Genomic DNA, 121896 nt, shown 5'->3' with positions numbered 1-121896 from the left:
TGTATTCAACAAACATTTATTAGGCTCCTACTGTGCGTAGCGCTGGAAAGGCAAGCAGAAGCTAGATTCCCAATCGATCCCAGGAGGCTGGACGATCCAGACACAAACACCGTTCATGCGTCTATTGGAAAAGGCCCCCTTGGAATTTTGTGCACAGCATTTCCTTGGGGTGTCGGTGGATCGAGGTTTGCAAACACTAGCACCTTTTCCGGTGGCCGCTGCCTTCTCAGACCTCAGACACCGGCGCCTCCACGTGAACTCCCGCAGGCGTCTCTAGCCCAGGGCTTGGCGGGCGCTGCCGGCTGTTCCTGGCCTAAGCCATGTTGGGCCGCCAGCCCGGGGCTACACCTTCTTCGGACCGCGGGGATTTGCGGCTCGAGTGACCGGAGGTGACCTCCCGCGGGTCTGAGAGCAGCTCCGCGGACTCTCGCTCCGCGGGGAGGAGCCTGCGTCTCCCAGAGGCGGGGCTCGAGGCGTCTAGGGGGTCGCCACTCGCTAGCCGCCCGGTGGTGTCGGCCTCTGCGCCTGCGCCTGCGCCTGCGCGCGCGGCCAGGCAGCCTCTGTGGCGCAGGCGCGCGCTCACTCTTGGGTGCTGGCCCTGCGGGGCGGGGCGGAGGAGCGGCGGGGCGGGACGCAGACGGGTGGGGCGGCCGTGCCCGCCGCGAGCACCCCCTCGGCTTTGCCAGCGTCTGTGCGGCGGAGCCGCCTCTCCTTCCGCCGGGGCCGCCTCTCCTTCCGCCGGGGCCGCAGGGCCTCATGGAAGCCCCGGAGGGCGGCGGAGGGGGGCCCGCAGCGCGGGGCCCTGAGGGGCAGCCGGCGCCCGAAGCCAGGGTGCACTTCCGAGTGGCGAGGTTCATCATGGAGGCAGGTAACCGCGGCCAGGGGCAGGCCGGGGCAGGCGGCGCCGGGACCCGCTTCGCGGAGCGGGCGCGGCTGGCCAGGCCGGGCTTCCGGAGTGCTCATCTTACAGAGGCCGGGAAGCCCGGCTCGGGGCTGAGGACCTCCGCCTTTGCGCCGCGCCCGGTGTGCTGAGCAGTGAGCCGCGATGTGTCCCCATTGCGTGAACCGGTGTGCAGGCCCTAGGAGAGGACGTGGCCGGGTCGGGCCTCCAGCGAGGCGGGGACCAGCCCGGGCACCTGCAGCTCTGCGCAGTGCGCCACGCCTTCTGCCGCACCCGCGGGCCTGCACTGGCGCTTGGTCTCGCGGAGCCTTTTGGAGAAGGCTGTCCGGGGTTTCCTGTCACTCCGAGGACGTAGGCTGCATGCAGCTCCTGTTCCGAACCCTGCCAGGATATCCACAATAGTGTTGGGCTCCGCATTTCCATCCAGCCATCAATAGTGTTTTATTTTGTTTTGTTTTGTTTTTGAGACGGAGTCTCGCTCTGTTGGCCAGGTTGGAGTGCAGTGGCGTGATCTCGGCTCACTGCAACCTCCGTCTCCTGGACTAAAGCAGTTCTCCTTCCTCAGCCTCCGAGTAGCTGGAATTACAGGTATGTGCCACCGCGCCCGGCTAATGTTTGTAGTTTTAGTAGAGATGGGGTTTCACCATGTTGGCCAGGCTGCTCTTGAACTCCTGGCCTCAGGTGATCCACCTGCCTTGGCCTCCCAAAGTGCTGGGATTACAGGCGTGAGCTACCTCGTCCGGCCCATCAACAGTGTCTTGATAGGAGATACTGTTAGTTGGTGGATAGTTATTTCCTACCTTTACTGCTTGGGGGAGAAGGGTTGGGCAGATATACTTTTACTCAAGGTGGACAGAGAGTCTGAGGAATGCTGCAGGACTGTTCATCCCAGTGATATGTAAATGTACTGTAATTTGCAAGAAGAGTTGCAATGTTATTATTAGGGAAGGATAGCAGTGACACCTCATCTGCTACCATCTGCTCGGAGGGTCCATGTAAATTGGGCTTTGCTCTGTAAAACAAGGCTTGGAAGGTCATGTCAGTAACAGAACCTTATCTGGCATCTCCTGGAATGAGGGGTCCCAGGTAGGAATTGTCTCTATATAACAAGTTTAGACCTTCTGAGGGACTTCTTTATAAAATGTATTGCATAAACCTTTGTTCTTTGTAGGAGGCTAAATATTGATTTCCCAAAGATGTCCCTGTCCTAATCCCTGGAACCTGTGAATGTCATCTTATATAGCAAAAGAGACTTTGAAGATGTGGTTAAAGACCCTAAGATGGGAGATCATCCTAGATTATTTGGATGTAACCATCCTTATAAGGGAAAGGCAGGAGGAGTTACCATCAGAGAAGGCCACATGAGGACAGAAACAGAGTTAGAGGTTTGGAAGATGGAGGAAGGGGCCAGCAACCAAGGAATGCAGCCCTCCTCTAGAAGCTAGAAAAGGCAAGGAAACAGATTTCTCCCATGGAGCCTCCAGAAGGAGCCAGCCCTGTTAAGACGTTGATCTTAGCCTTCTAGGCTTGTTTTGGACTTCTGACCTCCAGGATCAGGAGAGTATAAATGTGTGTTGTTTAAGTGACTGAATTTGTGGTGATTTGTTGCAGTAGCCCTAGGGAACTGATCTACCTTCTTAGGCAGAGGACACTAGCTGTCATTTCATGGTTGATTGTTGGTTGTTCTCCACCTTCCTGTTTTGGCCTAGTGGATGTCATTTAACCTCTTGTGAACCCTGGTTGTTGTGAATTTGTTTTGGTTCTGTGCACCAGGGCAGTGATTTTCTTAGGAGCCATTCAGGAATGGGCTGAGGATGGGCTTTAACCCCTAAGTGAATCCACTGAGTTGTGTTCTGGTGTTTTGAGTTTTGTTAACCTTAAAATTTTTTTTCTTTTCTTTTTTTTTTTTTTTGTAGAGACAGGGTCTCACTCTGTTGCCCAGGCCGATCTCAAATTCCTGGGCTCAAGCAATCCTCCTGCTTTAGCCTCCCAAAGTGCTGGGATTACAGGCGTAAATCAGCATGCCCAGCCTACTTTTCAACGTGTTGGTGTCCTTCCCCCGTGCCTGGCCGTGGCCATAAACATTGCTTTTTCTCTGTAATGCGAGTGGTTACTCTTGGCAGTCACGCTGCTTGCTTTGCTCACCTCTTCTAACCTGTGAACTATGAAACCAGTGCTCAGTATAATCTTTCACTGTGACTTCAGGACTTGTGGTACCCACGAGGCCGTTTCTCTTCTGTCGTCGTAGCTGTGGGTTGGGTGACTTCTAGCTAGCGGCTTGCTAAGGTGAACCCAGACACACAACAGCATATGGTCCTTTCCTAGGGTTTTGCAGAAGCTGCTATGCCAGTTGCTAACTGAGCAGTTCTTGGAACCCTTGTTTCCCAGAGCGTGGTCTACAGACCCCTGACATGGGCATGACCTGGGGCTTGTCACAAGTGCAGAATCTCAGAGCTGCAGACCTACAGAAGGGGAAGTTTGCATTTGAACACCGTCCCTAGGGGCTTGGGTCATCCACTGGAGTCTAAGAGCCCAGTGAGAGACCCGGCAGGAGCCACTGGCTCTGCTGGAAGCTCTTAGCCTTGTCCAAGAAGGGTTGTACCTCCTAGGGCCCATTCCAGTGGCTTCCCTCACTGGAGTAGTGAACCAGCGCTGGACTGAAGTCCTCTCTTGCCTGCTTTCTCTCTGCAGGTGTCAAGCTAGGGATGCGGTCCATTCCCATTGCCACTGCTTGCACCATTTACCATAAGTTCTTCTGTGAGACCAACCTGGATGCCTATGACCCTTACCTGATTGCCATGTCTTCCATTTACTTGGCTGGCAAAGTGGAAGAGCAGCACCTGCGGACTCGTGACATCATCAATGTGTCCAACAGGTAATGGCATTTGGATGGGCTCCTGGTGTCCACGCGGTGGGGGGGAAGGGTAGGGAAGGCTCCTACGGGGCCCTGCCCACCAGGTGCCAGCAATGGAGCTTGGAAGGAAGTACCTGGATGGCCTTGAACCAGGGCCAGAAACACTAGCAGCAAACGTGGGAAGGAGCCTGATGTCAGAGGCCAGTGGGGTCTGTGAGAGAAAAGCTGGGCCAGATTATGGGGAGCCTGGAAAGCTGGATGGAGGGTAGAGGTGGGGCTTGAGCAGGGGGAGCTTGGAGAGGCATGTCAAAGAAGATTCTGTTGAAGTCTTAGACAGGGATGGCTGCATGCAGAAGAGCTTGCCTGCATCAGGAGGGTACAGACCCAGCCAGGTGGTGGGTCCCAGTTGCTTAGGGGCCTCGCCCTGCTGTGGGTGTGGGCATGGGCATGGCACAGCCGGCCCAAGCAGGTGTGTTCCTCCTGGGGCAGGATGCAGGGTCTTCGCCAAGGCGAAGGAAAAACGGTCTGGGAAATATAAAACTGAGAAATGTTCACTTTTTGGAGTACCTCATTCCCATGAGAGGCTTAAATATCTTTCTTGGATGGCTGGACATGGTGGCTCATGCCTATAATCCCAGCACTTTGGGAGGCCGAGGCGGGTGGATCGCTTGAGTCCAGGAGTTCAAGACCAGCCTGGCCAACATGGTGAAACCTTGTCTCTACCAAAAATACAAAAATCAGCCGGGTGTGGTGGTGCATGCCTGTGGTTCCAGTTGCTCGGGTGGCTGAGGCAGGAGGATCGCTTGAACCCAGGAGGTCAAGGCTGCAGTGAGCTGTGACTACACCACTGTACTCTAGCCTGAAAGACAGAGCAAGACCTTGTCTCAAAGAATAAAAAATAAGGCCGGGCGCGGTAGCTCATGCCTGTAATCCCAGCACTTTGGGAGGCCAAGGCGGGTGGATCACGAGGTCAGGAGATCGAGACCATCCTGGCTAACACGGGGAAACCCGGTCTCTACTAAAAATGCAAAAAATTAGCTGGGCGTGGCGGCGGGTGCCTGTAGTCCCAGCTACTCAGGAGGCTGAGGCAGGAGAATGGCGTGAACTCGGGAGGCGGAGCTTGCAGTGAGCCGAGATCGCGCCACTGCACTCCAGCCTGGGCGACAGAGCGAGACTCCGTCTCAAAATAAATAAATAAATAAATAAATAAAAAATAAAAATAAGATGAAAAAATACGTTCCCTGGGCCCAGAGTGAGAGCCCTGGGCATTGCCACCTCAGGTGATGAAGATTCCCTACTGCCAGGCTGAATATAACAGGAAGCACAACCGACTTGGCATGCTCAAGCTTCCGGTTCCTCTGGAGCCATCGCCAACAGCCAGTCTTTGCACTTGACATTTTGCTGAATGATAGCAGACAGCCCATCTGGCTAAAACTAGGACCTGGCTTCTTTCCTCTGTTGGTTACTGTTTTCATTCTGTACACTAGATGTGGAGATGAAGAATTTTTGTATAAAAACACAAATAAAATGACCCTACATTAATCTGCAGATGGACAATGTAGTTTGCATCTGGACATTGTGTGACTTAAGCAATTTGAGCCATCCAATGCTCAGGGGAGACTGCACTGGCTGCTGAAGCATTGCCATTTCTCTGTGCAGGTACTTTAACCCAAGCGGTGAGCCCCTGGAATTGGACTCCCGCTTCTGGGAGCTCCGGGACAGCATTGTGCAGTGTGAGCTTCTCATGCTGAGAGTTCTGCGCTTCCAGGTCTCCTTCCAGCATCCACACAAGGTACATGCTAGGGAATTGGTGCCTGTTTGGGGAGGCTCAAGCCATGGTCTTTGTTCTTTATCCCAAAAGTGCATCCCATCTCATACTCGAGAGCGCAGCACAGAAGGAGAGCAGGGCTGCGGCTGGGAACTGGGTCTCCCCGCTCCGTGTTTGTGGCTGGGTTGGCTGCCTGGCCTCTCCTGTCCCACTCCTGTGGGTTTTCTCAGCCAAATCTCATTTCAGCTTCTGCCTTTCTGCCTGCTCACCTGTGGGCGAGGTCCATGTGGCCCGCTGAAGCTGTCGCAGCTCCTGTGGCCCATATAGATGGTATGCACGCTGGGCCTTGGGGAAGCAGGCTGGTTTCGTGACCAGCCAGAGTCCCCGTCCCCAGGAGATGCTGTGATGCCTCGGAGCATGCATCCAGCTCCGCTGTGCTTAGGAAGCCATCTAGGAACGTGTGAGTCTCAACAGAAGAACCATTTCAAACAGCAGCAAAAGGGAAAAGTGAAACGCTAAGGCGACTGGCACACGATGCTCTGGGCACCGCAGCCCCACGCACGGGCAGCTCAGAAGGCTGGCTGGAGACAGAGATGGAGGAGTTGTGGTTTGGGGCTCTGGGCTAGGAGTTTCATTCTTTTTCATCAAAACTCTTACTGAGATCATTGTAGATTCCCACACAGTTGTGACATGTACCCTTGGCCCAGTCTCCCCCAAGGGGAACACAGCCAGGATGTCAACACTGACACAGTCCACTGGCATCCTTACTTCCACTTGTATTCCTTTGTGTATTTTTTTTGTTCCATTTTATCACGTCTCCGTTCACAGACCTACCACCACAGCCAAGGTGAGAGACAGTTCCAGCTGCACAAGCCCTTCGTGTTGCCTTTATAATCTTGCCTCCAGCCTTCCACACTCCTACCTTAGTATCTGGAAAGCCCTGGTCTGGGATTTCTGCACAGTAGTGTCTTAGTGGGCAGAATGCTTGGTGAGCATCCTGGGGGAAGGTGGGAGATGCCCCGGTGGCTGCAGGGTGGAGCTGTCAAGGCGACAAGGCTTAGGAAAGAGCAGCACTCAGACCTCGGGGGGTGTGTGATCTGTGCCCAGATGGGAAACTGATAGCTTGGTGTGGTTGGGAGCCTGCCAGCCCCTTCCCCTCCTTCCAGTCAAGGCTGGGGCGGAAAGTAACCTATGTATCCCTCCTGCATGGTGTGCTGGGGTCACACACACATGTGTGTTCCAGACTGTCCAGAGAGCTTGCAGCATCTGTCTTATTGTGTGAGGTTCCGGCAAAATGTCTGTTCTGAGAGCAGGAGCTGGCAGCTGGGCTGGGAGGTCATTTGGATGTTGTGGCTGAGGACAGCATGTGCCCTTGGCAGCAGGCCAGATGCATGGGGAGCAGCACCCTCTGTTCTGCCCATGAAGAGGGTGCTTTCCGGAGCACCAGGCCCCGAGGAATTTCATGGTGGCCAGAGCGGGCCCTGTGGTTGAGAGGGACTGCGGTGGGGGTGGCCCTCATAGGTTTCCCTAGAGCTGGGTCTGGAGGATGAGAGTGGGCAGGTGCATATGGTGAGGTGGTTTCAGGCAGACAGCTCCAGGAGTGTGAAGGCCCTAGACAGGGTGCGCTGGAAGGCGGGATGGGAGGGGCAGGAGATGGGGCCAGCAGAAGGCCTTGGGGCTTCTTCCTAAGGGACATGGAAGCCGCTGGAGGGTTGGTGCAGGTGCTGATACGATTATGTCAGCATGAGGAGAGCAGCTGGTGGGATCAAAGGCTGATGCATGTGTCTTTGCAGTATCTGCTCCACTACCTGGTTTCCCTCAAGAACTGGCTGAACCGCCACAGCTGGCAGCGGACCCCTGTTGCCGTCACTGCCTGGGCCCTGCTGCGGGACAGCTACCACGGGGGGCTGTGCCTCCGCTTCCAGGCCCAGCACATCGCCGTGGCAGTGCTCTACCTGGCCCTACAGGTCTACGGAGTTGAAGTGCCCGCCGAAGTCGAGGCTGAGAAGCCATGGTGGCAGGTGAGGTGGCTGCTTGGCATACCGGACGTGCCCCCTTTCCCTCTGGAAGTCTGTATTGCAGTGCTCACCAAATTCTTTCTATTAATTATCCATGAAGAAAGATATGGGCTGCTGGGGAGCATGGAAGCTTCAGAGCGCCCTGTTGATGGCCTGGGCCAGGCTCTCCCTCAGCACAGTTGCCATTTAGGGATCCTGGATGTTGAACAAGAGTGCTAGCCTCCACCGAGATGTCGCCGGTGTCCCGGGAGGCGGGTTGCCCCAGCGGAGAACCACTTTTACTGAATTGAGTGGGAACTTGAGTGTGGTCACAGGTTACCAAACCTGGCTTCCCATCAGAAACATCTGGGGTGCTTTATGGAGAGGGCTGGGTGACTAGGTAGGTGACAGCTAGCTGGCTAGTTGACAGACACCTAGGTGGATGGGTGAGAGAGCTGATGGGCTGGGTGGCGGGTGACTGATAGGTATTAGTAGGTAGATCCTGGAGGGATGGATGGTAGAACTCTGTAGGCCTGCCCAGCGGACAGCTTTCCAGGTGGCCGCTGCTGTTCTGCATAGAGGCGCCCCTGCCTCTCTTTCCTGGCCCGTGTGCCTTGCGGATGACCACAGCACTTGCTGATTTTTGCATGTTTATTGTCTAATCTCGTATCCCCAGTCAGCTGTGAGCGCCTGAGGCCGGGCAGCTCATCTGCCCCATGCCGCCACGTCTCCCGCGCCACCCTGGCACTATAGCAGGTGCCCATGTGTCTTTGAACCCATGCACCCGTGTTCCTAGTCGCAGGCTGGAAGCACCCTGTCCCCGAGGCAGTGTGCAGGTGGTGCAGGGCCATCTGTGTGGACAGACAGTATTGCTCCATGCTCGGGCTGCCAGGGACTTTCAGATAGCATGGCTGCCTTGTGCTCAGGGTTGGACTCTGGTGAGGGCAGACACCTTCTGGGGACATCTGGTGGGTGTGGCCCTGGCCCTGGGCTGCCTGGCTATCCTGCATCTCTCTTCCTTTCTGCTCTGTCTTCTGCGCTTGCTCATAAACCTCACCTGGTGTGCTGGTACCACCTGCGTCCCATGCTTAACCCCTCCCAGAGGAGTGCGAGCCCAGGTGAGCCTGCACAGCCAGGAAGCAGCTCCGCCAGCAAGTTGTTTGCTGGCGGCCCAGCTCACCCAGTTGTTCAGGCTGCGAAGAAGTTACCCTTTGTGGGGTGGCGAGCTTATGTTCACCCAGCCCTTCTTAAAGGTTGCTAAACTTGACCTGACCTTTGCTTCCCAGCTCGGGGCTGTGCACCAGAAGCTTCCGGAATCCAGGTGCATCCTATGGGCTGGTGGGGTGCAAGGGCCTGATCCCTCATGATGAGTGGGGCCCTGGGAGGCCTCACCCACCCAGGTGCTGCGGAGCTCACAGCCTAGCTTTTGAAACCCTTTCTTCCTTGTGTGCTCTCGGCCACCACTTCTTTTTTTTTTTTTTTTTTTTTTTTTGAGACGGAGTCTCGCTCTGTCGCCCAGGCTGGAGTGCAGTGGCACAATCTTGGCTCACTGCAAGCTCCGCTCCGCCTCCCGGGTTCACGCCATTCTCCTGCCTCAGCTTCCCAAGTAGCTGGGACTATAGGCGCACACCACCACGCCCGGCTAATTTTTTTGTAATTTTAGTAGAGAGGGGGTTTCACCATGTTAGCCAGGATGGTCTCGAACTCCTGACCTCGTGATCCACCTGCCTCGGCCTCTCAAAGTGCTGGGATTACAGACGTGAGCCACCGCGCCCGGCCTCGGCCACCACTTCTTATAGCGACTCCTGTCACTTGTCTGCCATGGGCTCGGCATGGCAGCTTGATGTGCTTCCCTGGAGGAGCTTGCCTGCACTCTGACTTGCCAGATGAGCAGGGATGGTGGCGGTGTCAGAAATGATGCAGGTCGTCACACAATGCTGCTGAAACTTCCACGTCCAGAGCCACACTGAGTGCCCTCCATCCCCTTGTTCCTTAGCAGAAGGAGAACCTGCCCCTTTCCAGCCGCTGCTGCTCTTTGTCTTATAAACAGACGGGCCGCCCACAAAAAGGCAAAGTTCCCAGAGGCGGGCAGTGTCTCCTCCTAGGACTTGGGTCTGTGTCCTTTCGGCTGTCAGGTGCCCCAGGGTTGTCACCTGTTCTGGACTGTTATATTTAGTTGTGATGACATACACATCACCTAAATTGTACCATGTTCACCATTTTTAAGTGTGCGGCCCAGGGGCAGAAGCACATTCACGGTGCTGTGCAGCCATCACCACCATCCAGCCGCAGAACTTGTTCATCTTCCCAAACTGAAGCTCTGGCCCGTTCAACCCCAACTCCCCACCCCCCAGCCCCTGGCACCCACCCTTCCACTGTCCATCTACAGAGTTCATGGCTCTCCTTTGAGGCCCCTCACAGTGTGTGCCTTTCTGTGACTGGCTCCTTTCACTGAGCACAATGTTGGAGCCCCTGTCTCAGAATGTCCTTTCTTTTGATGGCTGAATCATATTTCATGGCCTGCATGGACTGTATGATATTAACATATTCATCCATGGATGGACGCAGGCTGCTTCTACGTTTTGGCCCTGCCTTTTTTTTTTTTTTTTTTTTTTTTTTAAAGTGACAGAGTCTCACTCTGTTGCCCAGGCTGGAGTGCAGTGGTGAGATCTCGGCTCACTACAGCCTCCGCCTCATTGGTTCAAGTGATTCTCCTGCCTCAGTCTCCCAAGTAACTGGGATTACAAGTGCCTGCCACCACACCCGGCTAATTTTTGTATTTTTAGTAGAGACGGGGTTCAAGGAACTCCTGACCTCCAGTGATCCACCCGCCTCGGCCTCCCAAAGTGCTGGGATTATAAGCGTGAACCACCATGCCCAGCCCCTGCATGCTTTTTAATGATTGCTTCTGAGCTTGGGGTCTCCAGGAGCACACAGGTCACGGACCCCAGCAAACAAGTGTGCATTTCTGAAGTATTTGTTTTTCACCCAGAGCCCAGGGTAAGACAGCTATGCTTCCTGAGTCAGGACTTGGAGGGTGTCCAGGTTACCATCTCCTACCTCAGGTTGTAGGCCACAGAGGAACCTATGGTTCTTTGGGAGCATTCAGCAGGGGTGGACTTAGGTCCACTTCTTGCCTTGACTTGGCCCAAGGCCTTGATCTTATTGGTGCATTGGTTCCCCAGGCAGCAAGCTTGGGGACAGGATGGCTATAGACGCAGCATCTAACCAAGGTCTTGCTGCTTTGCTTACTATTTCCGTTATCAATGGGGATCCCAAAGAGCACCCTGGGGCTCAGTGCTGTGCTGGGAGGGCTCAGAACTCAGAAAAGCCGTCACACTCTGAGTTCCGGTTTATTACAAGGAAAGGACACAGGTCACGGTGAGCGAAGGCTCAGGGTGCACAGGACAGGCTCCAGGAGAGACCAGGCGTGAGCTTCAGTGGCTCCTCGCCCAGGGCACAACAGGTATTGTGCCGACAGCACCTGTTTCTTTTAGCAACAGTGTGGGCAGCATGCGTGGAGTCATAACTAGGGAAGCTCACCCAGCCGTGGCGGCCAGGGTTTCCATGGGGGGTGGGCTGTGTAGGCGTGGAGCGCCTGCATGGCCAACCCTGGTTACTTGGGCTGCAGCCACCAGAGGTCTAGCTGGGACTCTGTGGCCCAAGGCCCTCACCGTAAATGATGTGGTTAACACAGACCGCCTGGCAGTCCAGTAAACCAAGACGCTCACACGGGGCGGGATTTTCTAGGGGCCTAGAGGTTATTCTCCAGGAGCTGGGCAGAGGCCAGACCTGCTTTTGGAAGGTACAGGGTGTAGACCCCACCCTGTGGCATGGCCCTGGGCTGCAACCCTCCTGCCACGGGCCCTGAGGATGTCCTTTGCCGTCTTGCGAGTGCTCCTGCATGTGGTGGTCCGGGCTGTGGAGTGGGTCCACATGCTCCCCAGGGGCTGGGTTACGGTGGGCATGGGGTCCGGGTACTTAGTCTGCCTGTGGCTGCACAGGGACTGCCACCCTGTCCTCTTGCCGGTGTCCCCAGAGACCCTAGACCTGAGGGAGTCCCAGGCAGGAGGCAGGAGCCTGTGCTCTGGACCCAGCTGTGTTACCAATTCCCTGCATGACCTCAGACAGGTCCCCTCCTGTCTGGGTCAGAGGATCACCAAGGCCTGTTCCATCTGGAATGTCCTCGGCTTTGTGAAGCGTTTCATTGGCCTCAACAGGCTGGAACTGAACTGGCTTTGCAGGAGAGCTACCATCTTCTTGGATAGCCAAGTCCCTGTGCCCCTCCCCTGCCCATGAAATGTGATTCTGTGCTTAGTGACAGATGCCTTATTTAACACAGAGGGAGTCTAACTGGAACCTGTTTTCCTTCTTCTTTCTAGGTGTTTAGTGACGACCTTACCAAGCCAATCATTGATAATATTGTGTCTGATCTCATTCAGATTTATACCATGGACACAGAGATCCCCTAAGGCCCTGGCCCAGGCCTGCCCAAAGAGAAGCCCAGGATGGTTGGCTGCCTGGGGACATTGCCACCACGTCGCCATGACGGCTGGTCCCCAGGGGACCGGCTGGGAGGACTGGTTTGCTGCTGGAAAAGGACTGGAGAAGGCGATGGCATGCTGCTGCTTTGACAGTCCCTAGCAGTTGCGGTCCAGACGATGATGGGAGCCGCACCTCCAGTGGGCAGGCCGGGAGTGCACTGTGTGAGCTGACCCAAGGCAGCCACATCTGCTTTTGTCCTTTGAGAGGACTCTGACTACAACAGAGGCGTGACATCAATGAAAGGAAAACCATGAAATCGATGAGACTGAATCCCTAGGGATTTTTTAAAGCCAGATTCATGGCGAGAATGAATGTGCAACATGGCTGAAATCTATTTTGTGTAATAAAAGGTGATGCAAGTCAATAGGGACCCTTGGCTTTGCTCTGCAGCGCATGCTGCACATGGGGGTGTGCGGGGCCGCCAGAGACTGCTTCCCTCGGAGTGCCCTCAGGTAGAGTGTCCCACACAGCCACCAGGCGGCAGGCCTGGGGTTAGGGAGGATCACTTGCATTCAGAAAAGTGAGACCTGATCAAAAGTAACTAAAAGTAATGCGTTTTTCAGTGACTCCCTGCTCAAAAGCCAGTGGGTAAGAAGGAGTCCAGGAGATGCTCTCTGGGTCCCCTTACAGGCTAGACCTACGTTCAGCACGTGGCATAGGGCTGGGGGACTGCTAGGTTTACACAGGAGGGTGGGCTCCGGCTCCTGCAGGTGTGGGGGCAGGGGTGATGCAGGTCAGGGCAGAGTCTTGCTTGACTTTACAGAGCGACTATGTTCAGTGTCCTCACGGTGAAGTATCTGAGCAGATGTCACAGGCCTCCCTGGTGGGCAGGCTTGCCCCGGCTGACCTGCCCTTCATTTTGTAGAACTCCCCTGTGGGTTTTGATGATTAACTTCTCCTAAATGTGGGCTCCTGCTTTACCTGGTGTAAGCTTTTTAAGACTACTCAGTCAAAGAACCACATTTGTTAAGCAGCTACTGTGTGCCCAGTCCTTGCCTACGCTCTGGCAACCTGGTGAAACTCCTTGCTTATGTGGAGGGAGAGATGGGAAACAGAATGAGAATGTGTAGCATGGTAGTGAAAAGTGCTCAGGGGAAGAGAAGGTGGCCAGGGCTCAGAAGAATTATGGTAAAAATGACCCTGATGCCTGGGTGTGGTGGCTCATGCCTGCAATCCCAGCCTTTTGGGAGGCCGAGGTGGGTGATCACCTGAGGTCGGGAGGTCGTAGACCAGCCTGGCCAACATGGCAGAACCCCGTCTTTACTAAAAATACAAAAATTAGCCAGACGTGGTGGTGGATGCCTGTAATCTCAGCTACTTGGGAAACTGAGGCAGGAGAATTGCTTGAAGTTGGGAGGTGGAGGTTGCAGTGAGCCGAGATCACGCCGCTGCACTCCAGCCTGGGCGACAGAGGGAGACTGTATCTTTTTTTTTTTTAAAAAAAGGGAGAAAATATTCACAAACTCTCCGTCTGACAAGGGGTTAATAACCAGAATATATAAGGAATTTAGACAACAGAATAACAACCCAATTTAAAAATGGGCAATAGACCCAAATAGACATTTCTCCAAAGAAGACATATAAATGCCCAACAGGTATATGAAGAAATTGCTCAACGTCAGTAATCAGGGAAATGCAAATCAAAACCATATTGAGGATATCACCTTACTCCAATTAGAATGGCTACTATCAAACTAAAGAAAACAAGCTTTGGTGAGGATGTGGAGAAAAAGGAACATTCACACACTGCTGGGGGGATATAGTATAGCCACTGTGGAAAACGGTATGGAGATTCCTCAAACATTTTAAAAATAGGCAGGGGATGGTGGCTCAGGCCTGTCATCCCAGCACTTCGGGAAGTGGAAGTGGGAGGATCATTTGAACCCAGGAGTTCAAGACCAGCTTGGGCAACATATGAAGACCTCGTCTATTAAAAAAAAAAAAAAAAATTACGCTAGGCACAATGGCTCATGCCTGTATTCCCAGCACTTTGGGAGGCTGAGGCAGGAGGATGGCTTGAGCCCAGCAGTTCGAGACCGGAAAAGAAAAGGAAAAACATTTTAGCATTCAGTATATTTTTAACATTCCAACAAACAAAAGAGTGGGTTCTGGAGTTAGACCGCTTGGCTGTGAAGGCTGGTTCCGTCACCCGTGTATCTTGGGCTAATTGATCCACCTCTCTTTTCTTTTTTCTTTTCTTTTCTTTTCCTTTCTTTTTTCTTTTTTCTCTTCTTTTTTCTTTTCTCCTTCCTTCCTTCCCTCCCTCCCTCCCTTTCTTCCTTTCTCCTTCTCTCCCTCCACTCTTCTTTCTTTTCTTTTCTTTTGCAATCATGACTCACTACAGCCTTGACCTCCTGGGCTCATTCGATCCTCCCACCTCAGCCTCCTGAGTAGCTGGGACTATAGGTGTGCACCACCATGCCTGGCTATTTTTTAAATTTTATTTTTACTTTTGGTAGAGATGAGGCCTTGCTATGTTGCCCAGGCTGGTCTCAAACTCCTGGACTCTAGTGATCCTCTAACCTTGGCCTCCTAAAGTGCTGGGATTACAGGTGTGAGCCACCATGCCTGGCCTGGTATGTTAAAATGTAAAACCAATAAAGAACATAGTAGTTGCTTGAAATAACAGGCAGTCATTGTGTTGGGGAAAGTTAGTGTCCACCAATTCTAGATAGGATCATGTGCTTCATGTTCATCTCTGGAAGTCCAGGGGACTGTATAGGTGTCACTGTAAGCACTTAAGGGCAAAGGTGTAAACACCATCTATTTTCTTATCTGAACTTCCAGAAAGAAAGGACTTGGAGGTGACAGAATTGCAAGCCGGAAACAGCCTCCGTGCCTATATTTCTTCTGGAGCCTAACACAGCCTCCCACATGCATTGAACTGTGCTGTGGGTGAGAAAAAAAAGCCATAAGAAAAAAGGAGGAGAGACAGACACGGGAGAAAAGCCACACTACAACAGAGGCAGAGGTTGGAGTGAAGCATCTACAAGCCAAGGAATTCCGAGGACGGCTGGCAATGCCCAAAGCTAAGAGGAGGTCCTGGAACAGATGCTGCCCTGGAGCCTTCAGAGGGAGCATGGCCTGCCCATGCCTTGATTTTGGACTTTTGGCCTTCAGAACTGTGAGAGAAGTTTCTGTTGTTGTGAGCAGCCACGGGCCACTCACACACGGGCCTCCCCGAAACCCCTGCACAAGCCTTTACTCCCAGGACCCAGCTGTTTCACTGAGTACCAATTTTCCCCCGTGGCACCTGTGTCATATCTGAAGCAGAAGCTTGTGGACAGGGGATTCACAGACACAAATTTGTGATTCTTTTAGGGTAGCATGATATCTCTTCATGAAGGGCCAGCTGTCTTGGTGTGGACTTTGGCTCAATCTGGACTTACTCATCCTTATGGTTCAGGATGCACTTGGACACCAATGCAGCAAGGGCATGGTGCGATTCTTCTGCCTGCTGTTTTCAATTTGTCTTCTTTTCTTTTCTTTTTTCTTTTCTTCTTTCTTTCTTTCTTTTTTTTTTGAGACAGAATCTCACTCTGTCACTCAGGCTGGAGTGCAGTGGCATGATCTCAGCTCACTGCAACCTCCACCTCTTGGGTTCAAGCGATTCTTCTGCCTCAGCCTCCCAAGTAGCTGGGATTACAGGCGTGCACCACCATGCCAGGCTAATTTTTGTATTTTTAGTAGAGAGAGGGTTTCATCATTTTGGCCAGGCTGGTCTCGAGCTCCTGACCTCAAGTGATCCCCCGCCTTGGCCTCTCAAAATGCTAGGATTACAGGCGTGAGCCACTGCGCCTGGCCCTATTGGTCTTTTCGCTGGTTTTAGAAGCATGGACTCTGACGCTTTGAATGACTTTGAAGCCATTTTTCTCCTCTCTTGGCAGCCTTCCTGGAAAATGCGTCTTCGCCAAGTCGAAAAGAGAAAGAGAAATCCAATGAAGTGAGGGGAGTGTGGTCTTAGCGCCATCGCCAGGGTGGTCACTGGCAAGTCCTGGCTCTTCCGGGCTCCAGCAGGAGTGGGACCATGGAGCATGGGCGTGCACAGGCACAGGTGTTTAGGGATGCAGCATGTGGATTAAGAGAATGAGTGAAATGGCGGGCTTTCTTCCTGTGGCTTTGGATTAGCAAAGGCGTCTGTGATTGGAACCCTGCTGCACTGCTGATGAGAATGGAAAATGGCGGTTTCTCAAAAGGTTCAACCTACAGTCCCGATAGGATCCAGTAATTCCACTGCTGGGTATAGGCCCAAAGGAATGGAAGGCAGGGTCTGGAAGGGCAGTTTGCATGCCCATGTTCACTGCAGCATGATCCACAGGAGCTGAAATGTGGAAGCAACCTAAATGTCCATGGATGGCTGATGGCATAAACAAAATGCAGCATATCCAGACAATGGAGTATGATTCCCCTTAAAAAGGAAATTCTGACACATGCTTCAACATGGGTGACCCTTGAGGACATCATGCTAGTCACAGAAGGGCAAATACTGTAGGATTCCACTTCTATGAGGGTATGAGGGGCCTAGAGTGGTCAAATCCATAGAGACAGAAAGTAGAAGGGTGGGTGCCAGGGGCTGGGGGGTGGGGAGTTGGGGTTGAACGGGGCCAGAGCTTCAGTTTGGGGAGATGAACAAGTTCCGCGGCTGGATGGTGGTGATGGCTGCACAGCACCGTGAATGTGCTTGTGATCTGTGTTTTACCACAATAAAAGAAGTGAGGAGTGTGCATGTGTGTCAGGGAGCCTCAAATTCCTGGGCCCAAGGGATCCTCCTGCCTCGGCTTCCCAAAGCGCTGGGATTACAGGCCTGAGCCACTGGGCCATGTACTACAGGCCCTTTCAAGTCAAGGCAGCCATGGCTCCTGCAGCAGCTGGAGCCCCTCCCCACGGGGCCTGACATCCCAGCATTAGTTCCTCTTCTGCATACACATCCGGTCAGGCTGCTGCACACCCAGGGGAAACCCCCTCCTGCCCGTGGCTTCTCCAGCTCTGTTAAAGCGGCATGAAGGCACCTTTGTTTTGTTCCGCACGTTAATTCGCCAAATAATAAATCACACACATTATCCAGACCAGGATGTAAGGAGCCTTTCATTTTTTTTATACACAGAAATTTTGGTCTATTCTTTAAGTTAGGAAATTCAACTACAGACTTTAAATTATTATGCATCTGTGATCTTTCTCATTAAGTTTTTTTTGTTCATCTTTGTAACAGGCAGATAAAAATGTAAAACATATTTATGAACTGAACACAGTTGACCAAGCCATTCCAGGTAATATAATGCTTTATAAAGAGGGGCTTCCCAGTGAGACAGGGCCCCCCGCCTGAAGACTGCAAAAATAAGAGCAAAACATTCCAGGTCACGGTGCCCCGTTTCTGAACTGCACACCACAGCACAAAGGTGACCTAGGGACTAAACGATCGACATTTACATGAGGCAACTTTATACAGCAGCAGTGAGGGTTTGCTTTTAATATCTATTGGCCATTGGTCCTATCGGTGTGTCTACGACAGAGTGAGAAGAAGCCGGTGATTGCAGCAGCACGCAGCTCATCTTCCGCAATGTCAATGTCTCAAATTTGATTTCTCGTTGAAGAACACAAAGACCCTCAACAAATGGAGTTGCCCTTTTTCTTATTATCGTCTAAACAAGGACATCAGGGAACAGTTTACAAATGGGTAACATTCTCAATGTGCCCTTTAGAAAAAAGGGATGGCTTTGAGTTATCTGCAGCTGGCATTTTAAAGTGGGATTTTCTTTTCTAGCCAAAATTCTTTTGCCCGAGATTTGACTACTCCTGCTGAGGGGTGACATGGCATTAATGGTAATAGTGGGGATGGTGCCTGCTCCTGTTTGGTTTGTGTGGATGCCAGTGGAGGTGTGACAAGCCTCCCGAGGGGGCCAGTCCACATTGGTGGCTTCCATTCCGATCCTCTGTCCCTCAGGTCCCAACTGTCTCCCAGCGGCTGAGCCCCAGGCCCAACCACCTCCCTGCAAAACGTGACACCTGCAAGTGCAGAAGGCAAGGGTCCCCCATGGCATCACTGTGTGGACCTAGGGGCTTCCTCAGGAGGGTGGCAAAAGTCAGGCCCCTCTTTATCCCCTCTGCTCATTTGGAGGAAACTGAGGCTTGGCCACCAGGCGCCCACACTGCCAGGACAGGCTCCCCTCAGTACCTGGTGCTCAGCCACAAATCCATGCCTTCATGGCTTAAGCTTGGCCTCTGGACACAAAGACTAGGGTGGGAAGAGTGCTTTGGTGATGGCATCTCTGGTGTCACAGCAGACATTGAGGTGGTCTACTGAGGACTCCTCGGCATTTGCCAAAGCAAACAGTGGGAGTCCATCCAGGTGCTGAGGGGACAGGGTCTGAACTGTGGCTGCCTCCCTGCCATCATTCTCCCACCGCCAGCTCCTCCGGGCTTCTGATGCTCCCTCTCCCTCCATTGGCTTCTTTAGAACTCTTGGCCCTGCCCCTGCCCCCTCGGACCTGTCCTCAGCTGGGGCTGCTCCCTGGACTCTGGGCAGGACCCACAACTCCAAGAGTGCTTCATGCTCTTGAAGTTGGGGGCGTGGCCAGGATGAAGGATGTGGAATTGCAGCAGAAACCAAAGAAAGCTGAAAACGAAACTCCCGTTTCACTAACTGGAGGACTCCTTCTCATCAATATTTTGTTTTTTTCCTTTTAGATTAAAATTTCAATTGAAAGGGTTTTCTCCTCTCTGGCAGGGGTCTCAGTACAAATGCTCCAATTATACCTGCTCCAGACCTGGAGCGTCCCCTCTCCGCCTTCTTGGGAATCTCAATAGGACCAGGCAGAGGGCAGGAACGAAGGGTGGGGGCAGGGAGATGAGGGACAAAAATGGATTGACCAGAAAGCTATTCTTGCAGTCTAGTTCCCCGAAAACAAAACAAAACAAAATAAAACAAAACAAAAAACAACAACAGCAAAAAAAAAAACCTTGCTACATTCAATAATGAAATTTCCAAATGAAAATGCCTGAAAAGAGGAATGCAAATATCATGCCAGTAGATAGTTCCTTATTGAAATATGCTTCTGGCCATATATATGTGCATGTGTACAGATCCACAAACATATATGTGCACACATGCACACACATGCACACTGCAGATGTGCCTAGTTTTTGCTGGGGGCGGATTGCTTTGTGGCTGCAGGGCTGCTTGCAGGCGGCTCCCTCAGGTGGCACCCTTCACAGCCCTGCAGAGCACTCAACTTTTTTTTTTTTTTTTTTGCATGAATATGCTGACCTGATTGCTCCTTCATGGGTGCAACAAAAGCTCCCAATAAACCCAAAGCAGCCCCCTGCCCACTGCACAGCCCAAAAGCAAACACGCGGTGAAACTGTAGTTCGTTAAAAAAGAAGCATCAATAGAAAAAAAGGTGGGGAACTCAGCTCTTCACACTTTCTACTTCTTCTCCTTCCTCCTTTGGACGAAGAACCTTCTCCTCCCCCTTTTTGTCCTCCTCTTCCTCCTTTTCCTCCTCCCCGTCCTCGTCTTCCTCAGTCCGGATGAGGAGCCTGTGGCAGGCTGCACCCTTGTTGAATGGATTTGGCTTCTTGCAAATGCCCTGCCAGAAAGGTCTTCAGCCACCTTAGTTGTTCTCCCGTTTTGCAGGTGTGCAGGTCCCTATATGTGTGTGTGCGTGCATGTGTGCATGTGACTTCGTGTGAGTCCGAGTGTGCGTGTGCGCATGTGCTGAGACAAGTTCTTGTTAGAGGGATGTCTCCACACTGTGGAGCGGGCTCCCGGGACTGGAGGAAAACACTGAAGAGGTAGCTGACTTGGTGACATGCGTGGTCAGGTAGATGCCGCTGTCTATGGCGTTGTTGTTCTGGTTGGGGGATGGGGGCTGGGGGGCCCGGAGGCGCTCCTCGTTCTCGTCCACGTCCGTGTCGTCGATGAGCGGGATGTTGTGGGTGTAGTCATTGATCAGAAACTCGGGCGTGGCCATGAAGTTGTGAATGGAGGTCTTGGATTCTGGTTTCTCCAGGCCTTCATAGAGTGAGCTACGGAACGCTTTCACCACCCGGATCTGGAGTGGGAGATGGAGGGACAGGGCCCGACGTGGGAGCAGGGAGGGAGAAAAGGAAGGGAAAGGAAAGGAAAGGTGGAAGGAAGGTAGGAAAGAAGGAAGGAGACAGTCAGTGGCCAGCTGGTGCTGGTAAGTTCCACCCACATCAATGGCTGGGGGTCATGGCATGAGAAATGTCCACCCATTTGTTGGAGGGCTGCTACGGAATGGGGTGGCTCTGCCTGCCTTTGGAAAGGGTTTTCAGGTGTGGGCCTTGGTCTCGTCAACCGATCTGCATGCAGGAAAAGATGGCAGTGTCTTTCTCTAGGCTGAGCTGGGCAGGTATTCTGGAACTCGAGAGTGCTGCACTAGGCTCGTGGCTGCGACCTCCCAATTCCCTGTCCCGGGGGGACGACTGGCTTCGGTGACCTCCGGGGTCTCTGCCCAATCTGAATTCCAATTTGGTAGAAAAGAAAGACGATTTGAAAAGGAGAGAATGCTGGTGAGTGGGCTCTCTCCTCTATCTTACCAGAAAGTCGGAAGTACCTGCTGGTATAAGCAAGTTCCCAGCCTATGGGCACTGCCGGTCTTTCTCGCATGGGTCTCCCCCCATCCCCCAGCTCCCATGGCTGGAGCCGGGACCTGCCATGCCCAGAGTCCCCCTGCAGCTAACTGCGCTGTCCACTTCTGCATCTTCGTCTTACTTGATCCTTCAGGGCACCCAACACAGATGATCATCCCTCTTTCTGGAAACTTCTCATGGCTTCCTGACATTGCCCCTGCCTGGCCCTCTTCCACCTCACCAGCTGCTCTGGCCCTGTCTCCTCCACTGCCCTCTCTTCTGTCCCTGCGTGCCCCAGAGCTCTGGCTTGGCTCTGTCCCTCCTCCTCTCTGTCCATATCTCTCCACCCTGGCCACCGTGCTGGGGCCCATCTGGCTATAACCAGGAACTGTGGCCCAGGCCTGTACTCAGAGCTCCAGGCCAGAGAGCCCAGCAGTCCCCAGCTGGAGGTATTTGAGACGAAAATGGCCACACTCTTGATTTGCACCCACTAAAGCCTGTCTCTGCTCAGATGCCCCTGTGGCCTCCTCATAGCCCCCGAGTCCGACTGGGTCTGGTTCAATCTGGTGCCCCTGCTCCTCTGGCCTCACTCCCCTGTCCTCTCTCCCGTCTCCTCCTCCATCTTCCAGTCAGACATTCCGAAACTTGCGTCTCCACCGCCCCCCCAGGCTTCGCTCTGTGTTGTTCCCTGGCGGTCCCTCCCCACAGGAGTTAGCAGACCTCAGATCAGCAGAACTCCCTGCAGGAAAGAGCTCCCGCTGTGCCCCAGACTCCCCCAGCACAGTGGCCCTCTGCCCCCAACTGAGCTCATGGCACCTCTGAAGCCCCCTGACCCTCCAGCAGGGCACTGCTCCAAGAATGAGCTCTTCCCTCCTCTGGCTTCTCCACCTTGCCTCACGCACTCAAGTCCTTGCTGCCTCTCTTTGCTCCCTGGCCCCTCAGCCTGGGCTCCTTCCTGCTTCTAGAAGCCAGGAGTTGATGGGGAGACTTCTGCCTGGCCTCGCACAAGCCAGCGTCAGCACAGCCGCCAGTGGTAGCTGGCCCACCTTGTACTGCCGTCCCTATAGGGGGCAGCAGACAGAGCGCTGAGCTTCCAGGCAGACCCTGGGGTTCATCCAACACCTGTCCACCCCTCCCTATGTGAGCAGGTGGACACATTAGGAGTTCTGAAGCATTTCCGGGGCCAAGGTTCTATTTAGGATTTGGTTTTCTGGATTTAGACAAGGTGTCAGGGCTTACTCAAGGGCTAACCCCAGCTCTCTGCTAGTTTTGGTTAATAAAGTTTTACTGGTTTAAGGGCACAGTTGTGTCACGGCAGCAGGGACCAGGCCTGGAAAGCTAAAAATATTTCCTCTCTGGCTCTGTATAGGAAAAGTTAGCCGCCCCCTAGTTTAGACAATGAATCACCTTTTTTCAGTGACTTTCTTTCAGCCCTGCAGGGGCTCAGCTAGGCAAAGCACAGTGCTCCTGAACAGTTGAAATGATGCCAACCTCATCACCTCTCCAGTGCAAAAAGTGAGCCAGGGCCAGGTTTGGTGGTCCACGGCTGTAATTCCAGCACTTTGGGAGGCTGAGGTGGGCTGATCGCTTGAGACCAGGTGTTCGAGACCAACCTGGGGAACAGAGTGATACTCCCTGTTCCTATTTAAAATAATAATAATAATAAAAGTGAGCCAAAAAGCTCCACATTGGAATTTTCTAGCACCCTATCTGAAATCTGGTTAGGATTTTCTCTGGATTCGGGAAAGTCACATCTGCCAGACGGCAGATGGTCAGCTATTCTCACTCAGGCCTTTATCTCCAGACTGGTTTCTGAATTAGGGGTAACACAGAAATTGAGAATAATTTGACATTTTTAATGAAAAGAAACAGAATTCACCTTTTGTAGCCAATGCAGATGTTGCCTCATTATTTAGGCCTTTTCTGGTACAGGATTGTGGTATGGAAGCTGCCTGGGACATCGCCTACTCCAGCTGTTGCCCATGCCCGTCAAGTCACAAAAAGGACACAATGCTGCAGGCCTTGACCCCAGGGCTGTGTGGGGTGAGATGGCTGGCAGTACACCAGGTGACCTTGGCCACACCCTTCTCCTCACTGAGCTGGTGGCCTCATTCAGACCTGGGGTGTGTGATCAGGCCAGGCCCCTGCTCAAACCTATGCACAGGTCTCACAGCACCTGGCTCAACTCCAAAGACCTCCACAAAGGGCAGCCAGGCCATGGAACCAGTCCTTCCTTCCAGGCTGGGCTTCTGCTGCTACTGCTACTCCAGTCCCACCAGCTGCTCCAGCGTGCCCCTCCCGGATGGCATCTGCCTTGTCTGTGGCTTAACACCAGAGCCTGGCCCAGAGCAGCTGCTCAGCAGACACTTGGGGAATGCACAAGTGACTGAGTGAACCACTGCAGGATGGAAGGGCTGCCCCTCAACATTCTGCTGTTCGGGGGTGCTAAGCTTGGCTGGAGTCCTGGTGAGTCTGTTACAGCTGACAGTGAGTCAGCTTTCTCCAGGCTCTATTTTCCCTGCATTCTAATCCTGGGCCATTAAACAATGTTTTGGTGTTGGTCTTAGGGTAGGGTGTTTTCAGCCCACCCAACACTGAAGGATGCAGTCAATTCCCGGGAGATTGATTCAATGGAAAGCAGCAAACATTTCTAAGAGAGGCCCATCCCAGAGGGCTGCACTCCTACCTGGGTGCTCGAGGATGCCCTCCTTCCACCAGCCTGGGTTCACTCTGTCCTCATTTCAGGCTCCTGCACCACTTCCTGCTCTACTCCCAACCCAGGACGTGCCCCCCTCTACTACTCCCAAAGGAATCTCATGGCCCCCAAGGCTGTCAATGCTGTTTATAGACCATCAGGTCACTGTAAATACTGCAGATACCAGCTGCACCACGTCCACCTTTTCCTGGACTGCCAGACTTCTGCCCTGGCTGCCTCCCAGGTGTCCCCCCTTCGACGCCTAAGGGACCTCTCAAATTGCAGGAGGCCCAGGGAGGACTCTTATCAGCGCTCCAGCTGAACTCTGCCCACCAGCAGCCTTCCCAGTGCAGGGCTCTGGCCAAACCTCAGAGGCGCTTTGACGCCCTGACCCTATGCACCAGACATCCGCATGTCCTGTGGGCCCTACCCTAACTCAAAAGCATCTTCCACATCTGAGCCTCTCCCCACCTCCATTGCTGCTGCTATGTCCTGCCTGGGGTCCTGGGGTCCCCTTGGGACCGCAACCCCCACCAGCAAAGCCCTCTGTCCTTCCTTTCCCTTCTCCAGGTGGAGTTTCCGAGCTCTCTCTGGCTGCCGAGTCACACTCTTGGTCCCCCATCTGGCTCCAAACCTTCCAGTAGGCAATGGAACTGGCCCGCGTCCTGACTGTGTGGAAATTCATTGAACTGTACCCCAAAAAGCCCGTTTCACTGTAGGACAATTTAAAAAGAAAGGAAAAGAAAGCATTCTTCAGGGAGAGATGCCCCTAGGAGGGTCAGGTTGGGCTGGGGGTTCCCCATCTCATCCGGGGGAAGCGAGGTGGCTCCCCACTATGTGTGCCCACCTCCTTGTGTCCTCCTGCTGTCTCCCTCTGCCACACTTCTCTGTTCCCCATCGTGGCTGATGACCCTGAGAGGCCACAGTCCTTTACTCCTCATAGTCCCCCAGCGCTGTCCGACACTGCTCCAGCCCCTCCTCCTCTTCCATCCCTGACACCCGAGGGCCTTTCCTCTGGGTCTAGGTACTCTCTTCTGGTCCTCGGCCTTCCATTCCATCTGCCGGCTAACAGCCTCTCGGCTCCGGCTCCGGCTCCAGACTTAAGCGTCTAAGCTGGGTCTCAAACTTAGCAGGCCCAACCCCCTGGCCCCAGCCCTGTGGCTCCCTTCAAACGCCATCCAGAACCTGCCCTTCGTCCCCACCCCTCCATGCCCTTAGCATGGCAGCCCAAAAACCAGAGCGTGTCTTGGTCTCCCCGGCTACAAGCCCTCCACTGGCTGTGGCCCTCAGAGCCTGCCCCGGTCTCTCTCACTCTGCCCTCTTTTACCCCTCAGCCTCCAGCACATCCCACCTGGGGGCCTTTGCTCCGGCCACACCCCACACCGGGAAGGCTCCCCTCACTCTTGTCTCCCCCAGCAGCACGGTGCCCACTTCTGCTCCTTCCTTCAAGTGCCCCCTCCATCCGCCTTTCACTGGAAGGTATCTCCCTGGGGCAGGGGTCTGTCTGTCTGGCTCACTGCACCCAGCAGGGGCTCAGTGGACGAGGCTGAATGTCTGGGGCCCACACGGCCTGGCATCAGTCTCCTGTGCTGGCTTCGGCCATCACCATGGCTCTTTGCCCACTTTGCGATGCCCAGCTGGCTGGAGCTGTTTCTGAACGCCCCACGCAGGGGCTCCCCGGAGCCATGACCCCTGCCCTTTCTGCTGCCTGGCTGGCCTTTCTCTTTCCTCTGAACTTAGCTCAAGTACGCATCCTTAGAGAGGCTGTCCCTGGCAGTTTGTTACCAGCTGCCCAGAGGAGACACGCTGGGTGCTGTGGGCTTGGCCTGGGCTCCTGACCTGCGTGGATGAGCAGTTCTGAGCCTTACACAGGGCCGGTGACTCTGCAGACTGACAAGGCCCATCCCTGGCCACACTGAGCCAAAGCAGAAGGGGTGCAGGTATGGAGTGCCATTTGCGATGCCACTGCCAGCCAGCTGGAGTGGAGGTGCCCGCCATGTGTATGGGGGCATGGGGAGACATGCCCCTGCTTAGCCTTCAAGTGCTGGAGTTTGCAGTGCAGGGCTGGGGAGGAGGATGAGGGTGGAGAAGGGCCGCAGAAGCAGGGAGACAAGCGAAGGACCAAGAAGAGTAGAAAAAGGAAAGGAAAAGAGAACAATCAAAGCAAAGGCTCCTGACCCGCAGTGACAACGGAAATGACAGAAGCTGTGCCTGATACCTTCTCACTCTTCCTTCTAATTCCTCAAGCAGAAACAAGCCCTATCCTGCTGCCTCTGTGCTGGGCATCAGCTGGCCCGGGGGGCTCCGTGCTCTCTGCTCAGTCTCAGTCACTACGGTTCACAGAGCTCCGATGCTTCTGGTCGATTTCCTCCCTGCCTATCCACTGCTCAGCACCAACCACCGGTCCAGAACCTTCCACTGGAGGCAGGAACCTGTCAGCTCCCCAGGCATCTGAGCTTTGAATTTAGAGCAGATTCTGAACACAGCAGCCAGGGAGACCCATGGGGAACTTCTCGCCAAGAACTTTAGGGTTTCCAGGCCCCAAACAACCCTGCTTTCAAAGCGACAAAGGTGTCCTCAAGAGCCTGTGGCAATATGAACCATCAGTCAACTCAGGCAATGAGAAGCCAAGCTCAGATAGCCTGAACACTGAGGAGAAGATGACTTCGGTCTCACTTCCCTGTGTGGGGGAAGGGCAAGGGGAAGGCCCCTTTCTCCCCCATGGGGATGTGACATGCTTGAATTAGGAAAAATGAAAATGCAAACTCCACAGCTGGCTCTTTCCCCAAGGAATCGAACCAAAGAACGGAAATGACAGACATGGTTCTGTGTGTGTTGGCAAGCCAGAACTGCTTTCAGCTGGCAAGTTTCATGAAAATTGCCTCCCACCTTGTGTACACACTCATGCCCAGGACCGTGTGAGCCGAGGCCTGTGCTCCTGACATCAGCACTGAGCTGCTCAACTGACCTGGGCGCGGCGAGTCCCAGGCCTGTTGGGTGCTCAGACTAAAGAGGACCCAGGAGGAGGGCCCAGCTGAGCCCTTGCCTCTGTACTGGCTGAATCCAGGTGCGGGACCTCCAATTAGACTTGGGAGGTCTCTGGCCCTGGCTCCCAGCTTAGGAGTCCACACTCGGAGTGCCTGATGGGGAGGGCCTTGGACCAGGGGTTCTGGGCTGCCCTAGGCTGCGTTCTGGTGTCTACTTTAGGAATTGCCTGCAAGGGCATTCCCCTGTGGTAGGGCCCAGGGTTCCAGGAAAGCCTAGGGCAGGGCAGGGCTCTTGGGGGAGGGCTGCTACTGCTTCCAGCATGGAGGCAGGGTGCAGACTGTCAAAGATCTGAGAAAAAAATGCCAATACGCCGTTCCCAGAAACCAGGTAGGGAGGCTTGGCTCAAAGCACATGACCTTTCTGAAAATGCAAACTCCGGAAAACAAGACTCCTTCCACCATGGGGCTGTGAGTGTGGTGAGCATGTCGCCCTGGGCCCTGGAAAGGAGCGTCCAGGGAAAGCCTGGGACTCACGTGGCCCGGTTCGGCCCCTTTGGCCAAACGGTTTTCATGTTGCCAAAGCCAATAAAACCAAGCAACTGCTGTGATCTGTTTCCAGCTAATGATTAACCAGAACTAAATGGCCCTGAGGGACCCCCGGTGGCCACAGGGGACCAGACTCATGGCCTGCTGCCCAACCCCTGCCCTTTGTTGGGCCAGGTCAGGTGGCATCTCAGGAACGACTCCAATAGTAAACATCTCACACAGGCCTGGTGTTGGCGCTGCCGGAAGGATAGACTTTGGATGCGTGGCTGGGGTGTGTCTGTGTGTCCCAGTGGAAAACAGACATAAAAGTCCTCTCGAGTGGCTTCGGGGGGACTTTCCAAATGATCGTGCAGCCTCCTGTCCCTCCTAGGGGCAGACACGTAGCCCCCTGGGCCTGCTACCCTTGGTAGACCTGAGTAACTGAACCAGCTATCCCTGGCCAGCTCTCCAGAATATGGATACCCAATAGAGATAGTGATACTGTGGCCTCGGTGTGTGGGTGTGTAGTTGAGGCATGGTGTGGGGTAGTCACCAGACTGGGCAGGGGAGGGGCAGTGGAGGCTGCCTGGAGCTGGGGATCAGAAGTTGTGGCTGGTACAGTCTGACAATGCATGCAGAGGAGGGACGGGGCCTGTGTTGGGACTCCTGAGTCCAGAAGCAGCAAAGGCATGGGAGGTTAGACAGGGTGGGGAGGGCTCAAGTGTGTGAGCACTGAGCCCCAGCGATCCCGAATCTCTAGACCCCTCCTAGTCACCCCCTTGCTACTTCCTGCATTGGCCCCAGGGGCACAGGGTGAGGGGATGTCATGGTACCAACCCCTGGCCCTTCTCCCTGGAGGGCCTGAGGTCCTCATTGGTAAAGGCTTGGGACGAAGGCAGCTCCAGTGCCCAGAAAAGCCCCAGACTCCTGGTGGGCTGAAAGGCAGCCTGGCTTGGAGCAGGCAAAGAGGATGGGAAACTGTGGGTTTGCCTTAGGAAACCATGTGACTTGACGCCCCTGCAGGCCTAGTTGGGGCAGCCCTCTTGTCTAGGGGAGCTCCGTCGCAGCTTTCGGAGCATCTCTCATCCACCAGAAAGTTCCAAGTAGAGGGTGGGCACTGGTGCTAGTCCCCGCTCTGCCAGGCCTGGCTGCTTATGGGACCCAGGGCAGGTCCTGGCCCTTGGGGACAACCTCCTTGCCCTGATCTCTAGGATGAGGGTGCTGGGCTTGGTGATTGCTTGGGGTCCTTGAAGCGTGGAGTGGGGGTTGGGTTCTGAGTTCTAAACCAATCTGCTGCACTGTGATGATGGCAGGAGGTGGTTCTGGCGGGTGGCTTCCAGAAGTGGGCACGTCCTTGGTGTTGCCAGGTCCCCAGCCAGCATCTTCCTCCACGGCAGAGTCCTTTCTGGGATGCTGATGTTCAGCTGGGATGGGCCTCTTCAGAGGGCCCTGCCACCCACCTTCTGCTGGAGCACATAGTGTGCAAGGGACAGCTGCTCTCCTTCTGGCTATCCGCCACTTAGGGCCCCCATGGAATAGCTCGTGAACAGCAGGAGGGGTGGCGTCTCTCCCACTCTACTTACCCGGCACTGCCAGGCTCCGGAGGTGGGGAGGAGGGGGACAGATGGCCACGGAATGAAGGCAGGAAAGAAGTGCTAGGAGCCAAGGAAGAGAGGAGCAAGAGGCCGCCCCAGGGAGGAAGTAGGAGGAATCCAGAGGGAGAAGAGACAGCAGGCCCCACTGAGGCTGGGCTGGACCTGGAGAGGGACAAGGAGCTGGTCCTGGGGTGGGATGAGGCCAGAGCTGTGGAGAAGGCTTGAGGAACGCATGGAGCGGGGCCGTGGTGGCTGCCTTCCCCTTAACTCAACAAATGGGCAGATGGACAGACAGACAGGAAGCACAGAGAGAGATGGCAAAGAGACATACGGAGGAAGTCAAGGGGGAGGGAGGCTGAGGCACAGCCATGCCCCTTGTTGCCCCTCAGCTCCCAGGAAGGAAGGTGCTGGGAGGCCACGAACCATTTTTGGCCTTAACTGACTTGGCAGAGCCTCCTGTCGGCCTCTCTGGGTGGAGTGACGGCGAGGCCCCTCTGGGCCCACGTCTAGGGCACTGGAGGCACCGGCTGCTTTTCAGCCCAACCGCCACAGTGTTGGCCAATATTTGTGACCAGGGTAGGTGGCACCATGATGAGTGTGGAGCAAGCTGGAGGTGTGCGTGGCCTGTGGTTTGGAGAAGAAGTGTGTGAGAGTGTGTGTGTGTGTGTGTGTGTGCACGCGCACGCGTGTGTGTGTGAGCACACGTGCTCTGTTCCCAACGGGGACAGGATGGCCCTCCTCCCTTCCTTAAAGGACAGAGTGGCCCAAAACGACAGCTTATTCAAGAGGAGGGGTGACCCCCACCAGGGACCTCTCACCAGTTCCTAAAAAAAAAAAAAAGACAGGAAAAGAAAAGAAATCAAGCTGGAAGAGTCTGTGATGGAAAAAGGCATGGTTAAGGACTCCCATCTGCAGGGGAGTGGCGTGTTCATGTTGGCAGAGGGGAGCGCTTCGGGGGCTTGCTAGAAGGAAAGGAAAGAGGTAGCACAGAACCATCCTGACAAGGGCTCTGGGCCCACGCGTGAAGGTTTACTATTTGGTGTATAAACTCTCTTGAGTTTGTTGGAGAAAGCAGGCTGCCTGGCTGGAGCCACTGGGTTCCCTGCATTCTCTCCCATCGGGGTGGTGGGGTCAGCAATAGAGTGGCTTTCCCTTTGTCTTTGTAAAAAGATGTGAGCAATTATGGAAGTTTCTACCTCCTTAGGATAGCCCCTGAGTTCTCTTTAAACTGTGACCAACATGGTAGGAACTTTTTGTGGCAACATCTTGAAGAAAAGTGGTTTCTCTCAGCTTCTCAGAGGAAGGAGGGGAGAGAGTGTGGGTTAAGGATCAGGTTAAGGCCTGATCCTGAGGCTCGTTTGGAAAGAGTGAAGGCGCTTCAGGAACACCTGGCCACATACCCGGCCTCTGAGCGCCAGTTCTGGGGACACCTCTAACACCCAGTGGCTTGGGGCAAGGCCTACAGGGCAGGCGCCACCTGTGCAGTAGTGACTGGCCAGCACTGAGCCCACCTGGGGACAGGCGACAGCAGCATCCTTAGGAAACCACTTTAAGGAGGATGCTGGAAGCGCCGCTCCAGTTCCTGGGTACGCTGGCTGGATTCTTCTGCGGCAAACAGTGTGGGAAAGGCACCCACCACCCCTCCAGCCCCGGAAAGGCGGCCCTGAGCCCGCGCGCTGCCCTGACGTTGCACCACTAAACACTGAGCAAGGCCCCAGCCTGACACCAGACACCCCCAGAAGTGGCCCAAGTTCATGAAGAACCATCGGCAAAGGCAGACAAGTTCAAGAAAAGAGAACCAATGGCACAAGGAGCACTAAACATAAACCCAAAAACCAAACAAAGCAAAGAACGGGAGGTCCGGAAGTGCCATGGGTTGAATACGTTTCATAAAAGAATATGGCTTTCGAGAGACACCGTCTGGGCGGGAAGGACTGGACAGGGCAGTAAAGAACAGAAAAGCCACGGTGAGCGGAATGCAAGACTGGAAAAGAGAGAAGGCCGAGCTGGGGAGGCTTATTCTTCCCCAGAGATGCCATTTATGAGAGAAAAGGGAAGTCAAGACTCACTCCCAGCAGCACTGGTGGGATTGGCAGCAGAGAGAATTGCGTGAGTAGGGGTAGAAAGATTGGTTACGTCATGAAGCTGGCTGAGGACCGAAGACCGCCGGCGCACAGCACCCTGAACTGAACCGCTTCTCTTGAAGGTACTCACTACCTCCATCTGTGGGAGAGAAAATGAGATAAAGTTTGGCTTGCACTGTTGTCCAGGCTATCGCGGAGGGGAGGGCTGGGCAAGGATAGGGGCCACCACTGGGCACATAGGGTGACAGCAAAGCCTCACCAGGTCACCCTGCTCACTGGGAGCTGGCAATGTTTGGACAGGGCCCTGACTGATGCCAGCCTCTGTGCCACCCACCAAGAGAGGGTTTGCTGAGCAGATGGTTAGTGGTCATGAGATTGGGAAGGGAAGGGGGTCACAAGTCAGGGCACACTGCAAACATGTCAGAAATGCCCCTTGCAAGCCACTTGTCAGGAAGTACTTCATAGTTCTCAACCTTTTTTTTCCCTCCCCAACACACCTGAGGGACATGACAGGCTCCTATTAGAATCCGCCCTGCTTCCTCTAAACCCGGAGGACTTGTGCCCCATGCTGTGTCTGCCTGCCCATCTCCGCCAGCTTCTGTGGCTCATCCGAGTGACTGGGCGGGGAGCGCCCCCTCGAAACCTCAGCAGAATTACAGACCTAGCGGAGGAGGGGATTCTCCCACCGACTGGCAGCCATGGATGGCTTCGCTTTGTCCCCACTCTTACAGCTTCCTACAAGTTGAAGGGGAAGCGAGGCTGGGGAAACTGAGGCCTGCAGGAGGGCCTTGACCCAGTGTCTTTGGATTTCCTGACCTGCCGTTGGCTGGCATGGGGACTCATGTCCATCTTGCTGGAGATGATGTGAAGAGCAAAGCCAGTGTGCGTATCTGGAGCCCAAAGCTACCTGCTCCAGCCCGAGCCCTGCAGTGCTATGTGGTGGCCACCAGGTTCACCTGGGTGTCTTGACACGGGCCAGGGCTTCATGGAAGAAGGCAGCTTGAGTGTTCAGACTCCCCCTGCACCAGCCAAAATGAGGATGTACGCCAGTTCAACCCTTGACACGCTGTGGAAAGGACTCCTCCTTCTCAGCCTGCCTAGTCCCCTTCTGCCCAGCACATCCCACTCACTCGCTTGTCACAAGGGGTACCTCGTGGCACTGGCTGCGACCGTGAGGAACGCATATTGAGTATATCAGCGCACGGAAGGAGGATGGTTGATGTGATGGCGTCGTGGTGGCTTGCAGGGGGATCTCCTGTCTAGATTCAGGAGAGGACTCTTGCTGCGGCAAAAGTGATGAGGGGTAGGAAAGATGCCTTTCCTGCCTCGGATTTGCATTGGTCTGGCCTGGCTACAGACGGTGTCCCAGTGGGAGAGCCCCATCAGTGACAATACCACAGTCGCCACCACCCCATACCTGGAAGCCCAAGAGCTGAGCCAGGAGCAAGGCCCAGTCGCTAATGAAGCTTCTTTTTGGGTTATTATGGGATGCAAAAAAGACAGACCGAGTCATGAGCGCTTCAAAAAGCTACATGCTCTGGGTTTGAAGGACTCTTTTATTCTGGAATGACACCCTGTCCATCCGGTGCGTTGATATGTTAGTATGGAACCATGGTGCGAGCAGGTTACAAAATCCCTTCACTTAGCAACAGAAAAGCATGTGCCGGCCTCCAAAATCTGGGGAGCGATTTTTGTGGTTCCCAAAACACAGAAACCTGGGGCCAGCTGCCTAGGAAATGTTTTTCTTGGCTTGGGGCATACGCACAACCTGACGGGCTTCTCCCAAGCTTTACCTCCATTTTTCAAGCAGGTATTTCGAATCAAAGAGAGCAGATGCTCTTACATAGCTGGCTAAAAGAACCGACTGGTTCAGCATTCCTGAGAAACATGGTGAGTTGGATGTGACAAAGTCAAAGCGAAAAACCATGGGGGTCAGGAACCCATGAAAGAGTCAGACCGGCTGTGCCGAGGGGAAGGAGTGCACCCTGTTTCCTCATAGGTAAAGCAGGGGGCTCACCAGCCCGTGTCTCTGTGAGCACTGACAATTGAAACAGCCTGGAACTCTAAGACTCTAACCGATGGGACCCGCTTCTACTAGCCAGGCTGCAGTGGCCCCCACATACAGAGGACGGGAGACACACAGGTGGTCAGTGTACCACTGACACCACTGATGCTTCAGGTCAGGGCAGGGCTGTTGTCTCAGCTGCTCGAAAAGCTAACGTTGCCTTTGGCTGCAGCGGCAGGAGTGAAGTGGGCCGCCGAAGGGCAAGGTCCTGCTGTCCTCACCCCCAAACCCAGGCTTGGGCAGCTCTGGGCTCTGGGCTCTGTAGCACAACAGCCCATCTGGGGGCAGCTGGGGGGCTCATAGGCATGGTCTCGTAGAAGGCACAGTTGGGCCTCTAGCAGGGCACTGGGGCAGATGTGAGTGCTGCTTCTAACATTTGATGTGTTTAAGATTTAGCACAGAAATATATTGCAGGGATTGAGAAGAGACTATCTGTGCTGCACCCCTGGCCTGTCCAGGCATTGTGCTTGAGGCATTAGCCCCTGCACACGGGAGGGGAGACACAGGCCATCTGGCGACAAAGCCTGCTCCCCTTCCTCACTGGGGCTCTCTGTGTTCTGACCAGGCCAGGCCATAGGTAACAGTGTTCGGAGTCCAGACCTAAGACACCCTTCCCAGGCTACGCTGTGTTGGGTGCCTAGGATGCCAGCCTCATCTCCCAGTTCTCAGTTGGAGAGGCCCCTTGGACTCCTTGGGGGCTCTTTAAATGTGGAGTTCTTTGGTGCCCCTTGACCTAACCTTGCATGATCGTGGTCTCTGGGGACTCTGTAGCTCTGGAAAGTTTTGCAAGGAGCCCGTGTGAGTGAGAGGAGTCGGAGAGGGCTTCGTAAGCATGAGGGCCTCAGGGGATGCAGCGGGAGTTGGGGAGGTGCAGTGGCACAGGCGGGCAGAGGGCATGATTGGAAAGGCAGCCGGGGGTGCAAGGGTGCAGGAAGGTTGGGGTGACACCAAGAGGCAGAGGCTTGAAGGTCATGGTCAGGAGCGTGGACTTCATCCTTAGGACAATGGAGAGAGGCTCCACCAGTCCCACTGCAGAGGGCGGCGTTGGAGGGGCTGAACTGAGCCAAGGCAAGCAAAGGAGGCTGAGGCCCGGGGAGTGGGGCTGCCCTGAGGCTGGGTCCCTTGAGACTAGGCCCTTGAGATCACTGGGAGGGAATACAGGACCCAGGGCACCGAGAACAGCTTTGTGCAAATTGCATGGATGATTCCTTGGGACAAGCCCTTGGTGATGTGTGACAGACCCTGGGAAGGGGTGTGGCCTCAGTCCCCGCCTATTTCAGCTTGAGCTGGGGCTGGTGGCTTAGGCGGGCCCTGGCTCCGCAGCCAAGTGTGCAGTGGTGTCCTTACTCTGGCAGGACCTCAGGGAGGAGAATCAGTCGCTCCATGTCAGGGGCATTGCAACTGGGGATCCTGGACAGGGCCTGGAGGGGCAGGGAGTGATGGCTGTGACCTGAGAGACGGTGGCCCAGGCCTTGCAGAAGGAGGTGGAGTGTGAAGCATGCTGGGTGGCCCTCTGGAGGCTGCTGGGGGAGGGGCAGGCCATGAAGGAGAGGCTGCAGGGGCTGCAGTGGGAGAGGGGCCAGGAAGCAGGTGGGGTCCCCATGGGCTCTTTCTTCCTCCCGGGCCAGGATTTTCAGCACTCAAGGGCCACAGCAGGGTGGGGCGAGGGCTGAGCAGGAGGTGGGGGTGCCAGGCGGGTGAGGACAGCAAGTCTCCAGGCAGTGCCCACAGCAGGCAGGAACGATGCAGGGATAGCCCGACCCCAGGAGCCGGAAGGGAGCCTTGTAGACCTAGGCGAGCGCCGTTTCTGGGGAGTGGTGGGCAGAGGCCAGGCTGTAGTGGGATCACAAGAGAGTTCCAGGGAGGGGTGTGGAGACACAGCGAGTCTGGAGCATTCTGGCAAAAATGTTGGCCGGGAGGAGATGGGAACAAGGGAGCAGGGTAGCTCTGGCAAGCGCCGGATACTGGTGGCAGTGGTGGCTATCTGACTTCAGAGAGGAACACAGCTGACGCCCTTGGTCTTGGCCAGCCCTAACCCTTGGTGATTTGGATGAGCAGAAAGGACCAACTCGGTGGCCAGAGTCCACTTCCCAAATGAAGTCTCCCCATCGCATTTACAGTGTCATCCAGTGAACCTTGAGCTCACTGGTGGCTGTTTGAAATGGGCCTGTCTTCCCGAGAATGTCACTTGCCTACGACCTGGGGCCGTTCCCGCCAAGTAAAGGGAGCCCCAGCAGTGATGAAGACAGTGCTGGCCTGTGCCTCTGAGAGAGCCATTAGTCACCCACACACACCTTTAGCTATGGGGGATGCCTGGGCTCTGAAGGAGGTGTCAGGGAGAGGCAACCTCAGTGCCACAGCCATCAGTGGACACACCCCGGAATGGCAAAGGGGACACTGGCAGCTATTTTTGTGACCTTGGCAGCAAGACCAGAGGGTTTCCCTGTGGGTGTTGGGTGCAGACGGCCAGCTCTCGGCTGCTGATGGCCAGCTTGCCTCTACCCTCTTGGGGTGGAAGTGCCAGGGCGACAGCGAGGCGGGGCTTACCTGCGTCTGAATCCGGTTCAGGCCCCGGAACCAGAGGATCTGGCCCCTGCGGAGCTCCCGCTCGGCGTGGTCGATCTCTTCCTCGCCTTCGGCCAGCTCCTCGTCGGTCATCTCGTCCTTCCCGGGCCCATGCCCAGCTTCCTTCAGGCACTTGAGCTGACTGGTGGGGATGGTGGCAATGACCTGGGAGAGCCACACGGAAGTGGCCGTGAGAGCCGGGCTGAGCAACATCTGCCTGGCATAAAGTCCCCCTCCAGAGGGAGACGCCGGCCTCCTTCCTCCAAAGGATGTCATTTTTTTGTGTGTGTGACTAAGCAAAGGGAGTAAAGCTAGAGCAGCCCCCCGGGAACTGGCAGCCCCTGGAGAACCGGTGGAGTGTTCCCTCGGGGGGCTGAGATGCATTATCAGGAGTATGTGGAGCTCTGGGCCTTCCCCTCCTCCATGGAGTTCCATATAGCCAAAGGGCCCGGGGAGTGGCCCGAGTGGAGCACTGTGCAGCAAGGGCTCCTAGGAGGGATCGCTAAGCCCCTGGAACATCCTGCCTGACAGCAGCATGGCTCACCGGGGCTGGGGGCTCGGGACCGTGCCCCATAGTCTACACTAACAGCTGGACCTCCAGAGGGCTGGAGACGGAGGTCAGCCATGTGACCACGGCATGGCTCTGCGAACCACCCCAAGAAAAGCTCTGGACACTGGGGCCCGGGTGAGCTGCCCTGGTTGACAATACTCCCTGCATGTCGCTCCACACCGTTGCTGGGAGACACAGGTGCTGTTTGCGCAGCTCCCCTGGGAGAGGACAGCTGGAGCTCTGGCCTAGTCTCTCCTGGAGAGGGCATCTCCTGGGGGAAGACCAGCCTAGAGAAGACCTGTGCATTGGGGGCTAGGGAGGGTGGGACGTGACAAGGAGGGTGACAGCTGGAAAGGGTGACCGGATAAGGAGCCTGGCAGGAGTGAAGAGAGGGCATGGCTTTGCGTATTGCAGGCCACTGGGAAGTTGGGGGAACAGTATAGAAGGACGCAGGGGAAGCCACAGAAAGGGATGATGGGCATCTGGAGTTCTAGAACAAGATGTCTCGTCTGTCTTGTGTGTCTATGCCAGTGTCTTTGTCGAATGTGGCCAGGAGGGGACTTGAGGACTGGTTCACAGAGATTCCCTTCTATTCGTTTTTCACTTGAACATGTTTTATCTTTGTAACTGAACAAGGTTAAAAATGAAAAGGACAGCCCAGTAGCCCTGAGAGGCCAAGCTACAGGCTGGCACCACGTTCCTGGCGGGGGGACCAGAAGACCAGTGGCCTGGGAGCTTGAAGAGCAAGAAGAGGGCCTGGCACCCCTCTGGGCTGTGGTTAGAGTCCAGGTTTTGGGAAGTGAAGGGACTCCATGGAGCAACCAGGTTCAAGCGTGATTGGGAGGTGAGGTGCAGTAGCAGAGGGAAAGGAGAATTCTGAGAATTCTGAACATGAAACAGAGGAACTGGGTGGGCTGTCCCCGAGGACACTAATGCTGGGGCAGATCACTTGAGGTCAGGAGTTCAAGACCAGCCTGGCCAACATGGCAAAACACATCTTTACAAAAAATACAAAAATTAACCTGGTGTGGTGACATGTGCCTGTGGTCCCAGCTGCTTGGGAGGCTGAGGTAGGAGGATCACTTGAGCCTGGGAGTTCAAAGCTACAGTGCGCTGTGATCATACCACTGCACTCCACCCTGGGCAACAGAACAAGACCCTATCTCAAAAAAAAAAAAAAAAAAAAGAAACAAAGCCAGAATGCTATGGACTGAACTATGCTCTCCAGTTCATGTGTTGAAGTCCTAGTGCCCAGCGTGGCTGGATTTGGAGTAAGGAAGTGATCAAGGTTAAATGAGGTCACCAAGGTGGGGCCCTGATCCTACTGGATTAATGCTCCTAGGAGAGGAGACACTAGAGACCTTGCTCCCTCTGTCTACCATGTGAGCACAGAGTGGGGAGGCGGCTGTCTGCAAGCCAGGAAGGAGCCCTCACCAAGGAACTGGCCCCGCTGGCTCCTTGGCCTCGGATGTCCAGCCTCCGGGACTTTGAGAAAGTAAGTGTCTGTTGTCTAAGCCTCCCAGTCTATGATATTTTGCTATGGCAGTCGGAGCGGATGAAGACAGAGATAAGCGGATCCTGAATACCCAGGCTGTTTCTTCCTGATCTAATTGTGGGGTCCTAGACACTTCCCGGTGTGCAGCTTCAGCTGCAGCCCACAGAACTCGATGTGGGGCTCTCTGTCCTTTCCATCAGGTCAAAATATTTCCTAATTTCTCTGGAGACTTTCCTTTCACCCCATGGATTATTGATCAGGGTGCCGTTTGATTGATTTAAAATATGTGGGGATTTCCCAAACTACCTACCCATTTTGAAGGGGCAATTTTTGGCTCTTATCATAGAAAGGGGAGCTGTGGGCAGTTTTCCTGGGCCCTGTCATATCCCAGCCATGTTCCTTTGCATTATTTTGCTGACATCTTCCCTTGTGGCCTGTCCCTGGGTCCTGATGTGTCACAGGCCTGAGCCCGCAGTGTGCTTCCTGGGGTGTGGACCCCAAGACTCTGAAGCAGGGTTAGGGCAAGTGGGCCCATCACAGAAGCTGTCTGCAGGGCAGTCTGGAATGAGGGGCAGGGCTGTCACTCACCTGTCCCCAGACCAGCTCCCCAACACCAACAAACAGGCACCAGAGCCACTGTTCCGTGGATAGTGGGGAGCAGCTGAAGGGCTTCCCGCCGAACTGGACAATGACAATCTGTAAAGGGCAAGTGGGAGAGAGGCAGGTCCAGCTGCGGCTCCTGAGCCACCCTTGTTCTCCAGCCCCTTGAAGGCCCAGCCACCCTGGTCGGTTCGCCCAGGTGCATAGGCTGCTCCCTGCGAGAGAACCACAAGGCCGGGGGTGCCATGACAGAGCAGCACATGGCCTCCACCGCCCCTGGGTGCCAGGCACCTACTGACTCCAGCCTCGGAATCGGGCCCAGCTCCACTGACCATGCTCCTATTTTCAGCAAGACAGGCTGTGACACCCACACTGTGGGCACACTGGATACGCCTCATTCTGGAGGACCCTAGAACCTGCTGGGGTCACCTTGCCTTGGCCTCCTGCCTCCTCAGGAGGCATTCAATTCCCAGAGGCGAGCTTTCCAAATGTAAACTGACCCTGTCCTCTGTTGGACTGTCACAGTCCCGGCCACTATCCCCTTGTGCTCATTACCCAAGACCAGGTACCAGACAGCCAGGGAGCACCCCTATGCCCTAGAACTGCTTCAATGATGCAACCTAGCCAGTCCTGAGCCTACCAGCCCTGCCTCACCCGCTCCTCCCCGAGGGAACCACAGCAAAGGCTCTTGTCCCCAGCTCTCACACCCTGCCTCCTGCTTGGTACTCTCCCATGTGGGCTCCTATGGTGTGGCATGTGCTCTCCTCTTGGGATCTGTGAGTCATAAAGTGTCTTTCAATAGCAACTGTCTCCTGACCTGTTGGACTTACTATAGCTCATTTTTTCTACAAATACACTATATTTTAGGACACTTAGCCCCTCCTCGACAGTGGGGCTGACCAGCCTGTCCACAGCACTGTGTTAAGCAGAGGTTAGTGTGTCAACACTGGGCACAGAGGGCATCTCCAAAAGAAACTTCTGGAGCTATGGCAGCCTCATGCCAAGGAATTAAGTGCTAGAAATGGGAACGGCAGACCTAGAGGGAGCCAGGGAGGACTCCTTTCAGCATCTGTGAGAAAACTTAGTTCTGATGAAGGCTCACGAAACCCTTCTGGAAGCCAGCGCGCTAACCCAGGGCAAGGCCAGCAATGTTTGGAAGATGAAGGCCCACTCCGACATGCAGAGAGGACAGGGGGCTACAAGAAAGCCAGGTGGGGTGGGGCTCCTTCTGGGAGTGGAGGTGGGGAGGCCAGTACTAGGGGTGGACATGAGGCCTTGAAGCCCACCACCTCCACCTTTTGCAAGTGGCAGATGCCAAGAGTAGAGCCGCCCCTCCTACCTGAATCCCGAAAGTGCCCAAAACGATGGTGCAGAAGATGGGGTTGCTGAAGATGCCGTCGAACACGTTCCTCTCGCCATGGATCTTGCGGGCATTGATCTCGTTGAAGAGCTGCATCATGACGAAGGTGTTGAAGATGATGGTGTAGTGCTCTGAGGGTGGCGAGTGCAAGGGCGCGTTCCTCCCGCTGTCGATGTCAAAGAAGAGCTCCCCTGGAAAGCAACATTCCCCACTCAGGCAGTCACCTCAGTGCATGACTCAGGATCGAGACTGCCATGTGTAGCTCCCGAGATGGGTCCCTTGTCTCAGGGGACGGCCACTTCCAGCTCACAGCCAAGGCCCAAGGCAGCCACACCTACCCCAGGCTCAACCAACCAGAGTCCTGAGACCCCACTGGGCCAGGGGCCAGACCCTGAGCCTGAGGGCAGGAAGGAAGAGGTTAAGAAGGGATGTTCTTAATGCTGGCTATCCTCAGATGCCCTCCTTCTCTTCCTCTCGCTTGCAAGCCCCCCTCCCTCACAGCTTCCAGCGCGACACCCCAGTCACTCCGCAGGAGCAATCTTCACAGGGTAAATGTGGGCTGTTCTGTTCCTAGGGTTACCGTGGCCACTCTGAGGCTGGGTAGAGGCTGCCTACTCTACACAGCCGTCGGCAGGATGTTAAGACATGAACTCTTTCTCAGCTGCTCAGGGGCCTGGGAGGAGAGGCTGAGAAAGAGCTATAGGCTACCAGCAGGCCTGGCTGCAGGGTTGCTAGCCTGGCCCATCTGCTCCTTCCCCTGTGTGCCTTCCAGTCAAGAACTGCAGCGTCTCACCCCGTACTGGGCCCGGAGACACAAGTGGAGACACACCAGACAGAATCTGAGCCCGAGGTGGTGGCGACAGTGTCCCGAAGGCCTCCCGTGTGCCCCTGGCCAGCCTACCGACAAACAGTAGGGTGAAGATGATGGCGAGCTGGTACACGGCATGGCCCAGAATGTTCTTCATCATGGTGCGGGAGATGAGGGGCTTGTCACGGCCGTACGGCTTCCGCAGCAGCAGCGACTCCGTGGGTGGCTCCGTCGCCAGGGCCAGAGAGGCAAACGTGTCCATGATCAAGTTCACCCATAACATCTGCACGGCTTTGAGAGGAGAGTCCTACGGAGAGGAGGCAGTCACCTTTCCATGGGCCGCCTGCCCGGGAAGGTTGGGGGTGGAAACGCAGTAGCTCCTGGGGGCTCCTCATGGGGTCCACATCACCAGGATTTCATGCCCATGAAAACAGACATCTCCATCCCTACATTGCCTTTACGCTAGCAGGGCGTTTTCTTTGGGCTGTCATGTGCCCGCCTCCCTTCTCTCACCTGGCAGCAGGTGTGCTCCAAATCCCTCGCAGGAGGTGAAAAACCCCAGACCACAAAACAGCCCGACGATGGGGTCTGCCACTGGGGGCAACAGAGTGAGGGCTGCTCTCCTTGTCTCCTGCACCTCAGGGGCAGGAGGAGGCAGAAACTCTGAACTGGACCTTCCTTCTCAGCTCCTCTGAGTTGTTGGTTAAAAATCAGCCTCACAGAAGCCAGACACACAAGGCCACGTACTGTCTGATTCCATTCATAGGAAACTTCCAGAACTGACAAATCCATAGAGAGAGAAAGCAGATGAGTGGGTGCCAGGGGCTGGGGTTCAGGGAGTAGAGAGTGACTGCTCACGGGGTTTGGGTGTCCTTTTGGGGTGGTGATGAGAGTGTTCTGGGAATAGACAGTGGCAATGGTTGCTCGACATTATGGAGGAATATAAACCTCTGAGTTAGGTACTTTCATAAGGTTCAAATGGTTCTGGTGAAGTTTGTTAGGTGATTTTTATCTCAATTAAAAAAATTTTTTTGAAAAGACCAAGTTGATCAGCAGGCAATTTAAATCCCTGTCAGCAACAAATAGGTATTTATTTGCCCCCCTCTTTCTAAGGGGGGGGGCGAAGAAAATCTGGACACTCACCAATGGGGAAAATGGGACTATTGAGAAATGGTTCCCATGGGATGCACAGCCCATGCAGAAACTCATACACAGATGCTCCTGGCAGCACCATTCACAGGAGCCAAAAACTGGGAACAAGCCATGTGTCCATCAGGACAGACGTACATAATGTGGCAATCTGTGCCATGGAGTGTTATGAAGCCATGAAAAGGCAGAAGGTCCTGCCCTCTGTGTGTGTGAGCCTGAAAACGCGGTGCTAAGCGAGATGCCAGACACAAGAGGCCACATATGATTTGATCCCACAGGAATTAAACGTTCGGAACAGGCAAATCCATAGACCCAGGAAGCCCATGAGTGGTTGCTGGGGGCTGGGATGTTTGGGGGAGAAATGGGGAGATGACTGCTCAAGAGCACAGGGTTTCTTTTTAAGATGATGACAGTCTTCTGGAACTAGATAGAGCCGATGGTTGCACAACATGGTGAATGTTCTCAAAATTTGAGTGCTGAATTGTATACTTGAAAATGGTGAATTTTTGCCATGTGAATTTGATGTCAACTAAAATAATCTGCAGCAAAGAAAACAAAACCCTCACTCTCACAATCTGGCCCTCAGGCCTGAGCCCAGGTGTCCTACAGCGGGGGCGTGGCAGCCCCCAGTACCCACCTGAGTAATGCAGGCGCCTGTGAAGGCCACGATCACGGCCACCACATTGACCGTCAGTTGAAACTGCAGGAACTTGGAGATGCTGTCATAGACGTTACGGCCCCACATGACGGCCTTGACGATGCTGGTGAAGTTGTCATCGGTCAGGATGATGTCGGAGGCCTCCTTGGCCACGTCGGTCCCTGCGATGCCCTGCAGGGTGACACACACTCACACACACAGAGTGTTTGTGGGGGCCCCTTCCCCAGACCCCCCGATCACCTGGCCTACCTGGGCTGACTCCCTGCCCTCCCCTTCTGAATAACATCCCACCCCGCCCCCCAAAGCCAAGAACAGCATTGTTTTTGTTGTTGTTGTTGTTTTTATGCAACACATTCTAGTACTATGAACAGTAAGTTGTCACATGTCACAGTGAGGGGGGCTTTGCTCATAAACACATAAAGCCCAGCTGCCACCACGTGGCCACCAAGCAGTGTGGTCTGTTCTTAGCACTCCAGAGACGCTTGCTGGCTAAGGAGCCGTGGGAAGTCCTACATGAGGACACCCTGGGCGGGTGGGTCTTTGCCCATGCAGGCGCAGCTGCAGCTGTGCCAAGCTGCTCAGCCCTCTCCTCTGCCCCAAGCCTGGCCCTGTGACAGCTGCCACCTCTTGAAGCTTGGGCTGGAGCTCCCTTCTGGGCTACAGGCGCTGGGAAGGACTGGGCTGGGTTCCCCGGGCGGCGCTCCTTTTCGGTAGGGCAGGGAGAGGCGCTCGCCAGGTTGCTGCGTTCAGCGGCTGTTTTCAGTGGCTGTGGGGCTGCAACCTGCCATGCGGGTGGTGTCTGCAGGGCCGCCCTACTCAGTGGGTGAGCAACAGGAAGGAAGTGCAGAGGAAGAGCACATCTGGGGACTCTGCTTACCTCATCTGGGGATGACAGTCCATTTAGAGAGGACTGGGGGTGGGCAATGCCATCAGTGATGAGCCCCTGCCCCCCATTCCCCTTCTTCTCCACAGTATGTCTGGGGCCCACTGTCACCTTGGGCATCACAGCAGATGCCTTTAACCACATGTCCCCTGACTGGCCAAGCCCACGCCGGCCCAAGTGGCCAGGATGTGAGAGAAAGAACCTTCAGGCACTCTGTAACCTGCCCCAACACTGGCTCCCACTTCCTGGTACAAAGCTAATGTCCATGGGACAGACGCTGGCCCCATCTGCCATGGTGAGTTGGGCTGGCACCAGGTGGCTTACCATGGCGAAGCCTACGTCCGCCTTCTTGAGGGCCGGCCCATCGTTGGTGCCATCCCCTGTCACAGCCACCACCTGCCGCTGCTCGCCAGTGGTGCTGTCGATAATCCCTGCAAGACAAATCAGGGCAGGGCAGGGCTGGGGCCATCTGTCACCACAACCCTCTGTAGCCCAGGGAGCTATGGGGGTAGGTTGGCTGTGAAAACCCTTCAGGATTGCCCCGTCCTGACTGTCCCAGTCATCTGTGCTCCCTGTCACCTGGATCATCTCCTACCCCCAAATAAGTAAGCAAGTCTCACTGAGTGACAGGGTGGGAGGGTAGGGATCTGCTTAGGGCCTGGGGACACGACCCTGGGTCCCTGGCTCTAGACCCACTGCTTCTAGAGACTCCCTGTGTGACCTGGAGTGAGTCACTGGCCCTCCCCGAACCCCAGTTCCCTCATGGGCCCCTGCCCTGCTGCTCTGGGCTAATGGGACAAATGGACCCAGCTTCCTAGGCAGGCCCTGGGGACCTGTTTGGGAACCTGGCTTTTGGTGTCAGGAAGCAGACAACCTCAGGTTGGCCACCCCAGGAAAGGGGTGTGGGACCTCGGCTACCTTTGACCAGCGTGTGCTTGTCGGTGGGAGACGACCGGGCCAGCACCCTCAGCTTGGGCCACACCTTGTCCAGCCGCTCCTGTTCTATCTGGGGAGGGGAAGCACAAGGACGCTGCAGAGCTAGGGCGGGCACACAGGGGGCTGGGGGGAGGAGAGGAGGGTCTGGGGTGGCAGACAGCTGGGTGCTACCTCGCCTTTCTCGTTGCGGATCCGTCGGTTGAACTCCTTCCCTTCCAGGCACAGGAAGTCCTCCCCGGGCTGGATGATGCCACATTTGGCTGCGATGGCCCGGGCCGTGTTGATGTTGTCTCCAGTCACCATGCGGACTGTGATGCCAGCACGCTGGCATTTTCGGATAGCTTCAGGGACCTAGAAGAGATAAGAGAGGTGGGTGGGGTCATCGAGGCAAGACGTATTTTGGGTTGAAGCAGTACCCCTTCCTCCATCAGATCTGCGGCCAGCCCAAAGTCCAGCAGAGATGACAGTAAAGCCAAACCATGGGTCCCCATGCAGGGCCCCTGTGGAGGCATGGGCCCAGAGGAGGCCCAGAGGGTGGCAGGGCTGTCCCGCCCCAGCCAAGCCGCAATGAGCAGGCGCTTGCCTCCTTCACTGTGTCAGGCCCTGGGAGTGCCAGGCCCTGGGGACCAGTGACGACACAGATCCAGGCCCTGATGGCAGAAGCATGGCAGGGAAAAGTCACTGGAAGCTTTACGCTGTTCAGGGGCACCATCAGACTCACGTCTGGAAAGGTCACCTGGGTGACCATAGAAATCACCCAGCTCTGTCAACCTCATTTTCCAGCTGGAAAACAGACACGGGGCTGCTGAGCCAGGGTCAGCCTGGGTTACAGACAGGCTGGCAGGGGACATAGCTCTAAAGAAGAAGGAGGAGGGGGCCTCGCACCCTCAGCCACCTTGAGGGCTCCCAGGTAGCCAGAGGGTCCACCACGGCTAGGGTGGGCACCTGGACTCCTCTCTCACTTGCCTCTGTAGCTTATTATGATATTTTAAAACAATATAAAACCTAAGACATTTTTCTCAGGAGTTAATCTTTTTCCTAGTGTAGTTTTGCAGGACAACATATCTCTCTCCTCTCCAGGGGAAGCAGAACATAGCTTTGGTTGTGTAGTGCACATTTCCTTTTTCAAACACAGATGCTCCTCAATTTACAATGGGGTTAGGTCCCGATAAACCCATGATAAGTTGAAAATACCATAAGTCAGAGATGGCTTAGCTCAGCTCACCTTACACGTGCTCAGAACACTTACATTAGCCTACAGTTGGGCAAAAGCATTGAACACAAAGCCTACTGTGGAATACAGTGCTGATTATCTCATGTAACTCACTGAACATTGCACTGAAAGGGAAAAACAGAATGGTTGTATGGGACTCGAAGTAAAGTTTCTGCTGAATGCGCATCGCCTTTGCACCAAGTTAAAAATTTGTTAAAAGTTGGGGGCTACCTGCATCATATTAGATTCTGGAGAAAGAGAAAGAGGTTCCCCAGTGCTGAGTGGAAAGCACTGCACAGGGTTGAGAGCGGGAAGCCAGGAGACCGGCCGGGAGGTGGTGGCATTGTCCCAGTGGTGGGGGGACAGGGAGTTGCTCTTCAGGCTCAGAGACAGAGAGACAGGGTCAGGCAGCTGATGCCACTGAGGTGGAGGGGCAAGGGGAGAGGAGAAGAGGAGCCAGGTTCAGAGTTTGGGAACCTGAATGAGGAGGTCAAGCCTAGGCAGTGGGGCTTGTGAGCACTGTCGGGTGAGTGCAGAAGCCTAGGGAGCCTGGGGTGGGTGGAGTAGACACGCAAGAGCAGGAGCCAGGGGCGGGGCAGCCGGGAGAGGCCAGGGGAGGACATTGACCTGGGAGTCCCTGCATGCTGGCAGCCCCTGAGGCCATGGGCAGGGGGGCTGTGACCTTTGCCAGGGAGACAGCTGGGGCCCCGCTTCAGGCTGTGGCAGAGTGATCCAATGGTCCCTGCAGCGAATACCACCAAGTGGCCTCGCTGTCAGCCTCGGGGACACTTTCTACTCTCTGAGGATCTTGGGGTGCTGGATAACAAGATCATGAGCCACAGAAAGACAATTCTCCTCTGAGCCAGTGAATGCCTGGCCCTGAAACGTCTGGAAGCCACCCTCTGCTGCCACCAAGTGGCCGTGACGCGCCTGAAAACCAGCAGTTGCGAACCCAGGCCTCCTGCCTCCTCAGGCCCAGTGTGTGTAGCCCGGTTTCTTCCCCAAAGGAAGAAACCCCCAAAGGGCCCCAAAGGGCCAGGCCAGGCTGTCCTTCCTCGCCTGCTCAGCCCTGCTCCCTGCCTTCTCCCCAAGGCCCCACAGCGCAGCAGCCAGCCAGGTGTCTGGAGAAGTTGCCAGTGCCCCCTGCTGGCCCAGCTCCAGCATCAATACCACCCCTGCCACAGGCTTCCTGTGGCCCCCCAGGGCCCAGCCCCGCGGGCCCTCCTCTGGCTGCAGCCGTGCCACATCTCCTAGCACCCTGGCAGGTTTCAGTGAGGCCCTTGTGCCTACTGCCTGTTGTTGGCAACCAGGGCTTCACTGGGCCCTCTGTGTGTCCTCAGCCACCACCAGGCTGGCCAGTCTTTGTGGGGGTCTGCCCAGCCTCCACAGCCTGGCCCTGTTACTGTGGTCTACCACTTGGACTCTCTCTCAGCCACTCGAAAGCTGAGAAGGAGCTGGCCCTCTTCCCCAGGACCCTCTGGCAAGATTCCTTCCTCCGCTCCGTGCTTCAGTTGCTCCCTGGTCCAACAGAGGGACTCGATGGCTCCTGAAGGGAAAGGCCTCTAAGCCTGTCCCCAAGTGTGGCCTTGCTTCACCTCACCAGCACCCTCTCCTTCTGCTCTCCCAGGCTCAGCGGGGTCCAGGACTCACGCCACTGCCCACCATGGTGGGGCCCATTGCCCTCGCTGGACTTCTCTCCCCTGTCCTCCGCTACCACCCATTTTCTCCCAGGGCAGGTTTGAGGTGCTCCCTCTCCAGGCGTAGTGACCATGTTCTCCTCGGGGCGCAGGGCTGCTCTGTTGACATGACCCCATGGCTGGTGTTTAGATGCACTGTCTTTGAATCAAGTGTCTTTGCTACGTGATCCAATACATGCATACCTGTCTCCCAAAGGAGAGCCCAGAAGCTTCTCCTCCCGGGTTACACCTGCACCCCCAGGGTGGCTCCTACAAATACAAGTTCTCAGGGTGATAGGCAGGATCAAAGTGGCCCTGCTTCTGACAGAGGTGGGTGCCATGCAGAGGCCCTGGGGAGACAGAGGGGTACCCCACACCTTACACTCTCCCTCCGGGGCTGGCCATCCTCCAGGCCTGGATCCCTCCAGGCTCTGGGATCTTTCAACAACAAAGTGACTTCCCAGCGTCAAGGCTGTGCCATCTGCCACACAGACCTCAAGGTCTCCCTCGTCTGGACTCCCCTGGTGGCATCGTCCATATGGAGATATGCTTCTGGGCTCCCTCTCCCACCAGGACCTTTGCTATGAGCTCCCCACGGGATGTCCTGACTGTTGAGTAGCCCCAGCCAAACTCTCAAGCAATAAACGCCCACCCTGTCCCCCAAACCTGTGTCCCCTCAGGCTTCAGCACCACCTCCAGTCCATCAGTCCTGGGCAGATCAGATCCCAAATGTCGACAGTCTCTCTGCCACTGCCACCTTCTCACCTGGTAGAAGGTGGAGCCTGAGCTGGGCCCATAGGCCAAGCAGGAGAGGCCTTCCAGCAGGCAAGACAGAGCCTTTGTGCGGGTGCCAGGGCGAGAGCACCCGGGACAGGGCTCAAGTGTACTACGGAGGGACCGCAGCAACTATGTGTGAAGGAAGGCCACCCCTACCAGTCTGGACAAGCTCGGGCAGAGGGCACAGTTACCAGGGCAGCTCACAGAGAAGGCAGGGACTACCTCGGGCCGCACGGGGTCCTCAATGCCCACGACAGCTATGCAGGTGAGGTCACCCACGACCTCGTTCTCGTTGTCCCAGTCGGGCTCCTGGCCTGCAGAGAAGTCCCGGTAGGCGATGCAGATGGTGCGGAGGCCATCGCAAGCCATCGGCTCAATGATCTTCCTCACCATGTCGTCCCGGTCCCGAGGCCGAAAGCCTCGGAGTTCGCCATTGCTGTTTAAGATGTTGGTGCACCTAGGCAGGGGGTGGGCAGAGATGAGGTGGAGGTGGGGAGAGAACGACAGGAAACAGCTCTGGTAACACTGGATTGGGGGCTTAGCCAAGGACTGGGGTCCTGATCAGAGAGGAGAGCCCCGTGTGAGAACACAGACACACAGGGAGAACGCTGTGTGACAACAGGCAGAGATTAGAGAGGGGCAGCTGCAAGCCGAGGAACACAAGGACTGGCGGCCACCACCAGAAGCTGGAGGAGGCAGGATGTGTCCTGCCTGAGATGTTTTGGAGGGGCTTCAGCCCTGCCCAGGCCCTGATTTGGACTTCTGGCCTCCAGAACTGGGGGAGAATCCATTTCTGTTGCTTGAAGGCACCAGGACACTCATGCACTGCTGCAAGCTGAGAGACCAGGAGAGAGGGAGGCAGGAGTATGCGGCTCATGGCAGCTCCACCAGAGACTTCATGGGACAAGGGGGTGGAACATGGGCAAAAACTGAAGTCTGTGGACAATCGCTATAACCACATTCAGGCAGCCACAGCCTCAGTAGAGCACTCATGACTCCAGGAGTTTCTCAAAAGGGACAGGACTAGGAGGATTCAGGTGGGGAGAGGAGGGAGCAAAGGAGCTGAGGGCCACAGAGGTGGGCGTGGTGGAAGAAGCCAGTGGGGCTGTGAGTGCCAGGTGCTGCCACTCAACAGGAGGCTGGTGATGAAGGAAATTATCATAACAGAAGCTGTGCAGACGGAGGGCCTCCTACGGATGTGGAATCACCCACAGAGTCCTCACACCCCTCCCCAGAGATAAGTATTCTGTGATCTCCATGCTGCCGGGGAAGCTGAGGCATGGGAGTAGGGGGAGTAACTTGCTCATGTATGCACAGCCAGCAGAGTGAAGCTGGGCTGGGCCTTTTATCCTCAGTGCCTCAGTGTCCCCCAGTGCCCACCAAAAAAGCAGCACAGAAAGAGGGCTGAGGCCCCCACACCAGCAGGGATGGCTCCAGGGAGGAGGTGGTCCTGGCCCTGGCGGTGAACGCTGCGCCTGGCAGAGTTCTCGGGAGAGCGCTGTGGGTGGGGAGGTCAGGCAGGGTGCACTTGGTGGTCCAGTCCACTGAATGCAGGAAGGAGGGCTGGGCCTGGGCCTTTGGGGAGCCCTGGGCGTTCTGCAGAGGACCCTGCCCTGAGGGCCCTGGGATGGCAGTCATGAGGAGCCAGGTGGGTGGGGGACAGAGACGCCAAGACCAAGGGTGTGGAGTGCGGGAAGGCTGAGTGGGAGTGGGGAAGCCAGAGCACTTGGAGGTGACGCTGTGCGCTCTCCCTCACTTTGTTCTAATAGCTTTATTGGGATATAATTCACGCACCACACAGTCCACCCATTTAAAGTAGATAATTCAATGGTTTTTAGTATAGTCACAGAGTTGCACAACCATCACCAGTCTCCAATTCCAGAAAATTTGCATCATCTCTAAGAAAATTTTCATCATCTCTAAGCAACAACAAGAAAATAGATCAACTGGACGTCATCACAATTTAAAACATTTGTGCATCTAAGGACACTATCAAGAGAGTGAAGACAGGCCACAGAATGGGACAGAATGTGTAGAAATCGCATAGCTGATAAGGATCTAGGATCTGGAATACATAAAGAACATTATAGCCCACCAATAAAAGGACGAACAACCCAACTCAGCACCAAGCCAAGGGCTGGGACAGACATTTTCCCAAGGAAGACAGGCAAATGGCCACTCAGCACATCAAAAGAGATCAAAACCACCAGGAGATATTGCCTCATACCCACAAGGATGGCCCCCCCCATCAGCACTGACACACCAGAAAATAAGTGCTGTTGAAGATGGGGAGAAGGTGGAACCCTCCTATGTCACTGGTGGGAATGTGAAATGCTGCTGCCCCTGTGGAAAACAGTTTGGTGGACACCACGAGCCAGTCATTTCTCTCCTAGATGTCCACGCAAAAGAATTGAAAACATGGGTTCAAACAAAAACTTGTACATGAATGTTCACAGCAGCGTGACTTGCGACAGCCAAAAGGTGGAAACGACTCACATACTGGTACACAGATGAATGAATGAATGGACCAACAAAATGTGCTTTACCATACAATGGGATATTACTCAGCCTTAGAAAGAATGGAAGTTTGGGCTGGGCGCAGTGGCTCATTCCTGTAATCCTAGCACTTAGGGAGGACGGGATGGGTGGATCGCTTGAGCCCAAGACTTCAAGACCACCCTGGGCAACATGATGAGACCCCAGCTCTACAAACAATTTAAAAATTAGCTGGGCGTGGTGGCATGCACATGTAATCTCAGCTACTCGGAACACTGAGGTAAGAGGATGGCTTGAGCAACAAAACAAAACAAAACAAAACAAAACAAAACAAAACAAAACAAAACAAAAAAGGAAGGTCTAATACCTGGGTGAAACTGAAAAACTTTACACTAAGGAAAGAAACCAGACACAAAAGGCCACACACTGTATGAGTCCCTTGATAGGAAATGTCCAGACAGGGAAACCCATCCAGACGGGAAGCACATGAGTGGGTGCCAGGTCTGGGGAGGGGAGTGGGGAGGGCTGCTCATGGGTCTGGGGTTTCTTTCCAGGGTGATGGAGGTGTTTTGGAACTGGTTAGTGGTGACGGTTGCATGATATTGTGAATGTGCTTAATGCCATTCAACTGGACACTGTAAGGTGGTTGAAATGGTGAATTTTATGTTTGGCCTCTTTTACCACAACAATAGCATCAGAAACTCTGCACATACCCTGGCACCTCCCTGCTGCTCACTCACTTTTTCAGCAGGATCTCTGAGGCCCCCTTGCTGAAGAGGCGGAAGCCACCGTCGGGCATGCGGATGACTGTGCTCATGGACTTGCGGACCGAGTTGAAGGTGTATACTTTGTAAAGCTTGTCTTCCGGGATCTGCTCGCGCACGGGCTGGAAGTCTCGCTTCAGGTCCAAGACGAAGCCCAGCAGGGCGCACTCCGTCTTATTGCCCACCTGGCGTGGGAGGGCGCCTTCCTTCTCAGGAGGCTGCAAGATGAGGAGGGCTAGCATGGCACTGGGGGCCTGTGACCACCCTCCATGCTGCCCCTGGAGCCCCAGCTCTGTCCCCTTGTGGTCACCATATTGTTAGGGTGTGGGAGGCGGGGAGCAGAGGAAGGTCTGCCTTAGCTACAGGCAGTTTCCCAGCCAGAGCCACCTGTGAGGCCAGGGATGGGCAGGAGGGTAAGCAGCACCCCAGAGACCACTGTGGCTCTGGGCCAAAGTTCTCAAGGGGGGGCCTAATGAGCACCTTGCAACAGCTCACCTGGCACCCTGGCCAGGTCCCTCCGCTGCTCCCACCCCCAGCCCTGCCCGCCCGCTTCTGCCCCAGCTCACTAGTATTTTGGTGGTATAGGCACTGTTGATGGAGATGGCATGGACCAGGAGGTCGAGGATCTTAGGGGTCAGGGCGCTGGGGGCCGGAATCTCTTTGTAGTGGGTGTCCCCTAGGTAGGACTGGACCACGGTCATACGGTTGGTGGTAAGTGTGCCCGTCTTGTCAGAGCAGATGGCTGTGGCATTGCCCATGGTCTCGCAGGCATCCAGGTGGCGCACCAGGTTGTTGTCTTTCATCATTTTCTGCAAAGGGCAAGGGTATGGGCATTTGGCCCAGGTGCTTGTTGGGGTGGGGGAGTGAGAGATGTCAACACAAACACCGCACGACTCTGTTCTGCTCAGTTAGCTCCACGTGTGGCACTAAGAACACTGGGGACCTCGGTCAGCCCTGAGCCAATAGCAAGGCTATAAGGCATCAGAAACCTCATGCAACGGTGGGGGTGGGATGAGCACCTGGGACCTTCCCTGCCCGAGCCCCCTCTCAGTTACCCACCCACCAGACCTGCAGCTCTCCCACCCCACCACCCCACTCCTGGCTCCCTCCACTCCTCCCACTGCCTCCCAGTGTCCCAGGCCCTCTGCTGATTCCCTGCCTCCCCACTGCCTCCCGGCCCCTCCGTCCTACTGCCCACATTGTGCAGATGCTGACCCCTGGGTATTCCACTGCCTGCCTGCTTTCTGGCGCATCTCATGCCCAGGGACTTGAGCTGACAGATCAGCAAAGCTGCCCCCTGGGTCCCTGCTCGGCACCTCCTCTCCTCCCTTGAGCCATCCTAAATGTCCTCCAGTTTATACTGCTGCCAAGGCGCCCAATGACTTCTTACCCCAGTTTCCTAGTCTGTAAACAGTATCAACTGTAAGTTTTATGATTACCTTGACAGAGTAAGCTAAGGAGATGGTGACTGCAAGTGGCAGGCCCTCTGGGACAGCCACGACCAGCACAGTGACACCAATGATGAAGAACTTCACGAAGTATTGCACATAGACCGGTGTGCACTCTGCCAGCCATGTCCGGCCTTCCAAAACAAACGTCTCGATCACAAAGTAGAGGACCAGGATGATGACGGTGATGGCGGACATCACCAGCCCTGCCACAGAGGAGGGAGGAGAGGAAAGGGGTTGCCACGGGTGAGGGAAGGAGGGGGACAGGAAGAGAGAAGAAGAGGTATGGGCATGGTCTTGGAGGCATTTGTGAAGGCCTTGTAGATTTGCATTGCGTTTCAGGATAAACAGCGCGGGCTTGGCTCAGCAGGTGAGCTGGTGCCTGTTTGCAAGGGGGTTCTGCGTGGCCTCTTCTGGAGTCCTGCTGGGGTTGGGGAGTGGACTTTGTGGCCTGATGGCACGAGAGGCACCGCTGGGGAGGGCTAGCAAGAGTCTATCCTGCACTGCCCCCGAGAAGTTGGGGTACCAGCCCTGCATGCCCCCAGCTGCTTTATGAGCCTTGAGTAGGGGCACCTCATGGGCAGTGGCTCAGTGTGTGACCTGGGGTGTTCGTTGAGGGTTTGGGATTTATGCTCGCTAGGGAAGGGCTGCACCAGACCCCGATGGCCACTGCCGGCCCTGGCCTGTGCCCCTGGCTGCCTGGCCCACACTTCACCTGCCACATTCCTTCCCACTTGCTCTGCACAGCCTGGGCTCATCTCCAGGAGCCCAGTGTCCTCCACGCCCAGTCGATGGCCTGGGCCCGCCACCTCCTGCTGTCCCTACCTGCTTTCCCGATCTGCACCGCTAGCTTTGTGAGCTTTCCCTGAAGGACAGACTTCTCCTTCTTGGGTGCGTTGGCTTTCTTCTTCTCCCGCTCCTCCATCTCCCCACCCTCCGCGCTCTTCAGGGGCTGCATCTCCATGGCCACTGCGCCATCCTGCTTCTTAGCTGCACACAGAGGAACCCCATGGCCAAGGTCAGTGCCTGGCTGGGGAGAAGGGGTTACAAGGGGCTTTTGTGGGGTAAGACATGCCACACCATAGAGAGGAGATGGGATTCAGTGGAGCTCTCCTATTTCAAGTCTATCAACTTCCCATCTCTCGCCTCCTAAGCTCAAGCCCTCTTGGGGTGGGTGGGGTGGCTCCAGCACTGTTCTAGGTGGGACAGAGATGGTTCTCTCGGGAGAAGGGAGGACAGACACAGCACAAGGAATTTGGGCACACAGACAGGATGACCAGTCCTGGAATGCCCCAAATAATACCTGAGAGCAGAGGCCTGTGGCCCAAGGAATGTTCCAGAACCCTGAGTTGACTCATCTGCCTACTGCTGTCCGAGCCCCCTCCTACCTCCCTTAGGGAGGCCCAGGAGCCCCATGCACTCTCCTCCCACCAGCCAGCCCTGCGTCTGTTCAGGCTCCATCTGTCCCTCCAGCACCCTCCCCGTCTCTCCCCTGGAGCAGACGGCTCCTCTCCCTTCTTCTCTGGTGGGCCCTGTGCTCCTCATCCTTGCTGCCCTCGACATGGTGGGGGTGTGCCCCCCACTCTGGCTCCCTCCTCTACCCACTCCTCTGCTTCTGTGACTTCCTCATCTCCCTCCCTGCCAAGCTCTGGTCGCACCCACTCCACAGCCCAGAGTAATCCTGGCCACCCCACCTCCCTCTTGTGCCCAGGGACTGACGCAGCGACCTGGGGAGAGCAGACTCGTCTTTCTCCCTCACTACTCTGGTCCCCGATCCACTGGGGCTCTTGGCACTACCGCCATCACCTCTGCCTCCTCCTGCTCCTCCTCACCTGCCAGCCCGAGGCCATTTGCCATGGCTCCTCTTCCGAGTAGCGTCAGGACACAATTGCCCCACGCAGCTGGTCCCCTCTAGCTTTGTGCCCCACCTGCTGCCACCTCCTCAACCCAGGGCTCCAGCCATTGGGCAGTCCCCCAGTGCCCTCCCAAACCCAGCTCCATACTGGGCGTTGCCTGGGTCATCTCTGCCCGTGACCTTCCTGAGGGTCAGGACCTGCCTTGTCCCCCATGGCCTCCCAGCACCTAGAGCTGGCTGCTGCATTGGCCCATATCTCCTCTCCTCCATGGGCCACGGCCAGCCTCCTCCCCCCTCCCCCCACCCTGTCTCTTGCTTCCTGCGTCTCACAGCCAGGCACACGCTGGCCCTAGGGTGTCGGCACCTGCCAGGCGTCTGGGGCTGAGAGGAGAGCCGGGCCTCTGGCCCTCAGAGGACCACTCTGTCTCCCAGGTCCACAGGCTTGGCTGAAAGGAAGCTGGCCTGGGAAACACTGACTGGGACCCAGAACTTCAGGCGAGTCAGCCCTTCTGGGCCTCAGTTTTCTCATCTGGCCAGAGTGGACTCGGGGCGCCCACTCATGCTGGGCTAAGGTCTCCTCTAGGTGGCTGGGCTGAGCTCCCAGCAGTGTCTGTGGCCAGGATGCCCTGTGCAGCCCCAGGGGTGTGCTCTCTCCTCCCTCTGCACTGGGACGGGACTGTGCAGCCCACTCACCTGGTCTCCAAGTGCTGCTCTTGCCATTGAGGCAGGTGACCCTCCCCCCACACTGTGCCCTCCACCAGCCCCACCCCCAGGGCTCCAAGCTAGTGGTACCCAAGCAGCGGCGCCCGTTACCTTTGGTCTGGCTACTCTCCATGGCCCCATCCTGCTGCTTGCCTACAATGGAAGAGGGATGACAGACACGAAGGCTTGAGGACACCGTGTGGCACATACATGCACATGCACAGCACAGCCTGGGGGCCGCGTGGCAGAGGGGGTGGGGAGGAGGGGCCTGATTGCTGGTGACCCTAAGCACTGCCCACCGCAGCACTTTCTTCATGCCCCGTCCTCTCCAGGCTCACCCCGTCACCACTTCCCAGCACACGGTCACCATGAACACTGGCATTCCTGAGCCAGACCTCTGCCCAGGGCTCCCCCTTGGGCTTTAAGCTCAGCCCTACAGTGAACCCCTAAAGCCAGCCTTGGAAAGGCCCTGGGTCACACATAGCTGGCAGTGGGAGGTTCCTGGAAGCTGGAACCTCCCCAGGTCAGGATGTCTGCTCCTTGCAAACCAGCTCAAGGGGTTCACTTAGATGGCCCCTAACCCCTGGAAGCCAGGCAGACAGCACCCAGCTCCCCTTGCCTAGGGATCGGTTTTCCCTGCAGTCACGTCTAGCAGTTAGCTCAGTGTGTGTGTGTGTGTGTGTGTGTGTGTGTGTGTGTGAGCACTGCAACCTCCACCTCCCAGGTTTAAGTGATCCTCCTGCCTCAGCCTCCCAAGTAGCTGGGACTACAAGCACACACCACCACGTCCAGCTAATTTTTGTATTTTTAATAGAGATGGGGTTTCGCCATGTTGGCCAGGCTGGTCTCGAACTCCTGACCTCAAGTGATTCACCCGCCTTGACCTCTCAAAGTGTTGGGATTATAGGCATGAGCCACTGCACCTGGCCCCAGTGTGTGTTTTAAAGGGACAAAGGAATGAGACTCTAGGACTCTGCCGGGTGCTTTTAGGTCATTCATTGGTCAACCCAGGGCTACTGCACAGGAGTGCCAGCCTGAGCACTAGCACCCAGCAGCCCTGGAAGGCCAGGCTGGCCCCAAGTGGCCCTATCCAGGGGCTCAGGTGGTGGCACAGCCACCCCTTCTGAGAGCTGCAGTTAGAGGAACTTCCTGGGGGGCCCCATCTGCACCAGCCCTAGCTCTGGAATCCAACCAACTAGGGCAGGAGGGGCTTGTGGCCAGTCACCCATCCAAAGGCTCATGTCACTGGACATCCAGGGACACAGATGGTGCCAGGTGGCTCCCAGGCAGTTGGGGTTGGGATCTGGGGTCCCCAGGCAGCAGGGAGAGCACCGCTTCTCCCTCAGCCAGGGGTGGGGCATTGATCAGGCCTTCTTTGCCCAGGGTTCCTGTGGGCATAGAGGGCCTTCTTGCAGGGAGGGGAGACCCCCCTGGACACAAGATGGCAGTGTGATGACCGCACAGCACAGCAGGGGAGACAGCAGAGCCTTGGGGCCGTGGCGGCCTGAAGGAAGCATGGACTCCAGACCCAGCCTGCACACAAGCCCTGGGAGGCCTCTGGAGGAGGGAGGCAGGGGGAGGCTTGGGATGAGTATTGCTGAAAGAGGAGGGCTGGGCCCTGCCAGAAGAGGCAGGAGTGGGGGGAAGGCGAGGAGGGGAAGCACACTTGGAGAAAGGTGCTTAGGAGTCAAGGTCAAGAGACAAGAAATAGGGGGTTGGGTGCAGGTAGAAGGCAAGTATCCTAGGCATGTACTGGGCAGGCTGCACCAAACAATGGGGATGGGGCGGGAGAGACGGGGAGGGTGAGCAGGGAGCCCCCTGGTCTTGCTGCTACCCTTTCCCCAACTGGTCAGCTGCTGCTCTCCCTCCAGGGACCCCTCAGGTTTCCCTTCCTCCAGGAAGCCCTCTAGCTCTGACTCCTAAGTAACACAGCCTGAGGGTGCTGGAGAGGAGGGGCAGGTGGGGCCTGGGAGGGGCTAAGTAGTCTTGTCAATTTCAAAAAAAAAAAGGAGAGGCCTGGAACAGTTAGGGAGGACACTCTCATTTAAGGTACAGAGAAGGTGAGCAGCCTGGGAAGGGTGGCTGGAGACTCCAGAGGAGCGTGGGTTCCTGTGGACGATGGGAGAGGGCAATGTGTGCAAGGCATGAGGAGGCAGCCCAGGCAGGGGCAGCTGGGCTTCCCAGGACAGAGGCCTAGGGACTCCAGCCCAGCCCAGATGAGGCTCAGGGCCGCCCATTTGCCTGTGCACCCCCAGGGCACTCACTGGGGTGACACTGCACTGAGCCCTACAGGACTTGGTGCCACAAAGAAGAGCCGGTACAGGGAGACACAGGCCCAGGCTGCCAGAAGGCAGGGCTCGTGGAAGCTTCCAGGCCACAGCAGGTCATCCAGGTACTCCCTTGCTGCCTCCTGGGGTCAGGGCTGACTTTTCCCCCGGGCCCTGACTGCCTGCCCCACGTCCCCACGCCCCGCGCACTGGCCCCAGGGCCCTGGCTGGAGGTCCCTGGCAGGAAACAGAGCTTTCCCATGTGGGTGCAGCTCCCTACTGTGGTTTCGCTGCAGGAGTGGCCAGAAGGCAAGCCCAGGCCAGACCAAGGCCGCCCAGTCAGAAGGAGCTGTGACAGCAATTTGATCTTGTCCATCAGGGCCTCTCTGAATAGTCCTCAGGTTAGAGGGTCTGAGGACTCTACCCACTGCAGGGCCTGATGGTGACAGCTCCAGCTACACGGCAAGGAATGGGCCCTCCTGGCTCAGGCTTGCCTAGCTTTGTAAGCTCCAGGGCAGGGCCACCACCCACAGGTGGGCTGCCCTGCCCTCACCTGTCCCAGCCTCCTCTGACCTCTGACCCCCACTTCCCTGGCTGCCTCGTGGCCCCTGTCCCTCTGACCCCATTCCTGCCTAGGTAAGTATGGGATCCCGAAGCCTTTGGGGATGGTGGTCTCAGGGAAGCTCCCTGTCCACAGCCCTGGAGGGGCTCTTGGCCTGCCGGCCCTTAGGGGGAAAATCCTCAGAAGAGAAGTCTCCAAGGAGAATCAAAAGAGAGGGCCCGGCCTCCCACCCACTTGGGCTGGCTCTCCCTGAGCCCCCAGTGGCACCAGCCCGCAAAGAGAGAATGGGCTGCATGGAAGGAGCTCCCACCAGCGCCAGGGACTGGCGGCACTGCTGCGCTACCTTTCTTATCTTTCTTCTCTTCCTCCTCTCCACCAGCTCCAAGCAGCGTGAAGATGATGCCTGTCTGTGAGTTCACACCAACGGCGGTCACCACCATTCTTCCAGAACCTTCCATGACATGAGTGCCTGGAACAGCAACACAGAGACTGAGACAGGAATTTGCACCACCCAGTGGGAGACATAGTCAGTGCCCACAACTTGTCTCCCGGGGTCTCCCAGAAGCAGGGACGCGGCGTCCAGGCCGCTAGAGGCTGTGTCCACCTTAAAACTAGGCTGAAGCCTCCTCCCTGGCTTGGAGGGGACCCCGAGGCCCACAGGGCCCACTTAGGGCCTCCAGCCTTCCTGTCCCGTTTCACACTACGTTTCCAACTGGGATAAACACTGGGCTACGTTGAAACCTTCCAGAAAGGGAACACTAGCCCCACTGGATATTGTCGAGGGGCTGGATTTGGGAGAAGCACAGTGCTGTGCTGACCCCCGGAAGCCTCTCTGCTTGGGGCTTCCCATTCAGGACACAAAGCACTCTCCTGGGCCTGGAGGGCCAACTGCCTCGCCCTGTGGCTGGAGCTGCCACGATCAGGCCTCATGGTGGACGGAGTCCTCAGAGTCCCAACCTGATGGTTATGCTGGAAGGCCCTGGTGGACATTATCCTGTCCAGGCTGCCTGCTGGGCTACATGGCTGCTGACGCCCCTTGGTGCCAGGCTGGCCAGGAGGGTGGCCCTCACCTGAGAGCAGCATGGGATCTTTGTCAGCTGACTTGCGCACATGGTCAGACTCGCCCGTCAGGGAGCTCTCGTCGATCTTGAGGTCATTGGCCTGGATGAGCACGCCGTCGGCTGGCAGCAAGTCGCCTAGAACACCGGGAAGCAGAGGCCTTTCTCCCCACCACCTCCTCCCAGCTGCCCCAGGGGAGGTCCCGTCAGGTGCCGTGGGCCGCCTGGGAAAGGGACTTGGGAGCCCTCCTCCTTCTGGGGAACGAGGACATTTGCATCCTTTGTAGGGGGGAAGCCCTCCACAGAGGCTGTGGGGACAGCTGATTCCTGGGGGGCCTGCTGTGTCTGAAACTCTCCCACTCTGCCCTGCCCGGTGCTCCCCCCACCTCCCCCACCTCCGGCCTCCTGCAGGTGACGGCACCCATGCCGCCGGGGAGAACCTGTGCTGGGGGTCTCCTCTGGCCCACCCTCCCCAGAAGCAGGAGCCGAGCTTCCTTGACAGGGTAGGTGAAGACCAGGGCACTCACCGTACTTGACCTGGGCAATGTCCCCCACCACCAGCGCAGCCACGGGGACCTGGAGGAGCTGCCCGTTCCGGATGACCGTGAACTTCTGCTCCTGCTCAATTCGGCTCTGCAGGCCTCGAAACTGCTTCTCCTTGCTCCAGTCATTGAAGGCTGTGACCAGCACCACACAGATGACAGACAGCAGGATGGCAGCCCCCTCTATCCAGCCAGCCTCGGCCTCACCCTCATCTTCTGTGCCTCCTGACACATTCCCGCAGGCTGTGCCAAGGACAAAAGGGAAGCAGTGGAGGAGACATCACCATCCTGTGACCCTCTCTCATCTCAAGCCCCATTCCTCCCCCTCCTTCCAGCCCAGGCCCCCGGGCTTTACCTTCACTCTCCTCTCCCGGCGGCGCATAGAACGAGAGGCCCAGAGAGACGATGGCAGCCACCTCCAGGATGATGAGGGTCACGTCCTGCAGGGCCTCCCACACCAGCTGCAGGAAGGTCTTGGGTTGTTTGGGGGGGATGAAGTTCTGCCCGTAGATCTGCCTGCGCTTCTCCAGGTCATTGGTGTTGTCCGCCAGGCCTGCGTGGTGCCCGGGAAGCACAGAAGGAGAGGATGGGATGGGACGGGCTGGCCTTGTGTGTCCCAGGCCTCCTACGTGGCCCTGCTTGACTGCTCCTTGGGTGGCAGCAGCCCTCTGGGGCCGTCTGGCCAGCGCCTGGCTCTCCCTCTAGACAGGAGCCTTTCTGCAGACCGCTGGGGGTGTGCACGTGGGAGTGAGCACGCGGCCCTCTGGCTGCTGTCACGGGGAGTCCCTAGCCATCCTCCTCCTGACACACAGATGGCAAAACAGGCCAGGAGGCTCCCGGACTCCAGCAGGTCCCAGGTCCCTGTGCTATCCTGGCCACCTCCATTACTACCGCTGAGGGGGCACGGAAGGCAGGGGACAGGACCCAACAAGGGGGCACAGAGGGGACCCAGTAGGGTATTGCCAGGTACAGCCAAGGGTTGCTAGGAGACAGGACAGAAGAGAACAGCCAACCGTCCCCTGGGGAGGAGAGCAAGTGTCCAGGGCACTTTAGTGGAGACATGGGGAGGGCCACCAATCAGGGGAGGCAGGGATGGCACCAGATGCCAAAGACTAGGCCAAGGCTCTGTGCCTGTCAGGAAACACCTCTCTTGCTCCTAGCCTATGAATTCCCTGAGCAGGCTTGTCACCAACACCCCGCTCCCCAGCTCTGTAAGATAGGGCCAGCCGGTCCCAAAGACTGGCAGTGTCACACACCCCAACATGTGAGGATAGGAACAGCCTGCAAAGAGGGTGGGCAGGGCCCGAGGGACTGGGGCATGAGCATGGCCAGTGACAAGGGATCGGGAGTCTCCAGGGTGCCTGCGACTGCTGGCGACAGGGAATGGAGGCCTACTTTCCAGAAGTTTCTCAGGGAAGAAGCAGTGGGGAGGGAGCATGAGAGTTAGTGGGAGATGCAAGTTCTTGGGTCCAGAGACCCAAAGAGGAAGAATGGTGTCGCGTGAGGAAAGAGAGGCATGGGAGTGGGTTCCCGGTGGGGAACAGGCAGGGAGAAGCCAAACCGGAGTCACGGTGCTGAGGGAGGAGACTGGGAAGTCTTCAAGCCTTTTCTGGGCTGCATGGCCTCGCAGGGGTCAGGGAGACACTGTCCACCCTGGGCTGCTCATCAGCTGCTCTCTGCAGGGCGCAGACAAGGCGACTGAGGCTGGAGGTGGAGAGGGCCCTGTAACCATGAGTCAGAGCTCTGGCCTGTGGCCCAGGTCAGGACAGAACCTACGCTGCCCGACAGGACCCGGCGAGCACAGGGCCCTCGGGACCCAGCCACCTTGGTTCTAATGTAGCTCCAGCGCCAACTTTGAGCCCTCAGCCAGGGCTCACAGCTCGTCTACATGGCGACTTGAATGACACCCAGAGCCACTCAGAAGCCCCAAATGGACTTTGCCTTCACAATCAGAGCCACTTGTCCCTATCCAATTCTGTCACTTGTCATCCTTGAGGATGCTCACTTCTCAGTCTTCCTTGGCCTGAAGGTACTGGAAACTTACATGTGTGACTGGCATCCAGGCCTGGACACCCACTCAACCACTTTCTACCAGGGTAGGCATGTGGCATGACACCATCCTCTGGCCTCACCCTTGGCCCCAGGATTCTCAGCCCCCGCTGATGCGGAGGAGCCCTCCCGGGGGCTCACCCGGCGCCCAGTGCTGTGGCGGCCATGACCAGACCCACACTGACACCTAGTGGACAGAAAGCAGCTTGCAGCTCCCAGCCCTGGGCAGCTGGGCTTACGCCTGCCATCTGCTGCAGGGACCGGATGACCAGAGAGCCCAGCCCCAGCCCATGGGGCACTCACAGTGGGTCTGGGAAGGCACACAAGACTCCCCAGACGACTGGAGAACAGGCACATGCTAACCTTGGGGCTTCTGAGGAGGGATAGGGGTAGGGGTAGCCCTGGCCGCAGTGGAACAGAAGCTGTCGCCTGCAAAGCCACAGCTCATTCGCCCCAGCTGGGTGATGGCCACATGGCATCCTCCCCACCCAGAAGAGCCGCAGCTGTCCCTGCCTCTCTCCCCGTGGATCAGGTTTCTTCAGGAGCCAAAGGCCTCTTGCTGAGGCCTGAGCCTGCCCCAATCGGGAGCCTGGGGGTAACTCACGACCTCATTTCCTGGGTGGTGGGGAGGGGGCTGGGGACCAGGGACCCAACTGAGGGGTGTGCATCTCGCTCCGGACTGGGACTATCTCCTGGAATTACAGGAGCTAAGCCAGGTGGAGACAGTACTAGGGAGTACAAGACCCCCCAAGTGACTTGAGAGCAAGCACATACTAATCGCGGGGCTTCTGGGGTGGGAGAGGGACGGAGGAGGCTCCCCAAACACCTGGGGTCTCCACTGCCCTTAGCCTGGAGCCTCCATGCAAGTCTACCTCCTGCCTGCCTCACCTCACATGCCCAATTTGTCCCTGAGAGCAGACGGGACCCCTGGCCCATTCCCCAGGAACTCCCTCACCCTAATCAGCCTCTCCCTTGGCCTTGATCTGCCCTTGCAGCTGCAGCCTTGCTCGTTTCTCCTTGGCCTACACAGGCAGCTGCCCTTGGCCTGGCCCTGTGGCCTTAGCCTTCCTGTGGGCTCCGGGTCCTGATGGCTGCCCCACCACAGCACCCATTGACAGGGAAGAGGAACACATGCTTCCCCAGCAGGCCCGAGGGCAGTCCAGGTCCAGGGCATGGGGGCAGGGCTGGCCAGTTGGCATGGACACAGATGGGCTGCCTGACTGGAGCAGAGGCCAGATGCCATCGGAATTGGATTAGGAGCATATCGTGTCGGCTCCCGGCTAATCCGCCCCTCCTTTCCAGTACTGCCTGTGGAGCCCAGAGGGGGACCGGGTGGGGCCAGGTTCCCGGGTGAACCCAACTCTGAGTTCAGCCTGAGACCCAGGTTTCCTGACAACAGCAGCGCGGTTTCCAGGATGGGTTCTGGAATCCTCTTGGAGTGCTCCCAAGGCAGGGAGGGCAGTGGATTGATGAGTGTGCCACCAGAAGATAAAATTCCCTTCCCGTAAGGCACCATGCGCCATAAAACACCTGCCCCACGGGGGAGTGCCTGCCTCCTGGGCAGCCCCAAGTCTGCCCACCTTGTCAGGGGATTGGCATGGGGCTTGGGGCACAATGAAGCCAGCTGCCCCCGTGGCTCAGGCCCTTGTGTCTGAGGAGGACTGAGGGGCGGGCGGGTCTGAGCACCAGGTCTGGGTGCACGGCTGGGCTAGGGGATGCGGGGAGAGAGTCACCCGCTCCTGGCACTGACAGCTCAAGCCCGAGGACCTTGAGGGTTGAAGAGGGGAGGGGCGGGTCCTCTGCTGCTCGTTCTGTGGGCAGCAGATCCAGGCCTGGCCGGCTCCCTGCACTGTGGCCTTGGGGACCCAGGTGCTTGGAAGCCCGTCAGAGGCCAAGCCACCCACCTGTGTGCCTGCCCTTCTCCGTGCCCTGCCTCCACAGGCACGCAAGAACTCCTGAGCTCCATGGCAGAATCGGGCAGGTTCCCAGGAGCCTTGACATTTTAAATATTTAACAAGGCCTGGCAGACAGGGGGAAGAGCAGACAGCTGAGGCCCATCTGCTTCCTTTGATCTGGGAGAGGCCAGAGCCCTTGTGGATAAATGGCCCTCCACCCAGCCTCCTCGGGGGCTGGGCAAGGAGGAGGGAAGGCAAGAGATGCTCGGGAGTGGAGCCAAAGACATCGGCCCCAGCAGCAGCTGCACTGCGAGGGTGTGTGCGGCGGCGAGGCAGGATGTCATAGGCGCATCAGCTCCAGGGAACAAAGCTAGGGAGACCCAGGTAGACCCCAGAGTTCCTGACCTGGCCCGCAGCCCCCGTCCTCCATCTCCACTCCTCCCTGCAGCCTGAGTGCCACCTGCAGACAGATGGGGCCGAGGCCGGAGCCATAGGAGAACAGTCTCTGGGTTGAGGGTGAGGGCAGAGTGGGAGGCTGGAGGTGCCAAGGAGCCTCGCGGCTGGGAGCAGAGGAGATGGTTGGGCCCAGGCGTTGCCCAGACGGGTGGCAGATCAAATCAGCCCGCACTGGCTGGGGCACAGGCCTGGCACTAGGCTGGGATAGCCCCAGCAGCCCTGCCAGGCATGCAGGGCCAGAGAACGCTGTGGCTCCTAGAATCTGGGGCTGGGCCTGGCTCCTGGGGGTCCCCGCTTCATGGCAGACCCCAGCAACCAGGGCTGGGCAGGCCTCACGAGGCCGGGTGGAGCATTGCCTCCCACGGGGACAGTCAGGCCTCCACCCCAGATCTTTCTAGACAGTGCTCACCGGGCTTTCTAGAGCCTCCCTCAGCAGTGAGACCGACACTGCCCTGGGCTGGTGCCTCTTTGGGACAGCCTGTGGCCAGTCAGTGCCACCTCTGATCAGCACTCTGGGCCTCCCGTGCCCCAGCTTCAGCCACCCCTTCCCGCCAGAGCCAAATGGCTCTGTGCCATCCCCAGGCCATCCTCTCTCTTCCCAGGAGTGGCCCTGATCACCCGCAACTCCGAAGGCTTGCACCCTGCACCCCTTCCTTCTGTTATGATCTCCCTTAACTGAACACAGGGTTGAGCACACCGGAAATCTCCAAATATAGAGATGGGGCTGTCTTCCTCCTCCCCACCCTGCCCTGTTCCTTGGAAGGATTTCTGTTTGGGGCCCATTCCGCCTGTGTGTGCATCCCATGAGGTACCCATCTCCTCCTCCCCAACCTCACTCTATAGAGCAGAGAACTCCTGATTATGGAGGTGCGGGGACGAGGGGGTCAGGTCACACCCCCTTGAGGACCCAGGTTACCCAGGGCATCTCCTCCTCAAGGGAAATGGCTGAGAGGAGGGGCACAGGTGGCCCTTGACCCTGGCCAGCCCTGGGGGTAATGACACCTTCAGGATGCTCCTCTGAAGGCTGGGAGCAGGGCTGGGTGGCGCGCAGCCTGAGAGGGACTTACCCTCTGTGGGTGAGGTCCTCAGCCTCCGGCAGAGCCCGCTGACATCCCCGTAGGCCTCCTCGATCTTCTGCAGTGCCTCGGCCCCTCGCAGCTCCATGAGGGCACGCAGCTCTGCCAGCGTGCACCCAAAGCCTCCAGCGTGGGGGGCATCCCGCTGCTGCTGGGGCTTGGGGTGGAACTCGATGGAACTATTGGCCATGTCGCCCATGCTGCCTGTCAGGCCTTCTCACAAGTGCAATCTTGGCTCAGCCACAGCTGGGGACAGGCGGCCACCTACGGTCCCAGTGCCCAGGCAAGGTTTGGCAGTGGTGAGAAAGCTGCTAAGCGTGGACACCTGGGGAGACAGAGGCGAGAAGAAGCCAGGGGAGTGGTTGAGACACAACTGAGATCCCATCTTCCAGAATATTCTCTGCAAATCTTCACTCAGTCTGTGCCATGACCCTCGAAGTGCAAAAATCACCTCCCAGGCTGGGCCAGTGGCCCTCATGCTCCGCCAGGCCCCACAAGCCAGATCACTCCGGGGTCTTGCCCACCACGGGTATCCAGAAACTGGAGGGCTTGCCCAGGTGGGGAAGGGGAAGTGTCGATGCCTCCTGCCGGGGCCCTGCAGTGGCTAACACTAGCTATAGCTGGAGGCAGAGGCTCTCACTGCCCCCCAAATTCATTTGGGAACCCACGCTGAAGTGACGGCAGTGTGCTGGGACTGATCAGTGGCTGGTCTTGCCCGTGCCCCACCACCAGTCCTGGGCTTGTCCACTCCGGTTCGCTCCCTGCTCTTGCCTAGTTAAGATGCGCCCTGTGCAGCGGGCATGCTGTGAGTCCCTGGTGGTCTTCTGGTGTGGCCTTAGTGGCTCATGGTTTCTGTGGCCCTGAGATTACCTGGGGGGCCAGGGGTGAGAAAAGGAAGAGGGCTGGAGGAAGGGTGGGAGACAGGGGAGGGGAGAGAGGGACAAGAGGGAAGGGCAAAGAGAGGGGGGGAAAGGGGGATGGAGGGAGGGAGAAGAGGGAGGGGATAAAGGGAGTGGCTGAGGAGGAGAGGAGGAGCGGGCACACCGGAGAAAGCCAAAGCAGCCACAGGTCGCTGGCGAGTCTGCCAATGTCCCGGCCCACAGCATGGTGCCACCCACTCCCCTCCACGTCATTCTTCCCTCCAGGTGACAAAGTAAGGGGCTAAGTTCTCCCCACACTGAAAGCATCAAGGCCACGGCCCTGGCCACACTGCCTTCCCCCTCTGCCAAGCATTGCAAAGTTGTCATCCCTCTCCTTGGCCCCGGGGCAAGGATCCAAGGATCCGCTGGTGCCCAGGCTGCCCCTCCTGCAGCCATTACAGTGTTTGGCGGGGCCCACTGCAGCTCCTCTCTCTCTGCTTCTTCCCAGCCCGAGCTAAGCCTGCCACATCCTCATGGAACTGAAATGGCCTCAGTGTACATGGCCTGGCCTTGACTTCAGCCAAGAGCCCTCCTGGCGGCTCAGCAGGGCCCTGACCCCTCGTCTCTGGGGAAGCTCCTGGCTCAGAAGCATCTGTTGGAAACTAGTGGCCCAGAGCCCTGAAGAAAGGGGAGAAAGCCCTCAGGCAGCCAAAGCAGACATGGCCAAGTCCATGGCCTTATTTTCAGGAGAGGCCCTGGTGGATACTTCATGAAACGTCCATCCACAGTGACCCACGTTTAAAAAGCATGCACACCTGCGTGTTTACTCTCACGACACTTTGCACATGAAGCAGCCTTCACTTCTGGAGATGTGGGGACAAAATGATGGCCATGTGCCTGTGCCATCCTCTCTCCCCACCTCTCCCTGCCCTGTCTTGCAGTTGGTCACCTGACACATATTTACCGAGCAGCTACTGCATGCCTGGCAATGGCTTGATGTGCTGGGACAGGTGCTCAACAAGTCTCAACTAACCCCGTCCCTCTCTAGCTGGGACAGAGAAAACGGCAGGCCCAAGGGCCAAGAGCTGCAGAGTTGCAGCTGGGGCAAAGGTGAGGCAAGGCGCCTGGGGACAGGCCTGGGGGAAAAAGACTGGAAGGAGTGAGAGCCGAGGAGAGGGGCCAGGACAGCAAGCGAAGCTGTCCCAGGTGGGGCGGGCTCCTTCTGGAGGTGCCGTGTGGATGAATTGCCCTTGCTTTTGTGACGTGGGAAACTGAGGCTGGCTTGGGGAAGTGGCAGAGCCAGAGGACAGCTGGGTGTCCCGCTTCTGACCCCTCAAGGCAGCAATGGCAGCTTTCGGCTGTCACCTGGACTCCTCATCTTCTCGAGACAGCCTCCCCTCCCCACCCCAGGACCTTTGCTTGGGACGATGCACCTGCCAGGGCGCCTTCTCCCTGACTCCCTGAGCTCCAGTCACCTCGTGCCTTAACAATCCCACCATGTAGCAACTTGGTGCCACTGTCAGGTTCAGGCTCTGCGCCCCCAGCGGGTGACAGAGTGAATGGCTTGTGTGGTAGGCTCTTGGGTGGCACACAGCCATGACAGAAATGCTTGTTCCTTAGAGCAGGGGTTCCCCGTGGCACGGTCACTGAGGACTGGTGGCCCTCCCCTGGCACGTGCTCATCCTTCCTCCTCTGACCAGGGCATACCCAGGGCCAGCTCTGTCTTCCCCAACCCGGTCCCTGCCCCTGATGCCACAGCAGTGGCCCAGACAGAACCATAGCAGGTCCTACAGCTGCTCCTGACTGGTGCAGCCATGGCTGTGTCTGAGGGGACCCGCAGTGACTCATGGGGAGGGCAGTGGGCAAGGAGGCAGTCCTCCCCTCTGCCATGGTCCTGGGGCCAAGTTCCTTCTCCTCGGCTGGCCCTGCTGGCCCTCCCCACTGCAGGATCCCCATCCCTCAACAAGCAAGCTCCATGTCCTGTGGACCACCTCCTAGGTCTCCCTCCAGTCCAGCAACTCGTGACGACCCTGCTGTGAGTCACCCCTTTTCCTGGTTCAGGCACCATCGCTCCAGTGGGCCCCTGTTTCAGTCTCCCATCCTCATCAAGCAAAAGGCCAGATTCCTTCTGAGCACCTCCCAGCCCCACTCCCGCCCCAGCCGCACAGCCCTGCCAGCTCTGAGCCCTGACCGCACGCCCTCTGTTCCCGCTCCACCTGCTGACCTCCGATGAATCCTCTTAGTCACAATTCAAGTGGAACATTCTCCAGGAGTCTCTGCCAGTTCCCCAGCCAAAACTGATTGCGCCTGAGTCTATAATCCCACGACCCGTTCCTATTTCACTCTGCTTGGCATTGCAATGATCTGTGAGCATGTCTCCCACGAGCTAGGTCCTAAGCTCTTTGAGACACGTGGTATGGAGTCGGCAGGAAGTCTACCACGTGGTCAGTCCCGCATGTGGCCGGGGGCCTGGAGGAATGAGTGAATGGGGGCCTGGCCCACAGAGGAGGAGCTTGGAGTCCTGGGAGGCGGAGTCTCCATCCTGGAGGACAGGGTGGGGTCAGGGTGCTCTGCTAACCCTCATCGTCTTCATGAATGCAATAGGCTATAGGGCAGACAGGATCCATCAGTTAAAGTAAGTCCCGTTTAGAGTGACTGTTGGCTGCTGTAGAGACCAAATGGCATATACTCTGCTTTCCTGGGTTCTATATAAGCCTGGGTGATGGCCTCCCTGAGTCCCAATAAAGACAGCAGTCATCGCCGAAATGGCCAAGAACTGAAGTGACTAGGCCTATCAGTTCTGCAGGCCTGACAGAGTTTCCTGCCTGGGCTGGCTGCCGAGAACGGTCTGTAGGCACCAAAAGGGCAGGGAACATACCATTTCTGTGCTCTTTCATCTTTCTGACCTTAACTGGCTTAATTGAAATGAGAACCTCCACAGAGGGGGCCTCGCACCTTCTGGCATTTGCACCATCCCCGCACAGACTGGCTGGCCTCGTGGTGGGAGACAGCCAGGGGGGTCCCTGGCTGCTTCCTCCAGGGGCTGCTGGAGGGGATGGCCCAAGTCCAGGCCCATTATTCAGCCACCTTCTGGACTCTTCCCTCCAGCAGGGCCCAGACACCCTTGCCTCCCCACTAGGCTCAAACAGAGTGCCTGTTCCCCACCCAGTGACTCAAACCCACCCAACCAGAGACCCAGGGGTCCTCTTTCCCCTGTGTTGTCCCTCCCTGGCTTTGGGGGCTCTCCCAGCACCTCCAGCTTAATCCCCCATGGACTTCCTCCAGACCCCGGACAGCCCAGCATCCTCCAGAAGGCTCGGCACTGTCTAAGTAGGGGGCACCCCCGCTCCCATGGGGCCCCTCTCAGAACCCCATGGCATACACTGAGTTTTGAGCCCACATTTGCATGCCAGCTCTTGACAGACATGTTTCTTTCATTGCACCCTTGGAAACACCCTACAAAGACCAGGAGAACTCTCCCCGCCTTACAGAGGGGGAAACTGAGGCTCAGGAAGGCTCCTGCTCTTGCCCTGGTCTGCCTTCCATGTGACTTGAGGTGGGTCACGGCCGCCCTTGCTGGGGCACTCTGATGGCATCTCTCAAAGCCTCCCCAGCAGGCCCAGGCTGCACTCCACTTGGCCACCTGCTCCGCCTTTATGGAGGAGAGGACAGATGGAGGGCGAGATCCCACCACCGTCCTCCAGATCTCAGGTGATGCACACATTGGGATTCACCCTGTTCTCTTTCCTGAAAACAGCCCCACTGCACCCCAGCCGAGCACCCCTTCAGTTTCTGGGGTCTGTGTGGACATATATCCCCACAGCGATGGTGGGGCATGTACTGCTAGGAAGTCCCAGCTCCCGAGTCACTCCGTAGTCACCGGACCCTCAGTGATGAGAACATGTGGCCCCTGGGGGTTCAGACCATCTGGATGCCAGAGCCAGGCCCAGGATGCTGTGGCCCCGAAGCAAGAAGGAAGCAGAACTCAGGGGCAAAGGGCAGGAGATGGAGGCCTGGGGGCCTACCTGGGCACATGGCCTCCACTGTGGGCCCTCCTGGAGGCAGACTAACTATCACCTGCACCCTCCAGCACAGACCCAGCAAGCAAGGGCCTGCCTTTCAGAAGGGCCCATCACTCAGCGTCATGACTCACTACGGGGATTCCTTAAAACAATAGTCCCCCATCTCTCTCCACCTCTAGGCTCCTAGAACACAGGCCAGGCCCAGCAGAACCCAGGGAGGAAGAGCAAGCCAAGGCAACAGCGAGAGGCGCGGCCCAGGCCTCACTGATCGGGCCCAGGGTGGGCTCCTGGACCAGCTGGGGAGCAGGTGGGGAGAGGGCACGGAAGGAGGGCGTCCAGTCTGGCAGCCACCCTGCCCTCTCCTGGGCCTGGCATGATCCTAGGCAGGTCGAGATGCTGGTGGCCGGTGTGCACCTGGGAGGCCCTTTTATCCCTGATTCCTCACATCTTCCTGCCCTTGCTCCAGGCCCTCTCCTTCCTGCATGCCCCTGCCCCTCCCCTCTGCTTGACGCACCTTGGCGACCACCTGGGAGGGGAAACGAGGGTTCCAAGGACGAGACCTGCATGCAGCCAGGGAGGGGGGAGGAAAGGAGCTGAGGCAGGGAACAGCCTCATTAATATTTCAGAGGCACCTTCGCTGCAGCTCCTGGGCCCTCACGGTTCCACTTGTGCTGGTGGAGGGAGGAGGATGGGAAAAGAGAAGGAAATAAAACCCGAGAAAACAGATTTAAAGGGACAGGCTCCCCCCCACCCCCTACTGGCCCCCAGTGCTCCGTTCCCTCCTCCCCCCGTTCCTGGTACAATCTGTGCACATGCCAAGTGGTTCTCATGCCTGGAACAGCTTTGCGCAAAAACAATAACTGTCACCATGGTGCCCCCTCCCCACTCCTGCATGCACCCACCTGCCTGAAGCTCTGCCCTGCAGGGCAGCCCTGGAGGGGCCACCTTGGGGAACCACTGGCAGTTGTGTGCAAAGCCAAAGCAACCGCCTGTCCGGCGCTGGGTGCCACAGAAAGACACAGGCATTGGAAGTCCTTGTTAACAAGGGCCCAGCCAAGGAGGATTCTGGAACCCAGAGAAACACCCTGGAGGTGGCAGGAGCCCAGGAGGTGGCCCGATTCAGCCTGCGCCTTTGGGTGGATGCACTTCTGCAGCACTCTTGGCCCCTAGGTGGCCCAACGCTCTAGTCTAATCTACAGCAGCCCATGCCAGACCTGGGTGGGCACCGCTCACCACTCAGGGAACTTCACAAATACAGAGTCTTGGGTCCAGAGCTTCCCATTCAGAAGTGGGAGGACCAGAACGATATAAAGCACCCCAACCCCTGGGGGATCTGGGTGTCTAGCCAAACTTGAGACCACACATTTGCCTGCCTTCAGAGGCTCCAGGGCTGGCCCAGAATTCTCTCATTCAAACAAGTACCACCAGAGAATGGAAGATTTGGTGCAGCCACTGTGGAAAGCAGTAGAATTCCCATAGGGCCCACCCACCCCACTGCTGGGGTGGGCCCCAAAGAATTGAAAGCAGGGACACAAACATATTTGTCCACTCAAGTTCATAGCAACATTACTCACAATAGCCAAAAGGTGGATGCAACGCAATGTCCGTGGACAGGCAGCTGGATAAACACAATGTGGCCATCCAGGTTGTAGAATAGGACTCAGCCTTAAAAAGTAAGGCCATTCTGAGACGGGCTTCAAAATGGCTGACCCTTGAGGACGTTGGACTCAGTAGAAGGAGCCAGTCACAGAGAGGCCAACACTATACGATTCCACTCCTGTGGGCGCCTCATAGGAGAGCTGTGAAATCCAAGGGGATGGACAGTGGAAGGGTGGGTGCCAGGGGCTGGGGGGTGGGGAGTTGGGGTTGAACGGGGCCAGAGCTTCAGTTTAGGAAGATGAACAAGTTCCACGGCTGGATGGTGGTGATGGCTGCACAGCACCGTGAATGTGCTTCTGCCCCTGGGCCGCACACTTAAAAATGGTGAACGTGGTACATTTTATGTGATGTCTATATCACCACAATAGAACACGCAAGCAGCCCCCACCAGCCACTTCGCCCTGTGTCCAGGGTGGTGGACACTGGGCCTGAATGGTCTCCCGTGCTGCCCAAGCCACACACTGTGATTGCAGGAGTTTCACTGCCTTGACCAGCCCAATCAGCCAGCAGTTCGCTTGTATGGATTTTAACTTCCAGGAAACCCCCCTACTGGATATGGAAACCCAAGCAGACCCTTCCCCACACATCCTACCCCACCCTACAGCCTCTGTGACTTCTAACACCACCCATGTCCTGCCCAGCCAGGTGGGTGCCCTATTTGGTGGCACAGGACCAGATCAGTGGAGAGAGGCCATTGCCACTGCTCCTGCCCTCTTGCTCACAAATGGTCTCCTCTTTTTGCTACAATTCTTCAGAGGTACATGCCCAGAAGGGCTGGTCAGGGGAAAGGTCAGCCTGGGGAAAGCCTGGCCTCAAGATGGGTACCTTCCATTTCTCAAATGTGTCTTGAGGAGGTGTTAATTAATCTCCAGAGGTGTGTGGCAGAAACTTGCTAGCTACTCTCCCCCTTCCTGGGTCATGTTTTAATTTTCAGCTAAGTGTCTCGTCATTCAGCTAATGATTACATTCCCCCAACTCCCTTGCAGCTAACCATGACCATCTGACTGTGTCCCGGCCAATTGGGTATGAGCAAAAGTGACAGGGATGACTTCAAGGGCCATGTCCTTAAAGAGAAGGAACGTGCTCTCCTCTGTCCTTCCCCTCCTTCCTGCCGGCTGGAATGCTGGTACTGCCGCAGCTATCTATCTGTTGCCATCTTGCACATGGAATCCATGTATGACACAATCAAAGGAGCTCAGATTCCTGAGGGCTAAGTAGGTGTCACGCTGAAGCCACTGTTAGGCTGGGTCTCTGTTACATAGGCCAAGCCCATAGCCTGAGTAAATCTTCACTCCTAACCCAAATCCAGCCTGGTTCTGGGAGAGCCAGGAGGCCTCCCTGAGGTCTCCAAGACCTACCAAATCCCCACTTTCCCCTGAACTCGCTGGGGGGTGATATTGTCCTAAAAGTTCTAGCTAAGGCAGAAGGGAGAGGATAGAGCCACGGACGAGAGGCAGAATGACTATCACTCTGCCAGAAGCCTCTATAGCATGGGGTGGCCATCCCCACCAAAAGGCATATGCGGCTCAGGCACAGAGTGGTTAGAGAGCTTACTCAAGGTCACACGGCAAGCCAGGAGCAGAGGCCAACATGACCTCAAGTGGTCTAGCTCCAGAGGATTCTACATTGCTCCTCTGCCAAGTTACTGCCCTGAAAACCCAAGAAAAGCAACGAGCAAGTGATTAGAACCAATTAAAAGAGTTCAACAAAGTGACTGGGCAGGAAATCTGTCCCCGTAAACCTCAGGGTTCCAGACTGCAGGTGCTGGCTTTGGTCACTCAAGCTCTCTGGGCCTTCACTTTTTAATCTGCGAAATGGTCCTCGTTCCTTTTCGCTGGGTTGGTGAGAAGGCAGGGCTCCACCTACCCACACACCCTAAGGCTGGTTTCCAGTGTACTGGGCCCATTTTCCCCGGAGGTTCCTTCAAGCCCATGAGGTCACCAGGAAGCCCAGCAGGGCAATGCTCTTTGCTGAGTCAGCCCCTCCCGCCACACGTGCCCCTCCCAAGGCTTGTCCTGAAGTCCTCAGCTGGACTCCAGCTGGACCCCACAGTTCACAGGTCAGGACCAAGCTCGACCGGTGAAGCCAGAACATTCCGTTCGGCCGGGGGCTGAACCCATGTGCCTCTCTGGATGCTTCCCCAAGCTTGCCTGGACTCCCGCAGTGCTCCTGTCTCCCACACAGGCAGCCCTCACAATGCTGGGTGTCCCTGGATCCCGCAGGGAGGTTGGAAACCCCTTTGTGATTGAGGCCAGAAGTCTACACTGAGGGTTGGGGGACAGTCATTTGTTTCCTGCCAGAGAAGGCAAGAGCTGCAGAAGGAGAGAGTGAGGGAGCAGGAAGCATAATGACACTAATTATCCAATTACAGCGGGTGTGCGAGCTGCATTGCAGCGTGAGCCTGGCCGGCCACTACCCTGCCCCCACGCGCTCCCCACGCCCCTTCTGCCAACCCGGGCCTGCCCAGCAGCCCCGAAGGCACAGACGGCATGGGCACCTAGAAATGCTGTGGCTGTGGCCAGTGTGGAAGACTCTAGCCTGCAAAGGGACGGAGACCTCGTGTTTGGGGTTCAGTAGGAAGCTGGGACCCTGTCCTCCCAGCCCTTCATAGCCAGAGAACATGTGGATGGGAGGGGAGGTGCCCCAAGTCGCCCTAGCTCTGCTGTGGTACCTCGGTGCCCGTCCCATCCGGCTTCCAATCTCGGAGCCAGCTCTGAGGACCGGAAGCCATCAAGGCCTAAATAGGTAATTAAGGAAATTACAGGCAGCTGGAGGCCATGGGGCTGTGGGCCCTGGGCTAAGTCCTTCCAGCTCGGACAGGCAGTGACTAAATAAGGAGCTACCAGGACACATACACGTGTCCTCCCAGGGAACGAGTCCCATGGGGCCCCATTAGGAATTCTGGCAGGGGCAGTAGAGGGGGCGCCCTGGTTTCTGGAAGCAGGCCAAAGTCCTTGGGAGGACAGGCTGGGGGATGCATTGGTGTCAAGGTCAGAGGCCAATAAAAGGATCTGGAAGGCAGACTTCCAAACGGGGGCTCCAACTGAAGATGGGAGTCAAGCCTGCCCTTCTGTGACACAAACCCAAGGAACAAGCACACCAAAGTATCCGTGCCACTCTCCCCGGCTGAGGGCTCAGGATGCTGCTGCCAAATGTGGTGATGGAGGAAGAGCCAGTGGCGAGGGTGCCCAGAGAGAGGGTACCTCAGAAGCTGCAGCCAAGGCTGTGACAGCAGGACCTGAAGGTCATCAAGGGCTTGGCTGCTGTCTGAATCGCATGAACTGAGCATTGCTGGTTCATTTTTGAATTGCCTAAGACACTATTTCTGACCGAGGAACTCGGCAAATGAGCCCAAAGCTTTTCCAACAAAGCCCAGAGGAAGCACCACAAAGCTCCTGCAGCGCTCCAGGAGCGCCTGAAGGGAGTGCAGAGGCAGAGGGCCCCTCTCAGGCCAGGACCCAACACCAATGCAGGGCTCCGAGTCTCTCTCAGCGCGCCTCACAGCCCATCAGGTCCCCCCACTCTCCTACCACCAGCTGCTCCTCCAGTTCCTGGCCCTCTTATCGTCATCTGTCATCAGCACCATTCCTCCCGCCCCCTCTGTGCTCATGGACAGATGCCTGCTCTCCCCACTGGGAAGGCACCGGGAGAGCACAGCTGGGCTGGGGATAGGACCTGGAGGGGTGGATTTCTGCTCTGCGTGCTCACCCCCTCCCCTCCTCCCTAGGTTGGGAGACCCCAACCCTGCCCATCTCCATCTCAGGCCCCCCCCCCCACAATTGTGCTATAGCCCAGCTTCCTCCTTTGGGGAAGGGTGGATGGGGCGCAGAGGGCCAGGCAGTGGGCTGGGAGCCCTGACCCACCCCATCCCACCTACAGACACAGCCACGAATGCCTCCCTAAGGGCTACCAGGGCAGGGGTCTGGAGCAGTGGCCCCCAGGCCACCCCTTTCTTACCCTCTGGCCCCATGGATGGGTCACAAGGGGGAACTCTTGCTCCACTCCCCAGGACAGAGATTTCCAAGCCTAGCTGCTGGTCACAGTGTTGCGGGCCAGATGAACCACAGACCAGAAGGGAGAGACGAGACTTAGGTGGGAGACATGCCCTGCCTGTCCACAGCCCTCCCTCTTCTCCTGCACCAGGCATGGGATCATTAGCTGGCAGCCGCCCTCTGACTACAGGAGAGCACCCGGAGACCCCAGGAGCCAGAGGAGCCAGGACCAGCTACTCCTGAGCCCATCTCTCCTGGGCCTGTGGCTCCAAGCCAAGATGTGGCAGTGTCTGGTCCTGGATGCTTCCAGGAGAAATGGAGCTGAGGAACATGGAGGGGGGTGGAATGAACCCTTGTGCCTGCTGAGCCATTGCTCTGCCCGGGAATTGGGGCTGGACACACTCTTCTGCCCCTGCTGCTCTCTGAGGGAGCCAAGCAGTTAGCACAGGGCTGGTCCAATCTAGAGAAAGGGCCCCTCCCAACTTGGTCATGCCCTGTGCCACCATCACACCCCTGGCCCACAATCTGTGGGAATGTAGGTTCAGTTTCGAACCGGCCACTCCATGTGCCTTAACTCAGTTCAGGGTTTGATTTGAAATGCCGGAGTGCAGGAAATTCTGAGTGTAAGGACAGTGATTTCCAAAAGATCAGCAGAAAGGCCAAAGTCCTGTCATCTGAGGTCATCTTCTGCCAGCCCACAGTGGCTTCCCAATCTCCCGCGCTCTCTTGTGCTGCCAGCTTTCTTTTCGTGTTTCTCAGTCAGGAGGCTCTGGCATTCCCAGGGCCGTCTGGCTGTCCTCAGCTGGGGGCCTCCACTCAGGATGGCGCTCTCCTGCCCACACCCGCCTGCTGTCTGCAGAGAGTCAAACCCGCAGCATCTGCACAGAGCTAGCCGCCACCTACCCCATGGGGACCGGACTCATCTGCGGCTTCAGAACTCTGAGGATGTCCAGAGAATGTATCATCCAGTGCTTTATCTTGGCGGGGAGGGAGGAAGGGGGACTTGACAAAGTGGTTCTAAAGTCCACCGGACGGAGAAGCAAGCTTTAGGATTGCTGAGGAGGGGCTGGCAGGGCAGGTATTAAACAATACCAGGCACAAGAGGCAAAAGCACATCACCGGCACAGCAGTACACAGATGGGCTAATGGGTCAGGACAGGCAGCCAGCACCAGGTCCGACTGCAGACCAGTGTCAGTGCATCCAAATGAGCCAGGGAACAACCGATTTGCTACCAGAGGTGGGGACAACTGGTTAGCAATCTGCAAAGGATGCACCTTAGAACCTCACCTCAAACTATTACCTAAGACACATCTCCTTTGGATTCAACAGGTTTGGCAAATTACAGCTTAAGTGCCAAATCTGGCAGCCCAGTGTTCTTGTGAATAAAGTTTTATTGGGACACAGCCTCGCCCACTCATTTTGCATGGTCTGTGGCTACTTGCAGGCTACCATGCAGAGTTGAGTAGTCGGGACAGAGACTATGTGGCCTGCAAACTGGAAACCTATTTACCATCTGGCCTTTTGCAGAAAAAGCTTTGCCAATCCCTCAATTAAAGAGCTAAATATCTTAAAAATGCAGCTACACCACCCCAATACACATACACACACACACACACACACACACGAAGACACATGGAAAACTCAGAAATGAACAGCTCTCAAATTTCCTAAAAGGATTTTCTAAGCCTAGAAGCAATGGAAAAAATCACAAATAATTGTGAGCAGCAAAATGTTTACCTTTTGCATGAAAAAAAAAGGCAAAGAACAAAGGTGTTAAAAAGTATTGGCAACAAATCTGTTAAATTGTCACTGTTTTTTCATGCATACAGTTTATTCAAGCCCACAGAAGAAACACTAAGACTTCAATAAGAGCCTTTCATTCCAGCACTTTGGGAGGCCGAGGTTGGCGGATCACCTGAGGTGAGGAGTTTGAGACCAGCTTGGCCAACATGATAAAACCCTGTGTCTATTAAAAATACAAAAATTAGCCAGGTGTGGTGGTGGGCACCTGTAATCCCAGCTACTCAGGAGGCTGAGACAGGAGAATGACTCGAACTCTGCAGGTGGAGGTTGCAGTGAGCCGAGATCACCCCACTGCGCTCCAGCCTGGGTAACAGAGTGAGACTGTCTCAGGAAAAAAAAAAAAAAAAAAAAAAAAAAAAAAAAAAAAAATGAAGGGAGGAACAGATAATTCACAAGGAAAAGACAACTTATAAATATGAGGAAAAATGTTCCCCCTCACCAGCAATTCAAGACATATAAACTAAAGTACATATTTTTGACCTAGATACTTATGACAACTCGTTTGATTAAAATATCTAATGCTGGCAAGGTTGCAGTGAGCGAGACCATCCAGTGCTATGAAAAAGCCCTTTTGGAGAACAATTTGGCAGAAGATACCTCTGTCTGGGTCCTCTCCTCAGGACAGAGACTCCTCAGCAGAGCTCACGTATAAGAGCAAAATAAATCTGACTGCCTGGGTTTCCAAAAATAGCCAAATAATTAAGCGAATTACAATCTCTTGGGAGAATATTATTCAGCCATTAAAAATTGTAATTACTGAAGGCCGCCTGATACATCCTGGGTGCTTGGTAAATAACTGTTGAATGATCAAATTTCTTCTTTGCACAGTTCAAGATCATTCTTTATTTTTGCAATAAGCATTTACTGCTTTTATAATCTTTAAAAAATTAAACTATAACCATTCTGAAAAAACCATTCATTTAGGAAGGGATTATATTAATAAAGAAAATGCTTATGTGAAGTAAAAAACAGATTACACAATTGAGCCCATGGTATAATGACAGCAATGTGAAATGAATCAAATGGAGAAGTTGGATTTGCATTTGCGTGATACGATGGCTTTACTACATCTTTGACTTCTCTATGTTTTATACGCTTCCTATAGAGAGCATGTTACGAGTATTGTTTTTAAATAGGAAGAAATCAATTTAAATAAAAACAAGCCACGACTCCTCCCTGCTGTTTCCTGAACACATGCGGCACGCTGGGCATATGGCGGGGCCCAATAAGGACCAGGTGGTGGCCGGATCTGGTTTCTGCCCCATGCTGGGTGTGCTAGGGCCACTGGAGTCAGCATGAGGCGAGGTCTGGGCATCCCCCATGGCACGGTGAGCTGCTGGGACTGAGGCCTTTCCCCTCCTCCCTGGTCTGCGTTTGTCCAGGTATCTGTGCAGCCCCTGGAGAGTACATGCTTGGCCACTCCCTTCCAAGGAGCTATGGGGCAGTGGGCTTGGCTGGGGGTGTCTAGGTCTGTGTGAGGACTTGGGTCTCTATTTGCTCTAAAGCAGCTCTGTGTGACAGAACCTCCCAGAGTCTCTGCACTGGCCCATATGGTAGCCACCAGCCACGTGTGGCTGTTGAGGAGGCGGAGTCAGGGCAGGATGGGCAGGGACTCAGGTTGTAGACCCCAGCCCTAGGAGATACTGGCTGGCCTCGTGGCCTCAGTCCATTCTCCTGGTCCCAGCCATGTTTGCACTTACTTTGGTGAACACATAGCAAAGCGCAAAGGCTCCAGGAGGGCAGGAAGGGCATTGCGTTTGCTTTTTGCTTTCTGTCGTCACCCCTGAAGCAAACACAGAGCCTGGCACACAATGAACCAGGGCAGTGTCCCTCATGCCCATCACATCAATAAGATGTGGCCCTTGGCATAGCTGACGCCATTCTGACAATGGTATGCACTCATCCATTCTGAGGAACGACCTGCTCAGGCCCAGCCTGGCACTTTCTGTCCCTACCTGTCAAGCTCTCAGACTGGAACCTGGCCCATCACAGAACACCTCTCCAAATATCTGTGAGCAGTCAGTCCTCTCTGGGGCTTCTCTTCAGGATGGTTCTCTGGGGGAGCGAAGCTGCTGCATTAGTGGCCTTGTGCCACCAGGGAGTGGGTGTGAGAGGTGGCTTCAGGGTCCGTGTGAGGACTCCGGTTTCCACTTCCTGTAAAGCAACTCTGTGTGACAGAACATTCGGGGGTGATGGAACTGTTCTCTCTCTGCACTGTCTGTGACAGTAGCCACCAGCCTTAGGTGGCTCCTGAGCCCTTGAAGTGTGGCTGGTGCACCTGAGGAAGTGCATTCTAATAAAATTGCTGCTTGAACAGTGCAGCTGGAGAAAGTGCTAGAGCCTGTGGCCTCAGGGCAGAACTTCTCATTGGAATAAAATGGTTGCTTACTTACTGAGAGACCCACCTACAGAACATGAGAGGGTGGCTCAGGACCCCTTTAAATAAGGTGTTCTCCAAGGACATGAACATACCCGCTTTGCACAACTGTGATTTGGAACTAAGACTCCGAAAACCTCCTTGTGCGCTAAAAGACTCCTGCCAGTTCCAAGATTCCCCAACCATTGGCATTTCCACCCTTGCCCTGTTGCTCTGATTCAAGTTCTGCCACCTACTCAGCTATGTGACCTTGGACTTGTCCTCTTCCCAACCTTGGGCAGTCCAGGATGCCCGAATTCCCCTGCATTTGAGAGCCTGCTTCCCTCTGCCCCGGTGATGCGTGGCTCGGATCCTTCTCCACAGGCTTCCAGGCCCACTGCCAGCACCACCCACCCAACAGAAGGAGCCCAGGCAGGGGAGGGCTTTCCAGCTACGCGCTGCTTGGCCTGGCTTCTGCCAGCTTAGCCAGGGCGGGGAAGGGAGGAGCCCTGTGCATGCTCCAGGTCTCTGCCTGGCATACCCAGCCCGGGGCGTTGCTGGGGAGCTTGCTGCAAAGTCACAGCGAGAGCCCAGTGCCTCGGCCTATCTCAGAGATGGCACTGGTGAGGCTCGCACTTGCTTAGATGGAAGCGTTTGCCTTCAGTGCCATGGCACAGGTCCCCATCTATCAGCTGCCATTTATGTGCACTACCAGTGCTTCGGGGTGCCCTGAAGGGGCCATGAATGCAAAGCACACGGGTCTCTGAGTTGCTGGAGATTGATATAAATCCACCTGCTGTTCATTTCTCTCAGTGGGTACATGGGGCAGAGGTGCAGGTGGCTCGGCTTCTGAGCTGCAAGGTCTTCCCAAGAATCCTTGACTTCAGCCCACAGGGCTGGGAGTACCCGAGACAGTGAGTTCACACAAACCACACTCTATTCTGCTGACTTCTGCACACACTTCTGGAGATATAGGAACTAATGACTGCAAGCACAGACCAGACTCCGGAGCCTGATGGACTGCATTTGAGCCCTGGATTTGCTACCTACCGGCTGTGTGACCTTGGGCAAGTTACCTAGCCTCTCTGGGTCTCAGCTTCAATGCAAAATGGGGATAACAGCACTTGCAATAATTTGTTGTTTCAATTAAGTGGGCAAGGAAATGTCTGTACAGCACTCAGTGTCTGACATAAAGTGACTGCCATTATAACTATTATCATTGTTGACATTACTTGATGTGCTACTGACCACTGATGGAGACAGTGGCCATTGGTGAAATACACAAGCCATCAATTTAAAATCAGAAGGGAGTTCATATGTGCTGATGACTTGCTCTGTGAGGTGGGGGAGGAGGTGCAAAGGCCAGAGGAAGCTCTGCCTGGCTTTGCTGGCTGCAAGAGGCCCAGAGGGTACTCAGCTCTCAGAAGCCCCTGGGGCTCTGGGGCACCCTTGTCCTGTCTACTGGGCAGGCAAGGCGCCCCTTTCCACAAGACATTCTCAGAGGGTCCTCCACAGCTGACCCCGGCACTCCATGGCTGCATCCCTGGGCTGGGAGCAGACGTTCTGGGATGGAGAGCACTCACTGACTCACAGGCTTGGCTTCTCCCGCTAGTGAATGATTCAACCTCTGAAGCTCCAGCTCGCCCAGGCCCACCCCCACCCTCCCTGGATCTGGAATGGAGAAGGGACTTGGCCAAGGTCACAAAGACCATCAGGTATGGGGCTGCTGTCGCTGAAGCCCTAGGCGCCCACATGAGCCTCCTCTGGCCCCTTCCTTGCCCCTCGGGGGCCGATTGGGGCATCTCCATCACCTGGCATTGTGGCTGTCCCCTGGCATGCTCTTAGCCTTAGGGGCTTCCTTCCTCAAGGGACTGGCTCTCCTTCTGGCTCTGTGCAAGCCCCCTCCCACGCCCGCCCCACATCCATCTGTCTGTTGCCCCCTGCTGTGTGAGAGCCTGCCCCTGCACTCAAACCACCTGGCCGTGCTGGGCATGGCCCAGGTGGAGCTGATGGAGACTGGCTGTGTCCTTGGCGCCCCCCCCCCCGCCTTGGGGCCTGCAGCAGAGACAATCAATGGCCCGGGACCACAAGTTCCCAGCCCCTTCCAATGGCGCAGACTTGAGGGCTGACCTCACCCTGGGACCCTCTGCTGGGTCTCAGCTGTGTCCCATAGGGGCCCAGGCATCCCCAGCCCTCTCCTCGGAATCCCAGCTCCCCTTTCATGAGCCACATGGCTTTGGTTTCTTCATCTGTGAAAAGAGGCGGCGGGGGGTGGGGGTTGGGGATGAAAACAGCCATTCACTCGTGTGGTTGATGTGAGACTCAGATGGAGCTCAGGAAGTGGGGCTGGCCTTTGATTATTATGATAACCTCTCCCTGCCTCCCTGCTCCACCAGGTCCATAGGAATGTCCCCAGCCATCTGCTCATGAAGGAGGTGGCCTCAATTCAGGGCTGAGTCCCTTCTCTTGGGGGCCTCAATGATCCCATCTGAAAAATGGGGACAAAAGTCCAGGCCTTTCCTCTCCTGTTCAGTGAGTTTGCAGATTCAGTGAGGTCAAGGTCATGAATATGCCATGCAAAAACCAGGTGCCCACTCTGTGCCAGGCCTGTGCAAATGAAGAGCCAGTCCCTGCCTTAAGATGGTCACTGACTGGTAAGGGGTGATGGCAGGGGCGAGGGCACAGAGCCTAGTGGGCAAAGGAGGGGAGGAAGTGCAGGGGGTGCCTGCCAGACTGGCGCCCAAGTCAGCCAGGGGAAGTCGCTGACTTTTAGGGTGCCAGCGGAATTCACGATGGGGGCCAGCTGGGGACAGGCTGGACTTGATCCTTTAGCAGGTAGGGACTCCCTTGGGGTCGGAAGCCTCGGGGCTTCATCTTTGAAAGTTATATGGCCTCGCCAGAAAATGGCAAGCATCTAGTTGAAGAATTCTGGTCCCTTCCCTGCCCCTTGAGTGAGCCAAGGAGCATTTCCACAGTTTCTCCTAAACCCTCATGGAGCCGTCACCCCGGGGGCTCTCCAAGACTCCCTCCAGCTCTGACCTGCCCGTGCGCCATGCCCCTGCCCTGCCTCCCACCTCTCCTCAGCCGGCTGGCTGAGCCACCAACCCCCAGAAGGGCCAGCAGAAAGAAGGACACCAGGTCATAGAGAGAGAAGCCCATCGTCTCAGGCTCTGAGAGATGCGGCACCTGCTATTCCAAATTCCAGAATCTTAAAGCCAGAGCTTTCACCCGTGAGAAAACGGAGGCGGCCACAGGAAAAGCTGGCCAAGGTCACAGAGGCGAGGAGGGGGAGACAGCCGTTCCTGGAGGGATGGAGAAGTTACCTAAGTGCGGCCCCGGGGGCGGCTCCTCATGGGCACTGCCCATGACCATGGTGGGGTCTGCTGGGCAGCCGCGTGGGCGTGCGGGGAACGGTGTGGGAACGCGAGAGGGGAAGGATGATACAGTGTGAGGGCGCGGGGGGGAGGGGGTGCCCGAGGCTCTGGGAAGGTGCGTGCGCACCGGCGGGCTCCCGGCCCAGATCCCGTGCCCCCGGCTGTGCCCACCCTGAGCCCCGGCCCGCAGCCCCCAAAGGCCTTGTTCCTCAGACACGGATGCGCGTGCGCGCGCGACGCGGGGCGCAGGGTGCAGGGTGCGGGGCGCTGCCCGCCGGCCTGGGGCCCCGGGGTGACGCGCGGCCGCGGTGCCGCAAGGACACGCAGGCCCGGCGAGGGGCTCAGGTGCCTCGGGCGGGGACCCGGGTCCCTCTACCTGCCGCCGCACCACCTGCCGGGTCATCCTCCCATCCCCGCCCGCGTCTGTGCCCGCGCCGCGCCCGCGCCCACCCCGGCGGCGCCCGCGCGCCCCGAGCACCACTTACCCGGGCATGGGCACGGCCGCCGCCGCGGCCTCGGCTCCGGCGGGCGCTGTCACTGCAGGCGGGCGCCAGGCGGGCAACGATCTGCTCCAAGGACGGAAAGGCCCGGGCACGGGGCGGCCTGGCCAGAGGCGCGGGACGCGACCCTCCGCGGCTGGCGAGGGCTGCGGCCGGCCGAGTGCTCCCCACGCTCTGCACCGGCGGCGGGCGACGCGGCGCGCTCGGCTCCAACCGCAGCTCTGAGCGCGGAGGGAGGGAGGGGGGAGGGGGAGGGAGCTTGGTGAGGAGAAGGGAGGGAGGAGGGAGCGGGCGCGGGGGGCGGTGCGCGGCGCAGGGGCCTCGGGGCTCTGGTGCTACGCACCCGGTGCGTGCCCTTCTGTTCCCAGAACGCGCGGGGGTGCCCGCCCTTCCAGGCCTGGCATTGCCCCCAAAGGGCACTGGCCGAGTGGGGGTGGGTGGGGATGGAAACTGGGGGACCATGGCACCTGTGAGTGCAGAGAGAGCACCCTGAGCTTGCGGCTGGGGCGCCAGGCTGCCACTACCTCTCCAGACCCCTGCCCTCTAGGTGTTTCTCCCCAACAGTAAAATGGGGCACAGAGCCAGGTGGCTGATGTGTAGCGTGGGGTCCTTGGGTCTTGCCTCGGTGGGTTCCAAGGCATTGGTGATCTCCTGCAAACTCACACTACCTGTTGAGAGTACAGATGTCCAAATGCGTCTACCCAGAAGAAGCCGCGCTTACCAGAGATACTCACCGTTGCTTATCACGGGAACACGGTTAGGCAGAACACAGAGACTGCACACAGGTGGGCACCAGAGACAGACACGCAGGGGTACATACGTCCCCGGTGTGAGTGGAGACAGACTCACAGACAAACCCCAGTGCAGACACCTGTCCAAGCCCACAAGCATGCGTTCCCACCTACCCGGACAGAGACCCCCATGCCTGCCGGTGGACCCCCAGGCTTCCCAGCTCCAAGGGCAGTGGAGGCCTCTGACCCCAGGGCCGGCCTTTGCCAGCATTCTGAGCAGCGAGCAGAGAATGCTCGCTGGGGCACAGGTAGAGGCTCTGGGCGGGAGCCTGGGGCAGGTGCAAGAGGCCTGGATGCAGCCTTGAATTCTTTCTTGCCTTGGACAAAGAGGGCCCTGGACATGCTGTGTGCCAGACCAGAGCTGAACACCGGGGACACAGCAGGGACCACAAAGCAGGGAGTGGCCGGCAGATGGCAAATGTGCTCATGCCGCTGAGGTCAGGGTTATGGAACCCCATTGATGGGGAGCCATGAAAGAGGCTGCTGGCGGCTCAGGGAAGGCCTCTTTGAGGAGGCACCACTGTGCTAGGGACCAAAAGGACAGGAAGGTTCTGCTGCCCCTGCCACCAGGGAACTGTCACAAACCCCACAGACTGCTCCTCCCTTCCACAGGAAGCAGCTGGTTCTGTGGAAAGCCAGCGAGATTTGGCATCCCAGAGCCAGGGCCAAGCCCCTGGCACCTCTCAGTGTGGGCTGAGGTTCGCACACACACACACTCAGACACCTGCTCACATGTGCGCTCACACATGCTTACTCACACCCACTCACATGCATGCACACATACTCACACCTGCTCATATGCACGAACTCATGCTCGCTCACCTACCTACACAAACACACACACACTCATGCACACACAATCTCACGCACACACATCCTCACAGTCATATGTGCTCACTCACACACCCTCACCCACACCAGCTCAGTGGCCCACACAGTTACACAATGATTCATGCATAGTTACATGCTCTCACACCTACACAACCCACACACTCATCCAGTGAGCACACGGGCACATACATGCACACACACACAGTTACTCACAGTCACACTCACACACACACTCCCCACTCGGTTTGCACCCACACTCACACTCTCACACATATTCATTTCCACACTCATGCAGTCCCCTTCCACGCCAACTCTGAGGCAGCTTTTCCTGAGCCTGGGGCATGTGCTCCTCAGGGCCTAGAGCTGCCATGGGGACATCCCCCCGTCACACACACAGTCTGTGACTTCCCATTGCCCCAAATGGGAAAAATCAAGACTAAAGCAAACCCCAATCATGCTGGAAATTTATCGTGAGCTAAGTTCTGGCCATTTCTCGAGAGCCCTGCCATCTTGGAGTCGCTCCTCTTACTACCCCACATTCCAGATGGGGAAGTGGAGGCCCAGAGGACACTGGATCCCACCCCGAGCAGGTTGTAAACTGGATTTTGGCCCCCGGCCGGGAGGCCAGCTGCCCCCCATGCCCCCAGGCACCACAGGAGGGCAGAGGAGCTGTGGGCACAGGAGTGCCTCCTGAGGGCCCGTGGCCTCCCTTCTCCAGCACATTCAGGCCGTGTTCCTTCTTGGCCTCCCACACTGTGGCGGGCTCCCTGGGGTCATGTCCTTCCATCCCAGGCCCCAGGGCCCTGCTCTGGAGTGAGCAAAGGCAGAGGCAGTCTGCTGAGCCGGCCTCCTTTGGTGGCCCCCAGCAGGAGCATCCCTTGGGCAAGGAGTGGGTCCTGGCTGAAGACAAACACCTCTTAGCAGACATGTGTGGGCAGGGGAAGAAGCAAGTCTGGGGGAGAAAATCTGAGGCAGGGGTTACCTGCCCCACCACTTTGCCTCTGTCCCTGGGCCCCCAGGGCACTGCTCATGGCTAATCCAGTCAAGAGTTGGCCATGGTGCATACCTTTGTGATGAGCCCACTGGGGCCAAGGTCAGATGGCCAAGGAACAAAGTTTCATGGAAGTCCCCAGTCCTCAGCAAACTGTGGCCCCTAAACAGCTAATGGCCAGGTAAGGTGATGGTCCTTTCTCTGTGGTTTGTGTCTGTTGGTTCCCAGCCCAGAGCCCTGAGGGCCCAGGCCTGGGAATGAGGACACCTGAGTGCCAGGCAAATGCTGCCAGTGTCACTGGTGATCCTTGCTCACTGGCCAGCCCCTCTTGCGTCCTCCATCAGTAAAGAGGTGGGAGCTTTACTAGAAAGTTCTCCCACACAGCAAGTCCTGTCCTCTGCACTGGGAGTACTTAGGGAGCCAAACCCAGGGAGGCCCAGACCACTCTGCTTTCCAGCTCCCTCCCAGGTCCCAAACCAGCCTGCCCCACCATGCCCTGGACCTGCCTCCTGAGGGTGCACCAGGCCTCTGTCCCCACCACACTCTTCCACATTGCTGATGATTGCCTGGGAAACAAAAGCCACAGAGAACACCCTGCTCTCAGCCCCTCCTGGCTGCCTCACCCCCACCCTCACCCCTCCCTCTCTCCATCTGCCTCCATCCCCTTCAGTCCCCGCTCCCCTCCCACAACTGCTTTCTCTCTTGGCTCCTTGGCCTGGTCACCAGGCCCCTTCTCTCCCGGGCCTCTAGGCCATGCCGCCTCCTTGAGCAGGTCCCTCCTGCCACTGTTGGGACAGCAACGCCTTGGCCAGCTCTGAAGTGAGGGCCCCTTTGGCTGGGCCCGGGCCCCCCATCCCGTCTTCTCATGCCCACTGTCTCCCTGGCTGAGGTCCCAGCGCCTTCCCCAAGTCCTCAGGGACCAAGCCCACATCCACTTGCAGCCCAGGGGCAGGCTAAAAATGCCCCCACGGAGGTGTCCTTGTCCCAACCCCTGGAACTGGAATGCAACCTTATTCACAAATAGGGTCTTTGCTGATGTGATCAAGTGAAGAATCTTGAGATGTGGGGTTATCCTGGGTTATCCAGGCAAGCCCTGCATGCAGTGACAAGTGTCCTTATAAGGGGGAGATTACACACACACACTCTCATACACGCACACACATGCTCCCACCCACACCCATGCACAGAGACACACATACACAAACAGAAACACACACATACACACACATGCACACATATGCACCCACACCCCCCCAAAAATACACATACACACACAGTCACACACAGACACACACATATGCACACACTCATACACATGCATACACAAGACACACATACAGACACAGAAACACATACACACACATTGCACACATAAACACACATGCAGACACCCCACACATACAGTCACACACACAAACATACACACAAACATGCTCACACGCACGCACACACATATGCACACACATATGCACACACACTCACAGCCACCCCACCACAAGAAGCCATGTGATTGCAGTGGCAAAGTGGAGTGAGGTGGCCACAAGCCCAGGACACTTGGAGCCTTCCGGAGCTGGGAGAGGCAGGAAGAAGCCTTCCCTAGAGCTTCTCGGGGGAGTGTGGCCCTGAGACACCTGGATTTCGGACTTCTGGCCTCCAGGACTGGGAGAGGGTCTATGTCCTCTGTGGTGAGCCACCCGGTTTGTGGTTATTCATGACAGTGGCCTCGGGCCACTCATCCAAGTCCCAGCTGGGCCACCGAGGAGCTCCAGCTTGGCAGAGCCCTGCCCACAGCACAACACAGGCTTCTTGGGCTGCTTGGCTTGAGTACATCCACGCCTGGTGGTTCTGGAAAGCTCTGACTGGCAATGCAGAGTGTGTGTGTGTGTGTGTGTTAGTGTGTGTGAGAGTGTGAGAGTGTGAGAGTGTGAGTGTGTGTGACTGTGTGTGTGCAAGTGTGTGTGAGTGTGAGTTTGTGAGTGTGTGATTGACAGTGTGTGAGAGTGTGTGTGGGTGTGAGTGCGTGAGTGTGTGTGTGAGTTTGTGAGTGTGTGTCAGTGTGATTGTGTGAGAGTGTGTGAGTGTGTGTGAGTGTGTGTGTGGGTCTGTGAGTGTGAGTTTGTGTGTGTCCCTTGTGTGTGTGAGTGTGACCGTGTGAGTGTGTCAGTGTGTGTGTAAGAGAGACAGATGGTTCTTTGGGCATGACTCCTGCCAGTGCAGCTCCAGCATAGTCCCCTGGGACCTCTTGCCTGGGCCCTGGCTGCCCCTGTGCAGCAGGCATCAGGGCCTTTCAGCACCCAGGCTGCCCAGGGTTCTCCAGGGCACCAAAGAGGCTGTGCCCTCCCAGAAGCTGAGGGAGACAAGGTCTCTCTGCTGGCGATGTTGCCCTGCCCTGGCTGTCCAGAGTGGCAGGCAGGGGCTTGGCCTCTTCCTGTGGTCCCTGCCTCCTGAGACTAGAGCTGGAGTCTGTGGGAGCAGAGCCTGGAGACCAGGCCACTGCCAGCTCCTCAGGGCAGCCCCTCTGACTTGGCTCCCAGGCCTGCCACCTGCCCCTGCAGCCCTCCAAGGAGGGGTCGTGTCCCTCAGGGGTCCTGCCTGCATTGTGGGCCCAGCCTGCCAAGGTCTGGCTCGCCGTCCCTTTGGCAAGCCCAGACTCGTCTAAACCCTAGCAGTGGATTCGGCTTAGGCTCCCGCTGGGCCCTGCTGTGCCCAGAAGGCACCTGACCTGCAGCAAATGCTGGGAAACGGCCCCAAGGAAGCGGCTTTGTGACCTTCATGGCTGTGCGTGTTTGTATGCACATGTGTTTGTGTGGCATGTTTGTGTTTCTGTGTGCTTGTGTTTGTGTGTTCAAGTGTGCATGTGTGCGTGCGTGTTTGTGTATGCATTTGTGTGCGTGTGCACGTGTGTTTGTGCGTGTGCGTGCATACGTGTGTAAGCCCACGCCTGCTGCCTTCCAACAGCTCCGGGATGCTTCTGGCCCTCAGTCGGGGGTCCTCAGGGCCCTCTTCCCCTCTCCAGGCCAGGGAGCATCACAACCAACCCCGTTCTCACATTACACCCAATCTGTCCCTAAGTTCAGGGGATCTTACTCAAGCAAAGATGGGCTGGAACCTGCAGCCCACCTGTTGTCCACCCTGGGCCTTCCTGTGCCACAGCTGGGGCCCTGAGCATAGTCCTACTTTCCAAGCTACTTGCAAATAAATGTAGGGGATTGGCAGCTTGCAGGGAGAACCTTCCCAGCACAAGTGATCCTCCCACCTCAGTCCCCTGAGTAGCTGGGATCACCGGCGTGTGCCCCAATGCCTAGCTAATTTTTTAGTTTTTTGTTTCTTAGAGACGGAGTCTCACTATGTTGCCCAGGCTGATCTTGGACTCCTGGCCTCAAGCAGTCTTCCTACCTTGGCCTCCCAAAGTGCTGAGATGACAGCCGTGAGCCACCACGCCCAGCCATTTTCTTTTTAAGCCCAATTCAGTCTCACCTTGGCTAGTATTATTTAACAGTTTTTACCACACTTGGCGGTGGAGTGAGGCTACGCGATTCATCTTCACACTGCGGTCAGGACCAACTGCTTTGAGGATGAAGCTCACCTTCCACCATGGCCCAGAAGCCCTTGCAGGCTGTGACCCTGTCCAGCTCTGGGCTCCTGCCTGGGGGACTTGGCACCCCGTCCGGGCAGAGTGTGTGCTGCCTGCAGGGCACCCCCTGCTGTGTGGACTAAGCACGCAGCCCGCAGGATGCCTTCCTCTGCACTGACCACCTATATCACACTCGTCCTGCTAGCTTGTCCTCCACCCACACTGCATCCCCGAGCTGGGACATGCAGAGGACGGGTGTGATAAAGATGTATGAAATGAGAGGGAGACAGAGAGGAAAGGAGGCACAGGAGGGATGGGAGGGAGGCAGGAAGAGTGGACAGAGATTCACGGGGGCTGTGTTGGACCCACTGAACACGGAGCCAGTGCCCCAAGACTCACTCACAGATGAATGGGCGGAAGCCCCATCTTTCCATCTGTGCCAGGCCGCGGCGCTGGCTGCCCCTCCTCCCAGCCAGTGAGGGGACTTGCCCGAAGCCTTGACTCCTGGCCTCTGGCCAGTTCCCTTGCACCACGCCTGCCCAACTCAGCAGACATTGCCAGGCCGTGGAGCACATGGCCCAGAATAGTGCTATGATGCTGATGGTGACATTCTATCACTGGGCCACCACACTGCGTGGCACCTCCTATCCCAGGAAGGAGAAACCTGGGAACGCCAGTGCCCCAGTGCCAGTCCAGGCTTAAAGACACAGTTATGTGCGAGAAGCCAACACACAGTGCCAGGCTGTGACTCACGCGGGCCCTGCCCACTCTATTGCTGTTGGGAGCCTGGAGCTGCCCAGGGAAGCCCCAGGTTCCGCCACCTGCTCTGAGGCTCTTCGTGCAGGGCTGAAGGAAGGTCACAGGTGGTAGTGTTGCTCTGGAGACTGTCCCCCTCCAAGCTATCCTTTCCGGGACGACCTGTGTCCCCAGCATGCAGCTGACCTGGATCCTCTCTGGAGCCGGTGCCAATGCCTTGCAGCCCGAGCTCGGCTCTCCTGGCACACAGTGTGACTTGCTAGGGGGCTGGCTGGGGAGCCAAGGCCAGGCCAATGCAAGTGGGTGCACACAGCACCCTGCCCTGGCTCCATGGGGCCCCGTCCCTCCTGTGTCCCCTTGGGTGTTGGTGGTGCCTCGTTGTGAACCCTAGACTCCATGGAGCTGGGCAGGCCGGGTCCCGCTTAGATTTCCAGGCTCTAGCCCGGTGCCTGCAGTCGGTGTGCTCTTGGCAAACGCTCCACGCTGAGAGGGCAGGTGCCATTCAGGCCTGTTTGGATTCTGGAGCCCGGTCTCAGGACAGCTGGGACCATGAGTGTCTAGGAGGGAGGGGAAAGGGGCTAGCCCAGATCTGAGGATGACGGGGCCCCTCTTCTGAGGGCGAGGAGCCCAAGGGCCGGGAGGGGCATGGAGAGGCCAGGCCGCCACAGGAGCAGTGCATGGAGCTGTGTTGCACAGTGTTTCTTTAATGGAAAGACAGCCACCGACCTCAGAAGCAGCCCCTCCTTGCGCTGAACCAGAAGGAAAGGGGAGACCTAGCCGCCAGTGGCGGTGAGGGGGTTCCATGAAAAACGGTGTCTGGGACTCTGGCGGAATGTGGGGCCTCTCCTCTCTTTGGGGCAGAAGGGCCAGGGCCTGACAGGCCTAAGGCTTCCCTCCTTGATGGTGTCATCTGGGCAGGATGCTGGGCCTCCAACTTCCAGCCTCCTCTGGGACTGTACAGGTTTGGGGGCAAGGCCTGAGCAGGGCAGGCTGAGGAGGCCGCTGTCCCTGGGGTTTCGTGGGCAGGGGCTGGGTGCAGGCCAGACAGACAGAAAGCAGACCCAGCTCAAGGCAGAAGGCCAGAGGGTGTGGAGAGAAAGGGACAGGCAAAGCCAGGTTTGGAGAGATGGAGGGGACAGGCCACTAAGCTCAGAAGTGAGAAAGGTCTGAGGAAGCACAAGACACACACACACACACACACACACACACACACACACACACAGAGAGAGAGAGAGAGAGAGAGAGAGAGGAGAAGGAAGGGGAAAGAACAGAAGGGAGGACTGGTCGAAGGGCCAGTGGAGCAAGGGGGCTGGGAAGGACAGGCCATGAACTTGCAAGGGGGCTGAGGGAAGCTGCGGCAGTGGGGAGAGTTGAAAGGTTGGAAATGCATGAGGAGGAGGAACAGAACATGTGTGTCTGGACAGGTGCAGCAGCCCTGGCAGAGTTCACTGTCCCCATTCTTATGGAGCACCTCCTGGCTGCTGACCCAGGAACTATTCTCCTAGGACTGGAGCCTTGGACACTTGAGTTTGGGAGTGAATGAGAAAAAAGCTTCATGGGGTGCCTCTGGGTGGCTATGGTGGGAGAGCAGGGGCAGCTCTGAGGCGGAGGGAGCATGTGATAGGGGCCAGACCTTGCGCCCACCTGCACCCTTGGGAGCCAGGGAGAGGCTGTGATGGGGCGGCGAGCTGGGGTCGGGGACCTGAGGTGGGGGGCTGGGTTGGACGCAGCTGGGTCCTGGCTTAGCTTCCTGGCTCTGCCTCCCCATCAGGATGGCTGGCTGTGTTCCCCAGAGACCCCCACCGAGGCCCCGTGGTGGCTGCAGCTGCCTCTACTTTTTGTAGTTGCCAAACTGGATGGCCAGGCGGTCAGTGACGCAGCGGAAAGTGGCCGGCTGCACCTCCCAGTAGGGCACAGGGTTGTTGAAGAGGCTGATGCCGTTGTAGTAGGCCCGCTTCACCCCGAAGCCCACGGGACAGAAGTCGTTGACACCCACTTTGGTGATGTTGTTGGAGTGCAGATAGACCACCTGAAGGTAGACGGGCTGCGTCACTGCAGGCCTCCCTCCCTCCATGCCAAGCCCACTGCCCCCAGGAAGCATTTTGCTGTTACCTCTGCACCCTACTTCAAGGGCCACACCAGAGGCTCCCTGTTGTTGGGAGGAGCAAACCAAGGCATGGGCGTGTTCTTTGTGTGGGTGTCAGCCAGGATTAAGGCACTGGATGTGACCAGGGACCAGGATGAGGGTCTCAGGTGGGGCAGGTTGAGGACATGTGGGGGTGGGGCTGGGGTAGAGGTGTGTTTGGTGGTGTGAGGTGAAGGAAGGGCGGCCTGACCCTCGGGGGAGCACCCTCACACTCCATGGGGCATGAGAGGAGAAAGAGCCCTTGGGGTGCCCCCCTCTTTCTTCCAGTCATCAGAGGAGCTCGCCCTCTAGCAGCCCCTCCAACTCTCTGGAGCCACTGTCTTGCTGTCTTGGAGAGGAGCAGAGGAGGGCAGGCAAGGCGCCTGCTGGGTTGGGCTGGGAGCCCAGTGCTAGTGAACATGACAATGGCCACTAGAGGGCGCTCTCAGCCCATCATGGGCATGGCCTGCGTGGTGCTGGCTCACAGCTGGTGCGGATGGGGGTGCTCCAAACACTTGTGGATGGAGCAGGGCTGGGCAAGACCAAGATCACCACCCATTTGGTTGGGGGCCAGGCCAGTGATGGAAGCTCCCGACAGAATCCCAGGCAAGACTGTGCTCCCCCTCTTCAGCCTACTTCCTGTCCTGGGCTGTCGCTGTCTTGGCACGGATCAGTACACCCCCACACCCACAGTTTCTTGACTCCCTGGACTCTGCCACATCTTTCTGGTGTCCGACCCACCTGGAGACCCTCAGGTCCAAGATCTACCGGGCTGCCTTGCTCTGTATCTACCATGGAGCCCCTGCTCCCTGCCTCCTCAGCACCAGCTGGGAGCATCAAGACCGCTCCCTTGCAGATGCCCAGAGTTGGCCGGGAAGGAAGGCCAAGGGGCTGAGGGACTGCTTGGGGACATGCACGCTTCCCCCAGCCCAGCCTTAGGGAACCTGGCTATGCACGCCCAGCTCTCACCTGGAGGAGCTTGAGGTCTGGGAGCCCCGAGGGCACCCTGGCCAGCTTGTTGTTGTCCAAGTGGAGCTCCCGGAGGGTTGGCAGGAAGCTCAGGCTCCCGTTCTCGATCATCCGGATCTGGTTGTGGCCCAGGCCCAGCCTGTGAGTGGGAGAATGACAGGGACTCAAAGGCTGGAGAGAAGGATGGTGGGCTGGGCGCGAGGGGCCACACAGCACTGAGGGACTCTGGCATCACCCTCGGGCAGTGCCGGGCTGGCCTCACCTGTACAGCTTGGAGTAGCGGAGCAGGTCCTCCAGTTCGATAGCCTGGATTTTGTTGTGGTCCAAGTGGAGTTCATTCAGGGTCTCAGGGAGGTCTGCCAGGAGAAGAGGGCACAGGGGAGAATGCAGGTGCTGAGGGCAGGGGCCCTAGCTCTGCCCCAGGTGGCGGGAGGGGACTGTTGAGCCTTTCCCTGAGTCGACCGGGCCTATCCAGAGCCCCCACCCTGGCCATCTGTGCCGTTGGGGGTGAGGTAGGCAGGCGCGCAGGAAGAGTGGGTTTCCTACCTTTGGGGATGCCAGTCAACTTGGCCTCTGAGATGCGCAGGTAGTTGAGCTTCAGGCCATCGAAGGCTCCAGGTTCAAAGCCACTGTTCTCCAGTGGGTTCCCGCCCATCTCTAGGTGAGAGACCTCATTAGCCTGGGAGCCTGGTGGTCCCTGCACAGCCCTGGGTCCTGTCATTTCCGGGCTAGTGTGGCGAGCCCTGCTAACTGCCGGCTGCTCCCATCTCCTGAAAGCAGTTCTGCTAATTTACCGGGCTAATTGTAAACTCCTAGCTGTTCAGGACTGCTAGTCCCAGGACTGCTAGCTCCCCAGGGGCAGCAAGACGAAAGGGAGGAGTGCCAGAGATGCAGACAGGGCTCCCAGAAGCCACCCGGCCCCTGTGGCCCAGTCTTCTCTTTAGCCATGGTGATCGCCTGCATAGAGGATTTGCCAAGAAATTCATGGATTATCTTTTGACTGTTCTCACCATACTGTTTCTTGAACCGAGCCTCTAAAGGTGTCCCTTGGTCTCCCTTCCCCATGCCCCGAGACAAGGCTCTGGAATGTTCTGGGAGGCTTTCAGCTCACCGATGCAGTTCATGTTCCGGAGCCCACTGAACACTCCCTTGGGCACCTTGCGGATGCGGTTGTCGTGGATGCGGAGCTCCACCAGGGAGCTGGGCAGGTTGGGCGGGATCTCCACCAGGTGGTTCTTGGAGATGTAGAGCTTCTGCAGCTTCCGTAGGGGGCTGAAGGCCTTCTCGTGGATCTTGGAGATCTTGTTGTTCACCAGGACGAGGGCCTGAAGCAGGGCGGAAGGAGGAGCTGAAGGCTCGGACTCCCTGCCCCACCCGCCCCTCCCTCCTGCCTTCCTGTGCCTCCCCAGTCCACTGGGCCTCGAGGAGGTCAGTCCGTGCTTGTGAGCAGAGTGCGGGGCAGGAGGCAGCACCCAGGCCCAGCCCTGAGCCTCAGCAGTGCCACCACTGCCTTGCCGCTCCAAGCCTCAGTTTCCTCACGCACACACTGGCTACAATGAAATCCGTTCTCCTCTGTTGCTGGGAGGAATGGATGTGATGAAACGTTTTCAGTCACGAAGGGAGCCGAGCTGAGTGATCCAGTCCTGCAGCTGCGGTTGCTCAAACCCACATGGGTGAGCTGCAAGCCCGGGAGCTCCCATCACGGCTGGCTCCAGGCTTCACCCTGAAGCCCACGGGTCCCCGAGCTCCTCTCATACCCACATGTCCATGCACATGCACCCACCCGGACCCCTGCCCCCTGCTGTAGGCCTGCTGGTTCCTCCCAGCTCCTTACATAGAGGTGTTGGAGACCCTTGAAATCATCCTTGCGGAGCTCAGAGATGTCGTTGTTCTGCAGGTCCAGCAGTGTGGTATCAGGCGAGATCTCTTTGGGCACAGACTTCAGACCTAGGGGCCCCACGACCACCAGCAACATGAACTTGGAGCCATCCAGCCGACTAGCCCCACCGCAGGGAGGCCCAGGGACACACGCACGCGACACCGACGGGCACACGGGGATGCCACCACAAGTGGGTGCAAACTGCACAGCTCACAGCCAGATGGCTGGACCCCTCCTACACTCACATCATGCTCGCCACCAGCCCACAGGACCGGCATGTGCCTCCCTCAGAAGGGGCTCTCAAGCTGCACCTGTGCCTCCTTGCATGCCCCACTCCCCATCACTCAAGGACAAACCCAGATCGGAGCACTGAACCACCCGCAGGTGGCAGTGGCAGCCAAAAGGACACATGGCGCTGTAGGTGGGTGTGACAGAGTCCGGGTCCAGGACGCCCGAGGTGTCGGCGCCCGAAGCTTCCTCATCATTCATCATGAACGGCCCATCGTCCAGGGTGAAGTCCCAGAAGCCCCTCTGCTCAAAGGGCAGGGCCTGGCTCAGGGCCAGCAGAGACGCGAGGAGCCACAGGGGCCACATGGCGGATGGGCCTGGGGGAAGAGGCAGGGGGATCCTCAGCACCAGTACCCGCCCATCTTCCCCATGCCAGGGGCTAGTGTTCCGTGAGTGCAGTGGCACTGCGTTCCCATCCCTCACCAGGGACGGCCAGACCCTGGGGCGGGAGGCGGAGAGGGCGGAGTGTGGGCAGAGGGCTCCAGGCAGGAAGGGAGTGGATGCTGCTGGCAAGGAGGGAGCCCCTTCCACTCCACTCCCCTCACCCCTTCCACTACCCCCCTCCCCATCCCGGACAGGACTTGGCTTAATCAGGCGATGAAATGTCTCCTCATTAGCAAGTCTGCAGGCCCCCACGCCTCTGAGTCTGCCAGAAGCCTGCTTTAGGGCAGGGGCATCCGTGAGGCTGCGTGGAGGAGGTGGAGGAAGAATCTTAACCATTGGCCCTCAAGGGCTTTGAAGAATTCACTTTTTGGGACGCCACTATGGCCTCCTACCCGGGCCAATCCTTCCTTTGAGTTCTGGGCTCAGGGCAGCGTGGATGAAGTTAGTTGAGTTTGGCAACTCTGAGTTGCTTCCTACCTCCTGAGCCCCCCTTCCACCCTGCCCACGTTTCTCAGAGACCCTCTAAGGCCAAGGCAGGGAGGCAGGGTGGAGAAAGAGGGGGTGTCCTTTGAGGCCATGAGCAAGGTTGGCTGAGGCAGCACTGAGTGGAGACCCCAGAGGTGGAGGCCATGACACCCCCAACACTGCCCCTGGGCCTTGGCTTCCTCCTCTGGACCACTCGCCCCAGCCCCCCTGCCCCACACACACACTGCCTTGGCTCAAACAGCCCTGGAGCTCCTAGATGTGCTCCTACCCTTCCTCCCTGCCCACAGCCTCGGCAGCTCAGAGAGGCCCCCCAGGGGAGCAGGCTGCCGCCAGGGTGGCAGGGCAGGGTCAGGCTTGCCTGAGGCCCCCCAAGCCGAGGCGGCGGGTGGGAGTGGAGGGGAAGCAGCCCTGCCTGAGCCTGCCACCAGCACCCACCTCTGCTTGCCTCCTTCCTCCTCATCAGACACGGTCTCCCGTCCAGAGGCAGCTGGGAATGTGCCCTACAAGAAGAGGCTGGAGCCCTGCCTCTCCTACCACTCCATCCACCCTGACTGCCTGGCAAAGGTCCAGGTCTCACCCCAGCCTCACCTTCCCCATCTGTTAAGTGGGAATAAACATGCCTGCCCTGCTCGCCACCCAGCCTGGGGTGGCCCTCGGTGCATCTGGAGACGGGGAGCCCAGCTGGGCAGCAAGGGCCTCTGGTAGACCTGAAGCAGTCGCACGCCCAGGAGACCCTCACTTAGGGCCAGTACTAGCTGGGGAGGGGCAGTCTGGGGCTCCAACAGGGCCAGGTGAGCCCCCTAAGCCCAGCTGCTGGTTGCAGGGGTCTAAGGAGGCCGTGGGGAGGTGGGGGCTCTGCCCCCTAGGCCAGCACTCTCTGAGCAGCCCCGCCCTGCCCGATGCTTCCCCAGTTGACCTGGGGGCTGGGTTGGCTGCTGGGGGCTGCTGCTTTGGGGTCCTTGCTGCCAGCGGACCGGGGGCCTGAGGCCACTTCGGGGCCAGGTTGGGTCTGAGCACAAGCACTGTGCCTCCAGTTCCATCAGTCCCAGGAGAGGGTTGGGATGGAGGCCTGTCCTGTCGTCCCCTTGCAGCTCCTCGGGCGCTCCAGGGAGCATCTGCTGGCATGCGTCCCCTCTGCACTGGCATCCCCTCTAGAAGCCGCCCATGCCCCCTCCCACACCCGTGGACAGAGGGGCCTGTGGTGAGGCTGTGGCTATAGCAGCTGCCAGGCCAGTGGTGTGGCCTTTCTGCAACTGGCCCCAGAGCCCTCTTGAGCCCATAGGCCCCGGGCCGTACTGCAAAGTAGGAGTCAGAGCCCAAGGCTTAGCTCAGCTTCCCCCTCATGTGGAGCTGGACTTTATGCTGACCCCTGGAGTCACCAGGAGGCCCCTGCTGGGGCAGCACCCAGTCTCCCTCATTCTTTTGAGCCTTGAGACCCCACAATTGCAACCCAGGGCCTGCCAGCCCCAGGCCGGCCTGGCAGGACCTAGGGGAACCCCCCGGAGGGTCTTGGCCCCCAAGTAGGGAGAAGGCTCAACACTCACCTACCTGGATGGCGTTTCCCTTCCTCCGGGACAGGGCAGGGCAGGGCCTCTGATGCCTGCTGCCACTGCGGGACCCTCTCCCAGTGCCACTGGACACCCGAGGGCAGGAGGAGGAGGAGGAGGAGGAGCAGCAGCAGCAGCAGCAGTGGGAGAGAACAGGAAGGGCAGGATGGAAGCAGGAGAGCAAGATGGAGTGGGGGAGGGAGGAGACTGCCCTGCCCCTCCCTACCGATGCCCCTGCCAAAGCCGCTACCTCCCAGGGAGAGTGAGTCAGGGCTGGAACGCCCCACCAGAGCCCTGGAAAGCTCCAGGGTGGGCAGTCCACCTGGACAGGTGGGGTTGGGGTGGTCTGGCTGGGCCTAGGGGAGGCTGTGGGGAGGGGCTGGGGAAGGCTGAGGGGACAGAGGACCATCTGACCATGGCCAGCTTGGAGCCCCCAGGACCCACTCATTGGCCTGGAGGAGGACTCTACAGGGACTCCTGCCCCGGGGCCAGGGGTCTCCCCAGCAGCTGGGACTTCCCTGCAGGCACTCCTGTTAGGTAATCGGGCCCTCCACCAAGGGAGGGGGCACAGGCGCAGGGCAGTCAGTCACGGCAAGACTGGTCATCGGGGTCTCAGGTGGGTTCCCGGGACCAGCTGTGGGGCAACAAGGACTCTGAAGGCAGGCTGCCTGACATAGTAGGATGTCTGGGGGGTCTCCAAGAGACTGAAAAAGGGGCAAGGGAAAGAGGTTCCCTCGGAGCGGGGAGGGAGGTTGAGTGCTGGGAGGCCCATACACTCGGGCCCCGTGACAGAGGCAGAAGGACAAGGTTTGGCTGGTTTTCTATGGCTCATGGCTGTGACCAAGCAGTGGGCAGGCTGGAGGAGTGGGGGCCGGGCAGGCTTCCCGGCACATCCCTCATTTCCCCTCAAAGAACTGGCACAAAACTGAGACCTCTCCCAAGGAAGGGACAGGCTCTGTGTCTGAGCCCACAGGAGGCAGCAAGGGGCCCATAAAGCCAGAGGGAGCCAGGGGAGCCTGGGGGGAAGGATCCCCTGGAGCTGGCACGATGAATATTCCCATTTTATGGACACAAAAGCTAAGGCTGAGAGAGAGGCTCTCACTTCCCCCAAATCACTCAGCCTGACTTGGAACTCAGCTTTGGCGCTTCTAGGCCCTGAGCTCTCAGCTGTGCTCCTCAGCCACAGGGGCTCCAGCCATGTCTCTGGGCCTGTGAGAGCCTGAATGCCTGAGACTGGGGGTGGCAGTTTGGAGGTTCTGGAGATGGATGGGCTCAGCTGTTCTCCCAAAGCCTGGCCCCTGCCTTCTCCCCACCACCTCACACCGAGCCCCTCCCTCCTGCCAGAATATGCACACACACGTACACACATACACACACATACACACAGATGCACACATACACATACACACTCGTATACACACACACATGTGCACACACACATGCACACACCTACACAAAACACACATGTACACACATCCACACACATCCACATACAGGCACACATCCACACACATACATGCACAGACACATGCACACTCCTATACACACATGTACACACACATATACATGCACAAACCTAGACACACACATGCATACCCATGTATACACATTCACATACACATACGTATACACATATAAACACACATACACAGATGCACACATACACATACACTCATGCACACACCTATACACATACATGCACATGTACACACACATGCACACATACACATATGCACACATACACACTTATACACACGTACACACATGCATACATGCACACATACACACATGCACACATACACCCATATACACATACACATATGTAAACACATACATGCACACATCTATACACACATGCATACACATTCACATATACATATGTATGCATACATACATACATACATACACGTATATCCACACAGAGGTAAGGCAGGTGACGCCCCCAGCCCAGGAAGCAGGAATACCCCATAGTCAGATCCTGAGAGACCCACAGCAAGTCCCTCCAGTACTCAACTCTCCACCACCACAACTGAGGCCTCTGGGCCTCAGTTTCCCTTCATTGGCCTCCCTGGATGTGTCCTCAGGGACTTCAGGGAGGGTTTCAAGCCCCATCAAAGTGTGCCCTGAGCTCCCTGGATGCCACCTCTTTAGAGCAAAGGACGGGAGCGGCAATGGCATGAGCCCCAGGTTGGGCGACCGCAGGTGTGAGTGAGGGAGGAGGCTGGGCTTCCTGGAGCCTCCGCCACCACCCCAATAGGGCCCTCCTTGTCTGCCCCTCTGAAAGCCAGCGCAGTCCTCTGCACTGGATTGCTCGAGGTCACAGCCAAACAAGATGCGTTGGCAGCCTCTGAGAGCATGGAGGGTCCGTGCCAGGCATTCAGGCCAGGCCAAGGGCGGCGGGAGCAGGACTTGAGGTCTGGCGGGCCCTGGGAGCTCGCCTGCAGACGGTGTGGCTCACAGCTGCCAAGTGGCAGACGCCGGACGCTGTCTCCGCAGCCTCAGCTCTGGGCGTCTGCCCCCCTGAGCAACCCGACCTGAACTCTGACACACGTGCCATCTTGCACGCAGCCCTGCAGGGTCCCCGGGACTGTGCCCTTCCTCCCTCCCCTCTGGCCGCCAAAGCCTTTTGGGCCCAGTTTCAATCAGCAGCCAGTTGCTTGTGCCCCGACTGACACCTGGCCTGCCCCCACCACTCTCCCAGGCCCCAGTCCACCAGTCCCTCCCCACTGATGGCTCCAGCCTGCACTTGGGCATCAACCAGAGAGGGGATGTGTAACCTCCATGGCCTTGCCAAAGCCTGCTGTGTGCGTTCATCTGTGGGAATGGCTGCCTGAGGGGCTGGGGGCTGGAGTGGGGAGGGGTGGACCTTGTGCACCCCAGCCACATTCCAAGCCCCTGCCATTGCCCCAGCATGCCCTTCAGGCAGCCACGCTTGGGTGTCTGCTCGCCTCGCAGCCACGTGTGGAGGGGCTGGGAAACCCCGGCTCATCTGCTGCTCAAATCCTTTCCAGAGGTTTTCTGGCAGGGTGGGGACAAGGGTGGAGTTCTCCCTTGATGTGCCCAGCCACTTCCCACATCTCTGTGCCAGCCCTTTGCAACCTGTGGTGCCCATGTCGAGGTCCAGCCTGTCCCCACAGTCGGCGGAGTGCAGGACTCAGCCCTTCCTGTTGTGTGCTCCTGGTCCTCTGCATGCGGACTACTGCGGCCCGCCCCCTCCCCCCACTCCCTGAAGAGATTCTGGGCCTCCTGCTAGAGTCTCCAAGGGAAAGGGAGGATGCTGTCATCTCTCAGAGGCAGAGCAGGGGACTCATGTGATTTCTTTACTTAGCCCCCTGCCGTCCCCCGTTGACTATAAGAAGGAAGCGATACTCTTAAGACTTGATGAAGGGGTAAACTGAGGCTCAGGGAGTTGGCCCCAAACTCTTGCCCAAGGCCACACAGTGAGGAAACAGCAGAGCTGGTACTGCACACACTGTCTGTCTGTCCATCTGTGTCCTTGCCCACTGCAGACAATGCCACAGGCCCCAAAGCTGGCAGGCCTCACACTTTCGGGGCTGTGCAGGGAGCTCCCCTGGAAGCATGGCCCTTCTCTCTGGATGCCACCGTCAGTAGCTCCCCAAGGCCCACAGATCCAGAAGGCCCTCCTCAGCCCCAACACAGCCAGCAGGGCAGCCCCTACCCAGCCTCTCACCTCTGCCTCTGTCTGCAGGGGCGTCTCCTGGAAAAGCCATCTTCTCCCCAGGCGAGCACTTCAGGGCCCCAGGGAAGATGCTCCCGGCCTGCTCCCCAGACCCTGGGGCCCTGCCTCCCTCCCTCCCTGGTACAGGCCCACCAAGGCCAGGAGGGGAGAGGAGGGTTTCCTGCAGCCCCTCCCTGCCGCAACCCGCTTTCTGCCAGGGGCTCAGGTTGGGCTGGGATTAGCCTCCTTCAGCCAGCCAGTGTGGCCCACAGGCTGCTTAGCCTCAGGCTCCTAGGGCTGCTGGGCTCCCATGGGTGTGTGTATCCTTGCATGAGGGCAGCCTCCAAGACCCATGGGATGGCAGTCAAGACCAAGCAGGGACTCAGACTTCCAGAGGATAAAAGTCACACTGGCTTCCCAGACTTCCCCTGTCTCCATGGACAGGGCTGCCTTCTAATCTTGTGGCCACCCACGTCTGCCCACTATGCTCCCCTTGGCCCATTTGAACACCTCAGGGACCAAACAGGACTGGGATGCCCAGCAGAGGCAAGTTCAAGAGGCCCACGGAGTCTGTTGGGTCCCTGGTCTTCCAGCTCATCTCAGGCCAGTGTTTAAGTGGAGCTCAGGCTTAAGATGCAGTGGACCGGGAGAGTTCCATGCGAGAAGGCTGGCTAGAGCCCCAGGCCCCTAAGCCTCAGAAGTGAGCCCCATGGGAATGGGCAGCAGCTTCACCAGGCCTGCCAGGGAGCCGGGACCTGCCTCGGGCTGGCTGGGATCGGAGCTGCGCAGGTGGGAAGCTGGGAGGGGGAGGGTTCTGCAGTCCTTGGAAGAGCCAAGGCTGGCGGCCCCTCCATAGCCACCCCAGAGCCCCAGAGGCTGTTCTGACCCAGAGCCATGATGGGGCGGGAGAAGAAGGCAAATGGCAGAGGAGGCAGCTGGGGTGGTTTCCAGGAGTCTAGAGTCCCAGAAGGGACTTCTGGCTGTGGGCTCCAGGTCGGGGAGGGGACCTTCCGGCCTGGAAGGGGACCTGGGGAAGGAGGAATGAAGCACAGCTCCCACCCCTCCAGAAGAGGTGGCCCCAGGCCTTCCCCAGGGAACCCTGGGAAGCTGGTTCTTTCTGGAAGGCCATGGGTCCTGGAGGCCACTTAGGCCAGGCTGGCCTCAGGCCAGGAGGACCGAGCCACGCGCCCTCCCCACAGCGCAGTCCCTCTGCACGCCCCCCTGAACTGGTCCCTCTAAGACTTGCAGAAAGGGCTCTGAGTGGCCGAGCTGTGGCCCCTGCTCTCCCAGCCCAGCATCTGAGCAGAAGAGGATAGGTGCTGGGGCACCGACCGCCCCAGGCCCCGGCCGGCAGGATCCCAGGTTGGGCTGCCTTCTGAGGGAGCCGGTGCCCACCCAGCGGCCTGCAGCCCAAGGCAGGGTGCCCTGGGAAAGCCACCATCACCCCCAGCCCCTCGGTGTGAGCAAGACCCCCTGCTGGTGTGTCCCCACCCACCAGTGCGGTTCCCATGCCTGTCGGGGGCTTGGTGGTGGGCCTGGACGCTAGGGGAGCAACGTGGGGCAGGGACCAAGCTCTCCCACCCACAGATGAGTGGGAGGAGGTCGTGGTGGGCATGGGAAGACCTTTCCAACAATCAGGGGTGTTGGGGGGTGAGCAAGGCAGGGGAGGGGCCCTGGCAGGTGGGGCGCCAGGGACCCCAGGGCTGGGGCTAGGCCTGTGGGTGGGGCGTGTGCTGGGGATTCTGTGGGCCGAAGATGGTTGGGGTGGGCCCGGGAAGCACGGGAGACGACAGAGCGGGAGGTCCCCATCCCACCTCTACACAGGGTGGCAAGGACTCAGAAGCCCTTGCTGAAGGCTCTGAGTGCTAACTGTCAAGTGTGAACTCATTACAAACCCCTCCTCTGGGGACTTGGCGCTGTCAGTGGAAGGGACACGCTATAGCTTTGTTTGAGTGACTCTGGAATGTTGCTAAAGACAGGAAACTCATTCTTGCCTTGGAAACACTCCCCTTCCTTTCCCAGACTCCCCATCTATGCGGTGGTAGGGTTAATGCCCACTGCCACCTGGGTCCTTGGGGCTTGAAGGTGGGCCAGGGAGGCCAGGGCTGCCACCCACAGCTGGCCAGCTTGCCATGGGAGCCCTCTGCGCTCCCTGGCTCACAACCTGCTCCCACCACCCAGCCCTGGTGGCTTGGAGGCTGCCCCGCATATTCCTTTCAATACACCCACATGGGCTTGCCCTCAAAGGCTCACTATGCTGGCCCACAGTGGCCATACATGGACATGTTCCGCACCAAGACACCCCTGCTCATATACCAGCTCTCCTGGGGTGCGGCTGGCACAGGCAGCTGGGTGTCACCAGGAGGTGCTCACCTGCACCCCTGGGCGCTGGTCCCCGGGAGCCTTTCTGGCACGGGGGTGGGGGTGCTGAGCATCTCCAGCTTGTCTCAGTTCCAATTAGTTGCTATAGGGCAGAGAGCTGGCAGGACAGGGAGGGGCAAGAGCACAGAAACAGGAGCCCCTGAGGATGGGACCTGAGCAGTCTGGCGGCCAGGACAGCAGAAGAGAGACCTGCCTACCAAGACAGACCACTGGAGACTGATGTGTCCTGTGCCCTGCAGGTCCCTCGGTCCCCTGCTCTGCTCAGCAGGCGCTCAGGCACCCGGCCCCGCCCATGGGGCAGTGAGGGGGCGCTCCCCTCCCTGGACCTTCCAGAGCACTCTCTCTCCTGGGTCCCTTGGCAGGCCCCTCTGGGACCCCAAGCCAGGTCCGCCCTGGGGAATATGGCACAGTTGCCTGATTTTCTCTCCTTCCCTTCCCCATCCATTCTGAGTCCCAGTCCAAGGGGGTCCTGGAAAACAGACAGGGCTGAGCCACCCAGGCAGCCCCAGTCAGGGCCCTTGCAGCCAGGGCTCCCAGGACCCATACTTCTCACAGAGGAAGTACAGGCAGGGCATTAACCTGGGGGTGAGTAAGGAATATCTGGGCAGGGTGCCTGGGGCAGGCCTGGGAAACCAAGTCTCTCAGCCCATGCTAAGGACTGGCCTCAGGCAGTGCAGCGGAGGACTGCTCCTGGGTGCTGAGCTCAGTGGGTGCTGGGCAGTCCTCCCTGACCCGACCCAACCCGGGCCAGGTGCCAAGCCCTGGAGCAAGGAGGCGCCTGGGCAGAGCAAGGCTGAGGGAGTGGAGCATGCGCCTGGGACTTGCAATGATGAAACATGGCCGTTGGCAAAGCTGGGGTGCCAGTCACCCAGCCACGCTCTAGGGTGGCAGCCAAGAAGACGGACCCCAAGTGGGAGGCAGAGAGACAAGAGCTGGATGAAGCAGAGCAAGGTCAGAAGGGAGAGGGAGAGGAAGGGGTGAGGGAAAGGTGCCTGGAAGGTGGTGAGACGAGGCAGAAGCCTGACAGGGACCAAGGGGACCGCAGGGTGGCGATGAAGGGGCATGGATCAGCAGCCTACAGAGAGCACTGGGGAAATCTGTGGACACCCTCGGGGCACTGGGGACAGCAGGACCAGGGCTTGGGATAGCGGAGGCAGCAGAGCCAGAGGCATCTCTGGGTTGCTGAGGGGGCAGCTTGAGGCCAGCAAGGGGACAGTGCGGACAGCGCAGGGCAGGAGTGGGCCTGGCTCAGGAGCCCTACCTGGAGAGGGGAGGCACCAGGCTCAGGCTGGCTAGTTGGCGGGCTGGGGTGGTGGGCCGTCCGCACGTCTGTCTGTCCGGTCTGTCCGGTGGACCGAAAGCAGCTACTCACTCCTGGGCAGTTTGTGGAGAGAGGGAGACAGAGGCGGCGGGAGGGAGGCTAAAGGCTGGGCAGGCGGGCCGACGGGGAGGGGACAGCGGGGAGAGGGCGGGGAGGGAGGAAAAAAGGGAGGGGGCTGGTGGGGCGGAGAGGGCGGGCGGGCAGGAGGGGGCAGGCTTCCCGGCCCCCCTGGCAGCTTCAAAGGGAGCAATTTTCTTGTAGACGGCTGGACTAGCTGAGCCCCCGCCCCCTCGCCCCCTCGCCCCCACCACCTCCCCATCCTCCTTCCCCCGCCTGGGGCAGACAGCAAAGGAACGGACACACTCACACTCACTCAAACAAGGACCCAGAGAGTCAAACTTTCCACTGCCCAGATGGGGACACTGAGGTGCTGGCTGGCATCTCGCCAGGTAGAGGAAAGCGAGATGGAAGAAAGACGAGGGGGAGGCGGCCTTGGGCTGCTAGGCCCGTGAGTGGCCCCTGGAATTTGGTCCTGAGCCTGCTGGGAACCTGCTTGGGCCTAAGCAAGGAGGTGGTTTCTCCAGGATCAGAGAGGTAGCTGTTGTGGATTTCTGGAATGACTTCATGTAGGCTCCTGGCCCCTGTACCCTCCCTTCCACCCCAGGCTTTCTTCCCTTAAAAACAGGGCCCAATCCGTCTGGTGGTGGCAGGATGGGGCAAGGGGCTCCCTAGCTTGCCTGCCGTGAGCTGATTCAGAGACGAAGGATCCAGCGAGTCAGTCTTCTTGCTTAATCTCTGCAGGTCCCCACAGAGAACCACTCTGTGGGTGGCCACTTCCTCTGGGCTCAACCCTGTGCCGGTCACTTATGGGGGTAACCAGGTTACCCCACCAAGTCTCAGCCACTTCCTGAGGGCCCAAATGAGTCCAGCTCCTCCAGTGTCTAGAGCCCAGGTCCTTAGTACGACACTGCTCCCTTGTCCCATAGTGTCCCCTTCTTCCCTCAGCAAGAGCAGCTCCTGAGACCGAAGGGTAAGGGTTTAGATGGAGCGAGAAACTAAGATCTCCAATAGAACTAGGGGCCAGGAGTGCAGAAGACCCAAAGAGAAAATTGCATATTGAGAGAAAAAGCTCGAAGGGGTCGAGAGGGAGAGAGGGGTGGCTAGAGAGAGGCGGCATCCAATGAAAAGAGGACAATGTCGAGGGCTGAGGGTCTTCACCCCCCTGGCAGTGCCATTACTCAGCTGGGGGTTGGGGTCTGGGAGGTCCCAAGCCAGGGAGGATGCTCCCAGGAGAGCTCTACCTGGGGGCATGGCAGGGCCCAGAACCTCTTCCTGTTCACCAGCGGCAGCTCAGGGCCTGGCCAGGACCTGGGACACATGGCACCTTGACCAAACTGTGGTACCTGCCTGCAAGAAGCTTCTAGGCGGGGCCAGGGAGAAGAGAGACGTGGAAAACCAGGGGCCAGGCTGGTAACCCTGGTTGCCTCTTGATTTCGTGGTTGGAATGAGGAGATTGGAGACAACGTACGCCCTTTCCAGACAAAGGGGCTGGCTTGGTTTCCGGCAGGTTTGTGTGTTTTACCTTTTGCCCAGCCTCAGCGTCCAACTCACTCACAGCGGCCTGGTCTCATCTTTGTCCCGCCCTCTTTCCCTCCCCCACTGCCAACTCATTCATGGAGAAATATGTCGGTAGAAAGCGGGACAGGCAGCGAAGCCTGACTAGCAGTCTGGGTGGAGAGAGAAGCATTTGGAAACATTCCGCTCAGTGACAGCAGCCAGTCGCAAAAGGCCGCAGAACCTTTGGTTCCATTCATTTGAAATGTCCACAAAAGGCTCATCTGTGGGGACAAAAAGCGGATTTGTGGGCAGTGGGTGCTAGGGGATGATAGCTAAAGGTATGGGTTTTCTTTTTTGAGATAATGAAAATGTTCTACAATCCACTGAGTGATGGTTGCACAGTTCTGTGAACAGACCAAATAAAAACCCTTGCCTTGTACATGCTTAATGAGCAAATCGTGTGGTAAGCACAGTCACTCTCAGTCAATCCGTTTCAGAACAATGGAGAAATCCACTCAAGGCATGCCTGCTGCCCAAGGTGCTGGTACCCAGTCCCTTCCTGCACTGCTTGAGGACTGAGAACCCAGGAGCTGTCACTCAGGGCCTCAGCCTCTAGGAGACCCATTGGGGGTGAAACAGCTCTGAATACCTTGGGGGCGTAGGGCCATGCACAGTGCCAGAGGCTCAGGAGGGCTACCTGGAGGAGGTGACCTGCAGCAGACCAGTAGGGAAGAGGGATGTTGCCGGTGGAAGGAAGAGCACACGTGCGGGGGGTGTGGGGAGACACAGCCCTGCACCAACCTCACCCTCAGGTTTCAGCCAGGCATATTCCTGGAGGGGGCTTGGAAGTGGCGATGAGGCGACACCCTGCTTGGGGGAGACACATAATGCATGCATCTTGCAGCTCTTACCTGAAGTTGGGGGCTGCTTCTGGGGGCAATACTCATATAAATACGGTCCTTGTGCCTGGAAGGTTTTGTGTCTGTGGTTTGCAGTCTGCAATAAGCCATAACTGCATGCCCGGCCCAGGGCCCACTGAGTCACTCGGCCTGGGCCTCTAATTTGGGGGCCACTCCCAGACCAGCCAGGCAGTATCTTAGTCTTAGGGCCTCCCCCTTCTGTTCCCCCTCCCACTCCCCCCTCCTCAGGCCTGGGCTCTCTCTGCAGCGCAGAAGCAACTTTGATCCCAGCTGAAGTGCTCTAGGAACAGCGCTTCCTTGCTGGCGAGCAGAGTGGGCAGTCGGGCAGCCTTCTGCCCTTCTGGCCTCTCAGGGCTGGGAGGAGGCAGGGGGAGGCAGGGGGAAGCAGGGGGAGGGCAGGCACCGGGGGCACAAGGCAGGAAGGAAGAGCAGGCATTTCCTGAGGCCCCCAGGGCACCTGGGGAGGAGGCAGACACACAGCTGTCTTAGCTCCCCAGGAACCAGCGGCAGACAGGGCACAGGAGGTGGGGGAAGTAGAACCTGGCCCCTTCCAGCATGGCCTGTATGTGACCCTGGGATGCCACTGCACAGGCCCCCCAGGCCCTAGCTGGGATGCTTCCCCCAAAAGGCTGTAGAGGGCCGGAAGGTCCTGCTGGCACCAGTTTTGCCTTGCATCTCAGCCCGGGAGACCCCTTCTCCTGCTGGATGGAGCTGAGAGCTCAGTTCTCTCCACCTGACAAGGAGCCCGCCCCCCTCAGCTGCGTGGGGAGGGCAGCCCTGGGCAACCTGCTCAGGCTTCCAGGGAAAGCTGTCTTGCTCTGGCAGTTGCCCCTGCAAGGGGCCCCAGGCCATACTGTGGTCTCCCTGCTCTGAGCCTAACTCTCGTCTAGCCCTCATCAGGCAGCTGCCACCCCAGCCTGCCCAGGGCAGAGCCCAGGACAGGTGCTGGAAGGTAGCAGGTGGGGCGGCAGCTACGGGATGGAAGGATGGGACAAGGGCATGTCTGAGGGAGGGAGAGGGCCATGGAGGAAGGGGGCTGGGAGGAGGGGAGGCAGGGCGCAGGGATCTGAGCCAACTGCCATCTCCTTGGCCAGTGTGGGAAGAGGACCTGCAGTCAGCTGCAGCCTGTCCCCCACAGCTGGCTCGCAGCTGTTTGTGTCCTGTCTTCAAAGCTACAGCAGGGAGGCCCAGGAGAGAAGCGGGGTGGGGGTGCCCAGAGGGCAGGCTGTGAGCCCTCTGGTCCCATTTGGGCATGAAATGCTGGCGGATGGTGTGAGTCCTAGAGGGCAGAGCCTAGGAACCTGGGAGGCGGTCTCTTATGCAGGGCCCCCTACAGAGGTGGGCTGCTTGTTTCGTGATTCTCCAGGGTCTGCCCTGCTCCCCAAGTGTGTCCAGCGGGCCCTCTTCTCTGTGGGTGGCTGCTTCTCGAATCCTTCTGCCTGGACATGAACTCCCCCGCCCTTCCAACCTGATGGTGTGAACAGAAGGGCCCATGCCTGTCTTGGGAATGGGACAGAGAGACAGAGGGAGAGCCGAGAGAGCTGGGATAGAGAGCTGCAGTGGGCGAGGCAGACGGGCAGCATTCCCATCCCCTGGACCATTAGCAAGACCCTCAAGAAGCAAGGAGGTGAGGAGGTGACAAGTGCTATGCACCCATACAAGACTGGGGGGCAGAGAGAGCTTCTAGAGGAGGAGACAGTGCCCTGAGGCCGCCTCTCAGTCACTGGGGAGTAGCTCTTGCAGAGCCTCAGCCTCCAGGACAAATTCCCATCCAGAGACCTGTCACTCACACATCGAGGTTACCTCTTGAGCAAGTGACCCTGCCCAGAGCGGCCCCAAGTTTATGGCCTTGAGTGGGCCTCACTCCCAGCCTGCGGGCTTCGTCCATTCCCAGTGTTGGCACCCTCGGGGGCAGACACCAGTGGGCAGCCCCACCACCACTCAAGGGTCTCTGGATGACCTGCAGCCTCGAAGTGACATGAAGCGGACGCTCAGCGGGGCCCTCTGGGTTCAGAGGGTGGGGCAGTCATGGAGGAGGCTTGTGTCAACTTGCCCTGGATCAGCCGAGCTGGTGCTGAGTGAGCGGAGCCTCCACTATATGGAAGCTTCCCAGTGCTGGATGGCGGAGGTGTGGCTGGTGAAAGCTGGCACTCTCCATGCCAGGAGCTTTTTTTGACCTTCCCCTGAGGACATAATCACACAGCATCTCTCCCCTCTGGGCCACCAGGGCTGTAATTTCAGGGCCTGAATGGGGGCTCCAGGGAGGCCCAGCCTGGGTCTAGCTATCTTTAGAGAGGCATAGTCTGGGGCGTGGCCAGAGGATGGAAGATGGGTTGCCTTGGAAGCCGAAGCCTGGGAGCCAGAGGCCAGGGGCACTCTAGGACCCCTGTGGTCTTCCCTCAGGGAGGCCAAAGCCCAGGAGCAGCACCGGGAGGCTCTGGCGGGAGTGGGGAGGGGCTGGGCCGGGTCCTGAACCCTGACTTCAGCTTGGAGCAATCTTTGGCCCAGATGCTCAGAAGATGGGGTGGGATAGCACTTGGCCTGAGGGCCAGACAGCTTAGCATCTCCCCGTGTGGCCATGGTGGCAGCTATTATGGGGGTAGGGGGTGGACGGTGGCACAGTAGGTGAGATGCTTGTGTTAGACCGGAGGGAAGGCTCAGAACAGAATGTGGAGAAGGCGAGATGCGGGTCCGTGGGGGGCCAGTGAGGGGCAGTTGGAGAAGAATTTGGAGGCTGATGGGCAGTTTTCTGGGACTGCAGCTGGCAGAGGCGGTGCAGAGGTGCAAGGTCCCACCCAGGTCTCAGGCCGGAGACACAGGCCCAGCCCCAGGCAGGGCATGGCTCCCCGCCCCCATTCTCCACCCCTCTGAATTGTGAGCTGTCCCCACTGTCCTTACCCTCAGTCCCACCCCATCACCTCAGCATCCCCATCACCATCTGAGGACTGATGAGCGCCTCCCTTCTGACCCCAGTCACACCTACCCTGTTGCCATCACTGCTGCAGTTGTCACTGCAATGTCCCCTCAGATGCCCAGCACTTTGGGGTCACCGATTGGGCTGCGCCCACTGCTGTACCCTCAGATGGAGCCAGCAGCTACCCCGAAGAGGAGCACAGTAACCACAGCGAAGGTGGGAGTGAGTGGTTGTTGGAGGGTGGCCCGTGCTGAAGGAGGGGCAGGTGTAGGGCCACGGCTGGGCTGCCCTTGCTCTTGGGTTGGGGCTCTGTCTAGAAATTCCCTTCCGGTGGCAACTAGATTCTGACCAGCCTTCCCACAGCCCCAGGGAGTGAAGCCCCCAGCCCTGAGCTCCTGGCCCTCTGGGGGATCCCCTGGGCTGAAAACAGCACCCTTGTCCCAGTCATGAGGGGGAAATAAAGGCCCAGTCCCTTTGCCCCATCTCGGAGTGCAGGTTGGCTGAGGCCTGGCTGGGCCTGTAGGGTCGGCTGCAGCCCAGCTTCTCCCTTGGCCAGGTGATGACCCCAAGAGCCTGCAGGTACATTTCCCGAATGCGAGTCCCCTGCCTCACCAGTCGGGAAGGTCATAGGAGGATTAGCTCCCACCCAGGCTCTGAGAAGTGGAATTAACCACCTGTCGGTGGCCCGTCCGGCCCCTGCCTTCTTGCAGCTGAGGGGCCCCTCCCCTTCTCCTCCCCACTTGCCTCATCTGTTGGGCAGTAGTGGGAAGCGGGCAGGAGATGTTGGGGGGCTCACCCAGCCTGCACTTCCTGTGCCTCTCAGGCCTGACCTCCGGGACTGTGAGAAGGTGGGGGCTGCAGGATGACCTGAGCAAGAGGCGCAGGGACTGGGGTGGCCAGGCGGGGAGGAAGGGTCATGAGAGCTGGGAGAGTGGGGCCAGCGCCTCGAGGTCTGCTGACCTCTGACCCAGCCCAAACAGGAAGTGCCATATCTGCGGGGCCAGCTGGAGGAGAAAGAATGCCGGGATGAGTCCAAAGCAAACAGCCCGCAGCTTCCCAGGCCTCTCCCGCCCCCGCCACAGTCTGGCGCTTTCTCCACTGAGAACTCAGGGGTGGGGGCAGGGGTAGGGGGAATCAGCCACGGAATGGGAGCAAGGCGAGAGTCAGTTCCCAGGCCCTGGTCCTAGGCAGATCTGATGGCGGGGCAAGGTCCTTGCAGCGGACACCCTGTGCCCTTCCTCCTCTGCTCCACCCACATCCAGCAGCCCGGAGGCAGAGGAGAAGGAGAGGGGCGGCCCCGCCAGGGTGGAGGAAGGCCGGGGAATAGGAAGGTCATGCCCAGATCGAGATGGGGGTGCTGAGGTGCTGGGGTGGGATAGCGAGGGCCGGAGAGGCATGCCGGAGGCTCACAAGTTAGAGGGACAGAGGACAGGGACACAGCCATGCGCTCCTTGCAGCTGGGCTATGTCTCTGCTGGGCCCTCTCCTGCAGCATCCTCCATGCCTGTCGCCTGGCTGTCTCTGTGAGCCCCACCTCAGGGCAGTGGCTGTCGTGCTCCCTGCTGGTTGTGACCCCTTGTCCCTATCCCTTCCTGACACAGGGCTTGGTGGCCTAGATAGCTGTGGAGGCTGCCCCAGGAACCCCATCCGGTTCCCAGGGACCCCCTCACTCAGGCAGGCCAATGGGGCAATGGCCTCAGTGGCCTTCGAGGGCTCCACAGACCCAGTGTCTCCACTGGCATATCTGGCCAGTCTGTCTTCAGGGCTCGGCAGGGCTGTTGTCACTTCCCAGGGACTCCTGGCACATGGGGAGGTCAGCATGGAGGGCTGGCCTTGCTCAGGCAGACAGTCGGAAACTGGCCAGGGGTGGTCCCTGCCCAGTGCTCAGGGCGGGGCTTGGCTTTGCACAGACCACGTGTTCACTCCCCACCCTTCCCTGGCACCAAGTCAGATGGGGCACAGCCTGGTCTCACAGCGAGCCAGACATACATCCCTGGGCAAGTTACTCATCTGTGAGCTGGGGGTGGGTCCCTGGGGACCTATCTTGCAGGTGGGTGTGCATGTTGGGGGCAGGGATGAGGGTTCTGGGACCAGGAATGGGGGGGAGGTGTCAAGGGAGAGGCAAAGCGGCTTCCCGAGAGGTGCCACTGTGCAGGGCTCACCAGCCCCTGCCTCAGGCCTCAGTGCAGGTGTGGGTGGCTCTAGGACCAATAGCAGGTGCCCTGAACCTCCACACCCTCCTGCTCTGCCAGTCAAGCCCACCTCTTTGGGTCTAGGCCCAGGACAGGGATACTTCTTGGATGAGAGGGATCGGGGGCAGATGCTGCCCCAAGCAAGGTGGGGAGACTGGCTCCTTGATGGCCTGAGGCCAAGCAAGGACTTCAGGACCCTGGTGAGGCAGGGTGGGGGTGGGGAGGCTCCCAGAGAAGCCATGGGACCCAAGCCCTCTGAATCCCTTTGCTGACAGTCTTAGGTGCGGTCCAGGAACTGCATGGACATGGGAGAGCCAGGATATGCAGTGTAGCTCCTGGAGGGAGGGAGGCTGGCTGGTGAGCCTGCCCAAGCTGCATTTATTATGTTCAAGTACAAACCAGTGCCACCTTTTGCCCCTGGGCCACTTGCTAAGTGAAGGGGCCTCACCAGTCAATGTGGAGTGGGTGCACTGGAAGCAGTTGGGTCTTCTAGACCTTTCTCTCAGGGGTGCAATGGCTAAGCACGGCTCGGCCTGCCCCTCCACCCCCTCGAGAATCAGAGTGTGTGCTGGAGGAAGGCAGCAGGCAGGACTAGGAGCCCTCCTCCTCCCCCCGCTGGGGCTGGAGGACCACGCTGTGATAGGCTCGGATGCAGGAGAAGGCAGTGGGTGGGATGCGGCGCTGGTCAGTGAGGTTGTTCTCCAGGTGTATGGAGATGAGGTTGGAGTCCTGGGCCATGTGCATGTCACAGATGGAATTCAAGGGCACTTGTCTGCAAGGGAGGGGTAGGGCACAGCAGGGGAGAGAAGACCCCGGAAAGAAGGGGTAGGCATCATTCAAGAAAAGACAGAGACCCCTGCTCTAAGAGAAGCAGTAAGACCAAACCACAGAATCAGAACTGTGGAGGAGTGATGGCGGGCTTCAGAGACCACTGTGGCCTCCTGGCCCCCTCCCAACTCGAGGCTCAGTGCCAGGTCCCCAGCCCCAGCCCTTGTCACTCCGGGCTGGAGCCCTGCCAGCATCTGGCTGCCAGCTGCCCTTGGCTTTCCAGGCCTGCCAGCCACTGGGCACAGCCTCCATCATGGCAACCAAGACGGGTGGATGGCTGGATTGGGGGAGGGTGGATGAGCCCCGACTCCTGCCTTTGGCCTCTACAGCCTGCGGGTAAGGAGCCCAAAGGCCAGCCTGTCCTAGCCCAGCCGGAAGGCAGGGCCTCCTGGCCTCAGGGTACCTCTTCCTCTGTGTGCTGGCAGGAGTGCGGGGGTGGGGACGGCTGCAGGTGTGGGGACGGGGAGGGGGGCCCTACCTGATCCTGTTGTGACTCAGGCCCAGCACCTGCAGTCCCTTGAGGCCCAGGAGGCCGTGTGGGATGGTCTGCAGCTGGTTATGATCCAGGAGCAGCTCTGCCAGTGAGGCGTGCAGGCCCAGGAAGGACACACTGGATACCGTCAGCCTGCAGCCTATTGTGGGGCAGGTGCAGGAACTCTAGGCCTGGCTTCATGTGCGCGAACACTTAGCCAGGGATGCGCTCGATGTGGTTGTGATGCAGCATCAGGCGCCTCAGGCCCCGTGGCAGGAAGGAGGGCATGTGCACCAGACGGTTGTAGGACAGGTCTCCAGCTTCCTGTGGGGCGGGGCACACAGGGGCAGAGGGAGCTGACAGCTGGCAACTCCCAGAGGGGAGCTCCAGGGGCTGCAGCCCCAAACTCCCAAGACAAGCGTGGGATTACTCTGAGATGGCAGCCGCAACCTGAACTCTCAACAGCTGGGACTCTCGCAACTCCTGTGTGAGTCAGGCCAGGCCCTGTGTGGGTTTATGTCCTCCTCTGTCCCCCAAGACCTAGGGATTAGAGGATCTGGGTGGGGGCCTTCCTTGCTCCCTGCAGGGCTAGCGATGCCTGCCGTCATTGTGGAAACCGAGGGACCGTCCTCCCCCTCACTTCCTTCCCTTCAGGTGTTATCTCAGGGTCTCCTGTCTCCTAATCCTGACACCTGACAGAGCTCAGAGGGTGACGCCTAAAATCTAGGGGAAAAATGGGGCGGGGGAACTCTCTGCCCCTGCCGGTTCTCAGCCTTGAAGCCCTCTCCTCTGTCCCTCCCACTCTCTTGCCCTCATCCTGCCTCTCCCAGTCTTATCCTCAGATGTGTAGAAGCTAGATGAGTAGGGAGAAAAAAATCAGGCTCCACAAGGGTTAGGGCTGGGGGACCCTGGGAGGTCACACAGTCCTCGCTGTCCTATAGTGGAGTTCAGGTTGCCACCTTCAGCTGGGAGCCCCCGGTCGTTCCATGGTGGACACCTGACTCCTTGAGGCCCTGACCCCATCAGCAGGAAGCCCTGGTCCCTGTGGCCATGCAGGTGTGCAAGGGCAGAGGGTGGTGAGGCTTCTGGAATGGGTAAGAATATGGAGAGAGGGAACAGGGAAGGCTTCTCTTGGCAACACCCTCAGCCCCTGTGGCTGGGGTCAGCCTTTTGGGCTGCTCCTGTGCCTCTCAGTTCCCTCCCTTTCCACCAGCCAGAGAAGAGACGGGCGGCTCCACAGTCCAGGAGAGGCCGGGGCTGAGGCAGCTGGGGCTTGACTGGCCGCCAGCCCCCTGCCCAGGCCCCGCGGAGGGAGTGGAATAGTGGCCGGGCAGCCCCTCCCAGGCTGCTGTCTGCTTTCCTTTGCCCCCTTGGCAAGCGGGGGAGAGGAAAAAGGAATAATTAAACCCAAACGTCCTGGTAACTTTTTCCTGGAACGCGAGGATGCAGGGCGGGAGGCTCTGGTCCCTGGAATGGCGGGTCAGACTGTCTGTCGACCCCCGCCTCCCTCCCCACTGCGGCCCCACCCTGCTTTGGGGGTCATCCGGCCCTCCTGAGCCTCTCGCCTGTCACCCGGTCTCCCCCAGCCCACCCCGCTGTTCCCAGGACTGTGTCCTGACTCCCTAGCCTGACTTCCACAGCCTTGCAACATCTGGTCGCCGTGAGTGGCCTGTGTGCCAGCATCCCCACCTAGCTGTCCCAACCAGATCCAGGGAATTGCCCTTGACTTTTCTTGGAATGAGGTGAAGAGTGGCCCCCAGAACCTATGTCCACCAGAATTTGTGAATGTGGCCTTATCTTCAGATGTAAGGATTGCAGGGGAGGATGTCGAGTTGAGCTCATCTGGGTTCCCTGGGTGGGCCCCGCTCCCATGACAGGTGTGCTTTTGAGAGACAGAGGAGAGAAGACGAGACAAAGGGAGACACGCAGGGGAGATGGCCACGTCCAGCCACAAGCCCAGGAACACCTGGAGCCCTCTGAAGCTGGGAGAGGCAGGAAGGATCCCATCCTAGGCCTCCGGAGGGAGCATGGTCCCTTAACATCTAAATTGCAGACTTCTGGCCTCCGCAACTGACAGAGTTTATTTCTGTTGTTTGAAGTCATGCAGTTTGTGGCGCTCAGTGATGGCAGCCCCAGGACATGTACGCACTTCTCTTCCCCACATTCCTGTGCCCCCAGCCCTTCCGTGCTGCTTCCTGCCCCTGTCGCCTCCTAACTGCACCCATTGTCGGGCCAGCTCTCCCCACCACTGCTGCCCTCCATCCAGGCCCGTGGCACCTCTCAGGTGAGCTTCCTGGGGGCCAGCAGGGCAGGCCTAGGCACGGGAGGGCAAGGGGGATTCTGCTGGGTGGGAGGGACAGAAGGAAGGCCTTGCAAGCTTGCAAGCAACATCTTGGAAGAGTCTGTGGTGACTGAGGGCCCAGGCTAACCTAAGCAGGGAGGGAGGTGACCCCAGTGACTCACCGAAGACCAGGCCCAAGGAACAAGTCCTCCCCTGGAGCCCCTGCCTCCTGGCCCTCTCTGGAGCTCCGCGTCTCAGCATTGCCCCCTCTGCCTTCCCCACCTGCTTCTCGGGGCTGCTCTGGGCCATCCTTGCTCTCGGCCTCTAAATGCCCATTGGGGCGAAGCTCTGGGGCTGCCACTCACGGGAGATGGATCCAGGCTCGGGGCGCGAGCTGGTGCTCCTGAAGCCAGTTGTGGCTAAGCACTAGCACGCTGAGGCTGTGGATGTGGCTCAGTGCGCCCTCTGTCACCTCCTGGATAAGGTTTGTGCTCAGGTGTAGCTCCTAGGGTCAGGGGTCAGGAGTCGGGGTGAGGGGCCCATCTGCCAGTTGTTGGCCACCTGGTCAGGCTCCAACTCTGGCTGTCCCCATTCTCTGCCAGCAATGCCCCCTTCCACCCAGCCATGTCCATGCAACTCAGGTGCCAGTCTCTGCCACTCTTAGGCCCATGGCAGGGGGTGGATTTTCAGGGGACTGTATGGTCCAGAAAGAGGGTATGGGCCTTACTCAGAGACCCCAGAGGATGCAGAGTCATCCAGGAGGTCTCACTGTGGACTTCTGGAAGGTTAGGTCAAGTTGAGGAGAGGCCTGAAGCCTCGTGACTTTTAGCGCACAGATGCCCCATTGGCTGCTCCAAGCCCCCTCAGCAGAAGCCGAGGCAGGGTTGTTTGACTGTTAACAATGTTGCCTCCCCATCCTGGGAGCTCCAGCTCACCTGCAGGGAGGCCAGCAGGCCGCGTGGGATGGTCCGCAGCCGGTTCCAGTCCAGTCTCAGATAGAGCAGGCTGCAGAGGGGCTGGAAGGCCAGGGGGGAGATGTCCCTGTCACGCAGCTGGTTCCCTTCCACCTCCAGTGTCAGCAGCTGGCTGAGCCCTGCAGGTGGGCAGAAGGGTGCGGTGAGCCATCGCAGAGCTCCTCCCGGTAGCTCCAGAACCCCTGCCTGCCCCTAGAGGCCAGGGCCCCTTACCCAGGCTGGCAGTCTCCTCTGTGTTCCAGCCAGGCTGCCCTGGGCACTCTCCCGAGTGTACCTCCCAGAGGGCAGAGCCACCCCTTGCCAGCCCCTGTCCTGGGGGGCGGGTACCTGCCCAGGCCTGGCTCCCTGGGTCCCTGCCCCTGGAACTTGCCCGCACCACGGAAGCTGCTGCATTGCAGGCCCTGCAGGAGGTTGTTGTTGTTTGAGCTCCTGCAGGGAGGCAGGTAGGGCCGGGACTGTGGTCAGCGAGTTCCCATCCAGGTTCAGCCGCTTCAGCCGCATCAGATTTTGGGGGGGCCATGGGGAACAGGTGGGCTGGGGTTGGGGGCCTGCTGGTCGGGGTACAGGCCTTCCTGGGCATGGCTTTGGGCCCATCCTGACCAAGGGCACTCTGTTGGTGGCATCATGGCTTCCTAGTTCCCACTGAATCCAGGCCTGTCTGGGAGGGTTTCTGTTTGCTCCTATACAGGGCCTGCGGGCCTGTGCTGCTCCCCCTACTCCCAGCGATGGAACATGTCACACCAAATTGCGGAAGCCCACCATGCTGGGTGCTCTCTGCCATGCCTCCTCCAGGCCTTACCCCCAAGCAGCTCCACCCTGCAGGGAATGGATGCCGTGGGTCGTCTGGGACCTGCCAGCCCCAACCCCAGCCCAGGCCCCCCAGGAGCAGGTGAATGGGCCGCAACATAGCTTGAAGGCATGGGGGTGCAGGCCTCGGGGGTCCAGCTTGTTCTTGCTGAGATCCAGCCACTCCAGGTTGGGCAGCCCGAGGAACGTGTGGGCTGGGATCTTGGCAATTTCATTCTCTGTGCGCACATGGGGCAGCCATATTCTCTGCCCCCTGCCCGCTGCCACTCTGTACCTCCCCCACCAGACGGGGCTGCTCGGGAGAGCCAGGGTGGGAGCCCAGGTGTCGGCCTTCTTACCCCTGCCATAGGGGTGGGTGCGGGGGGAGGAGGCCACCCACCTGCCAGGTAGAGTGTGGTCAGACCAGGGTCGGTCAGGGCAGGGACATGCTTCATCTTGACGTTGCCACAGGCGATGACTGCCTGGGCCAGGAGGCACGAGGCCGGCAGAGAGGGCATGGCCTGCTGGGTGGTGCCCAGGTTCGCGCGCCTGTGCCTGTGCCCGTGTGTGCTTCCTGGTCTTTTCCACCCACGGCCCAGGGTCTTGGAGGTGCTGCCGCTGCCATCCCAGCCTCAGCTGTGGTCCTTCTGTGGGCGCCGGATCCTTGGCCCAGGTTGATGGGAGGTCCCTGGAGGAAGAGAGACAGCTCCTGTTGGGTCACAAGCAACAGGGGCCTACTGAGGAACAGGGGTTTGCCCAGGGCTCCCAGGGCCTGCCAGTTACTCAGCCAGCCTGGGCTGGAGCGACAGGCTGCTGGGACCCCTCCCCTCAGCACCAAGGGCAAAGGCCCAAATGGGGCTCTGAGCCTGGGGAGGGGACGTGACTTTGGAGGGCTTCCCTCCCACCCCGCACTCGAGGGCACTTGGCTTGGAAACACTGGGAATGGGGCAGTGTCTGGGTGGCCAAACTCATGCGTGGTCTTGTCAGTCCCAGCAGGCCCCAGGCACCACCTGAGGGCCCCTTGTCCTTGCCAGTTCTCACCTTTGGGGGGCCTCCTGGGTTTCAAGCCCCTTCCCTTGTCTTCCCGGCCTCCTGCCTTCTGGCCTAGGTCCTCCTCGGTGACCACTGCTCCCTCTTGAGCTTGAGGGTCCCTGCCGGCCTGCCAGGGCCTGAGCTTCAAGGACCCGGGCTTCCCTGCCCCAGCCCTCCCGGCAGCTGTGGCCTGGGGTGAGCCCACTCAGTGACCAGGCCCTTGTTCTGACCCTGCTCCTGCTCCGAGGTCACTGGGGGTGACTCCTTCCTCAGGGCCAGCCCTGGCCTGGGGGGTGCTTTCCAGCAAGTGGAGGGAGACTTGGTGGGGGTTCCTTGAGCTCCCTGCTTCGGGGTGGGCTGAGACCGCGGCTGGTCCAGCTGCCCAGCCTCAGGCTTGTCTGGGCGGCCAATGCCAGGGATGGGCTGCAGCTGACCTGCGGAAGGAGCCATTGTGGGCTGGGGGCCTTGTCTTCTTTCCCCAAGGGGCTGTCAGCTGCTAGCCAGCCCATCGCCCTTCCTCTTTAATCAGGCCTCACCCCGCCTTTCCCTTCCCTCCTGAGGAGCACTGGTGAGAGAACAGGGTGTCCCCACCATCAGCAGCAGGCCAGGAGACTTTGGGGCCAGTCACCCAGACTGCCTCTCAGAACTTATACAGCTTCTCACTGCGGGGGCGCTAGAGGCCCATTAGGGCTAGGGGGTTGGGCCTATAGGTTGGGCCCAGGGGTTGGACTGGTGGTTGGGCGCAGAGGAGCTTCAGCAGCCCTGAGTAGAAAGCCTTGGGCTGCTCAAGGGACCTTGGGTCCCACCTCCCCTCACTTCCCCAGTGTGTCCCAAGAATGGGGGGGGGGTAGGGCATTGCCCCAGCATCCCCTTTGCCCCATACCCGTTGGTGAGCAGGGACCTCACATGTGCTTCCCGGGGACAGTTTCTGGGGAGATGAAGGGGTTCCTGTTACCTGGCACAGTTTGCTTTTAGAGGTGAAAGCCCCAGTGTCTGCTACAGGGGCTTTGTTGGGGATTAGGCAAGCCCAGGGGCCACCTGGCCCGTTTAGAGGAGCCACTTTAGAGAAGTGGTGATAACCCCAATGCCTTCCCTCCTCTACGGAGCAGCTCCTCCTCAACCAGGGCCGACCATGGGGGGCACTGCTCTGTCTGCAGAGGTGCGGGCCAGACCCACCCACCTGGCCCCTCCTGCCCTACCCTCAAGCCTGGGGTAGGGCCACCAAGTGTGGCTACAACCACTGGCCTATAAGACAAAGGCCACACTCATAGCCCATGTCCTTGGACCCCTCGAGCCCCTCTCTGCCAGTGACCCCACTTCACCCCCAAGCCCTATACTTCCAGCCTCCCGAGATTCTTCCTGTCTCAGGAGGCATTGGGGTAGCCAGAGCAACTGCTCCCGAGCACACCCCGACCCGCTTTCGGCCTCACTGTAGCGCCTGCTCCCAGGGAGGCCTCTTCCCTCCCTCACCCCTAGAGTCTGCACGCACCCCTCGCCCTCCAGGGGGGGCTCTCTCAGGGCCATGGGGCCCTGGGCCCTTTGCAGCCCCGCCTGAGTACCCAAAGTGGGCCTGAGGTGGGCAGCCTGCAGCAGTCTTCTTCCTGCTGGTGCCAGCGACTCACCGTTGGGGGCCCCTGGTGGGCTGAGCAGCAGCTGCAGGGTGGCCAAGCCCATGGGGGTTGGTGGGGTCCCTCCTGAGAAGCACCCCACTCACAGTGCCAGGATGGGGAGCAGCACACTCCTCTTGGCCGCCATGGAGGGAAGGAGAGCTGGGAGAGGCACGGTGGCGGCCACGGTAGGACGATGGCGGACAGCATAAGTTGGTCTTTCTCCCTGAGCTCCTGGCCCTGGCTGCAGCACTTGGAGCCTTCCCTACCCACCTCATCCCTTCCCTGGGAAGGCCCCCCTTCTGTCGAACAAACACCTCCCCAGACCTTGCCCCCAACTCCCTACAACGTGCACTGCTCCCACCTGAAGAGAAAGACAGATCGCCCTTTCCTCAGACCGGGCGGTCCTGCCCTTTTGCTGTGAGGCCTGCATTGATTCTCCGCTGGCTCTGGCCCAGTGGCCTCCATGAATGGGGCTTCTGTCTCACACGTGGCAGGCCTGAGAGGCCCGCCACAGAGCCGGCCGGCCACCGCAGGCTGCTGGGCCCTGTATCCATGGCTGCCAAAGGAGAGGGGGTGGGTGCCAAGGCCATGGGCTTCTGCCGTGGGCAGCAGTGTGGAGGCCTCTGGGTTCCAGAGGAAATGGAATTTTCGGGCACAGCACAGGCGGCGAGGGTACACCTCCCGCGCCCGAGACCCCAGCGCTGCTTGGGCATGGGTGTGCCTCGGGCTGGGCTGGCTCCTGGTTCCTCTGCTTGCCCTCCACGTCTCTACTTTCTCCTCTGTAAAATGGGGTAGGGGGCAGACCGGATGTTCTGTGGCTGTCCTGACCCCATACATAGGAGCATGGGTGTTCTAGGCACTGCCTGGGTGAAGCCATGTCACAGGTCCCCCCTAGACTTCTTGGCCAACGGTCTGGGGTCTCTGATGTGCCTAAGCTGCACGCGTTCTCTTGGTCGGAGGGGCACCTGGGGGTCAGGATAGCATGAGGTGGAAAATGGGCTGGGCTCGATGAGGGGACTGCTGGGTGGGGCCAAAGGGGCGTGTGGTGGAGTAAGGGGCAAATAAGTGGATGTCTAGCCCCAGTTCCCAGAGCCCACCACCCTCAGAGGGCTGCCAGAAGTCCCTGCTCCAACCGGGGTGTCCCTGCAGCCGCATCCCCGGGTTCTGCTGTGGGAGCCAGGGTTGGGGGGAGCAGGCAGGCGGGGGCTGGCAAAAAGGACTGATCTCACCGCCGGCTCAGCTCTTCAGGGCCAGGGTTGAGGAAGCTTTTCCTACAGCCCTGTCCAGAGTTGACTTAGGTTTGGAAGCGATCT

At 57.9% G+C, this 121896-nt stretch overlaps 4 protein-coding genes across 45 annotated transcripts; 1 reads left to right on the top strand and 3 right to left on the bottom strand.

Annotated features, from left to right (window-relative positions):
- Positions 1–663: 663 nt before the first annotated feature.
- Positions 664–16789, top strand: CCNQ (cyclin Q). Of its 8 annotated transcripts, none has more exons than XR_013412534.1 (6): positions 664–864; positions 3593–3776; positions 5415–5547; positions 7317–7544; positions 11903–12415; positions 14853–16789. XR_013412534.1 is itself a non-coding variant. In XM_077987519.1 (6 exons), exons 3-6 carry the CDS (start codon positions 3607–3609, stop codon positions 11990–11992), a joined length of 621 nt encoding a protein of 206 aa, XP_077843645.1. In that variant the 5' UTR covers positions 664–868; positions 1467–1489; positions 3593–3606; the 3' UTR covers positions 11993–12429. The 8 variants fall into 8 exon arrangements, 4 of the variants coding, with proteins under 4 accessions (XP_077843645.1, XP_014983957.1, XP_014983955.1 ...); XR_013412532.1 differs by having other exon boundaries at positions 664–868; positions 11963–12415; XR_013412531.1 differs by having other exon boundaries at positions 664–868; positions 14857–16789.
- Positions 16790–17125: 336 nt separating this feature from the next.
- On the bottom strand, positions 17126–83238 carry ATP2B3 (ATPase plasma membrane Ca2+ transporting 3). Of its 33 annotated transcripts, XM_077988829.1 has the most exons (23): positions 83001–83238; positions 82328–82443; positions 64440–64773; positions 59328–59525; positions 58958–59215; positions 58443–58568; positions 57716–57841; positions 54655–54696; positions 52812–52976; positions 51978–52192; positions 51105–51347; positions 50515–50756; positions 47501–47735; positions 43784–43963; positions 43595–43682; positions 43001–43107; positions 41773–41964; positions 40080–40293; positions 39158–39369; positions 37807–37914; positions 35156–35338; positions 30529–30682; positions 17126–20116 (listed from the first exon to the last, which is right to left on the bottom strand). In XM_077988829.1, exons 3-23 carry the CDS (start codon positions 64645–64647, stop codon positions 20091–20093), a joined length of 3522 nt encoding a protein of 1173 aa, XP_077844955.1. In that variant the 5' UTR covers positions 64648–64773; positions 82328–82443; positions 83001–83238; the 3' UTR covers positions 17126–20090. The 33 variants fall into 33 exon arrangements, 31 of the variants coding, with proteins under 31 accessions (XP_077844955.1, XP_077844947.1, XP_077844964.1 ...); XR_013412866.1 differs by lacking the exon at positions 82328–82443 and having other exon boundaries at positions 35156–35375; positions 37770–37914; XM_077988821.1 differs by lacking the exon at positions 30529–30682.
- Positions 83239–90642: 7404 nt separating this feature from the next.
- On the bottom strand, positions 90643–105092 carry BGN (biglycan). Of its 3 annotated transcripts, none has more exons than XM_077988806.1 (8): positions 104959–105092; positions 95243–95536; positions 94887–95049; positions 94164–94377; positions 93599–93709; positions 93315–93408; positions 93053–93191; positions 90643–91987 (listed from the first exon to the last, which is right to left on the bottom strand). In XM_077988806.1, exons 3-8 carry the CDS (start codon positions 95025–95027, stop codon positions 91790–91792), a joined length of 897 nt encoding a protein of 298 aa, XP_077844932.1. In that variant the 5' UTR covers positions 95028–95049; positions 95243–95536; positions 104959–105092; the 3' UTR covers positions 90643–91789. The 3 variants fall into 3 exon arrangements, with proteins under 3 accessions (XP_077844932.1, XP_077844931.1, XP_014983991.1); XM_077988805.1 differs by having other exon boundaries at positions 95266–95536; XM_015128505.3 differs by having other exon boundaries at positions 94887–94999; positions 95288–95536.
- Positions 105093–115960: 10868 nt separating this feature from the next.
- Positions 115961–119339, bottom strand: LOC144338619 (extracellular matrix protein 2-like). The gene is made up of 4 exons (XM_077988804.1): positions 118983–119339; positions 118342–118629; positions 117117–117274; positions 115961–116686 (listed from the first exon to the last, which is right to left on the bottom strand). Exons 2-4 carry the CDS (start codon positions 118457–118459, stop codon positions 116543–116545), a joined length of 420 nt encoding a protein of 139 aa, XP_077844930.1. The 5' UTR covers positions 118460–118629; positions 118983–119339; the 3' UTR covers positions 115961–116542.
- Between the last annotated feature and the right edge of the window lie 2557 nt (positions 119340–121896).

The sequence above is a fragment of the Macaca mulatta genome, chromosome X (assembly GCF_049350105.2).
Source record: "Macaca mulatta isolate MMU2019108-1 chromosome X, T2T-MMU8v2.0, whole genome shotgun sequence".
Classification (NCBI taxonomy): Eukaryota; Metazoa; Chordata; class Mammalia; order Primates; family Cercopithecidae; genus Macaca; species Macaca mulatta.
Note: the sequence above shows the minus strand (reverse complement) of the source record. Positions and strands in the feature narration are given on the sequence as shown.

Bases quoted from the DNA above. Each gene is read 5' to 3' on its own strand.
- CCNQ (NM_001261208.1), top strand. From the start codon at position 757: ATGGAAGCCCCGGAGGGCGGCGGAGGGGGGCCCGCAGCGCGGGGCCCT. The intron at 5,548-7,316 runs GTACATGCTAGG...GTGTCTTTGCAG, and splicing joins CCTTCCAGCATCCACACAAG to TATCTGCTCCACTACCTGGT. The intron at 7,545-11,902 runs GTGAGGTGGCTG...TCTTCTTTCTAG, and splicing joins CTGAGAAGCCATGGTGGCAG to GTGTTTAGTGACGACCTTAC.
- ATP2B3 (XM_077988812.1), bottom strand. From the start codon at position 64,647: ATGGGCGACATGGCCAATAGTTCCATCGAGTTCCACCCCAAGCCCCAG. The intron at 57,842-58,442 runs GTGAGGGCCACC...TTGCTGTTCCAG, and splicing joins AGATCCCATGCTGCTCTCAG to GCACTCATGTCATGGAAGGT. The intron at 51,348-51,977 runs GTAATCATAAAA...TGCCCTTTGCAG, and splicing joins CCTTAGCTTACTCTGTCAAG to AAAATGATGAAAGACAACAA.
- BGN (XM_077988805.1), bottom strand. From the start codon at position 95,525: ATGTGGCCCCTGTGGCTCCTCGCGTCTCTGCTGGCCCTGAGCCAGGCC. The intron at 93,409-93,598 runs GTAGGAAACCCA...TTCTCCTGGCAG, and splicing joins GTTGACTGGCATCCCCAAAG to ACCTCCCTGAGACCCTGAAT. The intron at 93,192-93,314 runs GTGAGGCCAGCC...TCCCACTCACAG, and splicing joins CGCTACTCCAAGCTGTACAG to GCTGGGCCTGGGCCACAACC.
- LOC144338619 (XM_077988804.1), bottom strand. From the start codon at position 118,459: ATGCCCTCTCTGCCGGCCTCGTGCCTCCTGGCCCAGGCAGTCATCGCC. The intron at 117,275-118,341 runs GTGGGTGGCCTC...GCCCACCTGCAG, and splicing joins GACCACACTCTACCTGGCAG to GGCTCAGCCAGCTGCTGACA. The intron at 116,687-117,116 runs GTGAGCTGGAGC...CCCTGACCCTAG, and splicing joins GCCTGCTGGCCTCCCTGCAG to GAGCTACACCTGAGCACAAA.